The sequence below is a fragment of the Nyctibius grandis genome, chromosome 5 (assembly GCF_013368605.1).
Source record: "Nyctibius grandis isolate bNycGra1 chromosome 5, bNycGra1.pri, whole genome shotgun sequence".
NCBI lineage: Eukaryota > Metazoa > Chordata > Aves > Nyctibiiformes > Nyctibiidae > Nyctibius > Nyctibius grandis.
In genome coordinates this window covers 64,149,706-64,258,980 of record NC_090662.1, presented here as the reverse complement: position 1 = coordinate 64,258,980, position 109,275 = coordinate 64,149,706, and the positions used below count along the sequence as shown (strand labels likewise).

The 109,275-nt window shown below is 41.8% G+C and overlaps 1 protein-coding gene across 1 annotated transcript; it reads left to right on the top strand.

The window, feature by feature from the left end:
- The first annotated feature begins 4,077 nt into the window (after nt 1-4,077).
- Nucleotides 4,078-103,645, top strand: RFX4 (regulatory factor X4). The gene is made up of 21 exons (XM_068401756.1): nt 4,078-4,090; nt 5,174-5,407; nt 6,396-6,806; nt 23,988-24,074; nt 28,216-28,221; nt 33,032-33,086; nt 38,841-38,964; nt 51,058-51,119; nt 56,156-56,369; nt 57,201-57,278; nt 59,090-59,253; nt 61,654-61,754; nt 63,319-63,377; nt 64,963-65,107; nt 68,387-68,481; nt 69,963-70,080; nt 76,812-76,931; nt 79,427-79,588; nt 86,394-86,556; nt 92,301-92,439; nt 103,168-103,645. Exons 1-21 carry the CDS (start codon nt 4,078-4,080, stop codon nt 103,438-103,440), a joined length of 2,823 nt encoding a protein of 940 aa, XP_068257857.1. The 3' UTR covers nt 103,441-103,645.
- The last annotated feature ends 5,630 nt before the right edge of the window (nt 103,646-109,275 follow it).

Sequence of the window (109,275 nt, the reverse complement as noted above, 5' to 3'; positions counted from 1 at the left end):
ACGGATTTCTAACTCCTCCTGCTTATTCCCCATGCTGCGTGCATTGGTGTACAGGCATTTCAGGGAGCGAGCTGGGCACACCGATTTCACCCCAGGGGGATGGGAGGCCTCCTGGTCTACCTCAACACTAGAGCGTTGCCCCAGTGGTGCAAGCCCAGCTACTACCCCATCCCCCTTCGAATCTAGTTTAAAGCTCTCCGAATGAGCCCTGCTAATTCCTGTCCCAGAACCCTTTTGCCCCTACGACATAAACCTTTCCCATGTATCACTGTCACGCCTGGTGTCTTATAAAACCAGCCATTATCAAAGAACCCAAAGCCCTGCCTGTAGCACCAGTCTCGTAGCCAGGCGTTAATAGAGAGAATCCTACTGTTCCATCCCACATCATCACCTGAAAATGGAAGGAGGGAGGAGAAAACAACTTGTGCTCCAGACTCTTTCACCAACCGTCCTAGGGCCTTGTAGTCTTTCTTCATCCCCCTCAGACTACGGGATGCAGCTTCTTCCCCACTTGTCTGGAAGATCAGCAGGGGGTAGTAGTCTGTGGCCTTCACCAGGTTGGGGAGTTGCCTGGTGATATCCCTGATTCGGGCTCCAGGCAGGCTGCAGACCTCCCTGTGATGGGGGTCAGCTCTGCATATTGGGCCCTCAGATCCCTTTAGGAAGGAGTCTCCAACCACTAAAACTCTTCTCTTCTTCCTTGTGGAGGAGGTAGCTATACGCCCGTCAGGGCATGAGATGCTTTTTAAAATGGTGGGTAAAACTCAAACAAGTAGCAATGACTGAGCTATGGAAGTACACCAGGGCGATCTGACACACTGAGGGAGAATGAGGTAAGCAGGAAAACAACAGCATTGACATATTCCACAAGAATGTGGGGACAGGAACTAATGTGGAGAGGCTGGGAGTAACCAGATTGCAACAAGTACCTCTGGTCTAACAGAAGGGCTGATGATGAGCCTTCCAGGCATCATCACCTATAGAGAACATTGCATCATGTCAAAAGAAGAGCCCAAGCCTCTAGACATCCAGGTGGCACTAAATCCCATCCTCTCAACCCCCTAGAAAGAACAGTCCCTATGTTCACTCTTCCCATATTTTTATTTTGCTTCTCTCTGGGACATCAACAACACTGAAGCTTTAAACTGGTAAAGACCGAATTTCCACAAGAGCAGAGTGCCTGCGACGGAGACCCAGCAGCTGCCACTGCAGGTCTTCAGCACGTCCAGGAGCCAGGCCCCTGCCCACTGCTGCTCTCCTGCCCGCAGTGTGGGGTGAGCGCGCACCTCCCCTCGCAAGGGAGCCTTGGCGAGTGCCCGCGGTCTGCTGTCAGCCCGGGGCTGGGTGCCTCGGCCTCCCGCGGGGCTGCCGAGGGCAGTAACCACCCGCAGGGCCAGGGTAGCGGCTGGAAGCTGTCGGGGCACCGGGTGACCTCCGTGCTTACAGACAGCTCCCTGCAGCACCGCCAGCATTTCCTGCTTGTTAACGGTAACTCTGATTTCAAAATCCCTTGGAGACGAGCCCTGCTCAAAGCCAAAAACGTCCCTCATGTCTTCGCGGGGCTTCTGCTTCCCCGCAGGGCCCATGCCCATCCCGAAAAGGGCAGGCAGACCCCCAGGGCCACTCACCCCGCGGGCTCCCCTCAGGGCTCGCACCGCTCCACGGTAACACCTCTGGGGGGAAGGAAAGGAAAAAAATCACCTTGGGAAGGGGGGAAATGACCCCGGTTTGGCGGCGGCGATCAAGAATATCCTCACACACACACACCAAGGCCCCCAGGGGCGTTTGGCGGTGGGGCTGAGCCATGGCCCCTCACTGACAGAGCGAGGGTGCCAGTCCCGCTAACGGCAGGGGGGGGCCGGGCGGGTCAGCCCCCCCGCGGGGGCGGCGGCAGGCCGTCCCGCCGCGGGGCAGGTGGCCGGGGAAGGCCCGAGGAGGCGCGGGCGGAGAAGGCCGGGGCAGGGGCGAGCGGGCCTCGGGCGGAGGCCGCCGGTAGCAGGAGCCGTGGGCCGCGCCGTCGAGGGGACGGGTGGCGGTCAGAGAGCCGGCCGTGCCCGCCCCGTCGGGGCCCCAGTGCGGTGCCGCCTGGAGCGGAGCCGGCCCGCCAGCACCCGGGCGGTGGAGGGAAGGGAGAGGTGGGACTTCCCCAGTGGGAAAGCCATGGCGGGTCGGGAGAAAGCACAGCCCTTGCTTTGGGCTGGAGCTGGTTTTTGGTGGGGCGGGGGGTAGAGGGAGGAGAAGTGTCAGCCGCCCCGGGCCTTGCTCCCGCCTCGCCGGGCACGTCCCCCCGGCGGGCCGAGCGGGCCGGCCGGCTTCCCTGCCGCCACCTCAAGCGCTTTTCAGTCGCCGCCGGCCGCGGACTCGGTTTTTGCGCTATCTCACACCGTTATTATTTTTACCGGCCTCCTCTTCAGGCACCCTGGGCTCCCCGAGCCAAAACTCGGCCGGGCGGTTTTTGCACCGCCCGGCCCCGTCCCGCCGGGGCCGAGGTGCGCGGGGCGTTGAGCGCCGCCGGCTCCTCCGCTGCCGGCCCGCCCGGGAATGCGAAGGCACTGCCGAGCGCTGGGTTTCCTCTCCAGCAACCTCGGCGCTTGTTTTGCTGTGTGGGGCTGGTGGCTTTTTTCTTTTTTTTTTCTTTTTTTTTTTTGTTTTTTTTTTTTCGAAGGGGAGAGGGAAGGGAGGGCAGTCTGGGGGTAGGGAGGGGAGAGGGGGAGAAGAGTGGAAAACGTTGGCTCTGTCCATGGTCAAAGTAATTCAGCTATAATCCCCCTTTCTCTTCCTCTCCTGGAGCTCTATTCATATTCTAATCACAGCTTTTCCTTCCCTAAACCAGCCACTTTTATCAGAGCCCTAGCTTTGCACTTTTACTTCCACTTCCAGCACATACAACCGCATGTAGAATAAGCAACTTTCTCCAGCCCCAGTCCTGCCCCCTTCTCCCCCCGCAACGTGCTAACCCGAAAAGGGATCTTCGCATCCTCGGGCTAAAGCTGGAAGGCAACACAAGTTTGAAAACGCACCCGTTTGGTCCTTCATTTCTCTTGGCAATCGGGATCTCCCGCCCCCCTGCTTTCCCCCCTCCCAGTCCCACGGAAAGCTCTCCGGGCCAGCCGCTCTCCGCTGGCAGACGGGCCGGTGGCGGGGCGGCCCCCACCCCTCCTTGCCCTCGCTCCCCGGGGCCGCGGGGAGTCTCTGCCGCAGATCTGCGCGACGCCAGCACCGCTCACCGAGACACTGGCAACTTCTTTCTCCCCTCACCCCCTCCTTCCCTACCCACACACATCGTCCTTTGCCCCCCTTCACCCCAATAAACTAAGCTGACAAGATATTTGGGAAGCTGTGCAGCTTCCAACGCCATGTGCCCGCGAAGGATCCCAACCCTGAGCCCCGCGGGAGGAGGAGGAGGCTGAGGAGGAGGAGGGGAGCTCGGCGGCGCTGCGCGCACACCCGGCAGCCCCAAAGAGCACAACCCCAAACCTACTGCCCGTTTGAAGATCTAAGCCAATTTTGATCTCGGGCTGTAATGAGCCAAGGACCTTGGGTGGGGGCTGGGGGAGGGAAGGGAGGAGTGGAAAGGCCGCTGGAACTTTAAATAAGAAAAACGTTTCTAATGCTCTAATAGAAGAGGGAAGTCGAAGTGTTGGGATTGCGTAGATCTAAGGCCCCCCTTTTTGGAGGAAAGCTTTTCTTATTCAAAACAGCATCACAATGGGCTTCACATTGAGCCTTGCCACATCCCCATCTGAGTAGCAGCCATTCATCAGGCTGGCTGGCCTATCAATGACATTTCTCCCATCAGGGCTTCTATAAAATGATGCTTTTTCCCATGAAACATCCGCAAACATTTTGACGGGTCTGGCTTTGCCCTGCTGGATTACGGAGTGTCCCTCTCTCCCGCGCTACCCCCCCTCACCCCCAACTATCTGCCTCTGCCCTCCCTCCCCACCCCCTCGCCGCCACCCTGCTCCCTCTCCCCCGCGCATCTCTGAGATAGGGGCTCTCCACACCCCGGGACCTTGGGGCTCCCGTCCCGTCCATGGGAAGAGCATGCATTGCGGGTTGCTGGAGGAACCCGATATGGACTCCACAGGTAAGTGTGTCCCGCCCCCCCCCGCTCGCACGCCAGGGAGGACTTTTCAACTTGACCGTGGCGGCGGAGGGGGGCCCCCGCCTTACCGGCCTCGCAGGCAAATGAGCCCGGGCGTGTGCGGGGAAGCGGGGTGCGGGGAGGGGGGGAACCTCTGGCTGGAGCCCTGCGGTTGCACTTGCAGATAGGATGGAGCAGAGGGTGGCTTTTTCCTTTTTTTTTTTTTTTTCTTTTCTCCTCCATAGGCTGCCGGCCGGCAAACTAATTTCCTCTCCGCGTCTAGTTTAGGCGCTCGCTTAGGTTTGAGCGGAGCCTTTCAGAGGGGCGAGAAAACGAGGTTTACTAGGGAAGATGGTTGGTGGGTTAGGGTGAGCCCAGCACCGAGGTCGTCTTGTCCCGCAGGAGGAGTCGGGGCTGGGCTGCTTTGGAGTGGAGGGAGTTTGGGGAAGGGTCTCTCCCACCACAACCCCAAACGATGACTTGGCCGGTCCGGTAACCGGACGGGAGAAGGGCGGCTGCAGCCCCGCCGGCGAGCACCGCAAGCGGGGAGAAGCCCCGGCGGGAGGCGAGGGGGGCGGGCGCAGCGGAGGGGCCGCTCGCCCCGAGGGCCGCAGCCCGCGCCCTGCCCTGCGACGGACGCCTCTGCCGCCCGGCCCGGCCCGGGGGCGGTGGCGGGGGACGCGGGGCGGCAGGGCGCAGCGTCGCCCCGGGGGTAGGGCCCAGGCCTAGGTCTTCCCAGCGCGGCTGTCAGCCGCGGCCTCCCGACACCGCGGCCCCTTCCCTGCCGCCCGCTCCCGCCGGCCGTGCCCCTTCTCCCCCCGCCTTACGAAGCCCGGTTGCCACCGGCCGCAACATCTACGCCCTGTACTGAGCGTGGCCGCACGAAGCGGAAGGCCGGCGGCCGCCACGATAACCTTTGCCATGTTAATTTATTTTATTAGTATCGGGAAACCCTCCTCCTCCGCTCCCTCCCTCCCTCCCTCCCCAGGCGTTTCCCAGGCGCACAGCTCGCAGGTTAGGCAGGGCACAGCCCGGGGACGGCTCCCCCGCTGCCCCGCTCCTGACTTGCCCCGTCCCCTCCTGCAGCCGCTGTGGCGGCTGCCATCGCCGTGCCCGGCTGTGATGGCCGGCACAGCGGCGAGGTGGCCAGGGAGCGGAGAGCCGGGCTGCCCCAGCCCCTCCGGAGCCTGCAGCGGCATCGGGTCCCCCCCACCTCGGCGCCTCCCCGACGGCCGCGGCGGGCCGCGTCTCGGCGCTGCCCCGGGGGCCCCGCAGCTCCGTTCCGGCTCCACCGGCGCCGTGCCGGTGTAGCTGGTGCGGGTGAGGACGGGGCAGGGGGCGGCGGGGCAGGGCAGCCCCGGCCTCTCGGAGCCGCTTCGCTCCCCGCCGCCCCGAGGCCGCCCAGGGTTTTCTCACCCCTCGCCCTCAACGCGGCCCGAAGGGCATTTTGTAAAATTTAAATATTGATTTTAAAACAAAAAAAAAAAAAAAAGGAGAGAAGGCGAGTGGAGGCTGCCCGGCCCTTCTCGGCTGCGCCTGCCGCCGTCCCGGGGCGGGGGCTCGGCGCACCCGGCGGGGGCTCGGCGCACCGGGCGGGCTCGACCTTTCGCCGGCCACCGGCGACACCAGCCAGGTTTGGGCCACTTTTACTGCCGGGGCCCCGGGACAAAACCCGGGGGGGTTGTTCCGGGGAGAAAATGCTCAGCGGGGAAGGAATCGTTGTGTTCGTGTCCGAACGTGTTCAGGAGTTCGAGGGTGTAAAAGAAAGTCGCGGTGCTGCCCGGCGGCACTGCCGAGGCTGAGTTACGGGCGCTGCGGGCAACTTCTCGTTGTCGTGAGTAACGGGTCTTTCGGGAAAGAAAATAATCAAACCAAATCAAAAAAGTTCCGCGTTTTCTATCCCTGCGTTCAAAATTGTCCATCCTCGGGCTGAGCCTCCGTATTATTCGTTCCTTAAATTCAGTATTGTTATAATAAATGGCAGCATGATTGATTAAGATAATATTAATCGGAAAACACTTTAGTCTTGCTAAACAGATGGCAAGAAAAGTGGAGCTTTGCGGTTGTCTTATTCAGACACCTTAACCTCCCTTTCAGAAGGCTTAATCCAATTAGCTTTTCTCTTGAGTTTCAGTTGTTATGTAAAGATCCTTTTGCATTGTGGAGAAATATGGCTTCATTGAAAAAAATCCGTCATGTTTTAATTTCTCCTTAACAGTTTTTCCCCAAACCAGCGGGATAAAAAAAAATCACCCACGGCTCTAATGTTAAGGCAGGGGAATGGTTTGGTTCCTTCCCCTTCTCCTAGCAGTGCCGTCCGCTTCCACCGAGTTTAGCTCACGTTCCCCTAACGTGGGCACCGACCCACGGGGGCTGTCACCAAGACTAAACCGATTTCTGGCCGTCCGGGGGCCTGGGAAACCCCCAGCCGCTCCCCGCCTAACCAGTGTGCTGCGGGGCGGGCTGGCAGGGGGCCGCCGGGACACCGGCACCGGCAGCGCCTGGCCCCGACGGCCCGGCCCGGGCACGGCCCCGGCAGCGCTGGGCGGGGACCTGCCCCCGGAGCTCTCCCGCTGCCCGGCGGGGCCCGTCCCGCGGCTGAGGAGCGGTGCACCCATCCGGGGGGAGCACACGCTTTTCTTGGGCCGTTTGCAGCATCTTTACCCGCATCGTTTCGCCGCCGCCGTTAACTCCGTCAGGCGCCCGCCCGCTCCCAGGAGTAGTTTCTACAGCCCGTAACTCCCCCGGGCCGGGCCGGGAGCCGGTGAGCCACTGGTGGAAGTTTGCAGCCCCCGTCGGGGCTCGCCCGCCCGCCCCTGCGCTGTCGGGCACAAAGGGGTCGCCCCGGGGGGGCCGTGCCTGGCTTTTGGGGCTTGCAGGAACCTGCCCGCCGCCGCCTGCCCTGCGCTCGTCCCGGCTTTCACCCCACACCCCCGCCGGCCCCCGACACCTCCGTGCCCGCAGCCTGCCGGGGGGCCGCCGCACCGGGACCCCATCGCCTCCCCCGGCAGAGCCCACCGTGACCCAGGGCGGCTGGGGCGGGGTGGGTGCTTGGGACCAGCACCCGGGCAGCCCCGGAGGGCGGCTGGGAGGGGAAGGGAGACTTTGCGGGAGATCCCGAGTATTAATAACAGGTTTCCACAGCCGCAGCCCCCCCTAGTGACATCGGGACGGTGAGTGCGAGGCGCTGCCGGCGGGGGCTGCGCGCCCCGGGGCGGGATGGGGCGGCCGCGGCGCCGGCGGCCCCAAGGGCTGGCACCCGGCGCAGGTGGAGCGCCCTCGCCCCGGTGCCCGGTGTCCCGTCCCCCCCCGCTGCCCTGAGGGAGCTCTCCACACGCAGGATCCCTCCACCGGGCTTTCGGGGGTGCTGCCCGGCCAGGGAGATGGGTAGGGGAACGCGGGGCGGCGTGGATTTCGCGGGGCGGGGGGGGAGGGGGAGAGGGGGCTGCCACCCTCCCCTTCCCCGTGGCACCCCTGGGAAAGCTAAAGCTCCCCACACCCCCCTGCACCGCGTCAGGGAGCAAGAGCTGAAGGAAACGTAGGCGCTTTCTTGGAGTGCAACTTTTCTGCATGACTCAATATTATCCCTCCTTATTTCAGTGTTGGAGCCAGGCAAAAACTCTGCTGGTTTCAAAGCACTAGATGGATGAGAGCCCTGGGACGCGAAGCTGAGGCTTAGGAGCTGATCCAAACCCCATTAAAACCGGCAGAAAGCCTTTCAGTGCTGTGAAGGACGTTGGGATTAGGCCCTTAAAGTGGTTTGTGTGAACCACGAAAAGCGGGTTCCAGCGCCTGAGCCTGAGGCATTGTGGTGGTGGCCAGGTTTCGGTCTATATTCCTATCAATATTCGGGTGTTGAGGCAGTGGTGGGTGACCTTTTCTATGAGCTTGCCATTTAAAAAAGATCTAGCATATAAGCACTGATTGAAGAGAATTAATCGTTTTCATATCCTGGTTCAATTAATGAAATTGCCTATATTGATAATAAATACTTGAATGCTAGTTAGGAAAGCAGTTGTGACATTTCATAACATGTATAAGGCTGAAGTGTGCAATCCTAGGTCTCGATTTTTTTGATCCAAGCGAGAGGTTGATTTTGCTGCTGAAAACTCTTTGCTTTGCTTATTGCAACACAGCTTACTAATAGATAAAGCCAACTTGCCATTGGCTTTTTTTCTTACTTTCCTTGAGTACTTTTCATACTCAAGCAAAAATGTGATTTCTTTTTGTTCCAATATATAAAAAAAGTTCTTTACTGTTTCAGGATTTGTGTTTATAAAGGCTTGTACCTGCTGAGCACTTAAGATGATCCAATGATTCTTTTGAATCCTAAATTTAATATGATAGGGACACGCAAAAGAAATACCACTGGTCCTTTATATAATTGAACCTATTTGTCTTATGTCATTTCATATCTTGTAAGATTTCACACGTGAAAGAAATGGAACAACAACCAAAAAAAAACCCAACAAAAATGTTTTCTTTCCTGCTGTCTGCGGAGTTCCTGCGGACAATGTTTGCGCAGAGGGGCCCGATCCTTGGCAGCTCCCTCTGCCTTCAGCAGCAGCAGAACTGGGATCTAAACGCAAGTCCCGGCACTGGATTGGGTCTTCATTCCTGAGGAGGTTTTAATAACTGTAAAATCCGTAGGGATTTTTTAGAGCTTTGTAAACTGGTCAAAATTACCTTGAACTAAGAAGTTCATCTTCTGACTCAGAGAAAATAATGATTTTGTGATTTATATGTCTGCTAATGAATAATTTCTAAAATACTTAAGGAGGGTGAATTGCGATACTTTTCACTGCTCTGCAATCTGTTATTTGCCTGCAATAAACAAAAGGTCTTTAAAAGGATGGACGAAAAAAAAGAACTAAAACAAGCTTTTGTGTAAGAGTAGCCAGACTACTGTAGGAAACTATTTCATTTATTTAAGTTTCAGTTTAGGGGTTACAGTCCTCAAGATTTTATTTTTTTGCGTAAAATCCTCATTAAAGAAGGGACTCTTGATTCAGACAAATAAAACTTTTGTCTGTGAGACTGTGAAGAAACCTGCAGCCTCAGGTGGTCTATTGCAGCTGCACCTTTACTATAGTAAACATCTATCAAGTGAAAGATCTTTTTGAAATTAGAAGAGACTATTTTGTGCAAAGATACTTGTGATGCTGTTAGAGCTGTCCCACAGAGAGTCACCAGTACAGTACCCTGCTTCCATCAGGGTCATTGGCTTGTTTACTTTTAGGAAATATGTCTGGTTTTCAGCCACTGGTGCAGGAGCGTACAGGCAAGGAAGAAGGTTAGCGTAGCCATAAAATCTGCAGCATCTCCAAATGTAGACACCTTTGCATTTCTCTAGCTTAATTTGCAAGCGGTTTGCAAGTTAGGACAGCCGTAAGGAGGTGCATCCCCTGGGATGCTATTTCTATACGTAGGATTTCACCATAGCACAATAAAGATCAAATCGTGGGATCACTGAAATCCGCGCGGTGATGAAACATCAGTACCCCTTCAGACGAAGACTTTTGAAGAGGTGGCCTTAAATACAGCTGGGGCTTGATGGTTCGTAACAATGCCTTTAGAGCAGCAGTGGGCTGTCATGTAACTAATAGAAATATAAGGTCAGTCCCTTGGGGATAGTTGATGTGACATTCGAGTCTAAATAATTAGCTCACAATTCCGTGAACACTGAGGTTTGCGAATTTTCTGAGTTCACCCACTTGTCTGTTTCCCTGCATCTGTGCTGGATTTTCTATTTGTTTCATTGTGTCTGAAAATGAATACCCCGTACGATCCCACCCTGCTGGAGCCCAGTGCCCCGGCGGCCAAGGGGATTTGATTGCTAACATTCTAGTTAGGAAGATGGATAGTATAAAGGATATTTGATGGATGAGCGATCCTATAGATAACAAGCATAGGAAGGAAGAGTACGTGGTGATGATTAAGCCAGCGGAGGCCTGGTTATGTTTTTTTATGTATCTGTACTAAAAACATGTTTCCACACATCTTTAGGTCCTGTAGAATCGTATATAGGTGTCGGAGAGTTTCTGTGAGTATTTGAAACTGTAATACAATTTGCTGTTAGAGATGGGTCCTGATCCTGCGATGGCTCCATGAGGGAAACACCTGTTGGAGTCTGTGTGTGTGCCTCAGAGAGGGCAGGTGCCCAGGATTAGCCTGTAATGATCCCTCCCAACGGTTGGGAATGGGTAATAACTTAATTGCAGCTGTTTTACTTGCATAACTAGCAGTCCTGGCCTGTCTTCATTATCATTTATTTTCTCCCAGGACAGTTGCAGCAAGAGCAGTTTATTAGCTATAAAATACTAGCTGGTGTTAGAAATGGTGCTGAAAGCCGGTGGCAGAGTCTTTCTGGCTTGCCGCAAGAGCTGCGGTTTCATTCTCTGTATATAAAAAAGTGTCGAGTTAAATACTTTTGGCCATTCTTCCCTTTCTGATAAATTTGAAATCAGGGAAAGTGGAGAGGGTTAAATAGAGCCTTGGTTCTCACTGCACCCAGTAAGGAAGCAAAAGCTCATTTGCAGCTTAAATTGCCTCAAGACTGAAACGCGGGGCTCAGCGCTGTCTCATTTCCTTCGCTTCAGCTGCAGTTAAGCACTTTGTTTTCTTTTATTGGTAAGTGAACTTAATTTCTCCGAGATGGAATTTGTTACAGGAACGAAGGAGTTGATTTATAGCTATGAATGATGGGTTTGCAATTAATTAGCAGCTTATCCTGAGTATTTTTGTGCAGGATCCCAAGTATTATGGTAATGGAAAACAATACATTTTAGATAGCTGGAACATTCTCTGAATGACCGATTCCCTGAAACTTACAGCCCTGGGAATTAGAGGCATTAATTTCAGAGCACCAGGCTGGGGACATATGCTGGGATTTCATCGGTTTTCTAGGCTTGCCGTAGTCTGATGCTGCGGTCATCGTTCTGACAAACTTCCCGCTGGAGCTTTGGGTGCTCATGAACCCCATGGCATAGACTCAAACAGTTAGAGGCACAAAATCCTCTTCTCTGGGGGTTTTGATTTGCTTGCTGAGATCATATCTATAAAAAAGGAGATTTGCCTGAAAGTAAGGACTACAAGTTTCGAGTATTAGAAATTACTGCCTTTTTTTTTGAGAGTGCTGTCACTAGAAATAGAACTACTTGTTATTGCTCATCTTCTCTTTCTTCTCTTTTTAAACTTTCACTCCTTAGAATAATACTATCAGACTATCCTGTTTTTTTCAATGCAGCCATTTTTACTGGTTTGGCTACTTGGGGCAAGACTTAGAGACACTCACATTAATTTGGGTAGAAGTCATTACATGAGAAATGTCTTACATACAAATATAAGTTTGCAAATGAGACCCCTAAGTCAACAAAACAGGCATGAGCTTTCTGTTCTTGTGTAGGTCTGTAAATTCAGATCTAGCTTCTGCTAAACCTGTAAAGCAACAGAATACCAGAAATGCGATGGCAAGAGGAACTGAAAAGTAGTGAAAAAAAACAAATGTAGGGGTAAATACAGATACCACTAAATACAATGACAGAAACATTACCATACTTTTCCCTCTAGAATCCTATTAATTGCTAAACTATTTCAGCAGTGCTAAAACTACCTCAGCTGCAGCTGAGGAAGGGCAGTATGGAGGGGGAGCCCAATTCCTAAGTGGGATCTCATGAGCATTCATCCAATGCTGAGAGGAACTACCTGTGTCCGGGAGCTGGGTCCCCCGTGGTGACAGCAATGCATACCTAATTTGGAAGGCCTCACAGAACATCCTTTCCACAACCCATGACACTTTCCAGCACCCTGCAACAAAGGTGCAACCTGCAGCAAAAGACCAAAAGCTCCCATGTATCAGAGGACAAGCAGGAAAGGCTGTATGTTTTGCTAATATTCCAGGTTCTTGCAGAAATACGCCATTTGTTGATTAAAATTCACGGATGGTCATAGAAAGTAGACCCAATCCTATCCTTCAAAGGGAAAAAAAAAAATCCTCAACAACCTGACTTGTGTGGTTCCCCCTCATCTGACATTCAGTTTACCCATAAACATGTGGCAGGATGTCCTAATTAAGCAAATGAGTATTTAATGCTGTTAGCTTCTGCAACATAGTTTGTAGGTATTCTACTCTTGCCTGTTGCCATCTTCAATGCTCAGAAGAAGGTAAAATCCTTCCTGTCCCTCTACGCCCTACAAAACTTAAGCAGCAGAGGGAAACAAAAATGCCTCGCTTGTCCTTAAGGTGACAGTGACCTGATAGTCACTGTAAAAAAAGTGGTGCAAGCAAATGTGGAAGTGTAGTCCTACTCCCCAAGTGCTGTGTGTCAGGGTACAGCAGCTGTACGCTGTTCTGTGACGAGAGATGGCTGCCTCTGTGGTGGGTGTTCCATGGGTGCATGGGCTCACAGGGAGGCTGGAGGGAATGGGCTGCTTTGCAGAGCCTCACCCACCACTCAGCACAGCCCTTCGGCTCCAGGTCTCTGTATGTCAGACCTCGCTGAGCAGCGGGTCAGGGATTTGCTGGCTGATACGCTTGGCACCCCAGGGTCAGCAGGAGAGGAGCCATGCCTGATGCTGTGTGTGAGACAGAGATCCTGTCAGGGACAGACATGGCATAAGAGCCAGAGCAGGAATTCTCATGCTGAGCACGACAGGTCTGCAACGCACACCTCGTGTCTGTAAAAGGCTGCTTCTTCTGGGCCTCTCAGGGTCAAGGGTAGAATGAGCTATATTTTAGTTATCAAGGAAAATTTGGCCTTATGAGAGGCTGCATGGAAATGACACATTCGCTAAATGGTGTGTTGTGTTTGCACGCCAGCCTGTGGCCCAGCTGAGCCTCCTGGGTGCTCACCGTGTGACACCAGAACACATCAGCTTAGAGGAGGAGCGCTTAAGAGACCTCCGAGGTCCATGGCAGAGCAAGGCAGCTGCTGGGTGAGATTTACTCCGTGCCTTGTGCAGGCTGAGAGCTGGGACACCCAGCAGAGCACTCTGCTCCTCTGGAAACTGCGCCCTGTTCTTCCTCCCTCCCAAGGGTGGCAATAACAGATCCTGCTGGTCAGGTTGACTGACTAGTGCATGTTTCCCAGCGCTGAAGCTCACATTCCTCTCCTAAATGCAGAGTCACGGGGACAATACTGGTGCGAGGGCGCCTCTAACGCAAACATTATTTTTTTTTTAAATGAATTGTGGTAGGGGCAGCAAATGGCCTCCATTGTAAGGAGGTGGGGAGAACTGGGGAGGACTGTGTTTACAGAGCAGTTTAATCACATGGATGGAGCAGTATGTTCACCTCTTCTCCTTGCTGGGTCATTTCCACTTTGAGCTCTGCAAACAGACCGTCTATTGAGCCGTTAGTATTCAGTGCTGAATATTCAATACTAGACTCTTGTTTTGGTGAGTCTTAGGCAAAAAAAAAGGAGGAGGGAAGAAGACTTCTCTTTTTTTCTCATGTTCCCTCCCTGAGTTTGCTTTGCATATTGTTCAGAGGAGACTGGAGGCTCCTCAGAAAAGCCAGGCTCCTCATTTTAAGAGAACTGGTCTACTTTCATAGTACTTTCTAAGAGGAGGGAAGATACAGTGTGGAAGGGACTAAATTCATACAAGGTTTATGAATCTGTAAGTCTAGGCACATCATGACTGAGTGAAGACTTTCCAACAAGCACATTTAGGCTGTAAAAATAATAGCATGAAATGCTTGCTCTGTATACACAGAATAGTTCTGAGAGGTACCAATCTTTGTGGGAGTATGTTATGATGATTTATTAATGACCTCTCTGCTAGTTTTGGTATGCAGATATTCTGTGGGTGCATTCTGAGAGCCAAAAGAAACGGTGTTCTTTATTTGTTTCTGTCTAGTTAGTGCCATATTTGCTCACAAAATAGTTGTGAATAATGTAATGGCTGCATCCTTTGACAGTAGGGAGCAACAGCTAGGTTGGGAATAGATGTGCATAAAGTGATGAAAAGTGGCCGCCATTTGAGTAAATGTAGTATCTCTTTCCTTTGATTCACACCTTCTTCAGCCAAGTGATTGTCTCTTTCTTACTGCTACGATTATGCCCTGACACCTGAGTTTTCTTTGCACATGCGTGTCTGTCTGTGTTTGCTTGTTCTTTCAGTCTGTCTGACTGGCTGCTGTTTCTAATGAGAAGTATTTACTGTAGTACCATTCCTTCAGGAGCTGACCTCTTTTCTCCTGATTTTAAAAAAAATCTCCTCTCTATAGTTACTTTCTTTCCTCCTATCCTTTATTTCTGACCATTCCCTTTCCTTTGTCATTCATTCTTTTGTTTCCTTTCCTTTTCTTTTTCCTCTCCTTTCCAACAACCAGCCTTCTCCCTCTTCTCTTGCATCCCTGATCCCAACAATCAGTGTTTTGGGTATCTCCCACCCATATATCACACCTTTGCATTTTGTCATCTTTGTGGGCCCGTCTTACTGATGTACTACTGTTTCTGTGCCAAATTGGCCTCTCTGCTGGATTCACCAGCTCCTGGGGCAGGGGGATGCGTTTCGTGGGTACTTGATGCAAATCCTGTTTCTTGTTGAGTCACAGACTTTCTGTTCAGCCAGATGACTCCAGCCTTGTGCAGTGGTGAAGTGGAGCTGAATTAAGGATTTGAGGACTCCATGTCTTCTCCTGCACACTGGTGAGCTGAGGGACCATGGCAGCAGCCAGGAATTTTCAACCCAAAAACTAGTGAGCAGAGACTGCCGTAGGGTACTAGTATAAGAGACGTTGTGATAGGTACGCAGAAATGAAGGCCCTATGAGCTCTTTTGTGTATCTCATGTTAATTCTATTGCATAAGAAGTAATGAAATCTGGGGCAAAAAGGGTGTCAAGAGACTCTGGCCTTTATTCTGGGAGAGAATAGGACAGGCAATAATCAAGGGACGTGTTTGCGTTTCCATGGAAGGAAATGTTGCGGCTAAATTGGAGACAATGATAGCATTTACATTGGTTCATCCAGGAGACCCTGAAGGACTGAGGTTCTATAACATATCGTGATGTAGAAGCGTGAGGGTACACTTTGCTGCATGCAGAGTTGGTGCTTGGAAAGCACATGATATGTGTGATTATCCTACTGATGAAAATGTTGGCTGCATGTTGCACACCCATGTGAGTTAAGAGCCCTGGGAGAGCTGAATTGGTCAGACACTGTTGTCGTTGACTTAAATGATCCTAGGTGAAAGGGAGGAAATGTCACTGCACTGAAACTGGACCAGGTGAGGTTCTCTTTGCTGTTAAATGAGGAATGGCCTTGATGCAGCAAAAACCAAGTGGCCGTTTACTGGTCTGGTGAAACTTCTCTAAATAAAATGATAGATAGCATCTGTGTGTGACTGGGAGAGGGAAAGGGCTACTCCCAATTAACATGTATACTGAGTTGGAAATGTGATAGTAATGTGATATGTGATTCCAGAGAAGGGAACAGATAGGACTTCAGAAGTCCTGTCTGATCCAGGTTGGAGGTGGCCCTAAATGCCAGAATCAATATGCAGAGGAATCTTGTATTCTAGGGTTCCTAAGGGTGCTTGATCTATATTTGGGATGCAGCTTATTAACAAGGAATATTGTTGACAGAGTACTTCAACAAAAGTATCACATTTAGCTGAACTTCTGCATAGTACACAGAGTAACAAGAAAGCAACATGTTATAAATTTCATTTTTCCTACCCAAATATTTCCTCCCCTATTCTAGAGGACTTAAAGATGATGAGCTATGGTGCTTTTTGTTATATAAGTTTAAACACAGCATGCAAATTTTTAAATATACCTTACTAAATGGATTAGCAGAAAATCGGTACTAGGAGCAAAGACCTGGTTGAACAAAACAAAAGAGCTCTCACAGATTCAAGAGAGGAATTCTTTGTATTCTTATGATATCACGGCAAATCTCACAATGCTTCACTAGAATCATGAGTCAAAGAGAAAGGACAAAAACATTCCTGCCAACATCTAGTAAGTGCCCTGGACCAATGTCCATTAACCCTGAAACAGTTCCAAGAGAACAGTATGCCAAGAAACAAGAACAAAAGACAGGACTGCAACAAGAGTGCCTGACATTTTGCCCTGTTGGAAGTGAAGTAAAAAGTTAGATTAGCAGACAAAGCACCAAGGTATCTGGCAGCTTGTCAGGGTAGCAGCTCTACCATCTGCACCAAGGCCATGTGTCACTGTCATCCCTGAGGAGCAGGTCTCATGGAAGAACAGAAGATGGCTATGCAGGACCAAGGAGGACACTGGCATGATTTTCTGTGGAGCCTGAAGATGTTCCTGACAGCTCGTATGCACTGACTGAAGGATATGTGCTTTGCCAGCCAATGGCACTGAATGAGGCAGCGAGGAGCAAAACCAGGCTCTGTGTGGCAGATACACCTCGTTGGTCAAAGAGGAGCTGTTTTGTGAACGGGTGTCTACACGATGGAGTAATCAGAGGGAATAGCACTTAGATGATGACTCTGATATGATCTCACAAACCTTTCATTTGACAATGGAGAGGGGGCAGATTACATGACCCATGAAAGCCTAAATCGTAGAAAATCCCCATGTGTGTGATTAGCTGTCCCTAATAGTTTGTTCTGCTTGATTTTAGTTGATTTCGGTAAGTTTAATGCCATCCATGGGAGCCAGTGACTGCCAAACCCTGTCATGTTACTGGCATGCAGTTGTTTATCACATCGTGCAGAGGCCAGGCTAGGAGAGCTTGCTCAGGTCTTGGTTTTACAGTAGACTGAGGTTTCGGAGAAAAGGTGGTTTTTTGTTTGCTCTCTTTCAGTGTGGTTCTTGAAAAGCTTTGAATGTGCTGCTGTAACCAGCCCTCGCAGCACTCCAGCAGCATTAAAATTCTCAGGTGGCAGATGTACCTATAACCAGCATTGCTGTGCTGCAAGTTGTGTGGGAGAGAACATGAATCCTCTGCTTTTAGTCAGAGCAGGTGTCATGTGCAGCAAGTACTAGAGCAGGGTCTTAATAGTTTGAGGGTCAGACTTCAGGTTTATCTCCTAATTATTACTCCTGACAGAAAGGGATAGTCTCTTTTGCCTTTAAGAGACTATTTGTCCTGGTTTGGCCTAAACCAGGCCAATTTTCCTTTCAGTGATTTTTACTTTCAGCTAAGTCTCCTCTAAGTAACTGCACTTTCTGAAACTAACTAGTGATTTGTCTTCTAAGTTGATAATGACTAATTGAACCAAGACATTGAAGTGTTATAAGGTGCAGTTTTCACTTGCACCAAAGGAAATATTAGATGTACTGGCTCATTTTTTTCTTAACTTTAATTCCTATGGCAGTTAGAAATTAGGTTTGCAGCACACTAAGGGATAGTCGAAGCAGACAGACTGTACAGACATTATGAATGTAACAGTTGTAGACGTTAGAAGTTCTCTGTCCACAGCAACGGTACAACACAGACAGCATGAACAGAAGGTTTGTTGGGTGGTGGCATGTGTCAGACCATGTTCAGCAAGACAAGCTCTGCAGAGAAAAAGCCTCAATGGATCATGCAGACCTCAGCATTTATTCTGAGACAGACAACAGAAGAAGCTGTCAGGGCAGTGATGGTTTTCCTAAAAAAAAAAAAAAAAAGATATAGAATATTATCCTGTCAACTCCACTGAAAATTTTTGTGATAGATATCTGGTTAGTGCCATAGGCTAGGAAACTAGAAATGGGAGGTTCCATGACCTTCGGTCAGCCTCCTGAGCTTTCAAGGTACTGCTTTTACGTGCTAAATCTGCTGTTTGCAACCACTTGCTCCTGACCTAACCGATCAGATGAACAGCTAGGCAGTACTGCTGGCCAGCTCGGTACTGAGACACTTGGCAGAGATGCTGCAGGAAGAGATGAGTAACTCTTCCCTCTGAGAACGATGAACAAATAACTCAGAGGGGTGCTAAGACTCCACATGCATGACAGGAGTTCCTCCTCTGTCACAGGAACTGAAAAATTAAGTCTGTCGTCACTTCTAAGTATTCATTTTTCCAACAGGTCCTCTTGTAAATCCACTAACATTTGGTGGTCCCGTTATATTTGCATTATCTACATTTTAGATGCCTTTGCTCACAGTTACTTTCGCCTTTTTTCTACATCTGCCTTGAGAAACAGGGGAAAAATTACAAGAGCTGCCGTGAATAAAAATAAGGAGTCGGACTGTTGCAGCTACACCAGCCAAGTCAGTACATGGCTCAGGTAGTAGTTTGGGTCCTGGCAAATCTCTAATTCTTATTCCAGAGGTATCTCTATTTCAGTGACAAGCAAACTTCCGGGGACGAAATGCTGGTCCCTGTGCAGAGCACTAGGTAAATTGTCAGGCTTGTTGGCAAACTGCTTTAAAATTTGGGGTCTGGGAGCCAATCTAGAGCTGAAGGTGTGTGAGAGGGATTTCTGTGCAACTGCTAGGGCTGTGGTGATATAAATGTATGGTCATTGTGCAGACTGATACTGTGATTACCACAGGCCTTGGCTATGTTTCTAGAATGTGGGGATTCTCATCTCATACAATTTCAGTAAAAAATAGCGATTCACAATTTATGCCAGTGATATGACCACATCCAGATGACAGGATATGGCATAACTGGGGAAAACCAATGCAGTTAATACCACTGTAGCGTAGTGAGGTGAGGCAAAATGCAACTCAGATTAGGTGACCGCAGTTTCATTCTGCCTGTAAAACCTTGTAATCTCCCTTCAGGATGCACATGCACACAGGTGCCCGCAGGGCTGCAGCCAGGGGCTATGGGTACCTCACCTCCCAGCTGTGTGACACAGCCCCTCCAGCTGCTTTTGCCATCCTGCTTGGGTGCTGAGCAGGACACAGTGGCTCTCAGAGGCCAGAAGAGGCTGTGATTACAGGTTGTGCTAATACTGCATCAGCTTAACCCTCCTGGCAGGACAGCAGCTGCAGAAGCCCATGCCAGCTGTGATCAGGACCACCTCCTCTTCTCCTCCACAGAGCAGAGCCCAGGTGGCTTTCACGCTGCTCTTGCTATGGCTATGCACGTGTGGGAGCAATGAATGCTTTTATTTTCTGGGCTGCAAATCTGCTAAGCCAATAACCATTATACAAACAAGATAGAGTAATTATCTCATTAAATGTACTGGCAGTAGGAGGCACCTCTGCTGTGTTCTCTTACCTCAATTGAGGCTCTGTAGGAAGAAGCCTTGCAAAAGTGTCTTCCCGGAGCAAACCCTTCCTTCTGAAGGAGATAATTTGTCAAAATAGTTTGTTAAAGATCTATTTAAAAACCAGTTCATGCTCCTCTTTCCTGATAGTTCATGAATGCTCCTGCCCCTGAGCAGCTCTCATGGAGCCCCAGGCCTGCCTTCCCAGCTCAGTGGTGAAGCACCACACAAATAAAAATGTGCTTGTTGATGTGAAGAGCCTTGGTGGGGACAAGGGAAAGCCATACAGGCCTCTCTTCTGGCAACTCTTAAAAACAAGCTCAGTTTAAACTTCTGTTGTTAAAGGTGTGGTGGACACATTTAATGGAAAAGGAATACTTTCATGCTTGAGGTTCAGTGGACATGTCAGTCTTAGCAAGATGAGGACCAAAAAGAGGCAAAATCAGGGCCAGAAGTAGTTCCATAGTTCTTTTTAATCCATCTTTCAGCACTTAATTGGGAACAGTTTGTATTTTTTGTTCGTGTCATGATAAGTTATTCTGTCAAAAAATGACACTGGAAAAATGATTGTAAGTTGAATAATCATCTCCTTCCCCTCATGTTGGAATCCTGCAGAAGTTACGATGTATTTGTATTTAGTGGTATACGAAATTATATAACAAGAATTATAAGGCTGAGGGACATAGTTGTGCACTTCATTATAACTTAGTTTTGATCCTTGCAAAATTAAATACTTGATATAGTATTTAAAGGTGCATCTTCAAAACACCATTAAATACACCTTAGTTGCATTCTTTGCTAATAACATTGGAATAGCTTCCATATCATGTCACGGCACAGAGTTATCCGCATGTGATGACACTATATTTTACTACTAGATATGAATTTATTTTTTTTGCCTGGGTGTGTTTTGGCTAGGGCTGATGCTTGCTCAAACCACTGTGCTGGTACAAGTGAGGGTACAGTATGCTGGGGCTCAGGGTGGGAAGGAGTCCTAGGGAGCAGGGAGGGGAAATGCCTTCAGACATGATACACTGAAAACGAATGAATAAAAATACACCCTGCATGAGACAGGGTGTATTTTCTTTTGCTCTCACAAGCACTTCCCACTAGAAATTTGGGTTTTCTACATGTTGTATTTATGATTCATCATCGTTATCAGGTCTGATATGCACTTCTGTTTAATTGCCACCTGAACTCTCCATTACTCTGTGACTGTTCCCAATGTGAAATCCTGTCTATGACAAGTTCGCAAGGTCCAAGAGCAATAATTTAGGCTTTACTCATATAAAAAGTTCCATACCGTGTGACCCAATGACTGTCTAGAACAGCGGCGTACTGTGATTGGCGTCTGCCTGGGGAGCAAGTGATGAAGCCTCAGACTAGGGACACCAAGGGTTAGCCACGAGTCTCTTCCTCTGGCTCTGCAGCCGGACTGCCTGGGACAGACACCAGTACAGCCAGGTTGTACACCCACATGTTGTGAGGATAAGAGCTCGATGTGTACTTCGAGCGTGTTGTGAGGACAAGATCGATGTGTACAAGGCTCTACCCAGTATTAACTCTGAAAGAACTTAGAAAAATCAGACTTAGTTTTGACTTTTTATTTTGTTTGCTCTGCCTCTTGTTTTTGTTTTGTTTTAGGCAGGTGCTATCATATCTGGGATCTGTGGGCTCGTGAAGGGAATATTTTCAATTTCAGCAAAACTGTGGCTGTATTTTCTTTTAATGCCTGAAGGTATTCTTATTAATATTGGGAGTTAAAAGCTTTGTAAAAACTTTTTTCTTTATACAAACAGTAAAAAGTATCTACTTATTAATATTTATTTATTTATACTACATCGCTCGGTTTATGAGATAATACAGCCTTTAAACAGCTAGTTGGTTTTGTCACATTTTGTCATCTGCCAAATAATTTAACAAATTTGCCATAAACTCCCTGACATTTTTGCTCAAAAGAGTTAGTTTTCTTCATTCTTTGCTGCCAGACAGGTCATGTATCTTTTCAGGCTTGAAGAATTTCTATCAGCTATTTAAATGCAAAGCCACAAAGACAAAGCCAGACTCAGGCTGCAGTAAGCTGAACCGGGGTGATTCAGGACCAAAGGAGTTGCAGCACATAATTAAACAGTAACTGTGCCCTACTCCAGAGACTTTATATCTTGCAGTGTAAACTGCTTGCTTTACCAATGAAAAAGGGGCATATATGCAGTTATCAGAGACAGTGCGTCAACAAGGATGATGAAAATTGTTATCGAGTGACACTTAAAAGTTTTTTTTTCCTACTACTTAGGCAGGGAATGTGACTAAAGATGGCTGCTGCCAGTTCCCTGCTGCCGAGGGAAGAGGATGCATCCCAGCTTCCCAGCTCCCAGTGCCGGGATGAAAAGAAAGGGCAGAGCTGGGCATCGGTCTCTCCTTGGCGCTAATGGCAGCCGCCTTTGCTTTTACTCCCTGCAGCTGGGCTCAGAGCCAAGGGAATTATATACAGCCATGGCTGCGCACTGAAAGGAGGAGGAGGAGGTAGGGTAATCTTTCTCAAGGCTTCTTGCACCTCTCTAATGTCATCCTCAGCAGCAAGTTTTTCTTCACCTCGTAGTGATCTTTGAGGATCCAAGCTCCTGTCCCCCAGCTCGCAGTACTGAAACAGGAGAGGAAGCGATGCTTTTAGCTCAGTTTTAGGGCAGTAAAAGAAATCTGGCACAAAGCAGTGATATCGTTCTGTTGGCCTTTAGACGAGGAGGTGGTACACCCCCACCCGACGCAGCTGAGCAGCATGAGAAGGGAAAGCCTCGAAGCTGGAGTCGCTGCAGGCTTGTGGGTTAGTAACTAAGCAGGAGCTGATTGGACAGCACAGGCCTCACTGGCGAGTTTTAAATTGTGGTGTCAGCAACCGTAAAGTGATTTCTATACAAGGCCATGTTGAATTTGATGGGAGAAGAGATATCCTGAAAAATCTATTGACGACAAGTTATTTTTTCTGATTTTCAGAGAAGCACCTCAAAGGAGCAGGCTATAGGAAAGAGGCAGCATGGCTGTGAGGCTCCAAGGTCACAGGGCGGTTTGATGGTGAATAAAGAAGATGCACACAGGGCCATGCTTGTACTGATGAAGGCAGCACCGCAGTGTAGAGTTTACCGTGGGCAAACAGGCAGAGGGAAGGGAATAGCCTGGAGCTGCCACAACCTCTCTTACACTGCCTGAAAACCAGAAACGCACAAAGCAACGGTACCTGGAGTCTTGTGGCAGGGCCTGGAAATCAACTCTGAAGGGCTCTCGGCAGACCTTTCTGAAGTCCTACACAGATGCCATTGCCCTGTTGTTTGCCTGGCAGCGGAGAGTGTGTACAGAGGAATATATACAAGTTTGTGCAATTTCCTGGGTTTAAAAAGCATTTTTTCTGTGGGATGTGTTTGGCCATGACTATTCATATATTTATTTATTGGCATCTAGTGCTGAAATGAAGTCATACCAACTTCTACCTTATGTAAACCAGATGGCATCTTTACCAATACACTGGGCTTCTGCTCTCACCTTCAAGCCCGCTGCTGTGATGGGCTCTCTCTGGCTGGCAGAGTGCTGCCTGTGCAGTGCAGGTAGCCTGTTATGTCTTGGGGGTGGCTTATGGAAAGAATCTGCAGCCATTTCCATGTCTTTGAAGGTGTTTCTGGCTCTGGCAGTTTGCTGACAGTGAGGTCTGTTTCCCCTTATTCTTGTGCATCTCTTCGCTACAGTGGGGTTGTTTCCTGTTGTAACTTGTGGAGTTTACCTTGCAGCCTTCCCACCTATCCCTTCTTTTTCTTGCTTTGACCGGCAGGCAGCTCTGTGAGCTTAAGTTCATTACTGCCCACATGCATGCCCTTGAAAAATAATCTTATGAGGGAGGTCAGTTTATTTTAGCAATATCCAGGACTCCAGGCAAACTCAAGGAGCTCCTATTTCGTACTTTGTCCGAGGAAACACTTAGGAAGGTGCAACTTTGCCTTGAGGACCTGTAACAGCAAATTCTGCTGAGCCTGGTGCATGCTCTAAAGTCATCAGGGGATGTATGTTATGGCTTCCAGAAAGAGGAACAGCAGAGTCAAATCAATGTAATGCTGTACCTCATCTGACTGGCAGGAATAAATAGAAAGTGAGAAAGAGGGATGACAGGAGTGTCTGAGTACCCACCGCGGAGTGACAAAGGTTAAGTAGCTCAGTGGCTGCTGATTTGCTGTGTTGGACTCGTACCAGCATGGAAAAGATCTCGGTAGGGCCTGGGACTTCACCAGGGTGAATGGGGTTGTAGGACTGGACTTCAGGGAGCACAGTTTGAGCCCTGCTGTAACAAAAATTCACAAGAATGATTGATTTTACACACATGAAGAATCCTTTCAAAACCAGTGGAAATACTCAAGTACATAAGTTTTTGCCAGACTAAGACTTAGAAATTAATGCAATTTATGTGTTTTAGTTGCCCACATGAGATTATTTTTTTTAATGTATCATGTGATGGGGAAGGGAGAGAATATCCTTTGTTATGTGCATGGAAGTGTTTCAGCCTCTGTCATTTACAAACAGACAAACAAAAAATGAAACTAAAAAGCAACAGCTAAGTTTGAAAGCAAGAAAGGATTTTCTTGCTAAATAACCTCAGACTGAGCATGTTTTAACAGAAATGCTCCAGAACACCATCCGTTGAAAACCAGTGCTTTATTTAGTTTTTTCTGTTAGAAGTTTATTTTTTATGCAGAGACAAACACACAAAAAAGAGCATCTTTGTTCTTTTGCAGAGAGTTGGATTGAACGATGTCTCAATGAAAGTGAAAACAAACGTTATTCCAGTCACACCTCTCTGGGGAATGTTTCTAACGATGAAAGTAAGTAACTTGTCATTCATTTAAAACGAGTGAGAACATGTCCAAGTGCTAATTTCCTGCTATATATGTCTATATATATTTTTAGTAGTCTGTAGTTTGAAGAGTCAACTCACTTGACACATCCAGTGGTTCTATTATTTTTTTTTTCTGGAATATTTGCTATTTTGCATTATTTACAAGGAACTAATACTATCTATTAGTTAAAACAACCAGAAGAATTTGTATGTCACTGAATAAAGGTTGAATGACCTCTAAAATGTGCTGTTAGTATTAGCTCATGAGTAAAACCATCTGTTTTGCTTTTCACTGGTGAACACCATGCGGTTGAAATACAGGAAAAATTGTGCTGTTTCTCAATACTACTGTATCAAATCACACATATAAATTCTTTATTTTAAGAATTAAACAATCATTGGATTAAAACCCCCCACATATTAAATAATAATATTGCTTCCTTTTTAATCATAGAGAGGAAAAAATTATATCTCCAGTTGATTTTAAAATAGGTACTTTTTCTTATCTCTTGTAGTTATAGTAATTTCAGATCTTAATTTTTAACAACAGCTGGTAATTAAAAAGACCCCAAAATACCTTAAAATAACCTAGTTGTTTATTTTAAAAATTATAAGACAATTTTTAATCTACCATTTATTTTTCCCTGTTTATGCAATTTCTATTCTACTTAATTTGCCTAAAGCACAATACTCTTCATGTTACTTTTCCTGTCTGTACTTCATATGTTAGTTCATGTTACAAGATGTTAATGCAGACTGAATTCTTTAATTCAGACTCACACTTTTATAATATTCAAGCACATAAGTTTAGAAAATGTATTTTTTATCACTTCTTAATTGCTGAATGTCCCTTTTACATCTTTTTGCATTTTAAGAGAACTTCTTTATTTTGATGTCACAGTAAAATTACGTGTCTTGCAGCACAGTGTTTTAGTGGCTCATGCAATTTGCTATATTGTGGTCCTACTTTTATTTGTCCAGGGATCTCTTTTGGAGGCAATATTGCTTCTGAAGGAGAAAGGAAGTGTTAGAAACATGATTCATTCGTGACTCCCTAAGAACAGTGGACAAGAATCCACAGGCTAAGAACAGTGGACAAGAATCCTTAAAGACAGACAATAAAACTTGGACGGGTTTGGGTTTTCTGGGTTTTAAAAACTAAGGAATTGGAAATTAATTTCTCTTTAAAAATAAAATTGTAGTGAATTGTAGTGAAAAACAAAAAGCATACGCTTGTTAATTTGCTTTTTACAAGACCCTGTGAGACTTAAAAAATTCATTTCACTCTGATGCTATTTAGCAAGTGATGGAAAGAATCTGTAATGAATGAAATGTGACTTCAGACTCTTAATAGCGTCAGAATTCAGGATTCAACCCTATTGACTTTAGTGAGCTTTTCCTTAGACTCACGGTTCAAGACAGTGTTGTCAAGGTAATTATTTAGCACTACTAGCTGTATTAAAAAAATTATAATATCATAATTATAAGTCTCCTCCTATGTTCTGTTCTAGATCTGTTACCCTAACTAGGTTGTAGCAAAACTATTGGTAGTTTGTTACATTCACTTTCAGTTTAAATGTGAGCATGACAAAACTTCCACGTACCTAGGGACAGCAAGAAGTGGACCTGCAAGAGCAGGTATTTCAGACAATGGCATTGAGAAGATTGGATGGTTGTTCATTCTGTTTTCTGGTAGTGAAATAAAGGGACAAGCAATGATAATGAAAGGCAGCAAATTTAGAACTGATAAAACAAATATATAAATAAATTTATCCCACAATTTTTGTGCAGAAGACATTGTCACAGTATGTAATGGAAACCTAAATGAGGGCGAGAGATTATTTCATCTAGCTTCCTTCTTAATAGCCAGTTCTTCCAGATGCTTCCTTTGCACTGATACCAGTATTTTTGCAGTGCAGATAAGAGAACTAATCCACCTGGAAGGTCATCCTTGTTTTGGGAGCAAGGGGGAGGGGAGAGGGTGAAGAGGAAAGAAGGAGTAGGAAAGAAAAGTAAGTCACTTACCCAGCAGCAAGACCAATAATCTGTGAAATCCAGAACAAACCAGAAGTTTCGCCTTAGAAGTCATTGTACTCTGTGCTCCTTTCCAGCCCTTGAGTTCTTTCTAACATTTCTCTAACAGTGCCCACACACCAAGCAAGGAATTTCCAAACCATCGTGTCACTCTTTATCCAGCCTCTGTCATACATTTACAAACAGCAGGAGGCAAAACGTTTTGAGAAAACCTATGTAACCCTATTTGAATTCTTCATAACAGTGGTCAAATTGCTGTTGTCAATGGAGCTCCAGTTTTCATCTGCAGCCAAAAGAAGGCATCATCCATCTTTCTCTTGACTACGTATTGTTTTTGTCCCTAAATACGTTAGGTAGCTGTTGGCTGGACTCTTCCAGAGAAAATGTGGCTTTGGTGTTGGGTATTTTTTGGCCTTGCATCCAGTGAAGACTATGAGGATTTGCACCACGAACTAATAATGTTCTTACTCAGTATCATGCTTGCTCTTGTGACTATTTTTTCCTGTGTGTTTTTAGAGTTGATAGGATTTTAGGACAAGAGTAACAGTTTTGTTGGTCTCCTTTTCTATAGTTGGAGTATGCTGCAGAACCATGCTTCGGGCCACAGGCTGCAGGGGTCCTTTGCAGTCTTCTGTTCTCATCCAGACACCTCTAGGCCTCTTGAACCTGTATCACATTGTGAAGGGAAGCAACAACTCACAGCTGTGGATTCCCATGGTCTTGTTGCTTCTTAGGGCACTAATTACCCTCTTGGGACCTTTTATGATGTCTCCCAAAACACAGCTTTTACACTGTAATATAAAAATTCTAGGTAAATTTTATTTCAGTTTCCAATTTTTTAAACATTTTTACTTCCACCACTTCCACACTCTACATGTTAGTCAAAAGATCTACAGGAAAAGGGAACAGTACAACTTCATATCTAATAATTTAAAAAAACCCCCACATTTTCTGTGTACTCTGTATTAAGCCAGATTCTCCAAATTGAAATAGGGGTCTGGAAGAATACAATTCAAGAATTATGAAAGTTTCAACTTCAGTTCCCTGGGGAAGGAGTCACGATATTACATGATGCAGTGGAAGGGTTTCTTGTCCAAATTTTTTTGCATATGTAGAAATGTGAACGTGTAGAGTTCATGTGAGAGAAAGAAAAGATTCAGACTACTTTTAGCACTTCAAAAGCTGTGTTCAAAATCTGTGTTCAAACTGGCTGCAATGGAAGATTTATCCAATAGTTTCTTTTTTTTTTTTATTTGAACTAAACCTCTTATTCTTCCATTGGAAAAGAATGTTTAAAAAAGCTACTTGATTTCATTGAAAATTTTCCTTGGGGAAAAATCTGTCTTTTTCAATCATACCTACTCAACTAGAACTATGCTCCCGTGTTTCTCAGAGGGTTTTAAAAAATCCCACTATTTTAAAAGCATGGAATACATGCTAATGAGCCTGAATCTTATTTATGGCTACATGTAAGTAAGAGACAAGGTAGCTTCTTACTAGCACTTAATTTTATCTAAGGGCAAATCACTTTTGAGAACAGCCAGAAGCTGGACTGCAGGGACTACAGAGGAAGAGGTCATTCCTCTGAAAGGCGTGGAGCTACCTGAACTAAGAGAAGGATTTTGTCCTTATAAAGCTACTAATAATGTTAGCTCCTTAGAGGTTTGGAGACACATGCAGGCAGCGCTGGAAAATACAGGACTGTTCCAGAGTGGAAAGCAGAGCTTTAACTCCACTTTAGTTATGACAGACTAACATCAACATTTTAGAAAAAGGTGTACTAATGCAGGGTCTTCACTTTGTGGATATTCCACTTACTGTGTGTCCAGGTTTTGGCTGGGATGGAGCTAATCTTCTTCTTAGTAGCTAGAATAGTGCTATGTTTTGGATTTAGTATGGGATTTGGTATGAGAAGAACGTTGATAATACACTGGTGTTCTTAGTAGTTGCTAAGAAATCAAGGACTTTTCAACTTCCCATGCTTTGCTAGTGTGCAGGTGCACAAGAAGCTGGGAGGGAGCATAGCCAAAGCAACAGATCCAGATTGGCCAGTAGAATATTCCATATCATTCAACATCATGCTCAGTATATAGATGAGGGTTGGCTGGGAAGTGCACTCTCTCTTCCAAGATTGTGGTTTTGGGGTTTTCTCTCCTCTGGGATTGCTAGCCAGGGACAGGCTGGGCATTGGTCAGCTGGTGGTGAGAAGTTGCGCTGTGAATCACTTGTTTGTATATACTACCATTATTATTATTTTATTACAGTTATTAAATTGTTTTTATCTCAAACCATGAGTCTCTTTACCTTTACCTTTCCGATTCTCTACCCCACTCCCCGGAGGGTGGGGGAGAGTGAGCAAGCGGCTGCATAGTATTTAGTGGCCTGCCGCATTAAAACTGTGACGCTGTGTTTAAGGCAGCATGCTTAAAGAGGTGCTGAGCATAGCTCCTATTGTCTCCATGTCTTGCTCCAAGAGGCAAGAAATCCTTTGAGCTGGACCTAAAACGAGACAGCAGAAGTTAGAGGATACTACTGAGAGTTCAGGGAAAGCCGCGAACACATGCACGAGGTACAGACAGAACTCTATTCTAGTGGCTTTGAAACAGAATTTTGAAAGGAGAAAGACGGAGCTGTTTGTTAGCAAAGAAACTTCCATGGAGTTTGGGAAAAAAACTTCATCTGATATCTCTGGGAGCCAAGAAATCTATTTTTCTAGTACATAAATTATCCCAGTTTTGAATCTCTTTGGAGGCTTCTTCCATGCTGAGAGTTTTACTTGCAAATGTCTAAGCTATTACCTGCTTTCAGCTTGAGATGACTACCGGGTTTCCTATCCAACCAGATACCTTGAAGATACCTTTCCTTGGAATGCTGGTAATCTTTCTACTGGCAGTGGAGTGAACACATTGGATCAGCTTCTAGCAAATGGGTTTTTCCCTGAGGTGCTATGCAGCTGCTGTATGTATGAACACCTGCAGCTATGCATTAAGAGCAGGGTTTTTCCTTATTACTTTAAGTCCTTTTGCATTTGTCACAGAAAAATTGCCAGCTCTGTTCTTTGACAGTGCCGTGAAGCAAGACTTCTTTTCAGTGTCTTTATTTCATTTTTTTTAACAAAATAGATTGTGTTTTAAAAGTATTGAATTTTAAGCACTATGGGTTCATTTTAATCTACAGTGTTGTTCTGATGGGGACTGATAAAATAACAGGCCAAACAGTAAAGGAAAACAGCATTCCTTACCTCTTTCATGCTGTACAAACAGATCTGGGATCAGACCTGAGTGAAGAGTTACACAAAACATTCCCTGCTCAATAGGGAAGCAATTAAGTGCCCTGCTACCAACTAAAACATAAGGAATAGGGATATTTATTATTTTCTGCTAGTCAATTATCTGATGAGATTATACTGTTAAACTAAACAAGGTAGAATAAAGTGCTTGTAGCTGTAATACTGTAAGTTTGTATTTCTAGATCCCCTCCATTCCTATACCATGTGTGATTCTTTCCATCTATTTAATAAACAAATGAAGTTTTCTGAAAATAAATATTTAGCCAACACCTGGTGAAAATGAGAAACATTTTGGCTGACAGCTGGTCCATTGCAGAAAAAAAGAAGTTCTGTTTTCCTCATACAGAGACTTGGTTTTGGGGAGACAAGCACTAACTTAAAATTTTAGTTATTGTTGAAAATCCAATTGTTCAATGGGTAATGTTTTGACGGAAAATGGTACTTAAAGATTTTTTTTAATAAGTTCAAAGTCCATCATTCTCCTTCTTGGGTTTAAGGGACAGCTAGTGGAAGATGCTGAAGAGTCTTGAAGAAGGATCCCCAGGAAGCAGACATACTTGAGGAGGGGGATTTAAATTGCAGCTTATGATCTTATTGTTAGTTTCTGTTGTTAAAACAAATCCTTACATGGGAGGAGCTGAGTATGGCTGGCTTGTAGTGTGTCTGAGGGCAGGTTAGGTAAAGCACCTGCTCACAGGTGCTCACTCATAATGTGAGTGAAAAACAGCTGGGGGAGGGATGGAAGGGATGTAGAGACTCTAAGAATATGTAATTTAGTCTGATAGTGCCACATATCCAGGGGAAAATGCAATCTAGTCAGCACAAGTGAAAGCCATCAAATACTAATCAAGAAAGATAACCAAAAGGTTTATTTTATAGAGAGGGGGGAGTAGCACCTCTTGGTTTCACAGGCAGAGGTCATTTAGGATTTCTGCACCTTAGTTAAATAAGTGGTTATTTAGATCAGTGGCTTTCCAATTTGCATTCCCCTAGCAATTTCCAGCGAGGCAGAAAAAACTGTGTAGTGAACTTAAAGCAGTGGATGATAGACTTTGATGCTGACATAGAAAACCCCCTCCCTGAAAGTGTTTAAGGTCAGGTTGGATGGGGCTTTGAGCAACCTGGTCTAGTGGAAATGTGTCCCTGCCCATGGCAGGGGGCTTGGAACTAGATGATCTTTAAGGTCCCTTCCAACACAAACCATTCTATGATTCTATGAAAATACTGATTAAGAAAATAGATGACTTTCACCTGTGAAGCAATAACCTTAATTTCAACAAGATGGTGGGGCACAGGAGGAGGACTAGGTCCCCACATGCTGCTGATACCTAAAGGCGGCAGCTTTGGCTGTAGCACCTCGCTGTGGTGTCTCCCTCCCTGCAATGGCCAAGGCCTGAATCCTTCCGGTCAGTAGAAAGGCGCTGCAGTGCCCTGTGTTATGGGTCCCTGTTGGTGAGGCCTCTGCACCCCCATGACTGCCAGCTGTAATTTTCATTACTAAAGCAGGGGGAAACTCCCTGCCCCAGCCAGCACTTTACCCCCCGCAACACTTCGCTGGGATGTACTGCTCATAACTAGTGCCCTCTCACTTTTGCCTCGGGAACGTCTGGGAGGCCACCGGCTGCTGGGCCCCCACGGGGCCTTGGCAGGCTAGGGCAGCCTCTGTGCCCCAAGCCTGGGGAGCTGCCATAACTTCCCCCTCAGCCCTGCTGCCTATTTTTTTCCCTGGCTGGGACGATGGGGAAGCCACAGCAGGAGGCAGGAGGGGACTCTGGTCAGGCCGCCTGCCTCTCGCCCCTCCAGGGCGACCACAGGGCCTTCCCTGCAGGGGCTTTCCCACCTCCGAGCTGGGCTCCCTCATCCCCTGTCACCTGGAAAACCATGAATCCCAACCCAGAAGGCTCTTCCCACCTCAGAGCAAGGCAGATATGGCTGCCCCCTCCTTCCCAGGGAAGGCCGGAGTCAGGCTTGCTCTTAGGGTGTCTGTGCTGTTAGTTAAGGGTAAGAAGGGCAAAACAGTTGGTGTTGTGAGAGGGGACAGCCCCCACTATTTTATCCACCCTGTGGTTTAAATCCATGCTGCACGGCTGTGCCTCCCACTGTGGAGAAGACGTTTGTCCCACCGCCAGTGAGGCCGGGGGCTGTTATTGAGCATCAGCAGCCTGCAGCAGCCATGGCCGCTCAGCATTCAAGCCCTGTGGACCGAAGATTTGTTGCATGCTAACCATTTGTTTAGGAAAAACAAATGAAAAACACAATTTAGAAGCGATTTGAAATGTGTATGTTGGTCCTATGCGCTGAATAAAAGCGGGCCCCTGAAAGGCAGGGAAGGAGTGTGCGGTCCAATAATTAGAGGCCTATTGTCATGCAGATGCAGAAGAGGGGCTGTTTGAAGTGTCTGCCCCTAACTGTAAATCTGGATTTCCCTGACATTCAGGGGACAGGCCTCGCAGGCTAAAGGATGTTTGCTTAACACAACTTGGCCTATATGTAATGGAAGAAATATTGTGGTGAGGGGGCTGAAGACAGTGTTTTCCAAAGTTGGGTATTATTTGTGTGTGTCGGTTCTTGGAACGGCACAAAGGGCCCTCCAACGGGGTCTGATGTTCAGAGGAGATAGCACAGCTCCCTTAAGATTTCGGATCCTAAAGGCTCACTTAAATAACTTCTAAAAGTTAATTGTATGAAGAAATGAAACTTGCAGCATGGTGTACAGGCACAGTGGTTTACCTCATTGTTTAGGTATCAAAGCCTTTGACAATTAATGCTTTCATCAAGGACGAAGTTGTCAGAATATCAAACTGTGTTTGATACAACAGTGTTTCCCAAAGAATACCCTTCTGGACACGCTGATTGTGCTTCCCTCCAGCTTTCACTGAGGAATGTTTTATATGCTTCGCAAATCACAATTTAATAGCAATTATTCTATACATGCTTTTACATTGTTTCAAAAGAACTAACGTGAACTAGGAAGAATCCAATATTTTAAGAGTTTTATTTTAATTAACTTTTTCTTTATTCATCTTTTGTTCAAATTTTTGGAAAGTTGGCAAATCAGAGAGTTACCTTGGAAACAGTTAATGAGGAATCCTATCAGAAAAATTATCTGAAAGGGAATAATGTATATTATAGAATGTTTTTAATTTCAATATTTCTTGTTCAGAATTAATCTTTGTAGTTTTATAAACATCTAGTACACATCGTATATTAGGATCACAACAGTGGATGAAACCCATTAGGTTAAATGCCTAATTAATACAAAACTTGGGTAAGGCACTGTTCCCTTAAAGCAGGTGAAAGTGTTTTCATATTTGGACCTGCTGCTAGAGGTCTAAGAGTTGCTTTTTTTTTCATATAAATTTAAACTTTCCAATGTCATTATCCTATGCATCACTCTGCTCCTCTATCAGTGATGTTTGCAAGGTTTATTGCCTTAAGCAGTATCTGCAGGGAGCTACTCAGAGAACATCATTATTTATATTTCCACAATATAAATAGTCTGAGAAAGCTTTGGCACTTGAGAACATTTTTTTTAATCAGATCATTCCTTACCGGTTCATAAATGCCCTGAGCAATTCCCACTGAAATTACATAGTATTTTTTTGTTTCTTACAGATGAGGAAAAGAAAATAATAGAGCATCAAAACCACATTCAACTCCAGCTACACTGCAATGGTAAGATGCCTTTTTAAAAAAATCAAGACAACTTGTTTAGTGTTTTTTCTTATATTTTTTTTCCAGCTGAAGAGAATAGAGGTCTTGGACATCTTATACAGTTTTAAAGATGCTTTCACTGTATGTGTTTAATCTGCTCATTAGTATCCTGTACAGCATTTCTCAACAAGTGTCTTACTCTTATGGGATTTGTTTGAACACAAGAAACCTCTAATATAATTTAGAAGATCTACTTGGCATATTAGTTTGCCACCTTGCCAGCTGGTGATTTGTGGTTTGTCATCATTGTTACATTTATTACAAAAAGAAAACTAGTACTGAGAATTTTTTTTAAGACTTACCTTTGTTTCAGTGTATGATGAAGCCCACCTTACTGACTGTTTTACTGAAATGAGATCTCTGTAATTTAACGTAGAAGTACAACAAAAGAAGGACAGAGAGTTTGAGGTTTTATTCTTTGCCAAAATCCCCTTGCAAATTTAGTGAGGGGAAAAAAAGGAAGGGTAATTAGCAAGAGAGAAAGAGAGGATGGAGAGAGGAAAGTTTGTGAGTTAGTCTACTGCACTATGAAAAACAAACAAGCGTTGTTCACTGTGATTTACAGCAGTATTTTAGGCTGCATGTTCTGTAATGTTACTCATACTTCTGACATCCCTTTCTGTAGGTTATCTCTTAGACTTTTGTTGACTTTTCCCTTAATTTAGGTTTTTAATTCTGGTTTAGCTTTCTTAATATTGTAAGTGGTCAAGCATCTTTCAGGAGGCTCCTTGTATCTGGCAGAACAGAGCTCTGTTACAGATAAGCCTCGGAGCATGCTTACCTGAAAACCCATACTCCTTAGCTTGTTTCAAGTCTTTTAAGGAAAGGCCTTTACTTCACCTGTAAGTACTTCTCATTGTTTTCTGGATGAAAAGATAAGATCACTGGCAAAAAATGTGAGGTTTTTTTAGCAAAATGTTAGCAAAATTATTTTTCTGCTTCTGTCAGTCTCTTGGGACATCTAACTGAACAAAGAGCAAAGAATAATTCATTCAGTGAATTTTATTCTTTCTCTCTGCCTGTGAAATTCTGTGATTCTGTGAAATATGCATAAAGAGATTTGGACTATTTCATCTATATTTGCTTTTTAAAGTTGATCAGTTAAATTTTAGATTCAAAAAAAACCCAAGACCTGTGGGTGGATTTAGAATAGTTTGCTGCAAGTATTCAGTGTTCTGCCTTGAAGAAACTTGCAGACACTTTCAGTGCAAATAATGAGATGGGTGAATATAAATAAAGGCATTTAGTTCTGAACTATTTCTTCTTTGTACCTATTTGTGTCACAAAAGTGCTGTTTTTCAGAAGTTCAAGAAAAGTAAATAAAGAAAGCGAGTGACTACAGAGAGAAAATTATTAAAACAACAGTGAAATATCATAGAGGTATATTATTATTTTCCATTATTCACCCACACAACTTCAACACAGTTCAAATAAAATCAGGCAGGGTTTCCCAGTCCCAGATTCAGAACAGTGTTTATTTTGCAGTAGAGTCAGTTAAGAGTCTTTTCCACAGGAGCAAATAATGTAGTAGCCAAGAAGTCAGAGTTAATTAGAACATGCCAACGATACTGTTCCCAACAGAAAACATGCAAATACTGTAAACAATCTTTTGGCAAATGCTTTCAAGCTTCCTCAGTCATAAAGGTTAGTAAATCCCTAAACTCCTGGGATATTGAGCCCTGCTGGAATGCAGTGTGCACACTAACGCTCATTCAGCAGTGTTTGCAATAGAATCCTAGAATTTTGATTCTGAAAAGGCTGCTTGCATCATCTTCCCTTCCCCCTTGCTAGTGTACTGACTTCCTACCTGTCTGTGTTACATTTTTTTACGTGTTTAGGTAGGTCAGACATTCTCCCCTTTGAGTCTTTTGGAGCATCTGGAATTTCCTCCATTCAATTTTCCACCTAAAAATACACGAGGCAACAGAAAGCAAAGAAGTTTTCAAGTTTAATTTCTTTAGCTGGTGTCAAACTGAATTATATGATCGGCTCATTTATTGATACACCTGTAGGTAAAAATTTCCCAGCTTAGTAGCTGTACTGTAGAACAGTTTCCTGATGGTTTCCGTATGCTTTTCAACCTATGTACCGCAGCTTGGAATTGGTATTTCCTGAAGAAACTGTGCTACTGGGTTTGATATACTAAATAAAATTACAAACTCAAAAGTTATGGTCAAATTGCTAAAGTAGTAACGTTTGCTTTGTGTGAAGATGTCGACTTTCCACTGTTCTGGAAAGCCAGGACACATTAACATCAGGTTATTGTACTGCGGTAGCACCTAACAACCCATGGGTTTGGTAAAACTATTGTGGTCGAGCACTGTACAAATGCTGCACTGAGTCTTCCCGTAGGTTTAGCTTTACATATTTGACAGTTTACCTGCTCAGAGCCTCAGACCAAGTTTTTTGCACAGCCAAGAAAGACAAAAGACTAAATTTACCTGAATAAGCCTTGCATAAGTATAAGTATGTGTCCCACCCTCTTACAGGAATCTCTGGGAAAGATTGAAGAGGTGGAATTGGTGGGGTAAATTATTGACCAGATTTTGGGATATAGTACCAAACTTGCCTTATTCTGGCAAATGGAAGTACCACAATTGTCTGCAGCGTCTGGTGCCTGCCAAGTTAAAGCTGGTCATGTTTTTACTGTTAGATGCTACTATCATTTACAGCTGATGAAGGTAATGGAGTGTTGGAGAACAGAAACAGAGGAAATGTCAGTAGCAAGGAAAAAGAGGAGGAAGAAAGTAGTAGGGAAATTGAAGTAAGACATACAGGAAATACGTAAATTTTGTCATATGGTTCATATCGCCATCAACTTTATTAGTTATTCCTTGTCTGGCATCTTGCTGAAAAGAGCGAACAACATCAATCCCACAGGTATCTGTCCTTAATTCTTATGCCTCTCCAAAGGCAAAGTACGTTGAACACTATAAATGAGGAGGAAGAAGTAGCTGAAGATGCCAAGAAGCATGTCTGAGTGACTGTCAGCCTGGCTAAATATCCTTTTCCTGGAAAAAGGAATGATGGTTTTGTTTTGTTTTGTCAATGACACAAAATGAAGTGAAAGGCCTGGTAAATGTAGCGTTACTGCTGAAATACATCATAACTGGGGAAACTATGCGAGCTTGAATTGAACCGTTAAGGCATGAATATACTCATACCTAGTATCCTGTGCTTATCCCATGTTCCTGTGTTCATTATCATCTGTAAAGTTATAGCTTACGAAACACTTGGCTCTAAAACGTTCATGATTACTTCACTGGTGAACTGGTTGACAAAATTGTAAGTAAGCGTGAAACTCTATTTTACCTCAGTTTGGGGGGAGAGTGTGTGTGTGTGTCTACTTCTCCAAACACAGAATTATTCAAAGCATGGACAGCCTAATTTCAGGCAGTTTGGTGGCTTACAGTGTAGGTGCTCCGAATAATAACAGTATTGTGAAGCTGAAGTCAACAAAACTATTCTATTTTCTGCCACATTCATAAAAACAAGTAAGAAAGAGGAAGATAAAGCATCGCTAGGTAATGGATTCTCCACAGATTAGTAGTAGTTTCTCAGAAATTGTTATAATGCATCAAAATTAATCTGCTCTAGAATCCTTTGTGTGATTAGCAATGGTAACATCACAGTTATTAAGTTGCCTTCATATCTAAAAACAAGTCTGTAACACTACAGACCTGACTGCTGTAGAATAATCTCAATTAATCTAGAAGTATATAAGTGTATAAAGAGGGAAATAGTAATAGGGACAGACAAAATTGTCATTCCTGTGTAAGGTTTAGGGGTTTTATTGCTATACTGTAGTGGTACAAAAGGTCTCATTGTGAACTACTGGATTTCGCATGGCTTTATTAGGACATTTAAAATGTTATATATATATTATTTTTGATAATGATTTGTTAGGTAGAAGATTTAGTTCATTATCTTTCTACAATACTGCAGAATGAAGCTGAATTCAAAATATGATAAAGTTGTTAAATAAAAGACAGGAAAATAAAAGAAATGGAGCATGATGGGGTTTTGATCATTAAAAAAAAGTTCAGGTATAATGGAGCATTGTTCAGTGTCAGACTAATGACTCTCTGTGAAAGAGAGGAGAAAAAGAGAAAAATTCATCAGATATGAACAGAAATAATTAACTGCTTTTCTTTCTGTCCTGTCTTGGTCACAGAAGCTGACATTCCAATTAGTAGCTATAGTATACAAACGAACTCTCCAGGTTTTGAAAGGAGGTTTTGTTAAAGCTCTACGAATTTGAGGAAAGATGCCATGATGATATTTCTGTAGAAACCAAGGAAGAATAGATGTTGCCCATACAAATTGATTCCATTCATCTAGCCGGATATCTTATTAAAGTAGTTTGCAGTCACAAATGATCATGATAACTGAAATGGAAGGTAGGTAGGTAGGTCCTGAAAAAAGCAATGAAGGAGAGAAACTAGATATTTGGAAGGTGTTCTACTGCTATCAAATGACAGAGGGCTATTTACTGTAAAATTGGAGTTTTCTGAGAATATGTGTTAATTTTCTAATATGTTTAAGAGGAAGTTTAGAAAGGGTTATTAGACATTGGAATGGGCTGCCCAGGGAGGTGGTGGAGTCACCATCTCTGGATGTGTTTAAGAAAAGACTGGACATGGCACTTAGTGCCATGGTCTAGTTGACAGGGTGGTGTAAGGGCAACGGTTGGACTCGATGATCCCTGAGGTCTCTTCCAACCTGATTGATTCTGTGATTCTGTGATTCTGTGATTCTGTGAAGTTGCACCTACCTTCTCCTCCTAGCCAGCAAGGCAGAGAAGCACACAGGTAACTATAAGCATGTGAGTAACACCATGGATGACAAGATTAATCATGGTTCAAAGTTAAGTGTATATGTTTATACCTCTTGAAATTTGTTGGATCAGCAATCATAAAAATGTCATTTCAAAGGAATGTTTCTTCTAATCTATAGATTTATAATGAGCCCAGTTTCAGATTTTAAAGATGAAGGATATGCCTATTCATATATTTGATGTATAATCTAAAATTTTATAGTTCTGTGTTTGCACATGTAAATGAATAATAATAGTTTCTAGAAGGCAGAGGAGGATGTTATGTCACTATTATATTCAGTATTGTATTCAGATCATGGACTCTTTTTTTCACTTGTCTATCAACAATAGCAAGAAAACATTATGCAGATATGACTTTGTGCACGTTCTTCAGTATTTGCAAATAACTTGCTTTAGCCACATCTGCTTCCTTGAGGTAAGGAATTTTGCAGCTGGACAGGAGTGAAAAGAATGTCATGAACCAAAGGTGACTTGTTCTGTAAAGAATGAGAGAATGTTTCCCCTCAGTGAATGTTGTTTCATAGTTGCACATGTATTTGTTTACTGCAGGATGCGTTTAGGGTATAAGAGATTACTAGTATATTTTTTCCAAAAAATAGCACTTTGGAGCGTGGTCAAAGACCAATATCCATTTGTGCTAATCTCTACTTGCCTGAGAACTCTCAGCCTATGTTTTTAATAGCAAATGTGAACCAAATGAAGCAAGTAAGCGGTACAGAAATTAATTGGAGGGAGCACTGAGGAGCAAAGCAGAGAAAATATAGTAGACAAACAGAAGCCAGAATGTTTGATCTTAAAGATGCAGCTTTGCACAGTGTTTACCATACAGGACATCCAACATACTTGCAGTTCTCTCTGTTCAATATTTGCTTTTTAAGGCTGGAGGAGAACTATGAGATTGCAGAAGGTGTTTGCATTCCTCGAAGCGCTCTCTACATGCATTACTTGGACTTCTGTGAGAAAAATGACACGCAACCTGTTAATGCCGCCAGCTTTGGGAAGGTGAGTCTAAACAGCAGTTTGATGCCTTGAGCTCTCACCTGGTTCAGGTGAGTTTGGATTATTGAAAAGATATAAATCATCATTTATCATTAGAGAAAGAGGTATATGAATGGAATCTCTTCTGTATTCAAGTTATTGAACAAAGGCTAAGATTTTAAGTATTTAGAAGGTTGGAATAATTTCTGATCATGACTAAGCTACAGAATACACTAAAATTTTTTATAACTTCAGTCTCTAGCCTAGCTGACAGTGACATGGTATACAATATTGGCAGCCTGGAAGTCGAATACAAGCCAGTGTAAACACATCTGCATTGTGACCTGCACTGCTTTACCACATATATATTTTTTTTTAAATAGAAGGGTAAAATATCAATCACTTAATTCTAGGGCCTGTCTATGCCATTCTTGTAAGCATGATAGAGATATCCGTGAATTAACGATGTCAGCCCACACTGCCAAATTCACATATTGGAGTACAATGCCTCCAGATGTGAAAGTCCAGAAAGCATCTAATGGCATTTGTGTGGCACTGCAGATCCAGGCTGCCAAGTTATCTTTGTACCATGATTTCTTGTGCTTCTGCTTTCCAGTCCAACTCTAGTAAGAGACACTGTGGTTAACTCCAGACTCACAGTGGAGATGCACTCTTAGCACAGATGCAGCTGATGCATTGTCCAGATGTGAGCAGTAAAAGCTGGTTATGCTATACATCACTAGCAGATGTTAATGGCTGGCTAGGATAATTACATAAACTTCTTATTTTGGATTTGCTGGTCAGGTTGACATTTTTCCTCTCAGGGAAAAAACAGGATGATATTTTTTATATGTTTAATTTTTTATTTAAAACTGAGATTTTTACTCTAGAACTGTGTCACAGACCTTTAAAAACTTCTAGGCTGTGAAAAAAAATAAAAGTGTAGAGTTTGCCACTGTTTTTGAAAATGCTTGCAAGCACGAATCTGAAGCCAGTTGTTCTGCAAGCTACTCTCTTCTAGTGTTTGCAACATCTATTCTATAGAAGTGCTGGGTATTCAAAGAAGGGAGAACGTTCGTAAGGTAGGTGCCTGTGTAAAGAGTAGGTGAAGGAGAAGAATGTATTTAATGAGGTGTCATTTTCTATATTGCATCTCTAAGTGGGCAGCTTAGCAAGGCAAGTAAAATGTATCATGTTTTAACATTACTATATTTGTTTTGTCTTAAAGACTTGTATAGCTCAGTTGATTCTGTTAGGTTTCTGTTTAAATACACTGCGTAAGTGTGAATGAAATCATTCGTTCTATGTATTATTGCTACCAAGTGGTAAGTATAGTGGCAACGTAATTTAGGAATAGATGAGAACAAGAAATAGATTTCACACAGGCTAAACACATTTGGAACATGGGTAAAATTTACATCATGCTACTTTTGCTGCTACTAAAAACTTCTATAATGTGTAAGGGTAAATATTCTGAATTTATTTAATCAGAATATAAAATTTACCATGGACTTCACCAATTCTTCAGTACACATCAGTCTTGTTACACTGTGTATTATTCCACTCTTCTTCTTCCCTGCCCCTCATACACACACACTTCCTGTTCATCAGTAGGAGTACCTTGACCTAGCAGGAGAGATACAGTGTCTTCCATCCAAAAATCATGGCATTACAGATTACAGTGTTTTTTTCATATGCTGTGTTTGAAGTGTTTTCCACTTGGCTGCAATGAAGTTCTGAAGCAGTGATGCATGAAATTTGTTTTCCCTTTTTGTGGAGAGGAAACCATACAGAATCATCCTAGTACTGCCCATGCTCCATATGGCCATCATTTTTGGATCTGGAAACTGAGGCTTCTGCACAGGTGTGTCCAGGAACCTCAGACAACACTGGCACAAACACTGAAGTGAAACAGGCTTCTGCATCTGCAGAACCTGGAGCAGACTCCAGTGATTCTGTCCAACCTATTATTGCTAAGAAAATGTACTGCATGGTCATAAAGATATGAAAAGCAGACACCCACTTCATGCAATCAATAGCTTGCAGTCAGCTTCTCCTTAGGAGCAGGTACAGGGATGAAGTTTTAGCCAACAGGCTTGTTATCGTGTGACTTAAGTACTGTATTGGCAATGTGTGTTGCATAAATGTCTTGGAGGCAGTGCAGTGAAATAGGTGCTGTTTGAGGGCTTCCACACTTAGCTGCTGAAACAGAGACCGCAGACATGTTTGTCCTCATTGGGAATCATCAAGAGCCTTACAGCTGTCATCTCCTCCAGAGAAAGGAGTTAGTTGTTCTGTAAAATTGTAGACAGTTCGCCTTTCAATAGACCACATTGAATTTATGATTCATCTTTGAACTTTAGCTCTGTGGGCAATGTTAAACATTTAGGCTTTTTCTTCAACAGACTGGTAGTTTTTAGAAAGGACATGGAATTCAGCACACTAAAACAATCTGTAAGAAGTAACATCCTAATGTGCTGTTACATACTCAGTTACATCTCAATTAACAGAAGAGTGTTGATTTCACTTTTAAAGATAACACTTGAGACATACGAAACTTGCCTGCAAGTGATCTCTCCAAATTAAGGTTTTTGTAGACAACGCTTCAGCCCACGCGAACTTCTTAAGCCTGATATAAGTCAAATATATCCACAACAGAGCATGGAAGGGAGAACAGACAAGTCGTTCATGAACAGCTGAAATAATGGACCTTGTTTCCAACCATCTCCTGTGTTCCCTAAATCCATAGCCTTACCTAAATCTTCTGTAATATCTCCATGTTTCCCTGCAGTATGTTCAATTATTTCCAGGTTCCAGTCGCTACATCAAGGTCTTTCTTCTTTCAGTTTTCTCACACATCTGCTGCACCTTCTTTCTACATTATTTTTTAGATTCCCTTGTGTCTGTCTGTCTATTTGCCTGTCTCTTTTTCTCTCCTCTCCCCATGCTGACAGCTGGGCAAGAAGCAGCACATGGGGTGGCTGTTCAGAGCAATAGAAGTGTTGACTGCCTCGTAGTCATGGTTGTCCAGTCAGGCAGTGCCAAATGGCTCAGCTGAAGCCTGAGCTTTCTTCCCTGTCTTGTCCTCAAGCATTAAACATCAATATGCTCTCCTCACTGTCCAGTCAGTGTGTTCTGTTAAACTTCTAGGACATGGACTGGACCTCAGGCATTTGGTAATACTGGATTAACGAAGCAAAAATTGGTCTAGGGGGTGAAGGGATTAACAGAGAGACAGTAATATCTCATACACTGTTTCCTGCGGAAACCAGACTAATAGCAACAAAAGTAACAAGAAGAGGAAAGAACAGAATAACTATATAAACATCTTTTAAAAAGCAACCTATACTCCTAAGCCACTTAAAGTACATATAAAATAAGGAAGACTCTAATATGGTTATTGGTGTGCCATATTCTTATATGACAAAGGGAGCAGTAGCTTTAATATGTTAGCCAAGATTTTTAGCGCTTTACTCACCCAATTAATATGTAAAAATTGCAGGCAGTTTTGTCTGTACTAGCATCTGCCAATGTGCTAATAGCTACACCACCCAGTCTGTCATTACAGAACTTTGTGTTGCCTGCAAAAGACGGGACAAAGCACTCTTTTACCCATATACTTTAATTAAACAGTGACTAGGGAGGACCCTGTATTTGCTGGTTACAGCTCGGCATCAGCAAGTGGAGACTCCAGTGTTAAACTTCTGCCCTTACTCTAGGCAGTAAAACATATTATATTCAACGGGATCATTATTTCACCCAAAAGTGAAACAGAATAAGTAAAACTGTTCCACGCAACCAGTGAGAAGACAGGGAAGTAAAGTGAGGAAGGGCAGGCACGTCACTGAGTTATTAACAATAAAATGTGACATACGAGAAAAAGCTTTCTCACAGTGAACATGTTTACGCTGTGAATTAGTCTTCAGGTAGAAGGAGTGAAAGCTCTGTTGCTGAGGTCACTTAAAGAAAATAGCAACCTTGTGCCCCTCAGCCCTGTGCTGCAAATGCCTCGGGCCCTTCTCCAGGACCCTGTGGACTCTGAGAGCAGTTTAGGGTGTTTCCAACTGGAAGTTCTGCTGCAGCCTGTACCAGGGAGGGCTGAGCAGGTGTATGTTTTTTTCTGAGAAACATGTTAACATAAAATGCCAGTGATAGTTAATACACTGAGCTAGGAGTTATGGTGGATGAAGGCTCTGACTCATTATTCTCACTAGGTTTATTTGCAAAAGGTAAATCATTCTGTATTGGGGCCTTCACTGAAACAAATAAGTTACTGAAAAAGCAAGAATGTTTTGAGCATTTCCAAGCCCCTCAGTAGCTATTGGATATGAATGGGTGCCATAAGGCTTCTTGGTTCGCTCCTAGCTGCAGCATGGCACCCAGCTGTTCAGCTGGGTTGGCAGGTCTTTGAGTTTCTCTTTCACTTTTATTTCCAACACTGATTTTTGTTCTTTGTTTCTTCTGTGACCCTGTATGAACCGTATTTTCTTAATGAAGCTCCTTGCAGATGTAATCTTCCTCCTTAGCACCTGTTTCCCCTGTCATCCATGCCCTCAGTTTACTGCTTTAAATTTACTGTGCAGTGATAAGTCACCTCCCGGACCCTGCCATACCTCTTACAGAGAGCATTTAGCTTCTCGTGGTGCAATCTCTTTCTCAACCTCATGAAGTGTTCTTCCCACAACTCCTATATGCCCCCTGGAGGTTAAATACTTTCCTCTTTTGTTTTTCTTTTTTTCTTTTGGTGCTTTCCTGCCATGTCTTTTGACAAGCGATAATAAATTAATATTTGAAAAGGAAAACGAAGGATGCTGACACTTTGCAGGGTGGCTCTCTCCCAGCCTGAGGTCCCTTTACATCACTCTGGCAGCATAAAGAGGTTTAACATGGATGCATGCTCACATGAACTTTAGAGCCTCTTTGTTGCTCCCTGACTGGCTTTGCTGTAAGTGAAAATTAAATTCCAATAAATTTATTTCACTAAATAAAGAAGGATAAAGTCCACAATAGATTTGTAATATTGGTTAGGAAAGAGATCTTTTACGTTTCCACCCCATTTCCAAAAAATAGGCTGAAGCACAGTTATACCAGCAGAAAAGTGCTTTTATTCCAATAGTTTGCTTTGCTCCAGGGAGGTACAAGCTGTACTAGCCAGAGTCCTCTTTTATCACCATGCACTGTCTCTATGCCCAGAAATTTTGCCAGTAGGGCTGCTCTTCCAAGAATGATTAGCATAACTAGGATTTACCATTTCATGCTATCATACTATATATATTTAATATTTTAAAAGGGCAGAGAAGTAGCCTTATCGAAACCTCTTTGATAACGACAGTGAGATGTGATTGTGTTCTGTTTCATCATTTTGTTGAAATGCACACGTCTGGAAATTGCCTGCTGTGCATATGGGATACTTCTGCTGAAGATGATCTTTTTTTCCTGTACTCTCAATTTGCTTCTAAGTAGCATCAATAGTAACTGGTATAACAAAGCCAAATTTACTCTTAGTGCTCTCTTCTGATAGACTAAACCAACACTTGCTTTATTATGAACAATTACTACATATGGAATGTTTTTTTATTAGACTTTCTTCTAGTCAATATAGAAAAGAAAAATAGAACTAGGGAAAAATCAGTCTAAAGCTGAAGATGTGGTTTCTGTTACTGCATCGAAGGACCATATCAATCTGTCAGCACTATCATCTGAGCCGTCACTGCTTTTCCTTCATCCCTTTTTAACAGCTAAGGTTCCTGACTGAAGGGCATTTAACACCAGTACGACTTTTCTTCCTGATGCAGAATCTTCTAAGCCAAGCTCCTCTGAGGAGGCTATAATAACACAAGTACTGCAGAAGCAAGTGGCCATACAGGTGTGGGGAATGGGGCTTCTACAGTGTAACTGGAAAGCTCTTTGCACCCTTGGCTCTGCTTCACAGATCCCTTGTGTTATTGCAGGTTGCTGACTATTGCTTTTTTCTCCTTGAGCTTGGGGAGTAAGAAAACCAGCAAGGACACCTCAGTTTCTTTGGAGTGAGTTTCCCTTTCCCAAAGATTTGCCCTCTAGCAAAGAGATTTTTACTGTCTTTGCCACTTCAGGCATCTGGCTTCTAGTTAGGTCTTCAGCATGAAGTAGAGCGGCCTCTGGGCTGCTTTACCTCATGCCCTGTTGACACATCCCAGAGGCTGTTCTTACAGCACAGGGTCTGCCAGAGTGCAGGGATCCTGGCACTCAGCCTTTTCCCACAGATATGCTGGGTGATGGCAGTAAGCATGTTGGCACCAGTGCAGAGCAGGGGGAGTTGTGCAGGGTGTTGGATCTGCTTGGCTTCAGCAAGTCAGCACTGAAAGTGGCTGCAGCTCAGCTAAGCATCTGAGTCAGGGCATTCAATATTTGCAGCTTTGTTGGGATGCAGTAATCTGTTTGATCATGCCTTAGGCTGAATTCCATCTGGCCGGTGGAGCTGCTGAAGGAGGATATTATTGTACATAGATGAATCTGAGGAGAGCTCTCACAAGCTTCACTAAAGGGTCCAGTTCAGTTGGAGTTCCTCATGGTGTCTAATCTCCGCAGCAGGCAGAATTGGGCACAGGCATTAAAGAAGGTGCCAACAGGCTTCTCTGACTTGCTTTGCAGTATATGTTGAGATGTATCAGTGCTTGAAACAAGATCTTATCCTGCACCTAGACCATGGCCTGTTCCATAAAATTATGAAAGTGAGTGGAGAGAAATTGGAAGGTTATTGGATTTAAACGGACAACAGATCTGGGGTCAAGAATACTGGACCCGTACACTACAGCCTTCTCTCCTGGGCCGTGCAAGTAAGCGAGCAAGGAGTAAAGAGGGTATAGACACAGTCATGCCTCTTCTCCTTTTCTTCACAGTTTGGTGGATTTGGGGGATAGGAGCGATATTTTGTAGTTGACTGATTTGATTATGGTCTTTCTTATCAATGGATGTTTCTTGGGGCAAAGCTTTTGTGACCTTTTCCTCAAGGTAATGTGTTGTTAGGCCAGCCCCAAGCCATCTTTGAGCCAAAAGGTACCTGTTACCACAGGTATTAATAACAGACTGTCTCAGGAAAGGTTTTTCAAAAGCACTGAAGCAGATGGGGAAACCCCAGAATGATCCAGCTGGAGCAGTACCAGGCCAAAGATGAATAAGCCTAAAAGTCCTACACTTATCATATAAGATCGAGGATATCAGCATTGTTTGTGTTTCTCAGCAGTGAGAGTAAGGAACGCACAGCTGTGTGGGAGTATAATTATATTTAGCATCACTGGTTTCTTTCCTGCTGCCATGGCAAAGAAGTTTAAGACTGAAACACTACAATAGAATTTGGTAAATAAACAGAGATCTTCTGTACTTGACTTCATAAAAGCAAAGCATGCCCTCTAGATATGGGGTTGAAACCTGAGCTGAGATAAATAGAACCAGGCCTGTTATGAAGAATTGTCATCAGAGGAAAGAGAATTTATTCCACTGTATTTAGAATCTTTCTAGAACCTCTCAGAGCTCCAGAGCCTGGAGCCCGAAATCCGTTTCTCACTCTGGCAGAGTGCAAATGCTGGGTTGCAATTTAATTTGATTTTACTTCATTACTCTTCGAAGTTCGAGAAGCATGGCTGGAGTTATTTCAAATAGAAAGGAACAAGAGTCATGAAGAATAACATTCTTCTAAATCAGATGCACTAACAAAATGAACATACCTTTTGAAAAGGAGCAATTTAAATTATTCCAGGGAAAATACTTCTAAAAGTCATCCTCTGCCTATTGCCACCAGAGCAAAATTTAACATTTTGACACATGGAGGGAAGAAAACGGACGTCAGAAGTTTCCAGACATCTTTGGTTTATTCCCTCCTTATTTGTTAGCACTAAGATGCATAGGATGCTTTGTAATATGGTTTGGGTTCTTTTTTCCCTGTTTTGTTTTGGCATCTCATATCATAGAAGAATTTAGATGGAATAGTTGGGAAACATAAATTTCACAGTTTGGTAGTGAATGCGATGAGGAGCAATGGGTCACAGTGTGGGGAAGAAGGCAGAATAAACAATACATTGCTCATTTTAAAGCCTGTCTGGCTCTGCTTGTGTTGGAATGCCACAGTGCTGGAGATGTGAGGAGAGATGCAGTGGCAGACATTACAGATGGCAGTAATCAGGATGAAGGAATGCACCTTTGCAGCCATTTGTGGGTAACAGAACAGCTCCTGCAGTTAGCCATGTCTAAGGTTAATAGGTTGTGCAGACTGCAATGCAGACCTTTACACAGGAAGTGCATTTTTCTAGTTATTGTTCATAAGGCTTTCTCTGTTTTGTATGGATGCTTAAGTAACTTATTTCATTTTTATTCCATTATTTTAAGAATGACCAGAAATACAAGTAACCAGATATTTAATTCAAGTTTATTCAGACACCTCTACTAGGTTTAAAAAGCCAAAATGGGATAAAAATCCCATTAGCTGCAAGATCTGTGCAATATATGTTGAATGTTGCACCACCAGTGTTGTAATCTCAGTGTGAGAGAATGATATGAGAAGACTTTTCTTTCCTACTTTCACTTTGGCTGCCCCATACATTCAGAGTGGAAAGGTTACTCCCTGTCAGAAAGGAAAAGGTCTCCTTATGTTCTATCTGCACAGGCATTCCTAAAACCATGCATCATCAGGATTGTCTGCAAAAGGGTTAAACATATGCTGGCCTGGATATACTAGTCCTCTGAAAAGGTGTAAACTATATATATGTTGTCTTATAATGTAATGACTTCTGGCTCTTACATATACAGTAAGCAATCACCAAAAGAACGATGGAGTTGCAAAAGATAAGGCAGTTCTTAACATTTTTTTTTCAATCAAGAAAGGCATACAATAGGCAGAAGGCAAGATAAAGTCTTGAGCAGGGGACAGAGGAAAGAGAGGGAGAACCCAACTGAAGTTTAGAAACTGAGAAAGAAATTGAAGGAGCATTGGTTTCTGAGGCTAATATAGTAGGTGCAGAAGTTACTTGCATGTGAAACTTCTGGTCTACATCTGTCTCAAAACCGAAAAGCCAAGTAGCATAAAATAATGCCTAACAGTCAAAACTGCCACATAATTTAGGTGGAATTTTACTTGGAAAATATAAAACCTGTACCCTTTTACTCAGCAGATCTCATAGGGCAGCTGGGTTAGTGGTCACTTTGGAGAAGTATGAGATGAAATTTCAGTTCCATTGAAGGACAATGGTAAAAGGCCCGTTCACTCCAAAATTCCCTTGGATGCCACCCATGAGATCTTTTTACCACTGCTTCTGTTGAGAAGCCAGCACAGCTGTGAGAATGGGGACTGGGCTCCATTTGGAAAGCAACTCAAGCTGCATAGTCTGGTCTTGGTTCGTTAGCTTGCACAACTCCACTGCAGTGATGAAAGGAAAATGATCCAACTTGGTTTTCAGATCTGAACCTGAATTTTCATGTCCGACAAGTAGGAATTCCCTTCCCTCCCCACCCAGCTGTAAAATTAACTAATTTTCTCTGTAGATCTTTAAAAGTTAATAAACATAAAACACAATGATGATGTATTTTATAGGGTGACTTTTCAGGCTGAAAGCATGATTTAAAAATCAACATTTTGGACCCTCTTCTTTTTCCATTTACTTTAGCACACAGTGAACTCTACTTTGTCCTGCCTGATCTGACTTCCTCTCTCATTTCAGGGAAATCTCACTGCCTTTGGCAATATCATTACATAGGGATTCGCGTAAACGTAGCTGAATATAAACATTTATATGAACAGCTAGTTCATTTAGTACTTGACTTGTTTTATTCCAAACAAAAATGTAAATACCCATGCTCATGTGTACAAGCACCCAAGCATGAGTATGCCATGTTATACGTATTTTACATATGTAGCATTAGATCAAAAGTCCTGACCTTTTTTTTAAAGGCTTGCTAGATTTTTTTTAAATTATTGGTAAAGTATATTTTAAGTGATGCATACTTTTCAGCTGTATTCTGAAAGGTGTATCTCATTGTTTAAAATGTGCTGGATTTAAAAAAGAAAAAAAAACAAAGAAAAGAAACAGGGATCATCTGATCAACTGCTCCATTATTCTTCTCTTTTCCTGATCATCTCTGCCCTGGCATGTAGAAATTGGCTGATTTATTTAAATCCCGGGAACTCACACGGCATATGGTTCATAAAGCAGCATTTACAGTGTGCATTGTAACACTTCACCACTACTAGAAAGACTTTGAAAGTAATATGGATTCATGTTCAAAAGAAAAAATAGGGTAAAAGTATCTCTAATAGTAAGGTTTACTTGTGAGTTTACTGCTGTAAAATCAACTTTTGGAGAGGAATGCTGTTTTCTGAATGACAACTGCTACCAAAAAGAAAAAAAAAATTAAAAAAAAATCCCCTAACCCAAAAAAAACATCCTCAGAAAGTAGTTTTTCAACACTGCCTTTTTTCTCACAGCCTTGTGGAGCCCCCAACCCTGTCTGCAGAAAATGAAAGAGAGAGGGGTGGGATTAATGTGTAATTAAAGGGAATTTGGAAGGCTGAGATGTTGCGGAATGTTAGATCAGTAGCTGGAACAGCATGTGGTGTTCTTTAGGCAGGCTTCATTGAATCCATACAAAAAAAAGAAAGAAGGGCTGCTTGCCTGTCTGCTCATTTATCAAACAGCTAGGCTGAACTTTCACAGCTCCACAAAAGTGTTTTACTGTTTGCTGAAGTTTTGCTCCAGAAATTAAAGCTGAACAACCTAGCGACTCTGAGTCTATGCTGCATTTTTGACATCAGCCACGTTGTGCAAAGCTCTTGGAAACAAATGCAGGTCAATTTTTACATGATACAAAGGGAAGCTGATTGTACATTTGCTAGAAAAAAAAATGCTATTGAAGAAATGGTCAAATATGTGACATTGTAATGTCTTTATTTATATAGCACCTTTTGATCCAAATACGTGTTCCAGAGCTTTCAGTCATCAATCAGGATTAAATATTTATCACGGTGGCAAAATGGCTAATGGAGAAAAAAAATCTATATTATTTAATCAATTTTAATTGATGTTTTCTTCTAGTTGAGCTGTTATTTTCCATCTTATATGCCTGTTTTCCTTTAATATTAGTTGGTGTGTTGCCCATTGAGGAAACGTTTAACAATTCGTATAACAAAACAATTAAAATAGATTATAAATTTAAAAAGGAAGAAATTCTTTTTGCAAGTGAATCTTCAAGGCTTATTGCAGTCTTTCTTGCATGTCTGTTCTGCCAGAAGAATTTTCCTCCTACTGCAGACCACACTGAGAATCATGTTCAATCCTGTGAAGTGCTGAGCACCACCTTTCCAGCAACTACAGCAGAGGTTTTTCATCAGGACTAGCCTGGTTGACAGAGTCTCTGATTACTGAAGACACAATCTACATTCATTAATCCATTTCCTTAAATGCATCTGGCACTAAAGGAGTTTTGTTTTACAGTAGCAACATTCTTTCAATTTCTGCTGACAGACTAGAGTCCAGGTTCATGATGATACCCTGCTGTTTCTGAGATGCACTTGTTTTCCGTAGAGGATAAATTGATTATGAGCTATCTTTACAAAAGCAACAGTGAGTCTTCCCTGGTAGAAGTGGTGCCCCTGGCAAATACCAAAATCTTTTCAGGAATCATCTTTTAGAAAAAGGATTGTTTAGTGGCAGGGTTGTGAATGTCTTTAGAGAACTGTGGCCTCCAAGATTCTCAAAAGGAAAGTTTCCTCTATTTGCAGCAAAACCAAGTTTGTTGATCCTGCAAACTGACATCAGTAAAGAGTAGTACGATTCTAAGTACAATCCTCCTTAATTTAGAGGCAGAACCGTTCTTAGATTTTTAAGGAAATGTATTCTACTCCGGTAACTTCAGAAAGTCTTTATTTAAATTAATGGTAGTTAATGGAATTATATTAAATTTTAAAGTCTCTTTCCCCTCTTTTATTAAAGGAAAAAATCAGAAGCTTTATTTCTGATTTCCCCTGCCAAGTATTTTGCTGACATTGCAGTACAGTTTTTCTACTTTTCTGTCTTAACAGTCTAGATGAAATTAAGCATTAGTAAATGTGCTTTTCATTTTTTTTCTAATATCAGTTCTATTTATTTGCAGATAATAAGACAACAGTTTCCACAGCTAACGACAAGAAGACTTGGAACCAGAGGCCAATCAAAGTAAGCAGTATATGGTATTATTATCATCTCACATAGGGTCCCATTTGGTTCTGACTTTACTGAATAGAATAGTATAAGATCAGGAATAGTTTGTCCAGTTGGGGGCTTAAAACCCAACTTTGAATAAGGTTCCATTGTCGTCTTTACATTGTCTTATTGATTCAGCAGTGATCCTGCAAAGGTAGTCTAATGGAGACCTTTTACTGATTTCATGAGCAATATTTTCCATATTGTTCCTATAACTTTTTTCATCTCAACTCAGTTTACACAATGTAAAGGACATTCACACCCAGGAGTAATGGAGCTACTACTCTTGGAGGCTGGGAAATGACAGCTGGTTAACATCATGTTTCAGTTTCGAGGACAAGTGGCAGAAAGCTATCAGAAATTTAGGTAGGAACATACATTGGCCTAAACAGAAATTGTCCTCAAACCTGGATTTAACCACCATTTTTCCTGTGTAATGAAATCAAACATATCTTTAAGTGATCAAGGAGTTAGTTTATTGCCTTACCCAAAAGATGGTGCTTCCTGGAAACAGTTTGTCCTAATTCCAGAATACGAAATTGATTCAGAAAGAAGAATGTACTTCCTGGAGTATTTGACTTTTTCCAATTCTTAACAAGATGTGATTCTACTAATTTATAAAGAGGATATAGTGATAGTTTTATACTTACTTCTGATTGTGGACTCCATGAAATTTTTCCAATGGAGCTTTGGATCTTTTTATGGCAAACGTAAGCCCTCTAAAAAAAAAAAAAATATATATATATATATATGCTTTTCTTGATTAGCTTTCACAGAATCCTACAGAGTAGTCTAAGTGTAGTCTCTGTAGATCACAAGTGGAAAAGTATGGAGGGGGAAATGAAAAGCTGAGATGGTGTGTTTGCAAAATTTTGCTGGTAAATCTTCTCTTTCAAAACAAAGCCTAGAAATACAATATTGCTAAATGCTGAGAAACAAATTCACTATGAGAATTGAACTTACATACTGAAGCTAGAATGACCCACTCTTGAAAGGAAAAAATAAATTAAGATACTAAAAGAAATGCCGTTAAAATTAATTTTACTGTGGTCTTCTAACAAGTGGTCCATGCCAAGCAGTATCTCTTTGATGGGACCAAATTCCTTTCCCCCACCTTGAGATTCTCCTAATTTTTGTAACTCAGCTTTCTTTTTCTAGAGCAGTCATATTTAAGCAGTTAGTTGAAGATTTGAAATATCTTCCCAAATGCAAGTTCAGAGCTACCGTTACATCACTAATAACAGAGTTACCAGAAATCTCTCAGGTGCAAATTCTGGGCTAGTCCAACAGCATATTAGGAAAGCATGATAGGTCTGGACTCAGAGAATCAGGATTTGGCACTGAATATAAGTTCTTTGGAAGTTCATAAAGACAGAGTGAAAGTGTGCACAAGTTGCTTTATGGAAGCATTCATATAAGAGTACCAGCTGTAAGCCATCAAATCACTCTGACATTGGCTACAACTTTGTTATTTGTCTTCCCATTTAATGAAAGGAATGAGCACTGCTGTATTTCCAAACTGGAGCTCCTCCCACAGCGCCAGGAGTCTCTCAGAGGGGCAAAATGTTCTTGATCTGCTGACTGAAGGTGTCTTGCATCTCCAAAAGCTATGTCTCTTTACTCTCAATGAGGCTAAAAATCAATGAGACTTAATATTTCTTGCATATTTTCACCCTAACCTACATGCCTATCAGAGGGGCTTTCAGGTCACATACTCCTCTCATGCCACCTTTGCAATGGTTCTGCGGACCCTATCTAGCAAATAAGAAGGGGTTTCTGTAAGGCATGCTGTCTGTGCCCTGCAAAATCCTTGGCCCCTGAGAGTCCCTGGTCACCTCTGTGAGGGAGACCATAGTCACTCAAATTTCACAGCCTCAGTAGGTATGAAATTGAGCTCTTCTGCTCCAAAAGAGGATGTCTACATCTTCGTGAGTGGTTAACACCCCAAGGATTGTAGCATACAGAGAAGTCCTCATTTGATCCAACGAAGGGGAGACATATAAACACACACATGCTACATGCACACTGTAGTCCTTTACAATAAATACACTCCTTGCTAGACACAGCACAGCTGTAACTGAGCTCTGGTTTTGTTTTCAGAAACATCTGACTGCATTCCAGTTAAGTGTTATGCAAAGAAATTACTTTAGGTGTTAACACTTCAGTCCCTTTATCACCTGCTGTACTGACCGATTGCTGCCAGTACGATTTTCAAACAACTTCCCTGCTACCGTCAAAGCAAATTCAGCCATAGAAGTGGTTAAGATTATCTGACTTCATACTATTCTGCCTTCAGTCTTTTTATAGCATGGCTGCCTTGTAACATTACAAAGTTCAGAGCTCTTGGTCATCAGTTATGAGGCTTTCTTTTTTGCAGCTGGGTTTATTGCTGTAAGCATGCAGCTGTTCTCTATCGCACTGAGCTTAAAAAGGGTTCCACAACAGGTGAGCCATGAGAAGGCAGCTAAACATAAAAGGCAATTTCTTTCTGTACTGTAGCTTGAAACTCTTCAATTACATACACAAGAGGTTAGTTAAACTGATGGAAATGACATGGTGCAAAGGGAATTTTGCTTCTTTTTTAAAGGAGTGCTGCAGATACCAGATCCGTGAGAGGAAAACGCATTCCACTATTTACCACAAAAATAATTATGTAGTCTGCATTGCTATTCTTTACAGATCGAATTTTCAAGCCCTGTTTATTGAATTAAGTTAGGTTCTTTTCTGATAGACACAGAGAAGGTGCTTGGAAAAGAATCTTTGTAAACTGCACCAGTGAGTTTTTGCCATTTGGGATGGTAAAATTTCTGAAGGAGGAAGCTATATGGAAAAATTTCAGAGTTTATTTGGCTATTGCTGTCTATATGATTTTGAAGGTATCTGGAAAACTCTTTTATGTAGTTTACTGCCAAGTGAACTATACCAGAAATTAAATAATGCACAGTGAAATTCTACCTTTTCCAGGTTTTCATTCATTTTTTTCTTGAATTGATTTAAGAGGAAGCTTAATATAAGAGTCTGACCCCCCTCTTTAAGTTATACAAACCTCTCAGTCCATCTAGAACTTTTGCAGTCGTGCCTGCTGTGACCTTTCCCCCCGCTTTCCTTCAGCAATTTGTGGTGCTAGCTCCCTGCAGCATTTCCTTTTAGTTTCTCCAGCCCCAGACATACTGCACAGGACGTATGTGAGCTTTATGGCTCTTATGTGCAGTGCATGCATGACAGCTGCTAGAGAACAGACTGGGGACATGAACTGCAAGCTGGAGTTGTTCACATTCATGCTAAAAAGCCAAACTTCTACAGCTGGTGTTATAACCCCAGGGTTAGCACAAACTTGCCATTAGCTATCTGTAAGGGGTTAGGACTGATCTGGAGCCTGGTTTCTGGTGTGGAATATGCATTTTGGCCTAAGCCCTGATGGGCAGATTTGGAGCAGATAGTATGGCTTTCTAAGGTATTGAAGCTAGGAAATCCCATTCATACCATGCCAGCTTAATGTTTTAATAAATCTCACTTGGATCATTCAATATTGAGTTCAAGACAGATTTTTATTGTTAATGGACAACATGGAACGTCCTCAGTGAGCATGGCAAGGGAGCCATGTACTAGAATTTTGTTGCAACTCCCTAGGCCTCCTCTCAGGCCATCTGTGCTGGTAGACAAGATTACGGCTTCCAGCTCTTTGCCACCACTTTCTGCTGGAGATTATGACATGCACTGACTAGTGGGTGAATGACTGTGAGTGAAAAAAAGGAAAAAAGTCACCTGAGTTAGTCTAAACTACTGTCACTTAAACGCTGCTCTTTCACGAATTTAATGATGACCTTTGTAAAACCAGCTGATTTTGCCTAAAGCAAACTCAGGTCCATTCAAGTGAACAGATCTACTGTCAGCAATCTGAAATCAGTAACTGTCTGGAGAGTACAGCAAACATCCAGAGATGGTAACTTCTCCTGCCACCATAGTGGGATCCAGAAGACAGCATCTCATCACGGTCTGATAGGCTTTTGATAGGCTGTAAGGAGAGACCTTGGAAGATCATTGAAAATTCCCTCTAGGAAGGCAGGGTGAATCAAAAGTATATGAGCAATACGATCTTGTGATGACTTTTGTAATAATTAAAAATTTAGCTGCTAGGTCGGTGGTGCCTATAGCTGAGAAACTGAAATAAAAGTTAGCACATTATGGAAGGAATAAGATTACCTTTGCTGCTTTGATGCAAGAGTTAGACTGGATAATCATTGCTTCCATTAACACCTATAATAAAGCTAAGTTGTAGCACAAACTTGTGCCTTAAGGCCACCAATCCATTTTTATAGCACAGCCACACAGTGTAATTCCCACTGTGGTCTGCACAGACAGAGTTACAGTGTTGCATGGTATCCCTCGCTGATCTAAGGCTGGTGCTGATGCTAAGTTATGAAGCAAATAATTTTGAACTGTACATTTCCTACCACTCATTGCTTTCCACCACAAGCCTTTTTTCCCCCTCTCTTTCCATTGAAGTGTTTTCAATTTTTGAAACATTTCTGATAACTCATTTGCAATAAAGACTCACAGTTTTCAGGGATCAAACCAGCCCTCAACAGTCTGAGAATCAGGGAGCTGAAATAACAACAGAAGGGCCAGTCCAGAGGGTCTGTACCTCTGCTTTTGCTAAACTAGAGGAGCAGCGGCACAGCAGAACTCTGCCAACAAGTAGCTTTAGGATGCTTTTTTTTTCTTAAGAAGAAGAAAAAAAATGGAAGTCCATTATTTTCCCACCCTGCAACAGAGTCAGCTTTATTAAGTCTGGAGAGAACTACTTTTACCAGAAGGAATGAAAATTGGAAGCCCAATATATTACCACAATGTTCTGCTACTGAATCAATGCTTGTTAATAATATATAAACTATTGCACAGTCTGTTATACTGTAGAAATCATTAGCATTATCAGTTTCTCTTGCCCCCATATTTTTTTAAAAAATTTTAAAACAAACTGCTTTATAAAATATACATCTCTGTATCAGGTACCATTATTATGGAATTGCAGTGAAAGAAAACTCCCAGTATTATGATGTGATGTATTCTAAAAAAGGAGCAGCCTGGGTCAACGAAACAGGAAAAAAAGAAGTAACCAAACAGACAGTGGCATATTCACCACGATCCAAACTGGGAACATTACTGCCAGAGTTTCCAAATGTCAAAGATCTAAATCTGCCAGCCAGTTTGCCAGAGGAGAAGGTAACACTTTGGAAATCTTTTCTTGGCTTGTCTTGGGTCTTTTCCCTGCTCTGGATGAAAGCTTTATCTAAAATATAAAGGCTTTAATTAGAATAAGTTCAATAATGTTTTGACTTTATTTATGGGGGACTTAGTTACTTCATATAGAAGGAAGAAATATCTTCCTTTAAAATAGGCAGCTGACACTATCAGCTGTATAGTATTTCTAAAGCCGGTGCACACTTTTTTTTTTAAAGTTACATTACATACAGCAGGTAAGGTTTGAGGGTAACTGTTTTTAAATATGTTATAGCTTTTTAATCTGTGAACATATTTGATGGCAAACTGAAAAACAGTTCTGATACTCTCTTGAGCAGAGAGGGACTTAGTGCATTTCTTATCCTTCTAGGTTAGAATTAAGAGAATCCTATCTGCACATGTGACAAAAGTGCTCTGGCTGCTCTTGGCTGAGCTTGCTAGTTTTCTGATGCTATTCATGTGTCTAGTATCAATGTAAAGTCGACAAAAGAATAGGGTTTTATAGTTCTTTATGTCCTAATTAGGGCCACATTCTCATCTTTGATCTCACTGAGGCTTTTTGCTCCTCTTACATTTGAAGAATCCCCACTGACATAGAAAAATCCATTAATTCAAAGGGAGAATTCACTTTTAAGAAGAAAACTCATCTTAAAGCTAATCTAACTAGACTCTACCCAATTTCATTATTTTTGCAATTGTGCATAGGTAAGATAAGAAAAAACTTAGTTTTTTGTGCTCTATATTTTGATAGTTTTAAAAGTGGGTTTCTTAAAGTAGAATGATCATTTGTGTGTCTCCCTCATTCTTTTTCAGGTTTCTACCTTTATTATGATGTATAGAACTCACTGTCAGAGGATACTAGACACTGTAATAAGAGCAAACTTTGATGAGGTACGGTTGGAAACTACAGTTGTAGTTTAATGATACATAAGGTATTAATGGATCAGAGAACTTATTTTAAAAGTAATATTACAAACTTATGGTTTTGTGGTGGCCAATTCTTTTCATGAATAATGATCAATAGCTATACTTGAGTACATAATATGTGGCCAATAGTGTTAAATCTCACTTGTAATACTGTGCGAGTTAGACGAATGAAAGCAATGGGAATGTTTTTGTCTCTCCATTCTCCAGCAAGATTAAGGTAGCAATACAAGATGTTGGACAATCCAGTTCTTACAACTCAAGAAGTGTGTCCATCACCATTTTTCTAAGCTTTGAGTTGGGACTGAGCTCTGTTTGAAGGAATTCCTCTGAATGTTCAGCACAAACCCAGGGCAGGTGCCGCAGCCAAAATGGTGGGCTCTGCTGATCTATTAACAATGGCGGAGGGCAGTGGGGGGGCCTACAGCCTCCCAGAAAGCTGTAGATGAAGTCCCTAATGGCTCAGTTGTACCGCAGTGCAGCTAGGAACACACACACTGCTCAGCAGTTGACACAATCCATTAGAGATGGGTAAGATCTGTACCTGCTGCATATCTGACTGAATCTGAGGGTTTTCTGGCAGTGCATGCAGACAGGTCTATAATTAGAGCTGAAAAATAAAACATTACTGGAATGCAAACAGTTTTCTATTCCATGCGGAGAAGGCCTCTAGTCCGGGAAAACAAATCTGACTATAGAGATGCTGAGGGCCTGATTCAAATATGACATCCAGGTCCTGGAAAAAATCAAAGGAAACAAGTCTTTTGACTCTACCTTCTGAACAATGGCAAGAAATTCCCTGCTTTTCTTCCTCTCATTTTTTAATTCTCACACTCTTCTGGTTTAAAGCTGAGGCTCTTTTAAGTCACTGTACCCAGTCTAGATGTTCTCATGTAAGAGAAATATGTGACACATATTCATGAAGTTTTGCTGGATGAGTCTCAGAATACTTTCTTAAGAGCAGGATGTTATGTTTTGTTAGGGAATCTGTTTGTCAGGATCAATGGTGGGGAAAGGGCTAAGCAGCAACAATATATAAACAGTAAATATTCTTTACTGTACCTGGTGTGGTTACTTATTTCAGTACGGATTGTGTGCAAAAGCTTATCACTTAAGAATACTGGTGTTCTGACCCCTGTAGAACTGGTCATATCATGCACTGAATAACACCTTTATTTCCTGAATGAAAATTTTCAGAGCTATATTTTACTGTGTCTGAAATCTCCTCCCCATTTTCTTTTTTGTCTTTCTCTATTCTTTCTCCTCTTTCCTTCATAGTGGAGGAAAGAAGAAATCCAAAAGTGTAGTGTTTCTTTCCAAAATGAAGACAGAAAATGCTATATTGACCCCTATAAGCCATGTGCTATGCTTCTCTCCCTCCCTACACCAAGGTCTAGATTGAATTCCTTTGTATACAGACACAGAGAGCAAAGAGAGATAAAAAGGCTTGACATGTGGAAGCCAGAGTTACACTCACTAGCCACTGATGGAAGGTAAAAATACGGTGGTTCCCATGGGTCTCTCTGCTGTAGTGACACAAAGACACCCTGTCACCAGGTCAGAGTGTCTCCTCGCCCTTTGGTTGATTATCCCATTGTGCGCTGTGTTGCAGTATGAGCCTGTCTAGTTAAGGAACTTGCCTTGCCTGTTTTGTACACCATCAGCCCAGCTCTGGGGCTGAAACAAATGCTATATAAACAGTGTCATTTAAGGAAAATGGTATTTGTGGCCTTCGATTATTTTCACTTAAACATTCCTGCTTCTTCTTGTGATTGCAGGTTCAAAGTTTTCTTCTGCACTTTTGGCAAGGGATGCCTCCTCATATGCTGCCTGTATTGGGTTCTTCAACTGTAGTGAATATAGTGGGAGTTTGTGATTCAATCCTGTACAAAGCAATTTCTGGAGTTCTGATGCCAACGGTACTACAAGCATTACCTGACAGGTCAGTAGAGCTAGCAGCACTGACCACTTTTAACTCAGCTGTCTTTGTGATACGTGTTTTCTTCAAGAATGGCACCAGTTCTCAGAAAGCTGCTTGCTGCCACCCATTTCCCAAGTTTAAATTGCAGTGTCAATTCAAAGGAGTTGAAGAGCTGATATGTTCCTGAAGAAATGCTCAGATTTTAACAACACTTGTATTGTGAAAAACTTGTTATATTTTTTGTGGGATAAAGGATACCATTTTCTTCTCGGCTTATTAACATGAAGCTGATAGTCATGTCCCAGCTTTCAGGTAATGTCAGAAATCTGTAGGCTGCAGAGTGTCACACTGTCTTCTGAAAATTTCAGACACCTTTCTGCTAATCTGGGATAACAGCATAACAGTATTCTGAATTATAGTGACAAGGGGAGCTGGCCTGGCTGCTCTGTTTGTAAATACTCACATGCATATTCAGACACTGCAACCTAAGCATTTGTCTCTGTTTACACTCTTGGAACCCAATTGTTATTCTGCATGCCAGGAGGATAAAACATGAAGATCATACTTCTGACATCTTGGACAAGCTGGTTTAATTTAAATACTATTCTATGAAGAACAGATGCATGCTTATTTCAGGATCACTTTATTAATATTAACAAGTATTTGCCTCCTTTGTTTCAAAGCTAAATTCACTTTTCCATTCCATGTGGTAGATGACAGCTGTTGTCTTCCTATCTGGAGCTCATCTGAGTCCAAGTAGTCTTGTTTATATAGATAAAGCAGGACAGAGATCAGCAGTTCATAGCAAAAAGTGTAGTCATTGAGTGCAGTCAACCTGTTTCCCCCTTTGATTTTCCTAATATGAGCATCAGGAAACTCTCTTTTTCTAAATTTATGTGTACCTCTTTAGTATTATTTGACTGATGCCTTCCTGAGGTTGAGTAATTTGTTAAGAATATTGCTATAGAGGTTATTATTGGTGCTGTATATTTGGCCCTTAAGATTTTAAAGCTGCTCTAATTATGGCAAATGTTTTCAAGATGTTGTTCTGCTCTCCTGTGCGCACTGTATGACTGCTAAAGTACAGGTGAAGTATTTTTTCCACAAGAAACCTGTTATAAGCATGGGCTTTCCTTGATAAGACATGTACATTTTTACAGGCTTTGCCCCTCACCCCCCCAAATCTATTTCATTGGAAGGATTAAACAGAACAGCAGTCCTTTTCTCAAGCTGCTTAGTTCTTTCATAGAAAATAAGGAGAGACTTGAGTGTGAATATAGACTTTTGTAATGCATATAAAGGGCCAGATTGTGGCTATTAAGCCATAGCCTGCACTGGAGGGGGTGAAGAAGGGTCTCATTGCAATGGAAGCTCCTGAAGGAAATCTTGCTGACTCAGCCAGAATCCTCTGAGGGACTTCCTGGAAACAAATGTTGGCTCTCCAGAAAAGCCACTTTTTAGTGGGTGCAGCAGTTGTCATCCATCCCCTGTCCTGTTAGGTGTCTGCATGGAGCAGAGCAGACCTATGGCTGTGTTTATTTTACCAGCTCTGTTCTCAGTGCAGAGTATTAGGAGTACAAAACCAAGAAGCTGCCTGGCTGAAATAGGGAAAGTTCCTTGCATCTTTCCTCTCTCTCTCATTTGTGTATCTTGAGTATTGCTACAGACAGTGCATCTCGGTCTGGCAGAACCAACTGTTAGGCTTCCCTGCACAAGAACCAATTATTAGGCTCCCCTGCACAACACCCTGCAACTTTTCCTGGAAACTGTAATTTTATACGGAGCAATTCCAAGAAGAAGGGCAGAACGAGCTCCCTACCAAGTTTAGCAGGAAATGATGGAGCCATCAGGAAAGGGTAGTAAGGGAGAAGAGAGAAATCTCACTTGTCTGGATAAGTTCCTATCCTGTGCAGAGCTAAGCAGGCAGGTCCTTCTCCGTCCTGACTTTCCCCACCTGCGTGGGTTTGGCCTGGAAATTCCTCCCCACCATCATCACTCACTCCCTGGCTCCAGCCTGTAGTAAAGTTGGTTGTTACTTCACTTCCACATCCCTGTATACATCTGTATAAAGGTGAGCACAGCTGAACTGAAATCCAAATCTTGATCTGTTGTCTTCTCTAAAGAGTTGTGATTTTATGTTTTCGTGTTTGTACAGAGTGGGAATGATTTTATTTCAAGCTAAGAATACTGTTTGTAAGTATGAATGCAGCACAGTACAGAGACTTTCACTCTCTGTGAGGTTTTGAACATGGTGATAAGTTTTCCTTTTCCTGCAAACGTTTTCAGAAGTTTTTCTTCATGCCAGCAACTCTGAATAATAGTGAGTTGTAAATAACTGCCCCGTAGTCTTCACACATTCACAGATTTTATTGTATAAAGCACAGAGTAAACATGTTCTGATGTAGTGATTTCTCTTTTCAGTTTGACACAGGTGATCCGAAAGTTTGCAAAGCAACTGGATGAGTGGCTGAAAGTAGCTCTCCATGATTTACCAGAAAATCTACGAAATATCAAATTTGAATGTATGTATAGCCCAATCTCTCTTCTGTTAACCTGAGATGTATATAGTGTTTATTGATTACAAATTAATTGGAAGGGAGACTAGTGTTCTTTTAGGAAGTAAAACCTGTCAGCATTATAAATCTTGCATTCACTTACAATCTCCACTTGTTCATGAGAACCAATTTCATCTAGTGAAATGAGCACTGCTCAAAAATGAGAAGAATTGCTTTTCCTTTCTTGTGGATTCTGATAAGAAATTAATTGTGTTGATAGTATGCAAACATTAGGGTTGATATTAGGCAAAGGAAATTATTAAACAAACCTTTAGGCTAGCACAATTTGAATACAACTTGAGGCCCTTACTCAAAAAAGTGCCAGAGTTAAAAATGAAGGAGATCAAATTACCATGTCACAACAGGAAAGGGCACTAGTCCTTTTCAGACATGCTTTGTAGATGCCTGCAGTGCACATCACCTATTGATAAAGCCTGCTTTATTTCACGGCTCTCAATTCTTTGGCTTTCATGAGCACTAAATTCCACACCACAAAGTTAAAGGGGGGAAAAGAAAAAACCTAATTTAGGAGAAGGATTAACTATTTTGATCAGCATGGAAAATTAGGTGTATATTTTACTGAGAACAGTCAGGATGTAAGTTGGAACAACTAATTTTAGGTATTTTGTGTTTTTTACTAATTTATTTTAAAAGTTGCACAAAGTCAGAACTGAGAATATACTTTATAACAGTAAAATCTTTTCTGATCTTAAAGGGAGAGAGAAAGAGACAGACAATACATTTTGTAGTTATTCTTAATCTGTACTCTTTAACTGCCTGTATGTACAGTACAGAGAGAAAAACCTACTCTGTGGCCACATCTAATGCCTGTTTGGATAGATCTGCAAGTCTTTGGTGATTTTAGCATAAGGAAATACTTGAGAGCATCCTACCTTTTACATGAGCCTTTGTTACTAGTAATTGTTTCCTCCTCATCAGAATTTGTGATAGTGTACACAGCCAATGGAGGTACTGACAGGAGTAACTGCAAGCCTCTTTCAGAAGCTTTGATCAAATGCTACCTGAAACTGATTTTAACTCCTACTAGTCCAGTCAGAAGACTCCTCCAAAACTTGTTTGCGTTAAGACTTAGCACCCTTTTCTAATTTCCACACATAATGTAGCTATCATTATTTTATGCCCAGTTGTTCTTGCACTGACATTTTCCTTTCTATTAAACTGTTCTTTCTGGTCTTCAGTTCCTTTGTGTATCAAGAGAAAATTTGCTGTGCTGAACAAGCAAAGCTCTTCCATTGTCCTCTGCATTTCTCTTGTCATCTCATTATTCAGAGCATCTATAAATCACTGCTTGTAATATGCCTCTGTAAAACTGATTGAGCATCCAGATTTAAGGGTTTAGGTCAAGGTTTAAACTAAGTTAAAACTGGACTATTTGAATGAGTTTATGTAGCCACAAATGTATATAGGAGACTGGATATGTTTTTTTGGTTCTTGTTTTAATTTGGTATTTTCAGAAATAATTTTCTTTATTTAGCACAGTATGTAAATATGTATCTCTTCTTTCCTGCAGTGTCCAGAAGATTCTCACAAATACTCCGGCGACAGACATCACTAAATCATCTCTGCCAAGTAAATATTTCAGTTACCCAAGTTTGCTGAATGCCATTTTTACTGACTTTCCATATAATCTTATGAATTGGTAGGCCAGACATTGCCCAAAGAGAAAGACATCATGTTAGCAGTTTGCCTCCAATATTTATTGTGAGCATCTTTACAAAATCAAAAAGTAATCAGCAAAAAATGCTTTTCTAGACAACTAGCAACACCTGATCATTACATTCAGCAGGGAACTTTTATGAAAAAAAAATATTATTTGATTTGAAGAGATGATTCATTTCCATGAAATAAATGAGAGGCATTCCTTTGATTTCAGAGTGGTTTGTATCAGGCCTATTGCAAAGCAAGAAAAATTTCTGTATGCCTGACAAAAAAATTCAAAGTCTAATTGTGTATTATAAATCAAATGGAAATTAGTAAAAAAAAAAATGGTTGAACCACTGGGGTTTTAAATAGAAATATTCTTGCAACAATAGCAAGTGAATATAAAAACTACTCTGGAGTGTTTATTTTTCACCAGTTAATGTAGATCACAATTACATATCAAAAATTCAGGAGGCCAAATTCTGTGTAGTATTAAAAGAAGGAGGATGCATTGAATTCATTTATGTTTCACCCATGTACTGGAGCAGACTGTTTGCTTTCCCTGTCACACTGAAAGATCTACTTTTGGAAGGTGTATCCAAGACCCCAAGTTAACCCTGTGAGTGGTGAAGCACAGAGGAAAAAGCTCTGGGGAGAAAAAAACACTTCTGCAAGGACTTCTTTGTAGATTTTTACTCCATTATTTTAGTGGTGGAGGCAGAGATGCCAGTGCTACCTTTCCCCAAACACTGTGGTTATCACTGAACTTTGGCGGTCCATAGGGATTCGGAGGAAAGCAAGATACAGAGAACACAATCATCTTCTGCATCAGACCTGGGATCAAACAGTGTACTCACATGAAGGACTTTTGAAATGAATCGTTTCCTTGGGGAAGCTGATAACCTTAGCGTGCGTTATCATCTCTGCTTAACTTACAGAGATCTGGTGTATGTTATATGACCATGACCTTGTGTCACTTCCTTTCCTCTCAGTCCATCTTCCCCATTATCAAAAGTAGACCCCTGCCTCAACCAGCCAAGAAGCAGATCTGATGCAGAGACAGATGAGCTTTAACTTTTTCAGGTGGCTGAGGGAAGAATGAGAGTCTTCATAGTTTGGGAGAGGGGAGGGTGCAAACCTGAGTGGGGTTTGTTTGGTTTTGGCTTGATTTTTCTTTTCGCTTTTTGGTTTTGAACTGAAGCTGGTCAAGAAAACCAACAGAACTGTTAGAGATTGATGAGTCTAGTAACAGCACCACCAGATTAGGGTTGCTCATTGGGGTTTGTGGTAGATGCAAGCAAAATACTTGCAGTTGACTAGAGTAGGCAAAATGACTTGGAGTCCTCTGTGGTTAGAGGGTCCTGTGATGTCTGTAAGACATCAAGCTGGTGGGTTGGGGGTCCTTGAGGAGAATCAACTTAGTGAGCCTAGCTAAGGAAGCATAAAAGGGGATAAAGCCTATTTTTTAATCTAATAAACCATGAACTAACGAATAGATTGGATTGGATTACAGGCATCAAGAACGGTGATCCACAGTGCAGACATCACATTTCAAATGCTGGAGGACTGGAGGAATGTGGATCTGAATAGCATTACGAAACAAACCCTCTATACTATGGAGGACTCACGGGAGGAACACAGAAAGCTCATCATACAATGTAAGAGCAGAACCCTCAAATAAAGCCAGGTGAACTTGGTTTCCTGCTGGAAACAAAGCTCAGTGAAAGTAACACTGTTTTTGCAGCCATTTGTTTGCTTGGAGGCTTTAGATAAATATAGAGACATTTATAAAAATGTAAGGCAAAGCCCTGTCAAGGTCTTATGTTTTGAGGCATAGATCTGGGCACTCTTCCATTAACGAGTTTCTTTCTAGTATCCAGAACAGCCAATGGCACAAAACTTGTACCCAAATTAATCATTGAATCTGATAAAGTCCAGTCTCTTCTGCCGCAGAATTGCAGGAGAGTTGTCTTTTGACTGGCTTTGACACTGAAGTGACTGTGTATTTGAGTCCCTTGTAAATTTTTTTATAAAAATCTCCATTTTGCACACTGTTTTCATAAACAAGATAATTTGATGGGGTAAGCTTTTACCCCAAACTTTTATGAGTCAGTAGAAGTCCCATATCAGGTAAGTTCATTGGCTAATTTAGATTCTGCCTAGTATACAAAGGGCATGAACTGAAAAGTGACTTTGGAGATGTTGGCGAATTGGTTTTAGAGTCAAAGATCTTTTGCAAATATAAAATTTAACTTGCATTGTCCAGCAAGTGTGTGTGGTTGTAAGCTTAGGTGTAACCCCAGGCACACTGAGTTTGTCCCTCTGAGGCAGCAGAGGTGACCAGCTTTGTCTTCAGCATTGTTCATAACCTCAGTTCCCTGTGAACCCAGCTGTTGCATTGCCATCTCTCTCTTGAGGAGGGCCAGTCATCTTTTTTACCCAGAACCAGCCTTAATGGGGAGCAACCCGGGCAACCACTTGTGGGAACCCTGCAAGAGTGGGTTTGCTAGTGGGCTAACTCTTTCAGTGAGTGGCTGGGAAGAGAAGGGGTGACACCTTCACATGCAGACTGGACTCTGCAAGATTGACTTTAGCACTACTCCTACTGTGTTAACCCTAGAAATCTTCTCCCCAGTTTAGGGATGGGCCTTGCATTCTCTGTTAGATCTGTTTTCCAGCAAGAGATGCTTGGTACTCTTTCCTCTCCTTCTTAACCCTTGGTTCATTTCCTGACATGGCCCTCTTCCCTTTTGAGGAGATAGATAGAAACTTCATATGGCAGCAAGGGAGGTAGCACACAGTGAGTCTGGAATCCAGAAGCTGGGTGCATCCTTCTGTCATCTGTTATGTTTTCAATATCCATGCAACATCCTCCCACTGTCCAAAAAAGAAAGAGTGCTCAAAGTTATAATCCCTAGTAGCAGCAACAGTTTTGGTTCTCATTCAGAAAATCCTTACTGTTTAGGAAAGCTTTTTGTTTATGTGTTATTTAAATACAAACTTAAGTGTAATCAAATCTAATGGAATTTTCCCGAATGCTAATGGATTTGAACACACGTTTTTCCATATTTTAGGCCTATATAGTCCAATAAGCAATTACCCAGAAATGGTAACCTAATGTGAATGTTCATCGTGAAATGGGATTCCACTGAGATGTGCAGATATGTATAGAGATTATTCTAGAACATAGATTTTTGTTTTCCCCCCATCTTTGATGCTTATTCTACTTGGCCAAAGATCTTTTCAAAGATCGCACTCTGTATGACTCACATGACATGGAATTAAGGCCTATTTTCACATTCTTGGTATTAATAACAAAGTAAGTACAATTTCCAGCTACTGTAACTGGAAAAAAAATGTTTATAAGCCTATAAGCAAGCTTAGAGAAAAACAGAGACAAACCACTGGGTATAAGAGAAGCTCTTTCCTGCTCTGCTATGGTAGTTGTCTCTGACATGGTTTCTTCTTTATTCCTTCTTTCTCATATCCTGTTGAGGTATTTTTAACAGTCACTAAAGGCTAAACAGTTACTTTTCTCAAATAGGTCATTGTACGCAGTTGCATTGCTCCAGCAGCAAAGCAGGCAACTGATTTGTTTTTCCACTCTTGCTCCCCTCTTTGCACAGCATATGAATTACTTCATCTGTTGTATCAGGCAGTTTTTGTCCAGCCAAATACTCAGGTAAGGAGACAACATTTAGATTTCTCTGTGATCCTGTTCTGAATAAAGAGAGGTTGCCCATTCAGTGAAACAGGATAAGAGTGGCCCAAACATCATTATTTCCCTTCTTCCCCAACTAATGTTTCTGACCATCCAGCCTTTGCAAGTCCTAAGTTAAACAAAGTTAAAGCCAGGTGTGAAGCAAATGCATTCCTGCTCATGTTGCTGATCCAAATTAGAGACCAAAGAGCTGGTTCCTTGCATTATTCTCGGATAGCCTCTCTGGCTCACTTCTCTAGCTATCATCTTTAAGCTTTGCCTCCTCCACCTCCCTCACTATCTTTCCTATGGTGGGACATTCCTTCCTCCTGTTATTTACAATTAAGCGTAAATGGAAATACATAGCACATTGAGATCGTCCTGTAACACAGCAGGTAGAAGGTATCTTTCTTCTTGACTTACTGGGCCTTTTATTTTAGCTGAGTTGAAGAATAGTTTCTTAAGCTGTCAAAGCACATGATTCTTTGTCTTCCAGCCATTGATTCTCATAAATAAACTGGAGACTTGCAGTTTAATAGCTGGAGTTGAATGATTTGATTGTTTTTACTTTCTGTATTAAAATATGGATGTGAGTTCTTGGGAGAGGTTAAAAAGTATACAGGTTGCTTTTTGAAACTCTTCTTGATAAATTAAGTATAGCATTTGTGCTTTGGTTGCAATTTGTTTTGAAGAAGTAGAAGTTTATGGAAGTTCTTTGTGTATGTGTCTGGCATTGCAAATAGGTGATTTGCAGCAGTTAAATCATGTTTTTGCAAATAAAGAATTATACAGTTGAGAGCCCTATCAACAATACTCATCCACTTGGTGCTTAGAAGATTCTTTATGCATTTCTAAATCAATTTCATGCATGACCTTTTTTCATCACCAGGGTCAAGGCCTAGCTTCGCACTCTTCATAGAGAACACCATAAACGTTTCACTTCCGGGTACACCAGACAGCTGAAGCTTAAATCAAAAGGTTAATTTTAAACAATAGGTCCTGATTTGCTCACATTAAAATAGCACTTCCAATGACTTCATCACTTTCAGCAGAAACAAGATAAGAAACCAAGCAAACTTACTGCGTCAGCACCAAGAAAGATATGTTATAGCTAAGCAATCTATTATAAAAACCACAGCAAACTTGTGATGTTATTGGCAGCTTTTTGTGATTTGTTTCTCTTGTTCAAAATGAATTCCAAGTACTGAGGTAGGCTATTTTTTTATTTGTCTGCCAGTGTATCAAGAGTTTGATCACCTTCTGGAGGAGCAGTCCCCCCTTGAGTCATACATCGAGTGGCTGGATTCCATGGTGGACAGATGTGTTGTAAAGGTTGGTAACCAGGAGTAAGGACCTGAGTCACTAATGTGCATTATGGGCTCTATTCAGGTCACAGATTTTTAACAAAAATAGGAAAAAGCTAGGCATTGGTAATAAGCAGGAGTAAAGCAGCAATGGGCAAAATCACACCAGTTTTTCACCGCTCAGTATGAGAACTGCTCACAGTCAGGATTTTGCTTTTTTTCTGATCTTGCCTATTCTATCCCAAAGATTATATTCAAGAATGGAACAGGATTGAGGTTTCCAATCAAATTAGCATTTCAGGGTTATGGAGAGATGAATTCAGAGTCATACTAACTACACAGTGCAAATAAAAAGCGTAATCTAGTCTGGCCTTTTAAGATTTTAATAAAAAGGATATTTAGGCTAGTTAGTTCATTTATATACATTCAAATGTAAGGATTAACGTCTACATTACCATTCAGTCAAGGATACATTTATGTTGCCTTTTGAGCTGATTCAGGATACCAAGGACTTGCATTTTATTTTAATTTAAGTGTGTACAGAAACCTATTAACAAATCTTTAAAAAATATTTTCAAAAGTGATTAGGCATCACCATAATTTTACATGGAGTATGAAATTGTATGACTGACTATTTTAACTTCTGTCACTAACTATACTTTGTATTAGGATGTTCTATTAGAATTTCAACTCTTCATTCCAGTTGTTAGAGCTAAGAAGTAGAAGAAAAAAAAAACCACTCCCTCTCTCTCTGCTGCAAAAGATCAGTACAGAAAACAACAGATACTTCCCCAGATTACTTGAAACATGTTGATAGTTTTGGGGAACTTTTCATTTAGTCAGTGGAATGCAATTTGAAATTCAGACCATAGCTGTTAATTTTCATGAAGATCTTGACACAAATTTTATCAGCTAATTGGATGAACTTAATTCTTTAACACATATGGCTATAGAAAATAAATTTTTGAAGAGTTGATGCCTAAAGTGTGCTTTCTGGAAAGTATTTTTGCTAGTAAAATGACTGTGTGAATTCACAAAAAATAAAAACATGAAGGAATGAAAAATTTTATGTTCAATATTAAACTCTAATTGAAATATTAATATAAATTTTTGGTGTAGATCAAGCATTCTTGATTATAAATTGCTTCCTCGACTACGAAGCAACAATGAACATATAAGTGAGTAGGTTAAGATGAAGATCAGAGCAATTTTTTGGCAGTCCTTTCATCACTTATAGAGGAAATTCAGTCTTGGTGTTGAATAATACTTTATGATTTCCTCTTTCTGAAGGTTGTATATAGTTACAAGCTCGCTTCCTGTGTAAGGTGTGGGGTTTTTTTTGTGTTTTGTTTTTTTTTTTTTAAAATTTTTTAGTGTATATTTTAATGTGAAGATAATGGTAAGTAGTCTTCCAGTATGAAAAAGAAAGACAGATATGTGCATCATTCAGCTGTATCAAGCGGTAGAAATAGAAGTTTCTCTATGTCAGATATACCTGTTTTCTTACAGGTAGCTGCCAAGAGACAAGGCTCTTTGAAGAAAGTAGCTCAGCAGTTCCTCCTGATGTGGTCCTGTTTCGGCACTCGAGTAATTCGGGACATGACTTTGCACAGTGCACCCAGCTTTGGTACTTTCATTTTGTTGTAATAATTGCATGCCACAGTCAAGAAAATCTGTATCCTGGCTTGTAATGTACAGTCTAAATGAAAACATAACCAGTTTTCACATATCCAGGGCTCTATTTAAAAAAAGAGTTGAGGCTACTGACATTTGGAAATAATGCTCAGGCAGATGTCTGTTTTCAAGATCTAGCCAGGGGAGCTGAACACATTACTACTTCCTTCTGTTTGATGTTAGCTAGTAGCTGGAGTTACCAGTCACAGGTCAGCTGGAGGAATCGATTACAGGAGCATTCCCTAATGCACTTCAGTGCAAAGTGAGCCCGGTTACCTCAAACCACTCTGACCACGTGTTATGCTAAGAGAGATGACTTTGCACTGAAGTGGTTGAAAAGCTCTCCAGTGAACCACTTCGCCATCTCTGCTTTTAAAGGACATAGCATTTTAAACCAGCCTTTGCAAAATGAGCGTGTTTCTATACTCTGGACAGATTCTTTTCCATTCTCTTAGATTTCAGCAAGGGTGGAAAAAAAGGCCTTTGCTTTTTAAATGAAAAAGCATGTTGCTTTTGTACACAATTTCAGAAGGGGCTTTGTCTTGAATCCTGGGATACAAACAGTTCAGATTAAAATCAGTTAAAAGCAGGAATGATTGAAAATGGACTGCTGTGTCATGAACATGAACCTTCGCAGTCACTCGGGACCAGATTTTGCATGAGGGATGGTTTTTATAAATGCACATTTGTCTGAATATGTTAGTAGAAGGTTAATAATGAATGAGTTTGTGAAGGCACTGCATTGAACAACCACAAGGTTTTCTGCCAGCTGAGCTTTGATGTCCGTTATGCTATTAGAACCATCTAATAGCATAAATTCAGATACCATCAGAGATAGGCACGATATGCATCTGAAACTGCTTTCATTGGTTTGCCATTGTAAAGAATTTTCCAAACAGGTATTAGAGAGTCACCATTAGACATGAGGAGAGTGAGCACCCCCAAGATGATCACAATTTCCGCCTGCTGTCTTGTGTTTTCAGCACCAGTATCCTGGTCATATCTATTTTTCCACCTCCTCTAGGACTCATTTTCTCCTTGAGTCACTGCAGCTTTTCTTTTGTTGTGAGCATAAAAGTAGCTGATACTGCTTAACAGTATACTTTCCACCAGTCTTCAAAAGTCACTTTGCATGAGTGTTGAATAACTGCTGAATTTTGTTTTCTAGCACTTTTGGTTGCTACACTTCTCTCTGCAGGCATAATCCCAACCTGTGAAACACACTGCTACCCAACAAATTAAAAAAATTGAGGTTACACTGTTACGAGTTATGAAATGCTGACATTAAACTGCCCCTAAGGATACATTATTGCTACTGAATTGCACCTAATCAAGCATACTCCTTTCAGAGCTTCAATCACCAAAACATCTTTAATCAAACACGGAATCCCCAAATAGTTATTAGACCACCAGTTGTCTGGACAGTCTGTACAGTGATCCTCAGCTGTGATTTCTTACTTATTAACGGAAACATTTATGAACTTGCCATGTAGTGAGTAAATGAGAAGACTGACAATTATTTGTTGGTTCGAGTTCGGGACCCACTACCATATAATATATCAGAACTACCAAAATAACTTACCTGCTGTCTCTGTTATAAATTTGGCTCTTGAATTTCCCATTTTTGAGAACTTTAACTGCTCAGCTAAGTTTGTAGGGCCTTGGGTTTTTTTTTTTTGTCTTTTTAGTTCACTGAGTATATCTGTGTGTACAAATGCATGATTCATCTTCTTATATGGACACACACCTTTGAACATGAATTTGATATGTTTATATGTAACCACAATCAGGCAAAGAATGTACTGGTCATAGCTGATGTGTTTTTCATGGATATGTGGTGTTATAATTAGAACTGGATCAATAACTGCTTTTCAATTTGGTAGCCGAAGCAAGAGTTTAAAAAAAAAAAAAAAAAGCCATCATGCTCAGAGTGAAGCTGAGATAGTTTGGGACTTTCATCAAATTCAGAAATCTCTATTTTTAAAAAAGTAAAATCAAAGAATTCTTTTGCATCTCCCACATTTTGGTGCTTAGACCACAGCTGCGTGCCTCAGCAGTCTTGAAGCAGTGTTAATCAGCCAGAACAAGATCTCTAACCAAAGGGCTAGAGGATTTGTCCTGTGGGAGGGTTTTCTCATCTTTTCTGTTGAAACTGTTTCTCTTTGTACAAATCACATAACCATTTGTTGAGCTGCAGAGGTCTGCAGCCTGCTAGGTGGGTTCTCTCTTGGGAGGTGATGTGACACGAGTCGGTTCAGTCCCTGTTCTAACCCTTATTTATATAGGGTGGAGTTCTCCCTGTTCAGGTGCAACTCCAGTGGAAGCAGGAGGAGATCTGAGCCTTCAGGTTTTCAAAGGGGAGAATGATACCAAAACCATATCCTCATACTATCAGGCAGAAGCCTGGGCTATTCCTACCTTGTTTCCCCCAAAATGTCCCAAACATTATTTAGCCACAGACACAAATTTATAAGAATTTGTATTAATGATGCTACTCTTTCACTGCAAGGCTATTTGACATATCATTCATGAATTAGGGTTGAGCAAGTTCCAAAAGAGTAATCCCTGAATGTAAACAGCTCAGAGCTAGATGGCAGAAACTCTTCTGTGCCTAATTTAACACAGTTCCTCATAACTTTTCAGAATAATGTATGCATTTAAGTGAGTTCTATGGAGAGAAACAAGGACTGATTTACTATTCTAAATATTTACATCTATATACCTTTGTTCTTAACTTTTCTAAGTTTTGCATTTTTACTTATTTGGAAACTTTCAGCGCACTGATTTTTAATGATTTCTTCCACTTCAAGCAATATATAGACTCAGATGCTCACAGTGTTATTTTTTTAATAAAATAATGTGTTAAATGATGGGATATTTACTATATACAAGATGGTATATTTTTATCTTTGAAATATGCGATACAGAAATCTGATTGGACAAGGTTGGAATACCTGGCACTGGACTGGCTAGCACAGAGATTTGATTCTGCAAAGCTTGTAAGCACGGTGGCATGGGCAGGTTGAAACAATCTCTGGCAGAAAAAAAGCTCCTTCTCCCTCTCTCTTTTTCTCTCTGCCTGCCTCCCTCCCTTCTTCCCGTATATGCATATCAAAGGCACAGTTGGTGGCAGTGTTTGGGTAATGCATACAGTGTATAAAGTAACTAATTAGTAATAGAAGCTCCATGATTTTCTCCAGATCTGGAAATCTCACTGTTGGTTTTCTACTTACACATAACTGTTGTATCAGCTGCCGATACTTACTGTACATTAGCTGGGTAATCATTGCCATGGTTGCTGTTAACTCCTGAAAATAAGAGCCAAATGCTATTTCTTATTGTAACTACAGTCTCTTGAATGACTTCTTACCTCTTCCTAAAGAAGTGTATAGTTTGCCAACCACAGTTGAATCTGGTTTAGTACTTAAACGTATACTTGAAAGAACCAAACAGTTTCATGTGAAAAACAGTAGCTTGCAAGCACAGAATAAATTATTGTACATTGTGCTGAATAGCTATTCACACTGTAGCTGAAATGCGTGCCCTGATATTGGTTTCACTCTATAGCTTACATTTCATTTGACTCATTTAAAAAAGTAAAAATACTGCATTCATTCAGTACCAACAACTTGTTTGTCTTGTGTCTTTCACGCAAATTCTGGGCTCAAAAACTCTATACAGAGTTTAAAAATACTCAGTGGGAGAAATAATAGGAGAGGAAGAGAGAAATTCAAAAGAGTGACAAGGGCACTAGATTGTTTTTAAATGCTGCATTCAGTATTGCCAACTCAAGTCTTCAAAATAAAGCATTAGGACCACCCCCCCTGCACCCCAAACAAAGCTATTTTTAAAAATAGCAAATCTTGAGTTATTGTCGTTTACTTCCTAGCATTTTAGTGTTTAGGGTTTGCACGTTCACTCATTTTTATGAAACTACAAGCAACTTTCCTTAATTTTTTTTTTAATTAAAGCTGAGCAAGGAGTTTGATGGGAAACACTAAATACCCTGAGCTTTATACCACCACGTGAAGTTTGCCAGCATTTAGGCCTGTTTTTCTTACCTTGGAAATATTTATCAGTAGTAACTGCACTAAAGTCAATAGAAAGTTTCCACTGAAAAATTATGGTCAGAAGAAGAGCAAGCATTTTGTGGAGATTCTTGATAATCTAGGCTTCCACTGGGGAAATCCTAGGTCAGTAACAAGGTGATCAGCCAGGATGCTGTCTTTATTGTACTGTTAAATTGAATAGGATTTTATTTAATGAGACTTTGAGCCCAAAAGATTTCTAAAAACAAATTCTCTGCAGTAGTTAAGTGAAGGTCTCCACTATTTACCCTTGCAAAGCTGGGCAAACTTGTTACCATTTTGATTTGCCAAAATACATGAAACAAATGAAAAATGGAATGCTTCAGGTTCACTAACAGCCAAAGATTTCCTCCCCATAGCAAAGGTGTTGCAATCACGTATGTCCTTTTTCGGTGTTGCCTTGTCCAAGAACACAAAGGCGCATGTTCACCTCCCAGTGTGTGTGCTCCGCTCGTATCAGTGATGACAGAAGCCATGCAGGCATGGAGTGAGAGAATGAAACACAAAGACCATCCAGGTCACAAAGAAAAAGAAAGTGCTCAGAGTTGCTTTGAAAGTTGAATTGCCAGCTAGAATTGTCTAAGGATAGAAGGTTTTTCAAGCCACTTCTTCTGCCCTTCAACAGTATGTTTGAGTAGAGAAGTTGGAGGTAGGGGTAGTTACGCTTTGTTGTGGTAAAAGCTAGTATCCCAAGATACACCTAACTTTCCCATGAAGAACCCAGTGATTATGAAATTTGATTGAATTTGAAACTTGTTGCATTTTTTCCCATGGAAGTGTTTTTCCTCAAAATGTAGTAATGGAATTTCAAGAGGAACACATCTAGATGAGGCAATTTTTTTTGATTTGGCAGTAGCTGATCTCTGTTTCCCTCTCAGCTGGTGATCTTTCTCTGGTTTAAGCCAGCTGCTGGACTGGCTATTATTTTAACCTGACTGCATTTGCAGTTGCCAGAGTTATTTAATGACTTACATGAACCTGTTTTAAATATTCCATGCAAGTCTAAATAAACATAGGAGCTTTTTTTTAAAAAAAAAAAAACCAAACACTGTATGATCAAATCCTGTCTGGAGCTGTTACAGGTACTCTGTGTCATGGAGTCTATTGCATAAACAGACCAAACTCCATCTTGATACTTGTCAGTCTTACTCTGCAGATGAATGTTGTTCCTTTCAGGAGGACACTGCACAATGTCTCGGCTCTAATGTTTTGCTCCTCTAATTTTCCCCTGAAATGCATCTGTGGTCTCTTCTTATACATGTATTTTTGTGGCTATGTGTGCTCTAGGGCAAACATTTCTTCACCATCCCTGACATGTATCCTTCTTTCTAAATTATGGGAAGCAAATCACTTCCTTTCTGCAAAATGAAGCCAGACATGCATTTTTAGTCATCTAAAATCCATTATGCATTCCCCGCATCCTCCTGGTAATCTTCCCCATACCAGTTTCATCTTGTACTAAGTTTTCTTGAACATGAGTGACTAGAGTTATATGCAAAATTCTAAGTGAGGTTTCACTAGTGCCTTGTGCAATAGTATTAATACTTCTGTTTCTACAGAGGAAGTATATAAATCAGAGGATTATATAAATTGCTAAAGGCAGAACTTCTTACAGCGTGCTATTAAATTTCATTTCCACTACTCTAGTCCATAGCATTACCCAGTTCTTCCTCCTGACAACATTAGCAAGTTCTCCATCTGTACTCAAATCGATTTGTGGCAGATACCTATCCATATAATCTCCATTTACTATTAATTTTCAAAGTGTTTTTTTGACTCCACCACCCACATTTTCTTTTGTCCATACTCTTCCCTTAAGTCCTTTAGCTCTTAAGTTTTTCACATTCCTGTCATGGTAGTTATGAGATAGTGTCCATGTTCCTTCAGAGGAATGCACAGAAACAGGCCGAATGTTATGCTGCTGATATGATTGAAACTGATAATTAGGAAAATATAATGTAGTAGGAGAAGTATGGCAGAGCAAAGCTTTGGCATAAGTCTTTCCATTTAAGACATCCACAATTGCTTCTAATGCCTCTATGTCTAGCAGTTAATGGATGTCTCATCAGTCCAGGCAATGCACTGGAGTTATACCATCAGGAGATTTGGAAGATTGTTTCTACCTTCCTATTGATTAATCTCTCATTTCTTTGTCCAATGACACAAGTAGTTCAGAAAATTCATACCAGGATGCATCACTAAGGCAGCCAATTCAGGATTCTACTTCTGACAGAAACTTATATCGGGTCCTTTAGATAAAAGGAAACAATTCCACTGTAGTGTCATTGTCTAAACGGTTCAATGCTAATGCAGGAGAAGAAAACTCTTATCAAGTCCCAGCTCTCAGCTAGGCAGCCTCCTTGTACCTTAAACCATGATAATTGGTTGTATAAGCTTGTATAAATCCTGGAGCGAACAGAGTTTGCTGGTCCCCAATTTTACTTTGACCTCCCTCACCCTGATTGAGATACTTCAGTGACAGTAGTATATGGAGGCAGTCCTGCTTGGTACTGTTTGTGTTGAATACTGTAATCATTGGTTTAATGAGTGTATTGAGACAGTCAATGGCTTTTTTGCTTGTTCACTTTATTACTAGGGTCTTTTCACCTTATTCACTTGATGTTCGATGACTACGTATTGTACCTGCTAGAATCACTCCATTGTCAGGAGAGAGCTAATGAGCTAATGAGGGCAATGAAAGGAGAAGGAAGCACAGGTGAGTTTGTTCTTTTATTAATCTTTTGTTGTTTTTTTCCACTGGGTTTGCTGTTTTCTACATTAGGACCCTTCTTTATCCTCATCTAATTCCGTGAGGCTTATCTAGGAGCAAAGTGTTTTTCAGTTCCATTATGATTTGAAATAAGTCATTTGTGAGGGGGTGTCCCTGGTTAATACATTCTGAAAGAGGTCTGCCTGGTTCATGATGTCACTCTGGCTGTCTGAACCCCATTCCTAAGCATACACTTGGTGTTTCAGTAAGAGATTTTTGTACTGAGCCTTTTACCTCAGTCTGTCAAAGCCACCATTGTATTTCAGTGAACCCAGTCTTGATTCTCTCTCTCACCCTGCTTTAACACTAAATTAAATAAATTCACAGATATTAACAGATTTTACCAATCTAAATAAGAGGGAGAGATGGGAGAAGTGAGCAAAGACAAAACCCAAAGCTATCGTTTCTGGTACACTTATGTTCTAAGTGCCTGAACAGAAGCAGATTCCGAGTCCTGCTCGACTCACTCTGCACTGACTCGTCAGAACAGAAGCGAACAGTCTCGGTCTTTAATGTCAAGACCGGTTGTCCTCAGGAGACTCGGCCCCCAGAGCCTGAAGTTAGGGATGGGGGGCTGTGTGAACCTCCCGTAATCCAGGAGGAGACGGTTAGTGACCTGCTGTGCCAGTTGGACACCCACAAGGCTATGGGCCCAGATGGGATTCACCCCAGAGTAATGAAGGAACTGGCAAACGAACTTGCCAAACCACTCTCGATTATCTACCGGCAGTCCTGGTTAACTGGAGAAGTTCCAGATGACTGGAAATTAGCAAATGTAATGCCCGTCTACAAGAAGGGTCGGAAGGACGATCCAGGGAACTATAGGCCTGTCAGCCTGATCTCGGTGCCAGGCAAGGTGATGGAACAGATCATCCTGAGTGCCATTACACGGCACATGCAGGACAATGGGGGCATCGGGGCCAGCCAACATGGATTCATGAAAGGCAGGTCCTGCTTGACCAACCTGGTCTCCTTCTATGACCCACTTAGTAGATGAGGGCAGGGCTGTGGATGTAGTCTATCTAGACTTCAGTAAGGCATTCGACACTGTCTCCCACGGCATCCTCCTAGACAAACTGGCTGCCCGGGGCTTGGATGGGTGGACTCTTAAATGGGTTAAAAACTGGCTGGATGGCTGAGCCCAGAGAGTGGTGGTGAATGGGGCAAAGTCCAACTGGCGTCCGGTCACTAGCGGTGTTCCCCAGGGCTCAGTTCTGGGGCTGGTGCTGTTCAATATCTTTATAGATGATCTAGATGTAGGGATTGAGTGCACCCTCAGTAAATTTGCAGATGACACTAAGCTGGGTGGGAGTATCAATCTGCTGGAGGGTAGGAAGGCCCTACAGAGGGATCTGGACAGGTTAGATAGATGGGCTGAGACCAACGGCATGAGGTTCAACAAGAACAAGTGCCGGGTCTTACACTTCGGCCACAACAACCACATGCAGCTCTACAGGCTGGGGGAAGAGTGGTTAGAAAGCAGCCCGGCAGAAAGAGACCTGGGGATGCTGATCGACAGCCGGCTAAACATGAGCCAGCATTGTGCCCAGGTGGCCAAGAAGGCCAATGGCATCCTGGCCTCTATTAGGAATAGTGTAGCCAGCCGGTCTAGGGAAGTGATCGTCCCTCTGTACTCGGCACTGCTGAGGCCGCATCTTGAGTACTGTGTCCACTTCTGGGCCCCGCACTTCAAGAAAGATGTTGAGGTGTTGGAGCGAGTCCAGAGGAGGGCGACCAAGCTGGTGAAGGGTCTGGAGGGTCTGTCCTATGAGGAACGGCTGAGGGAGCTGGGGTTGTTTAGCCTGGAGAAGAGGAGGCTCCGAGGTGACCTTATTGCAGTCTACAACTACCTGAAGGGAGGTTGTAGTGAAGTGGGAGTTGGCCTCTTCTCCTGGGCAACTAGCGATAGGACAAGAGGACACAGCCTCAAGCTTCGCCAGGGAAGGTTCAGGTTGGACATTAGGAAGAATTTCTTTACAGAAAGGGTTATTAGACATTGGAATGGGCTGCCCAGGGAGGTGGTGGAGTCACCATCTCTGGATGTGTTTAAGAAAAGACTGGACATGGCACTTAGTGCCATGGTCTAGTCGACAGGGTGGTGTAAGGGCAACGGTTGGACTCGATGATCCCTGAGGTCTCTTCCAACCTGGTTGATTCTGTGTGATTCTCTGATTCTGTATTACAGGAATATAAATCTTAATGTGTCTGTATACGAGTTTTCTATCTATACAACAGGAAAAATAGCACTTTGCTTTAAGAGGTTTTATGAAGGTACACTAAAGGTTGTAATTCTGAATGTTATAGTCTTTCAAAGATTTGTGATTCCTGCTGTGCATTTCTTGAAATGCAGCCTACAGAACTTCTTGTTTTAGTCTTTTTAGTTTCTCAGTGTTCCTTGACCCTACCTTTAACTATTTGGTGATTTTTCTCTCATTCTGCAGCAGAACTACGAGAAGAAATTATTCTCAGTGAACCAACTCCTCCAACTCCCTCTCCAGTGCCTTTCTCCCCAGCTAAATCTGCCACCTCAGTGGAAGTGCCCTCTGCCCCCTCGCCTGTCAGCAATCAGTCCCCTGAGTATGGTGTCATAGCAGCTACAACAGGTAGGTAGGCTTATGGCAGCTGGATCTGCTTGAAGATGGCTTTTGCACTTGGTCGCCTGAAATGGAGACTGATAACATGATGTGCTGGCTTTCGAGAGATGAGAAGCCTTCCCAAACAGAAATCTGTTTAAAGTATCTGTTATGCCTTCTCACTGTATCCAAATATGATGTGCAATCTAACAGGAAAAAGATCTGATGTTCGGAGTCCAAAGGCCTAACAGGAGATCCCAGACCTCAGCATATCAGAATCTGTTCAGTACCTGAGGCCTTCAGAAGAGCACACCTGTGACTTTATTTCTAAATGGTTTTAAAAATCAGTCAAATTTTTCATATTTCTAGCAATACCCCAAAAGAATTATTTATGAATATAGCACTTTTGAACATCTTCAGTGACTTTAAGAGCCATAAGTCTCCCTGAAAAATTTTATATACTTCAAGGAAATGTGCCAGATATTTTAAGGTTTAGTGAAGTTTTCAAAATCCTGAACCACTAGTGCTTCAGGAATTCCTAGTGGATAAAATGGGAATTGGATATCTTTCCACATATTTGAGACCCAAATATGTTCAAATAGCTGTGCAAGTTTCTCTTGGGAATGTTTTACACATCATTGACAACTTTCATCTTTCAATGCTAGAGACTAGGAATTCCATGTCTGAAGCCTATTTTCAGTTGCATACTCTATTATGGCAACTCATGAGGTAGTTGCATTTTGGTGGGCCCACAGATTAAAAAGTCTGTGCTTAAAGGTATTCAGTTTGTGGGCAGGATTGTCAGAAAACATTTAGCACAAAACTGGCTTCTTGTTTGTTCCGTTTAAATGGGCAACCATCCTCTGTACTCTAATGTAAAACTCGCTCATTGCCTTTTGGATGAGGGCAGGATAATCTGTATGCATGATCAAAAGACAGGGTTTTCTTAACTTGTAGAAAAAAAGGCAGAAATGTAAATGACTTTCAGAAGGAATTCCAGGCAGTGAAATTCCAGCTTTGCTGCTCCTCAGTGAAATGGGTCTATAATCAGAATGTGGAAACTATCACTTCTGTGGTGTACTAGAAAAGTTACAAAACCTTCTTGAAAGAATGTCAGAAAGTGATGATTTATCACACTGGAGAATTTGGCAGTGGCTAAAGGACTAATAAATCTTTCTGACAAATGTTTTTCGTGTTTTTGAAGGCGCCACAGGGAAGCACAATGCATAGTTGTGGGGGAAAGAGATTTAAGAACATTTGTCCCTACGTCAAAACATAAGGTTTTCTTACTGTTGGAGACTATACCATGTTTAAGAGGGAAATAGGATGGTATTACCCCCAGAACAGTTAGACAAGAGACACATGATTCCTAGTCATGGCAGGTGAGCATACTGCTTTGGATGAGGCAACGCTGGAGGTGGTGTACATGTTTGAGTCTGGAAATGCTGATTTTGTGGGTAACTTGCTCTGTAGACATTGTGGCCCAATGGGATTGTTGTGATGTTATAGCCAGAACTTAGTATGATGCAGAACTGTATCCAGACGTAAAAGACTGAATAGCAGGGAACGGTGTGCTCTCCAGGGGCATTGACAGGAATGGAGATTTGAGGAACTTGTGTTTAGGCTGCAGAGACTGTAACTCTGAATGACTATCATAACTATTAACCCAAAGCTTATTCCATATTTATAAAATAGCCTATTTGTCAGCTATCTGGGCTTCCACCTTCAGCTTACTTGACTTAGGTACTTGACTTAGGTGCAGATCTGGGCAGGCTGTGAACTGCACGGATCTTAGATATCCCTCCTGAATCCCACCAGTAATGCAAGGGAATGGACTCACAAACATTACAAATGCAATTCTTTTTTGTTTTCGTGTTGTTTATTATTTTATTATAGTCTGTTTTATTCTCTCTCTCTCTAATTTTTTGTGACCTGGTAAGGCAAAGATCTGCTAGTTTGAAGTCTCAAGCCAGAAACAGGATTACTTGGGAACAATGGTTGAAGGACCTACTGCCACAGTACAGGCAGTAGAACTTCACATAGCAGAATTTCTTAGGCATGAAAGCTATTTGTGATTATTTTATCTCTCCATTTTTTCCAGCTTTTCATTTTTACATTGTTTAAAACCTTTTGTTTGGTTGAATTGGATTTTATTCTTACGGTTCGGTGCGCTCTCACTTTTGCAAGTGTGAAAATCGTTTTTGCCCAGCACAAGCCAAATTTGCCAATGCAAGTAGTGGTCTGGTTAAGATTAAATATCAGTATGTGGCTATATCCTGGTCTTAATTTGGGTAATCAGCAATACCTCCATTTCTCATGTTCGTCATGTAGATGAACTGATCACCTTTTCAGTTTGCTAATTATTACACCATGGAATGCAGAGTTCATTCATATAAAGTAATACAAAATAACAACCATGTTTCAGCTATAGGAAATTGCTATACTTTAAAATAGGAGTGCTGAAGATGTATTACATATAATCAAACCATTTAATATACAGATTTGTAGCATTAATATATAGAATATTTTGGAACAGGAACCTCTGTTCTGGAGAGATACGTTTAAAGTATAATCTTTTGATTTTCTTATGTGTCTTTTATGAGGTAAATGTAAAACTCCGCAAATGCTTTGCAAATCTTGAGAACTAGTTCCATTGGTTACCACTAGCTCTCAGCTCCCAAATTTAAGGCATCATTAACTCTTTCTTGCTTGTGGCATTAGCAATAAAAGTTAATTATTAAACTTGCATTTTAACCTTTTTGCCTTCAGTCAGGGGTCAGCACAAAACCAGCAAATTAAATTGTTGCAATTACGTGATACCGAGAAAAAGAAAGGTAAATCCTGTATATAGTATTCTGTGGTAGAACATCTGGCATGGCTCAGCTAACATTTTATTTAAAACGTTTTGTTAAGTTACTAGACATTTGAAAGGATAATTAGTCTCCATCCTTTCTAAATCACAAAGGCCAGATTAATGATTGTTCAGACTGCAACAATATTGTAATAAAAGTGATAGTTATATGGCTGACTATGCTATTCTCTCTTAAAGCCCCTCTTAAGCTGTGATTACTCACTTGCCAATGCAATGGTTTTTAAACAACCCGAAATGAGCTCTGAATTGTAAGTAGTTCCTAATAGTTAGTAAACTATCTATGCAGTTTACTGTTAATTTCAAGAAACATATGTGTGCAATAATTCTTAGGTCAGCAACGGTCATTTAAGGTCGCTGTTCTTCCAAGTCTAGGCCAGATATTAAAGTTCTGGAATCTGGCATAGGAGATAGATAGATACCTGGCACAGAGCTACCACCTCTACACACCTCTGTGTGTGTGAGTACAACAAATTTCTGTTTCTTTTCCTAAAACTTCAGCTCCTGGACTCATATGAATATATGAGAACATCAGCTCTTGTTCAACATTCAGTCTTTAATTCTCATAGCTGCAGTGTGTAAAAGTCAAAGGTTCAAATTTCAAAAGGCAATTCTCCCCTTCCAACTTCAAGGGTTTGTGTTTTTTCTAAAGCTGGTAGTTAAGATAATCTCTTTGTTGTGTGGGGGCAGAATGAGGGTCTAACTCCAGATTTCTGATCGCTTAAGGTTGACGGGACTGCTTACTACCAGACATAGTACACAGTGCTGTGAGTGTCTTGCTTGTACCTGGGTGGTCATTTACTCCAGCGTAAAGCAAATATAAAATGCGGCATCGTGAAGCAACTTTTGTTTCTTTCTGCACTGCTGTACATGATGGCACCAATGACAACAGGGCTGTTGTTGGACTGATAGCAGTTCCACTTATATTTTGACTCTCCTACAGGTCAGATGGCCTCTTGTTTAGTATCCTCAAAATCAAATTTTTCTTTAAAAGAGAAAAGAAAAAGGAGTGATAATAAATGAATGTCCCTATTTTAATCAAACCCTGCATGTTCAGAACACAAAGCAGAGCAAAATGTTGCTCAATCACTATTGTTTTTGCTTATTTCAGAAAGCAGTTCAGTTGGGTTCAGTCATATCTAAAAGAGACTTCATCTCCTGGAGTTCAACTCTGCAGCCAGCTGAAGAAATTAATCATATAGGGCTGGGACACAGGCGGATATTAAAAAGCTAACTATGAAAAACTTTCAGACTTATCTCATTCGTCCTTTTGCACCCACCACAATGTTGGCAATATCCTGGCTGACCCAATATATACATACACACATCTGCAAATCTGTTGTCTTCTATCCTTCCTCTCTGTCTTTGTGACTAGGTCACTGAAAATAATGGCATCCCTTCCACAAAGGCAAAGAGAAGTGAGGCAACTCTAGAGTCCCAAGAGCATCCTGAAAAAACTATTTGAACAGCTTTCTGTCACTGTGTAAATCCAGAATAAAACCCAACATACATTTGTTTCTAAACCATAACCTCCTAAAGAAAGTGGGTATTTCCTAGAGCAGTTGTGTGAAGTACTATAATGTAGTGCCAGGGACAATTCTTGGTTAGGAAAACTAAACAAAGATATTCACAGCACTTCCAGTACAAGACCTATTCTCTGTATTTTTTTCTGTGTTGTCTGGACAGGCACAAAGCATGTTACACCCTAAACATTTATTTTAAAATTGAACTGAGGTAGCTGCCAGTTGGAATTGAGTGCCAGGACTGGCCAAGTCCTCTCATCCAAGGAGTCTGACTTCCCACAGGGAGCACATGAAACAACTTGCTGTCCTGGCCTGACTCGTTTTCCTCAGACTGAGATAAGATCCCTTCTAGTTTTCAAAAAAAAGGAAGCTGTCACAATGGCTGGGGACACTCAAATTAACCAGATTTGGTAAAATGTAAAGGATCTTTTGGCCCTGTTATTACCACTTCTTTTTAGAGCTAGGAGGGTCATGAGATTTTTGGCTCAGTGGCCAAATTTTTTCTTGGAAAAAATTAAATCAGGTCAAAGTAAAAATTTTGGTTTATGGTGAATTTAAAAAGTAAAAAAGTGAAAAAACCTCAGTAATGTTACCTAAACATAAGTATTTGGGTTTTTTCACCATCTTTGTTGTCCTTCTTTTCTTTCTTTTCTCTTTGTGTTTGCCTTTTGAATTTAGGCCTGTTTTGAAACAAAGTTTCAAATTTTCTTTTGGAAAATAGCACTAGGAAAAAATGTTGACCTTTTGAAACTGAAATGTTTCACCAAAATATTCTGCAGACAAGTTGTTGATACTTTCAAAACAGTTTTTCTCTTGTTTTCAAATGAAGCTATTTGGTGACCACATAAGTAGTTTTGGCCCCTTCCACATAAACTGTATGTTCTAGTGAAGGTAGGCTTTCTTAGACACTTTTCCTCAACTCAAGGGAACATGACCGCTCACAGCCACAGCAGCACTGATGTGCTAGCTCAAAGGTGTACAGCTCCTCTTTGGTCTCAGGGACCTCAATCGCCCTTTTCAATGGGAGGAGATGAAAGACTGAAAATTCAAGAATCGGTGACAGAAAATGCAGGCATGTGAAAACAGGCCTAGCAGAAATATCCTTGGTCATAACTCATCCAAGGATGTCTCTACTGTAAGAGCACCAAATCACACCCTGCTGGAGTATTTCAGGCTGGACTCACCTCGAGAAGCTCAGAATGCCTTTGTTCACACCCAGAATTAAGCATTTCCCATTTCAAAAAATTGTCTGATTTTGCCCAATAAAATCACACACACCTGAAGAAAATTATGCACATCTGAGATGATAAACTTTTCATTCCTCAATGCAGTGGATTGGACACAGACCTGGTAATACAATCATTTCCCCCTCTGAATTAGGCCCTTTCATACTACAGGAAGTCCTAGAATCCACACTGAAAAAAACAAGTCACCTCCTGCAATTCCTTTTAGCTACTGAAAAAGAGTCGAGTGCCCAGAGACCCCCAAACTAGTGTTCGCATTGGGTTAAATTCAGTGCTCTGGTCCTCATTTGCAGGGTAATCTCAGCCAGTATGGTCATGACCTCCAGCAAGAGCTATGTTATACTGGAACAATGGATCTGTCAGCCTCCTGAGTGAAAGGGGTGTGTGCAAAGGACAAAGGTTTCTCAGCAGCTGGCTCATGAATCTGGAGTTCCTGCCTGGAAGGGATCAGGATGATTAAAAAACTCAGCACCTTCCAAGCAAAATGGAAAACCCACTTCTTTGCTTCACTCTTCCCACAAATGCTCTACATGAAAAAATAAATTAAGTCCAGTCCCTGCTGCCTCAAAAGAAGAAAGAAGCATTATTTGCAGGAAGAAAATGGCTAGGCTATTTCTGTCTATATATTTGTTATAATTTGGTGATCTACCACTGTGTTGCCAGTACAAAGTCTGTTACCTAGTTGGGTGAAACAGATACAAACTGCAAAAGGATTCAAGAAATTTATTTGCCTAACACCCATCCTTTTTCTAATCCTTCATTGTTCTGACCATACTTCCTGCCTCACTCCAGGCCTGATCAGCCTCAGAGCTAAACAGGCCAGCAGCCCACTCTGTATGAGAGAGACCTCAGGGTTTGGTGCATCATGCCTGAGAAATATTAGCACTGGTGTTCCTCCATTTCTAAGTCCTATCCCAGTTTTTCTGAAAAATGATAGCTTCAAATTACAATACCACACTGAAAGTTCACAGTCTGAGCTATTCCAGATACGTCTCTTACCTCTGGATCTTTGCACACTCCAGCTGATGTATTTGTGTTTTTATTTATCCCTCAGACATAACTGTTTTGTTCGCTTTGGTTGATGATGTTTCCATTATCAGTGCTTATTAGGTTGCTTTCCTGTAACCATCTCAAAGCATAACACCTGTATGAATGACAGCCCACGTTAGTGTATTCCTTTAATGCTTGTTTGTCTGCAGGAGCTATGCAATCCTATACGTGGTCACTCACCTACACTGTGACAACAGCTGCTGGGTCACCTGCTGAAAATTCCCAACAGCTGCCCTGCATGAGAAGTCCACATGTACCATCATCATCTGTCACACACCGGATACCAGTTTATCCCCACAGAGAAGAACATGGGTAAGCTACTTCCCAGTGTCTTGGTTTTTTTTTTGTGGTTTTTATATTAATGTATGCTTGGGGATTTTTTTTTGGAAATGCAGTGAAATCTATTTCTTGACATAATAAGTCTGTATTGCAAAGATGCTGGTATCTCTATTCTTTGGCTGTTGTTATTGTTGTATGATTATATTATGTCTCAGTTTTATAATCTCATTTTATTCTATTTAAAAACACAGTAGGCTTGGAGAATACTTTATAAAAGAGAAGGCTTCAGTAGATTCCTGTCTTCCTGTGCCATGTTACAGGATCACAGAATGTTAGGGATTGGAAAGGACCTCGAAAGATCATCTAGTCCAATCCCCCTGCCGGAGCAGGATGGCCTAGACCATATCACACAGGAAAGCGTCCAGGCGGGTTTTGAATGTCTCCAGAGAAGGAGACTCCACAACCTCTCTGGGCAGCCTGTTCCAGTGTTCAGTCACCCTCACCGTAAAGAAGTTTTTCCTCATATTTGTGTGGAACCTCCTGTGTTCCAGCTTGCACCCATTGCCCCTTGTCCTGTCAAGGGATGTCACTGAGAAGAGCCTGGCTCCATCCTCATGACACTTGACATGTTCTATCCCAAAGGCTAGATGTGCAGAAAGAACGACCCTACTATACCACATCTCAGGAGAGGTGATTCTTCTCCTTTGCTCAGCACTGCTGAGACCACATCTGGAGCACTGGATCCAATTTTGTGCTCCCCAGTACAAGGCAGACACAGGCATACTGGAGTGACTCCAGAAAAGGGCCACTTAGTTGATGACATGACTGGAGCGTCTGTCATACAAAAAGAGGCTGAGAGAGCTGGGATTGTTTAGCATCACACAGAGAAGGCTCAGGGAGGGTCTTATCAATGTGTATAAATACCTGGTGGAGGATGTAAAGAAGATGGAGACAGATTCTTCTCAGTGCTATTTAGTGACAGGACAAGAGGCAATGGGCACAAATACAAGAAATTTTGTTTAAATATAAATATACAAAAAACTTGTTTTACAGTAAGTGTGATCAAACACTGGAATAGGTTGCCCAGAAAGGCTATGGAGTCTCCATCTTTGCTGATACACAAACCCCATCTGGACACGATCCTGGGCAGCCTGCTCTAGCAGAGTCTGCTTTGAGCATAGGGGGGTTAGACTAGACAACCTCCACAGGTCCCTTCCAACCTCAATGATACAATGATTCTATGACTACTGTTAGACCTGCAAATAAAAAAATGTCCAAAGTTTGGAGAAATAGCCACATTTTCACCATAAGATTCTAATCCTATCTCCATCACCAAAATTTGCTCAAGGCTCTCAATTAAAATAATTACAGTAGAAATGTATGTAATGTTATTTGATCTTGGAAAGCTTCAGAAGCTCCGACTAAGTGTCTCAGTGCTTTTTTCATCAGGCAGCACTTCTGTGCCATCCTCAGCTGAGTGAGTGTATAACTAATGGATATCCATAACTAGAAAGAAACAATCACAAAATAATCAACGGAGAAGGGCCAGGCACATAGCAAGGTTAGCCAATACTCAGATGCTGACATGATGCAAGAGGTTCAAAAGACTTTACTGAGCTCCTCAGTCTCACTGCATACTCATTAACATTGCAGAAGTGCTTTCCCAGTCTGGAAGACTGTATACTGTTCAGAAGGGTAACAGTAGATTAATTTGAACCCTGCATCTCCTTCCATCTTGGATGTGGCAAGGTTTGGATTTCTGTTTGAATGTCACTGCTAGGCCCTTGTTGGAAAAACCTGAATGTGGACATAGGGAACATCGCTCCTATCCAGCACGGTGATAGCTTGGTGGAGGCAGAAATAGGGCAGCAGGGAGGTTCAGGAGCTAAAAGGATGCAAGAACTGGAACAGACTACAGTAAGGCAGTGCATATATAATATATATATGTATGTATGTGAGAACTCATTGTTCCTAAAGGAATCTCTTGCTTCTGGTAGGTGATTTGAGGACACTTTTTAATCTAGGTGAATCAAATTTTCTGAAAAGCAACAAAGAATTCTAGAATCTGACTTCTTTTGCCATTTGGTTTTATGTGTGACACATGGATAGAAACATTTTGGTGATGCTTCTAAACATTGCAGTGACATCTGCCTTCGTGTCTGGAATTGACTTTATAAGCTCATAGGGATAGCGCCTCTGTTAATCAGCATTTACACGGCTTCTATCACAAAGATTTCCTGATCTCATTTGCCCTCTATATAGTACTATTAAAATTTTTTTGATTCATTACAATTTGTACTTATTTTGGATCTACAGCAAAATCAACATATTGGTATTTTGGTTTTTATGATTTGAGTTTAATGTGACAGGCTATAGAGCATGTTCCTGAAGAAACATCTGCAGGGAAATCCAGTGACCTCACCCGCAATGTTTTGAAGCACAAGACTCATTGTAGAGTTCTTGTGGAAGTTACAGTCACAGATTCAAGACAGAGCTTGTTTGAAAGTGTTAAAGAACCCTATCTTCAGTGAGGAAAAGAAAAAATAAGAGACCTTGTATGCAAGATTCAAACAGATGGCTACCCTGGAAAGAAAGACAGAGAGAAGATCAAAGTCTGCACTAAGATTTCCAGGTTTCTGTAGAAGTGAGAAATGGAGTGAGCAGCTGCTATAGTTGTGAAGACTGAGCATCACTCCCATGCAGAGGGCTCAGCAGAGAGCATAAGCAGAATAGCCATGAGCCATTCCCCTTCTGCATTTCCCACCAAATGCAGACTCTTAGCCACCCAGCATACCTGAAAGTTTCCTAACAGTACTTCTGCTGGGGTTCCTACCAATCTTGCACACTAAAGATGATCCTCTGTGAAACATAAAGGCTCCAAACTATCCTGAGATAGAAAGAGAACACCTAAAATTTCGCAGTGCTTTATACCACAAGATTCCATAATGTAAAGACATTTAAGAACTGAAGCCTTGGAACAACACAAAGCCCTATTAGTTCCCAAGAGAGATTTGGATAGAAACTATTATAGACTGAAATACAGACTGTTAGACTGATTTGTACAAATATTTTATTTATGCTTCTGCCCAGTTATACAAAATAAAATGTAAGTTCAATGACAAAAACTGCTCCCTGTAAAATAAAAATTGATTAAGGCCAAATGCATGTTACCAGAAATGAAGAAAGGGCTACATGATCTGTTCCCCATTATTTAAACAAGCCTTATAGCTAGCAATACTAGCGTAGATTTGTGAAACTGGAGAAGAGCACAAGGTCTACTCTAATCTATTCTAGCTCACTCCAGTAAATCTTCTAAGTCCACACTGGTAGTCTCCACACTTGTGGGGTCTCAGGACTGTAAATGGAAGATCTGTGGTATTAATAGAAGAAAATATCCTTATATATAATTGGAATTTCCCTTGTTCCAACTTGTGTCTGTTGCCTCTCACCCTGTCACTGTACACCTTTGAGAAGAGTTTGGCTCTAGCTGGTCTATACTCTCCTTTTAGATAGTTTTAGGTCATCCCTTTGCCTCTCTTCTTATGGCTGGACAAACCCAGTTCTCTTCCTGTAAGTCACATGATTCAGTCCCCTATCTGTTTTAATGGTCCTCCACTAGATTCGCTCCAGTATGTCAATGCCCTTTTTATAGTGGAGAGCCCAAAACAGGACACAAATAGAGAAAAATAACAGTTCTTTAGGCCTGCTGTCCACACTTCTGCTAATACAGCCCAGTATATAGCTGGTCTTGTTCATTGCAAGGGCATGCTGGTGACTCATGTTCAACTTTTTGTCCACCAGAACTTGCAGACAATATTCAGCAAAGCTGCTTTCTCTCCAAATATCCCCAGCCTGTACCACTGCAGGAGTTATGATGTCGCAGATGCAGGACTTTGCATTATTCTCTATACTATCAACCAACAATTCTTTCTGAATCATAGCTGCTAGACTTCAGCATAACTGCCAGTTCCCAGCTGGACTTCCCCAAAGACATTCCATCTGTGTATTGTCCCCACTACTCAAAGACTACAAATGTGGTTCAGCAGTCACTGTAAGATATGGTACTTGGCAGAAAACATTTTTGTTGGAATTTTCAGGCACACTTTCTTCTTAGAGAGATGTAGGGTTCCTCAGCCAAGCACTTTCAGGTAGGCAGGAAAATACTAGCCTTGAAGGATCACAGCCATCTCCTCCTCATGTCCTCAGTGCTCTCTCTCCTGAAGTTGAAGAGAGACAGAGGAAGCTTCCTGGACCAAAAGTACACAACAGAGCTTAGCATAAGAAACTTTATAACTCCATGCTCAAGTGAATTAAAGTGCTATATTTTAGCCAGAAGTGATGACTGTTTGAATGAAGGAGACAAGATAAGTAGCTTCCAGACTAGGACATAGCATCCTTAATGACTAGAGAAAGCATGAAGTGCAAACTCTGCCTTACAGGACTTGGCTTTGTTTGGGAGTCCAAGGGCACCCTGGTCTCCACAAGGGACTAGATAGGCAAGCATCTTCTTCAAGCAGAGAAGGCTGCACTGTGAAATGCCAGGCTTACGCAGATCTTGCAGATCCTGCTTACCAGTCTATCATGTTGAAGGAATTAAAACACAAGATCTCTGCCTACCACAGTGTGAAACCAGCTCCATGACATAGCGACTCCTCTCTCCCCCACTCCCCACAGAGAGACTATCAAAGTTGTATCATGTGAACACCAGCTTGTCTGAGGTAGATTATGGAAACCACTCATATTTACAGCTAAGCACAAGTGAATATAAGAGTGAAAGCTCAATGTTGAACAATGAAGATGGACGTAGGACTTCATGTCCTGAAAACGTTTCTGGAGGGGGTTCTCTGCTCTCATTCTGAAGCTGCTGGTTTAGCTGGTGTAAGACATGACGTGATGTCTCTAGAATACCATCATAAAATCAAAAGAATAGTAGAAGTTTAAACTCTACCCAGTGTAAAAATGACATTGAACTTTCCAGGAAAAGTCTGTACAAATAACTGTCTTCCCTTTCGCACAACGCATTGGTTACCCTGTTTAATTATTATGGTTTGTGTTTTGCTTCAGTAGCATATATTTTAAGAGCCTTTAAACTTCTGTGCTGAATTAGCATTAAATGTTTGCATGGCTACACAAAGATGGGGAAGTTGCAGAAAGTGTCCATGCATCTTCTGCTAATGAATAGCCCAAATAATGGTGGCCAACAAACAAAAACCCCTGGTTAGCCCTAGACAAGGGGTTGGGCTAAAAAAAAAAAAATAGGCAGACTCTCCAACCTCAAATCTCACTCTATACTTGAGTAGCTGTGCTAAAGCTGTACATTGTATGCTTCAGATGCAAATTAATACATCTCTCTCTGTCCCAAAAAAGGAACATCTGACCCCGGTGCAAGGAAACAGCTGAACTCCACAGTGTAGTTCTTTAAGTCAAATCTTACCATACTTCCTCAGCCTCAACAGCAATTTACTAGGAACATGGCAATAAAATAATAATAAAAGGGAAAGACACTTTCTCCCTAGAAAGTGCACAAATGAGTCTGCAATTTAAAACTAGTTGGAGAAACATGATGAGTCTCTCTATTTGTTGTTGTGCTGAACACACCATTTCACTAAGTGGCATCTGCTTCCCAGCTGAGCTGGGAAATGTCTTTTTTAAAAAGGTTATTTAAAATATCATTCTCCTATGCAAAAAAGTGCAACTGTATATCTCAAAATTTATAGAATTATTAGTGGCAATACATTTATTATGCATACTAAATAGTGTTTTTAAATGGCTTTTAGATACACAGGAAGTTACAACTATGGTAGCTATAGCAACCAGCATCCCCATCCAATGCAGAGTCAGTACCCATCCTTACCACATGATACTGCTATTTCTGGACCACTTCACTACTCAGCTTACCACAGAAGCTCTTCGCAGGTAAGTTGGATTTATTATTTGACAATTCTTGCTATAACATTTTAAGTAAAGTTGTGCTTGTAAATTTCTTATCAGCATGTTAGCTGTCTGAATCAATAAGCTGTCATCAGGGTAGTCATTGATGGTCCCTCATTTTTTTCTTTTCTAATATTACCTAGATATCTTTTCATTCTGGTGGAGATTGTTTTATCAGAAGTATCTTTAGATTGTACTAAACTCTAAAATCCAGCAGTCTGGATCATAGTGTTTCTATGTTAAGGAGTAGCTGAAACAAAAATGAATATAATTAGTTGTATGTTTCTTATGTGTTGGGAACAGGGAGAGATTCCTAACAATAAATAAAAGTTTTCATATAGTTGAAAGAAGATGCAGAGACCATAGTGAATTCTTCTGGGGCCTCTGCTTTTGAGAATACATATGTTTAGGAATTTGCCAAAAATGTGAGTTCTGAATACAGTTTGAATAGCTTCAGGATGCCAGTGCAAAGAAGTTCTGTTTAATCTGTATGCCATAGTCTCCTACTATAATGCTGAGAAACTATGTCAGTAACAATTTCAGGACTATTTCAGTTCACAAAACTGAGCCAGTAGAAACCAGCACAGATTAAGTGGGAGGATGATATTTGGCAACAGTTCAAAAGCAGTGTCACTGTAGGAGGGGTTTAGTACATCATGCAGCTGGTGCTTCCCCAGTGTAGGAAGCTGCTCTCTGGGCTCTCTGCATCATCTCTGGGATGTGCAAAAGGTAGGTACAGGCAGGAGGTGATGGCATTGGAATATTCCACCCACGTGGTACCTCTTATGATTTATCTACTGGAAATTTATACAAGTATATTAGGGACCATATGCTTAACTATCATCTCTGAACTGGAACAGTTTCATACCAGATGCAAAGACATGAATTTGATAGTGCTTTGGACTAGAACACATTAAACCTGCATCTCATTCTGGTCTTTGGCATCAGTCTGCCAGGTGATCAGAGAGTAGTGATTTCTCTTTTTTTTATGCCTCATTTTCCCTAGCTGTAAGAAAAAAATAATGGTATTGATCTCCTTAAATCTTTTTGAAATCTGCTGGGAAGATTCTCCTATACAACCCCAGCATACTCCTTTGGACCAGCTTGACAATGGCTCCCTAGCTTATGAAAAGAACAAGTCTACAACTTCTCACCTATTTGTGTAGCACCGGGTCTATAAGATACACTGCAAGAGCCGTGAGGATTTGTATGAGGGTTGTTGCAGCTGCTGTATCTTCAATAGGAACAGTGAGTGAATGTTTGAGTCCGGTGTCCTGTGATAGGCTTGTATACACTGGTTTTTCAGTACAGGTCTTACCGTGTTATCTCAAGATTTTTTCCAGAATGTATCACTTTCTAAGTTAAAATTGTCTCACCAATTTTCTTTACTCTCTCTTATCCTTTACTGCAGAAAACCCATGACTGCTGGATCTGAAATTGTCTGTAAGGTCATGAATCTCTATGTAAAATGGAGAATTAGGCTTTTACTGTTTAGAAATGTTATCACCTGCACAAGGGTTTCTTTCTACGCTCTGACAACTGTCTTTGTCACACTGACACAGACAGCATAAGTTAAGCAAGAAATAAATAAAGGAAAGCAAGATCAATACATTTGTAGTTTACTCATGTCCGGGTTAACATGTTATACGGAAATAGTAACATACATTAAAATCATGCAAATATTATTTGTACTGTAGTAGGCTGTCTCTACAAGTGCAGATGTCAGATCATTTCTTCCTTTCTTGCTAGCCCTTGAATTGTCCTGGGCACACATGAAGAACAGCAACACTTTAATGACCACACTTCAGAGCAAAATGATTTCAGCTTGTACTTAGCATGTTCTTTCTCATGCTGCTTTTAAACTGAGATGGAATCTCACAGCAGGAAGCAGCTAACAAAACCTTATCAATACGCTCATTATGAATTGAAAGGAGCTACAAACTGAAACCCTACTTTCAAAAATAATCTGAAAGTCATGAATGATTTTAATATGGAATTTTCTGACACTTTTTTTAAAGCTAAGTGAGTTTCCGTAAAATGCCTGTCCTGAGATGATAAGTCCTTTCTTAGCTACTTTTAACCAATGAAAGTTCATAATGTACTGTTGCCTGCAAGGCCTAATAAGATGTTAGGGAACTACTCTTTTTCTAGCAGACTTTCTAAGGGGAACATAGTGCAAGGAATTGCAGTAGGACTCATGACATCATTGCAAAATCAAAATACAGGAAGCCAAATTTGCAATGAGTATATAAACAGCTGACACGATACCGAAACCGGAGAAGATGCAATGTGTATGGCTGTAGTAATATAATCAGTCAAGAAGAGGAGGCATTGACCATAAGTCTTCAAAAGAACTCTTTGTTATAATCTGCCTACAGTTCAAATATAGAACTCTGGCTCAGCTTTAGCTAATATTCTATCATGCTCTTCGGGATCATGTCTAGGGATTAACTCCTAAGAAAACAATCTGTCTGTGGGGTAATTTCTCCTCTAGAAACATGGAATCAGAGAGAGCCCTTGTCCCAGACACGGGTCTGAGCCAAAACACGCAACATGTAGTAGAGGTGGGTTTTAGACTGCAGCTATAAATTACTTTTTTGGTCTAAAAGAACACCATGTCCAACCTCTTCATGTGGAAGAGAGCAACATACTCCAGGTTTTATCAGGTCTGTTATTTTGAGGCTATTTTCCATCCCAGAGCAATGTGCCTCAAGAAAACCAGAGAGTTGTGCTTGATTTTTTGTTCATTTGTTTAGTAGAACTTTAAGAAGGATCATTTCACAGATATGATTTACAGATCTTCAACAAAAAAAGTGGAACTGGAGCAAAGGGGATGGAGGGAATAACTTTTATTTGGTGGAAGTGGGGAACTGAACAGCTGAGAAAGGGGAAGGGAATGAGTGACCCTTTAAATTGTATTTGCCAACATGTAACATGTTGATCCCAACCTGACAATACAACGATGGTTGCATTGTATTAATTTTAGGATGTCTGCTGTGGTTTTGTCATTGGAATCCTTACAGTGGGGCTGCACTGGGGAAGAAGACACACAGATGTAGATCTTGTACTATGTACAGCTCTTGAAAAGTGCAGGTGGGTGTCAAAGCCAAGCCTATCTCTTCTGACCAGTGGCAAGTTCATGTTAGTGAGAGGCTTCTGGATAATTTGAATGCCCCAGTGTTAGAGGAAATGAGACAGCAGTAGTTGCTAAGGCTGATACTGCTGAAGCACTATGTGTCACAGCTGCATGCTCATTCACACCCACCCCGTCCCATAACACACTGGTGAGAGCCCTTGAGGTTATTGTTATGTCCCATCTCTGAGACAGTCTTGGAGCTTACCTTGGCTCACAGAGGAATGTGGTAAGTGTCTTGTGACTTTGGGCTAAATAGAAATTTTGATAAGTAGCTCGTAGTTTCAGAAAGATCAGTGCCTCTCAGATGGACAAGAAGGCAAAAAATGGAGGAGATGGCTTGTAAAAGACTTTATAGGGGAGTAAATGTTCTGCTGAAGTAATATTTGCAGCTACTAACCCAGCATAAGCCTAAAACTGGCTCCTTCTGGCAGTATAGGCTGACTAATTCCCACTGACAGCTAAGCGTCTTTTTGTTGACAGGCACAATCTGTTCAAACCTTGGTCTTAATCTGAAATTTTTTTTTTTTCATCAGCATCTGTGAATAGTTCTCAGAACAGTTGCTTCCTTGTAACTCCAGGCCTGATTGCTCATTTCTTTACTTGGCTTACTGATCAGGAGCTTGGCACACAAATAAAGAAAAATGATCTACAGATTCATTTGTTACTACCTAATTCTCTAAGCCGTAGTGCAGAAGTGCATACAATCCTACGATGCTACTTCATCATCATTCAGAAGGGGACTGTGTAATGTGTGTACATAAACACATCTACACTGACTTTATGTTTCATCAGTTCTCTGCCTCTGCAGTTTAGGTACCTGATGCCAGCGCAGAAAATAGGCAACAGCTCTGTCTAAAAGCCTCTGAGCGTTCCTATCAACCTATGTCAAGTTTAGCAGAGAGGTACCCCCTTCAAAGGTAACCCCTTCACAATGCCACCACCTAATCCACCTCCACAATGTACGCTTGCCTGGCTTTTGATCGTAGCTTTTGTCTGCAAGTTTCACCCTGGTTGGACAGGTCTTGATCCTCTTTCAGGCTATCCATAAATATTTCAATTCACATCATTCCACCTCTTCCTTAAACACAAAGTAATTCATGCTGCAGTAATTTTTCTTTGTAAATCACAAGGATAACTCTTTTAGTAGGAAGAGTAATTACAGAAAACTGCAGCAGTGTATATTTTTATATTTTAACATATCTGGTAACATATAAAGATGCACATCATATGAATGTGCATCATTGCATATGCAGTACAAAAAACAGCAAACATACAATATATGTAAGTACTCTAATGCATGGCTGTAGTGAATCATATTGCAGGTCCATTTATCCAGGTCCTATCTCCAGCAATGGCCACAAATGAATGTGTGGAAGAAAAGTCTTAGAAATAGGGTAGGTAGAGAGTGGTCCTTTCACCAGCATAGCCGTGCTGTGTTTGGCAACAGCTGACCTAGGGACATCCTGAGTAGGAAACAGCAGCTGGACTTTTGCCTTTTGTAGCAAACCTCTCTCCATTACCCTGTCTTTGAGCTTTTTTTTTCTTTGAGCTTTTTTTGTACTTATAGGCTTCTTAAGGATGGGTTATATGAAACATATATTCTCTTGTTAATTTTAAGCCTGCGATTGCATAATTGCCTTGGATGCTCTATGTTTTTTGGGTGATGAGGAACAGGGAATATTCATTTCCCTATTTATCTGCTCTCACCATTTGAGACATAGATCTACGTCATTCCTCCCACCTCCTTCCTGTCATGTCTTTTCCAGACTTAAGCATTATCATCCGTTTAGTTTCTCCTGTGATGGATGCTCTACACACAGGAGTTATCTAAGGACTGTAGGTGCATTGCAGGGCAGGCATAGCCTGGTGGGTCACGGATATCCTGTTCTCTCTCTTAATTGTGCTGAGCAGGGAACCTGATGGAGCTGCAGTTCTCCTCCAGCCTCTCTGTGCAAACCTGATCTCAGAGTAGGTAGGAGGGATTCAGTCAAAAAGCTGCCAGATCAGCCACTTAGATTTGGGAAGCACTCCTAGATCCCATGCTGCATACAGCCTTATTTGACCTTTTCTTCCTTTGCACTTCCAAGATGGAGTAACCACCTCCAAATGACGTATCTCAGGCGGAGGTACTTAACAGAGAGCCACAGAAGTGGCATAGCAGTGTTTCCCTTTTTGTTCCTTGAGATGCAGTTTCCACCTTCAAGACAAGCATTTTTTTGCTGCTTTTAAGCTATCTCCTGTTGCGTTCAAGAGCATAGCCAGGGTCAGCAGTTCCTGAACTGGGGCTCTGTCCTCAAGAGGCACTAATCAACTTCTGGGACTGGGAGGAGCACATTTGTATCAGCAAGTGCTTGCGCTGCTGTTTTGTTGTTGTCAGATTTGGTTTATGAAGACCATAGTTGACTTCCATGGTCTGGACAGAACAAATCAGCCTACAAAACACTGCAGTAGTACAATCTGCTGTTAAGTGGTAGGTTGGATCTGCACCTCTCAGAGACACAGAGCACAGTATTGGGGCCATGGTTAAAGGAGCTTTAAGCAGTGTTTGTACTCTGACTCTCCTGAACGGCTCTGAGGACTGCAGTGGTCTCACATAACTTCCCAGAAATGCCCTATGAGTTGCAGCACCACTTAGTTTCTCTGTGCAATGTTGCATGCCACAGTTTTACCCAACCATGTCTTCACTTCCCTTCATATGCCTCTACAGCATGTTTTACATAGGGACAGTACTGGAAGAAAGTAGTAACTGATTTTTGTTACAGTGGGGGAGCCAAAGAAAATCCTCTTCCAGACAGATCTCATGCTTTAGTGTCCATTCACATTGTTCTGGCCCATCTATGTCACAAGAAAAAAGAAAGGTAAAAGTTCTTGTCCACCCAGCACATACACAGGATAAGCTCATGACTATACCAATGCAGTAAGAATAATATAACCTTTCCAATAACCGCTCTGTCATCAAGCAGCTAGTAATGACAGAAAGAAAAAAATACTGTCCAAATCCCACCCATGCAACAAGAATCATTGTTCCTAACTGTATGGCTTCATAATGGACTTGAGAATGTTAGAATGTAATTGAAGTAATTATGTATTGAATTCAACAGGAAACAGATGTCTTAACTTCTTTTTAAATAATTACAAATAGCATTTTCATAAAGCTCCAAATGCCTCTCCCAAAAGTACTGAAGGCACTTAGATTGACTTGAAAGTTTCACCCAACCTATTTGACAGACTGTTATTCAATAAGATTCAATTTGTGGAGAAAAGAATCAAATGAAGGGTTATCAAAATGCAATCAATCAACGGTTGTGATTATGTCATTTTTTGAGATTTTAAGCATATTTTTATGAAGTTAATTTATAGCCAGTTCTTCATAACTGCTATAATTTTGGGTATGAGTTATTTGCAAGTCCTAAAGTAGTGGCTAATGTACAAGATTAACTTACAGCATTCTGCAAAAGTGTGAGTTAATGCAATGTCAAGTCAGAGCCACATTCATAAGGAAAATATTTTGCTGTTTGGACAGAGACACCTTTCACCTCCATGAATAATCAGGCAGTGAGTTGAGGATAAGAATAAAGAGATTATTCTCCATCCTCACACTGCAGGAACTCAGTCTTCACTTCATGGGAGGACATATTTAACATTGTATTTTCTAAAATAAAGCTAAAAGAAATCAAATTAATTTTACATTTTTGGGCAAGGCCTTAACAATAATCTGCTCAAAGTCGCCCAGACTTAAAGGGCTTCTTGTCTAGGTCTAATGGCAGCAGTAGCAGCAAGTGTGAGTTAACCCAGAAAATGGTAATTTCCTGTCAAGAGCCCTCCAACAAATGTCGCTTTTATATCTGGCAAAGATCACTAGGCCCCAGTGTTTTGAGTTCAGCATGCTTAAGCACTCTTCATTAAACCGGATGTAGAGTGTGAAAGGTGATTCAGGCAGCATGGGCAGGCATCCGCCCAGATGGCTATGCTTTGGACACTCCAACAAGGCTGAATAGATGCTTCATTGGGTGAGTTAATAGTCAGGCAGAGGCCAATGAGTACTTTAAAAATATTGTCTTTCAATAGTCTCTTCACTGTAGGGAAAAAGAAGTCACTGACTCATTTGCGATTAGCTGACCTACCATTACAAAACTTTCCATCTTGCCTTCAGTCATAACAGAATTTATTGTAAAATACTAGATATTTAGGGTCCATGTTATTTTCAAGCAATTATTCTTTTTACATTCATGACACATTCATAAACACAGCTGCATCGGGTGCACTTGATGAAAAGGAAAAGCAGCACACTGTATCCTGTCCCCTCATGCACAGCCATTAGCCCTGCCTTCTCAGTAAGCCTTAGCATGGCCTCTTGACTGCAGACAGGAGCAGGATTATCTTTCCTTTTCAGTGCATCCTGAAGTTCATTCTGGGAGCCAAGGTTTCATTCCCCCAACAGCACAGGTTTTGCGTGTCCAAACTGCCTAAAAGATATTACGTGGCTTCCCCACATAATGCCATGTACAACCAGGAGACCCACCACAACATTCCCAGAGTTCATTTTGTTTCTCTTGCTCAGAGGGAAGTTTTGCAGTCTACAAATTATCAAGTAGTGAATTATTCCAGCTGAAATCAGGGCTTTCTCTTGGTATTTGTAAGGGATATGAAAGCAATTAATTCTCCTGTTGTAAGTCACAACCTCCGTTTCACAACCTCAAAGGAAAATTGCACTGAGGATTCTGTTCTGGTTAACAACAGAGTAGATCAATTATCATGTTAGGAAGAAGACATCAGATAATCATTGGTGTATTATGGTAAAAGTCTAGATCAGTCTTGTTGTAAGTATATTCTTTACTATAAGAATCTACAGTGACTTCAGGTATAGATCAATGGGTAACAAAGGCAAAGACCATGATAATTGGTATCAAGTAAAACACTGCTGAAGACAAAGAAGAATGTTTCTAGCTTGGCCCACATCTTGCAGCTCCACAGCTGACATACAGAAAACAGGAAGTTAAAAATGTATTATTTGTGTGGTGTGGGTTTTTCCCAATGATCCATTCTGGTCCTGACTCCTACTGTCTCAAAGCATTTTGTACACAGTTGTTAATGGGACATTTGAGATCAGCCAGAAAGATTTGACAGTTATGGAAAAAGGACTTTTATTTAACTTGACCCAACCTAACTAATGGATTACATCATGTAGCAGGAGGAAGAAAAGAGCCATCTTCTGTGGACTGCTCATCTTCTGTCTTAAATACTTATCTCGAGGTTTGATGAATTCTTCTGGTGGCTGCAGACAGAGTACAGATGACTCACTTTTATTAGATGCCTGACTTTTTGATAACTGAAGTTACGTGAGATGAATTCAACTCTGAAGCTAGAGTCAATCACAAGACAACTTGTTTCCTCTGTATTCGTTATGGCAAGAGCTTTGTTCATGAAGATGTTCAGGCAAAGGCAGTCAGCAGACACTAGCAGGAACATGACTTTCATGTATTGCCAGTGCAGACCAGGAAAGCAGTATCCTAAATCTATTAGCTAGTCTCCCAAACATTAAAAATATGAAAATTGTTCAAGTTTTTCTGGAACCTCTTATTTTTACTTCGAATACTTGCAGGTTAGTTGTGTTTTGACAAAGTGCCCTGTCCTTAATTAATGAGTTAAAGGAGAGAACCATGATCCTAAACTTGAATCACCTCATTTAAAACTTGAAAGCTTGAGCTTCGTTGTTGCTGGGCACTGGCAGCTCTTCAGCAAAAGCTTCTGGAAAACCAAGAAGTCTGAAAACTTGATTCTTCTGCAAAGGAATATAAGGCTTTCTGCCATCAGCGCCTAAGCTTGGCTGAATTTTCCTACTGAAAAGCCTTTCTCTGAGGTGAAGATGGAAATTTAGATGATCTTGTATAGACTTGTTGCCAGTGTTGCCAATACAGCTTATTCTGATAGCTGTATTAGCAGTACCAGTTGAAGTGTTGGTGTTCCAGTATGGTGCTGCCATTTACCAGCCTGTTTCAGCAGCTGACTGCACAGGTAAATCCACAGTCTCTGTGGCAATGAGAAGTATATGCTAAATAATGCATCGTACAGCTTTGATGTCTTCCCTCTCATCTGCTCACTGGCCTGTCTCCCCAGGACACGGCGGAATATGCTAAATCACTAACTACAGTATGTTGGTCAAAAATAGTCTTCTCTTTCTCCTCTCTAATTAGGAGTGGCCAGCATGTGGCTTTTGAGCTGCCTGAGGCTTGTGAACTGTTCGAATACGTTTGCCAAGGCAGGGCTGCCTTCCTGGCTGCGGTCTGGAGGGAGCCAGCAGAAACTCCTCATGGCGACATTGCTGTAATTGCCTCCGGGAGCTGCTTATGCAAGTGATTAACCCCAGCCCCATCTGGCAGTGGAGCAGTGTAATGAGACGTTTTGGGAATCACTGCCATCTCCCTCCTAGGAACAACTATGGCAGCTCTTCTCTCCATGACGCTCCAAAATACACGGAAGGGATTTTACAGTCCTCAGCCATATCAAGTTTTGGCGTGCAGCTTGCAAGGTTTGATAGCATCAGAAGAGGTGATAGTCCTACTTTGGTGACATCTTTCTAGTTAAGGAAATACCACAGTGTCAAACAACCCAAGATAATGTCATTTTAAATTACAACAATTTTTGTAGAAAGAGCATAAAGGTGTAAAATGTAGAAGCTCTGAAGATACATGGCTGGTCAAGGGGAACGGGGATCCTAACCATCTCTGCGATGCAGATGGATAATAGGAGGGCAAAACAGGGAGAGCCATTTCTTAGGCACAGCACACAGATGAGCCGCTCCTGTAAGACAGGCAATAAGACAAATACACTTTAAGCAAGCACTCGTAAGCACAGTTTACTTTCTGTTGCTGGGCCGCCTGTGGCTATAGAGGGCAAAAGCTGTTCTCGATTTTCCTGCCTGTCCTATCCTCAGCACATCTTCTCCTTAGTGGGAGGCATTTGTTGAATTACTTCGATTTCTAGTTTCCAACTGTTACTGCGAACAGCTGGGGAATAGAGAGATTCTTCTTCTGCCTGCCTCTTTTTATAGGTTCTCCAATTAGCTGCTTGCTCTGAGGCCAGACCATACTATTTTTCTGCAGAAACTGGCAGAATGGCTTGTGCACATTTAAAAGGGAAGGCACCTTTCCAGTAATAAAGATCCTTTTGCTCTCCTCCCTTAAAACTCAGTTGAGTGAGCAGGAGTTGGGACATTTTGTACTCTGTTTTTCACTGAATAGCAAGTTTCCAAGTAAAAGCTGTGAGAAAAAGATTAGACTAATTCAATTTACTTTTCTGCTCACAGATATACCTGCCAGTACCTAGCTCTTCAATAAATTAATTTGATATTTAAATGCAGTGACTGCTTTGCAAGACTTTCCCTGACACTTTGGTTTTACTGCAGGCACTAGTTATCCGATACTCCACCTTCAGTGTGTTACCTAGTTGTTGAAGGGCTGCTAATTCATATGATTTTGGTTTGTTAAACACACAATTGTGATACCACCAGCTTTTATTTTAAAATTAAGTGTGTGGTAGATAATTCCTTAATTTGTTTTTCTTCATTTCTATTGTAGTACCCTTTCAACAGTCCAACATCAAGAATGGAGCCCTGTTTGATGAGCAGTACTCCAAGGCTGCATCCCACACCAGTGACTCCTCGCTGGCCAGAGGTCCCGGCTGCGAATTCCTGCTACACAAGCCCACCCATGCACTCCACAAGATATGGAAATTCTAGTGACATGTACACCCCCTTGACTACACGCAGAAATTCTGAATATGAGCACATGCAACACTTTCCTGGCTTTGCCTACATCAATGGGGAAGCCACCACAGGTTGGGCTAAATGAAAATGACTGGTATCAGCTAAGCCCATGTACTTAAAAGAGTTATAAAAACTTCATGTTATGTGGGGCTTTTAATGGACATTCTTCAAGGGAGGTGAAGATGGAAAAGATCCTGGGCAGATAAACGTAGTTCATAATGTGGGCAGATTTCAGACCAGTATGACTGAATGTTCCTGTAGCCGAAAAAGATTTTTGTGCTATTCTAGACCACTTTTGGGGCCAACCTGTGCCTTTTTTAATTCTGGCATGTGGGCCAACCCTGTGTGATGTCAGTTTGAGTGAGCCAGTTTTGCCCCCCTCTCTTATTGACAAATGTTAATGAGTCTTACAGAAAAAAGTACTGGAACGGGATCTATTTATAATTTGAGTTAAAGACAGGAAGTTCACTCTCAGCAAAACTCCGTCATCTGTTCTTCTTTTAAGCTCTTAATGCATTTCTTAAAAACCATTCTGCCAAGTCATCACCTGTTCATATCAATTCCTCTGTCTGGCTCCTTCAAAGACCTGTGGTGTTGTAGGTTTCACTTTACACCTAACTTTGTATATTGATGCACCTTTCTATTGATCCCGTAAGTTTGATCTTTACAAAAGAGAAGCAAAGACATGTAGCATTGAATTATACACTGCCTTAAGTTGACTATTGTTCTTATTATATATGTATTTGTGTTAAGTTTGCACAATCTGGAAAAATCTAATTTCTCTGGTCAGTAATGACAAGGTTAAGAAGGGACTTGGGGACTGGGAAGATTTTTGGATTCAGAGCCACATATGTTAAATATAATGATATGAAGCAATTATGTAAAGAAAATGATAATGCAAACATAGTTATTCATTTAATTACCTATGGACAGGTATGAAACTGTTCTTTCAATTCCTTCACATGGTGATAATTCTATGTACTCTACAAACGGAAAATTCAAAGCTGTGCCTTTGAACTTATTCTGTACTGTGTATGTGTGGAAAAATGTATTGTATTTTGGGGAGAATTTTTCTTAGACATTTTCTGTCAGATTTGTAGTTATTTGTGAGTTTTTGTTAGATTTTATTAACATAGCTTTTTCTTCTGTATTATAAAATGCACCAAGCAATTATGGTGGACCTATTACCCTATGGGTAAGAAATAAATAAATGGAAATATGACATCAGGCATTTTAGTAATTGTTTTGTAAATAAAATCTTTGATAGCACCCAGTGTGATGATAACCATGTTTATGCCTAAAATGGACAAATGTGTTATTTGTACAGTTGTGCAAGATATATGAGGGATTTTCACACTCAAATAAAGTTCTTGAAATTAAATAGATACCATTGAAATTTACTTAAATACAGAAGCAAACCTTCAAAAACCCCTAAATGTGACAATGTATGTTTTTATCCAATGAAAGACTTGAGAGTAGCAGCAACTGAGTAGTCCTACACCTGTGCTTTCAGCTGAAAGTGCTCACGGCTATGAATAGATTGATGACTTTTTATATTGTTTGGTTTAAGTCCTGCTGCTGTTGCTCACCCAAGCCAGTGTACTCACTGAGGCAGGCAAGATGTGCTAACGTCTTCACAGTACTTTGTAACAAATGTGTTGCCACTGGAATATTGGAAATTGAAAAGACATTTTCCCTTGGGTGAGTAAACAAAGTGGCAAAATTCTCAGACCTTGTATATTTAACTAGTGGGTAAACTGGTGGGAGTTTGGGGTCTAAAGTAACCACAGGAATGAGCTGGAGATCTGCAAGGACTGAGGGAGGAAACCTTCCAGGACAGACTGGGCAAGTGTCCAGGCTCTTCAGCATTCAGCCACGGTGCTGGTGGGATTTTCAGAAACACAGTGGAAGCTTTTCTCTATATTTAGGTACCTGATGAAAATCCTGTTTCCTGGGCTAGTGTCGCAGACCTTCTGAAATCTTACCCTTGTCAGCTGGTGTTATTACCCAATATACATTTACTCTTCACTTTTATTAAGGACAGTGGAGATCAGGCTTAGGCTAACTCATCTATTTTATTTTTATTCAAGTTACCCTCAGGCAAACTTGTCGACACATGAAGAAGGTAAGTCATGTGAGGAAGTTTTTTAGTGGCCAGTCTTTAGCAGCTGGAGTTTTGATGTGTTTGAGACCAAAGTCCTACTTTACATTTTGTTATTGAAGATGTTTAAATCAAAGCATTGATTCTGTCCTATTAATTATTAACAAGCATAGAAATATCTGCCTCACCAAGACTGTCAGAAATTAGTATGGGAAAGGTAGTGTCACTAGAATAAAAAAATCCACTTTCTCTTCCCCAGCAAGTTCCAAATCTCTGCATTGCATCGCATCTGCCAAGAGCCCACTGTGATCTTGTTCACTCATTTACAAGAACATCGGTTAATCTCCAGTTACCTGATGGACTATTGGCCATGACCTGCCATGGTCCCTCCAAGGACCAGACGCATTGGTAAGACGTTTGTGGGCAGAAATGACCAGTAATTCAAAGCTGGGTCTTTGGAAGGATCAGGAAGGAGGTGAACCCTGGCTCAAGGGAAGCCAGAAGAACTTCCTACATTTTTTACCATAACTTCTTAAACCAAATAAAGTCTAACCCCCACTGACTGAAAGAGAGGAGAAAATGAGACTATTTTAGTATACAAATGTGCCTTCAACACATCTGGGGACAACTTAGTTATCCTGACTTGAAGACCCCAGGGAGACTGTTCAGGAAGGAGGATGGATATTGGACACAATGTCAGCCCCAGAAATAATAAAGACTTTCTGAGTGGAGAACCACAACACTGTGCACGAAGTGCTGGGAGAGGGAATTTTGACAAACAGCAACACCGCAAAGCTGCTCGTAACAAAGAGCTACAGAACATCATCAGTCAGATAGGGCTTCAAAAATCTTTTGCAAAAGAATCACCACAGTTATTTTTTTTAATTAATTTAGAAACTTGTGTTGATGCCACAGGAGTCTGAATGTGCATGTCCAACTACCTTTGAACTGCTTCCTGATGAGGGCTTTGAAATTTAAACTGGACATTCATGGGGAGCAATATATAGATTACTGAACACAGCTCTACAGAGGTCACCATCACCAGCTGCATCAGAAGCACTGTAAGGGAAAGCAGGCCCCCTCCTTGACCACCGCAGGTCAGAACCCACCATATTAATATAAACTGCCACAGCTTTCAGGTCACAGGGATATACACCAGGCTGTGAAGTGCAGTGGCTCATGCGAGGATTATAACCTCTGGGTTGAATGGCTAGTTAGGGGCAGGAATCTCTTAAACCATCCTAGTACAAATTGACAAGCCTCCAGAGCTGGAGCCCGCAACCTGTTAATTAAGCCCTTCCCTTGACCATGGTAACTGAAACTGCTGTTCCCTGTCTAGCCACGTATTTATGTGTGTATAAAGTAAATATGTGACTACACAAATCTTTCTGAAGAAGCTTTTATACCGCATGCCAAAATATTCAATCTCATTTTTACTCTTTTCCTTTTTCTTTCTCTTCTTTTTCTCTCTTTCTCTCTCTCTTTTATCTTTTATCTTTTTTCTTTTTCTTGACCACTTCCTGTCTTTCTCATCTCTTTCTTCCCACAAGAAATAAACATTTTATTAAAAGTGTGATCTTTTTCCTGGGGTAAAACATATAACAAAAGATAGATGTAATATATACAATATAATATATTGTAATATGTATTATAGCATAACTAAGACAACATATATAATATTTTTAAATAGATGCATACACACACACACAAACATGTATGTGTGCATGCATATAAAAATCCATTACAATTCTTCAAGATTTTTCATTACCAGGTAGAAAAAAGACTCAGCAGGGGCAGAGCAGTGAGAACTCCATTCACTAGCATGAATCCTGTTTTTGTCAGGCTACCTCTTGCTGCTAAGGTCACTACCCTTTGACAAAAATGGCCTCTGACCTCCCCAGCCCCACAATTCTGTTGTGACTGACCCTGAAACCCATGAAATTCAGGGGCAGACATTGCTTTGGAAGGTTTATATAAAGCTGACTAACATGGGAAGGGCTCATGGTATGCACCCATCTGAAAAGGTCTGGCAGTTCTTTGGTAGAGGATGCAATTTATTCTGCCCTCCTCTTTCATTGAAATCCTAATCCTTCATATGCTACCTAAAGTGGAAACTAAAACACACTGATGATGAATAACAATGTGCCTTTAAAGGGCAGTAACAGTTTTGTAGTCTTTATTTGTTAGGGGTTTTTTTTAATTTAAACATAAAATATAATTGGCAACGTACAAGTAAAATGAGTGTTTTACTGTGCTGTGAAGTAAATGTAAGAAGGCTTATGCTTTATTATAGAGTTGTAAATCAAACAAGCAAAGAATTATTTTTAGTGGTTTTTTCCCTCAAAAGCTGTGTTAGTATACACACGGACCTGACTCAGAAGAAACGGTTATGTATTTTGGGCTGGATTTTGTTACTCCTCGCAGGTCAGTGACTGTGTCGTTCCAGGTTTGTATTTCAGTTCAACCCATTGTGGCAAGAAGCCCCTAACCAGAAAATTCAGATCCTAGTTTGGGTCAAACACACACAGGCACACGCCGACATGTCTTAGCACCTTCAGTGCTCCTTGGAGCCACCGTCCATCTGCAGAGGAAACCTGCCTGCCCCTGCGGTATTTTCCACCACGGAGCCACAGAATCACAGAATCAATCAGGTTGGAAGAGACCTCAGGGATCATCGAGTCCAACCGTTGCCCTTACACCACCCTGTCGACTAGACCATGGCACTAAGTGCCATGTCCAGTCTTTTCTTAAACACATCCAGAGATGGTGACTCCACCACCTCCCTGGGCAGCCCATTCCAATGTCTAATAACCCTTTCTGAAAAGAAATTCTTCCTGATGTCCAACCTGAACCTCCCCTGGCAAAGCTTGAGGCTGTGTCCTCTTGTCCTATCGCTAGTTGCCCAGGAGAAGAGGCCAACTCCCACTTCACTACAACCTCCCTTCAGGTAGTTGTAGACTGCAATAAGGTCACCTCAGAGCCTCCTCTTCTCCAGGCTAAACAACCCCAGCTCCCTCAGCCATTCCTCATAGGTCAGACCCTCCAGACCCTTCACTAGCTTGGTCGCCCTCCTCTGGACTCGCTCCAACACCTCAACATCTTTCTTGAAGTGCGGGGCCCAGAAGTGGACACAGTATTCAAGATGTGGCCTCACCAGTGCCGAGTACAGAGGGACGATCACTTCCCTAGACCGGCTGGCTACACTATTCCTAATAGAGGCCAGGATGCCATTGGCCTTCTTGGCCACCTGGGCACACTGCTGGCTCATGTTTAGCCGGCTGTCGATCAGCACCCCCAGGTCTCTTTCCACCGGGCCGCTTTCTAACCACTCTTCCCCCAGCCTGTAGAGCTGCATGTGGTTGTTGTGGCCGAAGTGTAAGACCCGGCACTTGTTCTTGTTGAACCTCATGCCGTTGGTCTCGGCCCATCTATCTAACCTGTCCAGATCCCTCTGTAGGGCCTTCCTACCCTCCAGCAGATCGACACTCCCACCCAGCTTGGTGTCATCTGCAAATTTACTGAGGGTGCACTCAACCCCTACGTCTAGATCATCTATAAAGATATTGAACAGCACCGGCCCCAGAACTGAGCCAATTGTTTGTGAGATGAAAAAGTTTCTCTTCGTGACCACAGAGTTACCTCCCTGAATTGCTGCTGAATGAATAAATACTTCAAGGAGAAACTGACTGCAGCTCCCCCTGAAGTTTTATTAATATGTTTTTTTGTTAACTTCGATATATTGTTGTCCTGGTTTCACTGGGATTTTGTTTCAGTTTGTGGCCAGCTGTGGTGATCAAGGCCATTAGCAGTTAAATGCAG

Bases quoted from the DNA above. Each gene is read 5' to 3' on its own strand.
- RFX4 (XM_068401756.1), top strand. The intron at 63,378-64,962 runs GTAAATATTTCA...ATTGGATTACAG, and splicing joins CACTAAATCATCTCTGCCAA to GCATCAAGAACGGTGATCCA. The intron at 79,589-86,393 runs GTAGGTAGGCTT...GTTTGTCTGCAG, and splicing joins TGTCATAGCAGCTACAACAG to GAGCTATGCAATCCTATACG.